This window comes from Coccinella septempunctata, chromosome 9 (assembly GCF_907165205.1).
Source record: "Coccinella septempunctata chromosome 9, icCocSept1.1, whole genome shotgun sequence".
NCBI lineage: Eukaryota > Metazoa > Arthropoda > Insecta > Coleoptera > Coccinellidae > Coccinella > Coccinella septempunctata.
Window position 1 is genome coordinate 7,396,580 of NC_058197.1, and position 122,346 is coordinate 7,518,925.

At 35.2% G+C, this 122,346-nt stretch overlaps 2 protein-coding genes and 1 long non-coding RNA gene across 4 annotated transcripts; 1 reads left to right on the forward strand and 2 right to left on the reverse strand.

The window, feature by feature from the left end:
* Nucleotides 1-10,135: 10,135 nt before the first annotated feature.
* LOC123319819 lies at nt 10,136-109,619 on the reverse strand. Its single transcript, XM_044906771.1, has 3 exons — nt 109,586-109,619; nt 21,579-23,408; nt 10,136-10,460 (listed from the first exon to the last, which is right to left on the reverse strand). Exons 2-3 carry the CDS (start codon nt 22,840-22,842, stop codon nt 10,246-10,248), a joined length of 1,479 nt encoding a protein of 492 aa, XP_044762706.1. The 5' UTR covers nt 22,843-23,408; nt 109,586-109,619; the 3' UTR covers nt 10,136-10,245.
* On the forward strand, nt 19,279-19,822 carry LOC123319820. The gene is made up of 2 exons (XR_006538653.1): nt 19,279-19,417; nt 19,735-19,822. It is a non-coding gene; the product is annotated as an uncharacterized LOC123319820 (long non-coding RNA).
* LOC123319818 lies at nt 27,965-112,841 on the reverse strand. Of its 2 annotated transcripts, XM_044906770.1 has the most exons (13): nt 112,588-112,841; nt 112,239-112,492; nt 110,045-110,176; nt 35,801-35,854; nt 35,619-35,689; nt 35,561-35,565; nt 35,143-35,509; nt 34,642-35,079; nt 33,443-34,584; nt 28,799-28,947; nt 28,592-28,651; nt 28,363-28,422; nt 27,965-28,301 (listed from the first exon to the last, which is right to left on the reverse strand). In XM_044906770.1, exons 1-13 carry the CDS (start codon nt 112,629-112,631, stop codon nt 28,126-28,128), a joined length of 2,952 nt encoding a protein of 983 aa, XP_044762705.1. In that variant the 5' UTR covers nt 112,632-112,841; the 3' UTR covers nt 27,965-28,125. The 2 variants fall into 2 exon arrangements, with proteins under 2 accessions (XP_044762705.1, XP_044762704.1); XM_044906769.1 differs by having other exon boundaries at nt 35,143-35,565.
* Nucleotides 112,842-122,346: the final 9,505 nt, after the last annotated feature.

Below are 122,346 nucleotides of genomic sequence, written 5' to 3' on the forward strand. Positions count from 1 at the left end.
TTGAGCTGTGAGTTATCAATGAAGTCAAACAGGTAGGTTGTGGTTCAAAAAATTTGTATACAAATCTGCATTTAAACGATCATTTATAACATGTATTGGCATCAAATCATTGTTGAAATCCCACCGCAAACGTTTACATTGAAATGTACATCGTCATTGTCTAATGGCATATGGATTCTACAGTGACCATAAATGTTCAGTATGGTTATTGTTGATATCATTCTTAGTGAAACAAGTGTCAAATGAATAATTGAGATAATGTCAATTTCCATATCAACCGATATTTTCTGTCGGCCTACTCAATCAACACATGAAAAAAAAAATTCAAATGCTTGTAACTCCTAAACGAAAACGAATCGGACCTATGTTCATAGGACAAGAAATGTTCAAAAGAAGCACAGCTACCTTCTGTCAAAGTTTGTCTTAGAGCTTGTAGAACACCCTGTATATATACTATATCTGGCAACTCAATTTGTGTGCTAAAAATTCTTTCATGTTGTAGAACACATTCTCAATCAGGTAATTCTTAATTATTTTCTTGAACCGTTTTGTTGGTGATCTGACCTCAGCTGGTAAGTAGTTGTACATTTTCGTACGCAGGAATTGGAAAGTCTCTTTGGTTTTTCCCAGGCGATGTATATAATTATACCTGCCTCTTGTCGCGTAGCTATGGGTATCTGAGTGTCTTGTGAGTTGCTCTTTATGTTCGTGAATGTACAAAAGACAGTGAAGCATGAAAGAGCTAGGAATGGTAAGCATCTGGCATCTTTTGAATATATCCCTGCAGCTACTTCTGTTGTTTACTTATGTTATTACTCTCATTGCTCGTGTTTGTTTCAGAAACACCTTGGTAGCATCAGACGAAGAGGAAAGAGCCCCACAGTATTTGGCCGTAAGTCGTTAAGCTATAGTGTATAGTGTATAGTATAGTGCGCATAGTAGGTGAGTATTATTACTGCACCTTCTCCCAATATTGATCGTATTCTTCTGATCATAAAGATGGACTCTGAGAGCTTCCTACAAAGATTATTTATATGTCAGGCCCATGTTGGATTGGTGGCGAATTTCAAGCCCAGAATTGTAATTTTGGTTTTCTCTTCAGTGTACTTGGAAGTTACCAGTAGCCTTTGTGTCTTTTCTTCGTTAGCTGACAACTTATTTCTGCCGAACCATTGTACCGCCTGTTGTTCGGATATACTTGCCTGCATTTCGAGAATTTTTATACTTCTTGATCTATTGATTAAAGTTGAGTCATCCACAAATAACTCAGTCAAGTCAGCATCCACTCCATCCACCAAGTCAGCATCCACTCTATCCACTAAGTGAGCCAGGTACAATATGAAAAGTATTAGGCCCAGGAGAGAGCCCTGCGGTACGCCGTATAACGCCACTTTGCAGAATGAAAGACCATATAGATCTTTAACTTTCGTTAACAAATTTTCTTACAAATTGACCAACATTTTTAAACCTTATGTGAGGATATCGTTTAAATCCATTGATAGTATGGAGAGAAAACTAATAAACAACAAGGATACACTTGCACCTATAGATCGCAGTGGAGTTTAAAAACTTTCTTATGGTTCTTGTGACGCATTTTATGTGGGGAGAACATTTAGGAACTTCAAAACTCACATAAGGGAACATCTAAGCTGCCTCGATCCAAGTTCTACTGGCTTTTCACATTTCGCCAAACACCTCATCGACACCGGCCATACGTTCGACATACATATACTCCGTTCAAGAATCATTGACATCTCGGGTGGCTATGGAAAATCGAATTTAAGTTGGTAATAGCCCATAACTTACGATTTTGTGTTTCGGAATTCAGGTTGGTATTGTGAATGACAGTGATCTTTTATAAAGTGAATCCACTGACCGAAGATAATTGGAATTTTGTACTTCTGCTTATGTCCTTATTTCATTCGTACAAATTGGAAACATTATTCTATCAATTCTGAATGCAGATTAATAGGATATGAATTTGGATATTTCTTCTTTTCAAATGTTTTTCTAGATTATATTTATTTATTCCAGTTCTGTGATTGTAACTAGGGAAATTATTGACAGTTTTTTATGACCAGACATTAAGCTGCGTCTGGAGTTTCAAGACATACTGGGATGTCAATCATTCTCGAATGGACTATACATACGGATTTCAGAATATTACACCTGGCGAATAAGGGTCTACTGTTGGATAATTTGGAAAACATGGAAAGGTTATAATGGAAAGTTATAAAAATAATGGTAATAATATTTTGAAAAAACAGGTTGGTTGTGACTTTGCACCTGTCTATCTGTCATTACTCTGAACGACCCCTTGTGTAGTACGTGTGTCTTCGTCTTTTATCGCAGTTTACTGTCATTGTTTTGTAGATTCCATCAATAACTCTATATTCTTATTTAGATGTCGCGTTGTGTGTTTCTTGATGTTGTAGTTTGATTGTAAAGTTGTACATTGATTCTAATTAGTATTTGACCCCATCTTATTCATTTGTTTCATGATAAAAAGGCCGTTCATTGTAATAGATTTATTTGTTTTTTAGAGTTTTACAGTTTTTCCATGCCGAATCACATCCTGAAGTTTGTCGCACTTATTCACTTACACCTTGTATCGGAAATATTTTTGAGAGAGGAAGTGGTCCGAATATGGACCATACATTTAATATGGGCCCCCAAACTATCTATGAAACCGGTAGCGTCATCTATTAGAAAATGTCAAAATATCCTACAGGACACCTTTTCACCACTATATTTACAAATGCCGCGGTCAGTACACGTGTTGATGCTGAATTGTGCGGTGCTTTTGTTTTTGACTTCTGACAGAATTGTATTGGGTAAGTTTATACTGCTTGATATTAGTGTTTTTTGATATTATTTAGGAACTGATATATATCAGTCTCACAGAAGAAAGGACGAAAAAGAGATTCTAGTGTAGATTATGAAAAAATATATATTTATAAACATCATAATTTAATATTTTTTATAAATGTAAACATTTTGAAATATGGGCCCCTTGTATGACTTGAATATGGGCCAGGGGCCCATATTCAGAGCGATCTATTTTTTATAGGTTAACAATGTCTGCCAATAATAGAAAATTTACTTGTCCAAATCTGCGAAAAAATGTAACTAGGATGACATGAATAAAGCTGTACATGCTGTAAAGCAGGGACACATGGGATTAAAACGAGCCTCCAAAAGTTTCCAGTTGCCAAGAACGACTGTACAGAGAATGGCAAAAAAAATACACTCCTGGCAGTAATGATGCTACTTGCTATGATTTTCAGATGATACCAGAGGAGAAACCTGGGTTCAGTGTTCATTGTGCAATCTCTGGGCACATGAAGAATGTTCGGGAACAGAAAAAGACAGTTACGTTTTTGTTTACTTAGACATTTATTTTTACTATTTTATTTTGTATTTTTTTATTGTGGCAAGAAAATTCAAATATTTTTTAGGGGGCCCATATTTCGTACCGTCTGACCATTTTCGAAAAAAGTGTCCCTCTTTATATATTTCTCTGTAAAGCCAAAAATCTTTATTAAAAAAAAAACAGGTTTTGCAGTTTTGTTACTAAGGTCTTATAGTATATATAGATGATTTTAGACATTGTTAAAAAAATAATAATAGTAAGTTACGAAAAAAAAAAACAAATGGGGGGCCCATATTCGGACCACTTTCTCTACCTAATTGATTGAACCATTCTAAATTAGTTTGTGGGAAGATTACAAGTTTATGGCGGCTCTAAAGGGTAGGACGGTTTTCTTCCAAAAGTCTTGGATGCCAAATGACGGATGAGTTTTGTGATTCCCGTTCAATTTAATTCAAAACAACGTTATGAACACGGTTATCAAGCTGTATTGCGCCAGGAAAAATTATTTTATTTTCATTAACAATATTTAAATCATTATTTGAATTTAAAAAATTCTTCCTGTTCATTACCATTCGTTATTAAGTGAATATAGTATTTGAGAAGTCAAAATATGAGTCGATGTTTTCACAATCTGTTAACTCATTTTATATTTTTATTTCACAGATCAATTCGGCTACAGATTTGTTTTTCACTGATGATAACGGTTCAAGTTTGGTTGGCAGTTACCTGAAGATATTTTAGATGAAGTAAATAACTCGTATTTACAACCCAATATTGTCCAAACATTGATTCTCCACCGATCTGATATTTTTGGTGATATGGTCAGAGCCTTCGAAGAAGATTTTTTTGATTACTGTAATTTGAAAATTGAAATGATCCTACCAAATGGGCAGACTGAGATGGCAGAAGATATTGGAAGAGTTTTCAGAGATTCTTTCTCACAATTTTGGAACATCTTTTACGTGTAGTGTAGTATACAGTAGGAGCAAACCTGAAAAATACCCTATTTGCGTCACGACTTTGGAGAGAGTCCATCGCAAAAATATTTGTGAAGGGATATAAGGCAGAAAAGTATATCCCCATCAAATTGGCTCCTGTTTTCTTAAAAAGTTGTTTCAATGAAAAAACCGATGAAAATGATTTATTGGATAATTTTTTGCAATTTCTAAGCGAACCTGAAAGAGATTCAATAAATGAAGCATTATTGGATTTCAAAAGTGTCGAAAATGAAGATTTATTGGAATTTTTCTCCAACATAGATGCGAAGTGGTTTCCTACAGAGAATAACTTCAGACGATTAGTGCACATAGGGAGTTGATTCAAAAGCCAGCTTTCGTAGTAAAATGCTTTTCCATTAAATCTGTAGAAACTCTGAAATTTACTTGAATCAAATATTAAAACACTGCCGCCAAATAACTTCGACTGTAAAAAATTGCTTAAGTAAATTGCAAATAGATGAGAATCTAGCAACGAGCAATCAGAAAAGAATATTTCAATTTATTAAGAAATTCATAAAAAAAGTGGACGAAAGGACTGGAATGCATTTCTTTAGATTTTGTACAGGATCCGATCTACCGATAAATGAGATCAATGTATCATTCACTGACGCAACTTGTATACTGCGTGTCATTGGCACATACGTGTTTAGGCCTTCTACAAATCCCTGAATCGTATAAAGATTTTGTCACATTTAGGAGTGAGATTTATACCCTTCTCAATTCAAACATCTGGACCATGGACACGGTTTAGTGTGTGTTTCAAATATTTTTATATTTTTCACACTGTTGCAATACCTATTTGGTAATATTGATTTTTATGGTATTAAAATTCGTTTTACTTCTGAATTTGATTTTTCTATTCACCGATACAGGAATAATTCTCAAAATAGATATTTATATTTATGTACCAAAGACGAAAAACTGTCTATTAGGCCAGGCCCAAATAGAAACGCAGGTTAGTAAGGTGACGCAGCGTGAGTTTTTGTAAAACATAGAAAAGAACAAGACCACGCATATAAAGCGTGACAATGACTTGTCACTTAGTACGTGCAGCGCAGGATTAAGCTGCGTCACCTCACCAAAATGCGTTTCTCTTTGCGCCTGGCCTTATAAGGCAGGCAGGCTGCAAATCCTATCAATCAGGAGAGACAATATAGATTTTTCTGCCGAGTTGCATGTTAACTTTTTCGTCGACGCCACAAAACTTTATAAAAGTGAGTAGGTACTCACTTTTTGCTGTACATCTAACCTGGCCGTAGTTGCCAATTCCCTAATCTCTGGTGTAGTGTTTCTCATCCATATCGCTATCACTATCCATTCTTGATCATATCGAATACCAATATTCAAACCACGTTCTTAATTCACTCGTAAAATGTCCCAGGCACCTATGTTTACCTCGCTCGTTCTAGTCACCTAATTTCAATATTATTTGTGTATTTTATTTAGTGAAAACTTCAAAATCAAAGACTTCGCTCAAAATATCCTATGGAAAATATTGTATGGTGAAGAACTGTGAAGAAAATGGAAACGTAAGTATTTAAACTAGTACCATGTGACTCGGATGTTGATTGATTTTTATTTTCAGTGCTCTGAAGTGGATAGAATTTTCTGGGCGTCAAGCATTGACTTGAGTAAAGGCTACACCATGTGGAGTGAACATTTTACTTCAAGTCAATTTGAAGCTTTTCATCCACGTAAGTTGCTGTGCATGAAAGGGCCATCAAAGGAACCACATGCAATGGAGGGCGAGCAGTTTGAAACTGATACATCAAATACTGATGGTAAGTCTTCCTAGATATCTGCAATGCATCATTGAATGTATTACTCATTTATCATATATTGAATGCATATCTTTTTCGTATGCAGGAAGCATTCCTGTCATGGAAGGGCCATATGAGATGGAAAGTGAGCAGATTGAAAGTGTTACGACAAATACTGATGGTAAGTCTTTCCAGATATCTGCAAGGTGTAATTGAATGCAATACTCTCCTTTTTCAGATATTATTCCGAGTGTATCTGAAAGAAGTTCTCACACCCTGCAGAGTACTTCCAAGTCTTTCCCCAGAAGTAATGAAGGATCCGAAAACTGAATACAAAACAACTGCAAAATAAATGGTAAATCCAATATTTGTTCATATAGATTACTGATAAAAATTGTACAAATTCGACTAATTTTATTGATTCAAAAAAGTATTGTATGGAAATAACAACTTCGATATTATATAATAGTTCAATATATGTACTTTTGTATCCTATATTCATAGCTGTATTATTTGTAAATACATGTTTTCAAAGGTGAGAATTTCGACAAGATTATTCTCACCTGTTGTTCCTTCTGTAAAAAAAATCCTCACCTTTAAATACACCCTCTAAAATCTTCACTTGTGTCATATTTTTTTTTATAAATTTGGAATAAAAATTCAGCAAATCTAACAAAGTATTTCATTAATATTAATACATTCAAAACAATGTTTACATGAAAAAAACATTTTGATCACAAAACAAAGCCCTGGTTTTGTTTGGTCTCATACTACTAATTTCGTAAGCACCGAGAGGGAGAGGTAAGGGGGGAAAATCAGTGTTCGCGAAAAATGCAAAACGAAAGACGAATAACGGAATAACAGGACCATAGGCGCGTACTGATCTCGGCTCGGACAACAGATAGGAAATACGAGAATATACGAGAATGTAAACGCATCCAGCTTCACCCGGGGCTGTTGCCGTTTCTTATCACTCGAGTCGATAAGGTCCATCGATAAGGCATTAACGTAACCTATGTAACTAACTTCAGTCATCAGGGGGCACAATAGACCTTAAGGTCGCAGTGAACTGTAACCCCTTCTCTCTATATATAACTTCAGTCATCAGCTGACCCAGATTTGTACTTTTATATTTCAGTTAGACCTGAAACTGCAATAATATCAACTTTGAGTCTCTCTTATTTTCACTGCCCAACAATGTTTCCCCATGCCAGTTATGTACAGTAAGTTCAAAATGGGGATCTTTTAAAATTACTACATTGAGGGGTTATATTCAGTTTCGTAAACAATTGAATTGACTTAGTTTATGAAGGGAGATAGAGAAACATCTTGAGTAAGTAAAGGGTTTCGCAGTGGCGGCTCGTGATCTAGTTCACTAGGGGGCTACTTTTAGAATAATGATAAAAATATGAAATTTCAAAACCAGTTTTCCGCAAAATTTGATCTACATCTATGAAGACAATCTATCAAGCAGTATTTGAATCAAAGATGAGATACGGTATCATTTTCTTTGGGGCTTCTTCGGGAGATCTTGAAACTCCAAAAGAGAGCTATTCGCATCATATACAGACTGGAATTCAGAGAATCATGTAGAGGAATATTCCATGAAAACAATTTACTAACAGCATTCGCCATTTACATTCAGGAATGTCTGTTATTTGTCTAGAAGAATAGAGACTACTTCGAAGGGAAAACCATTACCAAATACAACACAATAAGAACAACTGAACTGAAATACCCAAAACATAAGCTAACTTTAACTGAGAGGAATGCTGAGTACTGTTGCACAAAATTTTTCAATAAACTGCCACCCCAAATAAGAGCAGAGATGACATTGAACAGTTTCAAGAGGCAGATTATCCAGCTGCTACTGAAGATGGAGCCATATTCACTGAGAGAGTTTTTTGAATATTGAATGAGTTTCCAAATTTTGACCCTGTTTCATTTCGAGTTGCATGTAAAGTTTCTCTATTTGAAATAAAGACTTTTCTATTCTATTCTATCCTATTCTATTGCCTTGGGGCCACTATTCACTCAGTAAACGGAAAATTTATGAGCCTGATGAACCTTGAAAAAAGATGTCAATCTTAGAAGTATTATCAACCATGTAATTATTTAAGAAATAATTGAATTCCGTTTATGGTTTAATTTCATTATTTCATTATTTTTCGAATATCTCCTTGAATTTCCGTTTGCATTTCAGTACCTTCGATAAAGAAGATTGTTGAAGTTGATGGGTACTTGTAAAAGCTTTTTGTTTCCAACGAAAATTGTTCTGATCCACAATTATGTATGAAAGATCTGAGTTCGAATCCTGATGATGTATAAAAGTTGGGGCTTATATGTGATGATCGCTACGGTTACCCTTATCTTACCTTGAACGGGGACTAATTTTATGCTCCAACGAAGTTCTGTTGAACTTGATTTTAGACCAGCCTGTATATTCTGATAAGTGAGAAGCAGTCTCTTCCGTTCGCACCTTTGATAAAACAGAATAATTCAATGTTGAATGGGACTTGGGATAATTTTATGATCAAACTAATAACGTTTCAGTAAGACAAATATATGATCTGACGAAGAATGTCACCCTTACATAATAATGGGTCTTGGAATAACTTGGGAAATAAGATTGATAACCTTGAATGGGAAGTTTTGCATTTTCAACGAACTGAATATAATGTTCTACCCTCTGAATGGAACTTGAATGGGAATATGCTCCATTTCTTTGTGAAAAAGGTTAACCTTGAATGGAACTTAGAAAAATCGTGAAGATATTATTGTTGACAGAAGTACATGATACTCCTGAATAATTTGACCTTGAGTGGAACTGTGTTTCAAATCTTTTTCGAACTCATTATAAAAGTTGTAGAGCATGACATTTTCTACAAATTTTGTTCTAAGCAATTTTTTCTAAGTTCAAACGTTTCTGATATATATGGCGATTAATGCGAGGTGTTCAACGATACATGCTGAAGCGAAAATTCACTCGTTGGGAAATAGTACATTCTAAGGTTCAGTCAGAGACTAATTTCGAAATTGTCATCATAAAAATACCTTGTCTGTTTGACAATTGAATGAATGTAAATTAGACTGGGATTCTACATTGACCTTGCCCTTTCGCATATGTGGCTAAGCTCCTCGCCCTTATCGCCCTCTAACTCGAGAACGGTAAAGAGTATGTAAAATTGCTTCAGACAAAAGTTGTTTAGAATTTTATTATCTACAACTTTCATAATGAATACAAAAACGGCAGGGGAATATTCGAAAAAAAAGCATTTTAATCATCTTCAATGTGTCATATTAAGAAACCCCCCCCCGATTAGTGTCAGATTAATGGATCAACACATCAACAACACCGAGATTAACCATCTGTATGAAATTCTGACATGCTCGAGTATGTACAAGTAACGATTTTTTTTACATTTTCAAAGGACCGCTGTTACCTTGCGTCACTTCCAAATTGTCAGTCTCTTGAAAAGTAGCTTCCTTTGGGTCCAATTAACATATCCTCCAAAAATCTGACACGCTGGACTTTTTTTTTCATTTTCAACTCTTCCGTACGGCCAGTCCCACCGCACAAACTGTCAGATCAGCATGAATTCATTATCAGAGACACGTAGGGCATATGCAGTATCTCAATCTGACACGCGCGAGTATGTACACCTGACGATTTTTTTTACATCTTTGAGACCCGCAAACGCTTTCCCCACCGCTGAAAGTGCATACATCATAGAACCTTTTTTAATTTCTACCATCTAATCTTCAGATATACGAATTGTTTTGAAAATTTCAAGAGAATAGAAATAAGGAATAACATGGAAGATTCAATCTTAAAGAAAACTTCCCTTGGTTTCCTCATGCCTTTTTGACTAATTTTTTCGTTTGTTCGCCTTTCAGTTATAACATGTTGATATCGTTAATACAACTAAACTCAATGCTTACATAATAATCATGATAATTCACATAAGCTGGGATTCAGAATGCTTTGTAATCAAAACCTTCAATACGTTATAAGTTTTATATTCTTAGCAAAAATCCAAGAACAACCTGAGTAAAATATAACAAGTATGGTATAAAAAAAAAACATATTAAAAAAACAGAACAAGAATTAATATCATCCTTTGCTTTTTTTCCTGAATTGGTTATGAATCCAAGTCTTAATTTGTGCCTGGGATCTTAGACTTAGTTGAGGGCATCTCGATTTAACCTCCTGGATTTCTTTGAAGGATGGCAGTTTTCCGATTTCGAAATTTACTTTGAACTCCTTCAACGTCGTCTGAATTTCTTCAGTTGTCCATCTCCGCCTTTTGACGGTACCATATGGAGACGCTGGAAGAATGTAATATATAATAAAAATACTACAGGTTGGAAGATATACATAGTGTCCGGATTTAACGTTCATGTTTCATGTTGAATTAAAAAGTTCAAAATATGGAGAAAGCTTCATATCAACTCAGGTCATAAAATTCATCCTACTGCATGGCGCTTTTACATGAACTCCAAAATCTAACCAATTTGCGATTGCTTTGTGAAAATTTGTCGAACTCAAATGAAATTTAGTATTATAGCATAGACAAAGGAGGGAAAGACAAACAACTCTTATTGGTCGTTTAAAATGTTGTTGGTGGCGCCCCGTCCGGCAGTAGATGGAACTAATTGTTTGAAATAGCGATATATTAAAAAAAGATGAAATATGTTTTTTAGCAAAAAGCAAAACATAACCTAAATTTTTACCCACTTTTAGTTGTATTTAGAGAAATGGTAAGTCAAGTCGTTGTCATAGGTTTCTAATTTTTCTTGGGTTTTTAATGCATTATACATGGGTTTGTTCTCTGCAGTGAACACATAACTTCTGCATCAATTTTATCAACAAGTTTTATTTATTTATTATCAGATTAAAAAGGCAAACATCTTTGAGTAGAAGCTCACATTCCCTTGTATTATTTTAATTTGAATATGAATTTTGTAGTGCAATCGTGGAGTCTAGAGGTACATCATCTACTACACTCCATACTCTTATCTGTTAGGTTTACGTGAAAGGTAAATTAAGGGTAAGTATTAATTCTTAGCAGCTATTTCTTATCACCTTTTGTCATAATCGATCAGTATGGCACCATTAAAATTTCAGTTTTCGTGTTGCATCCCAAATGGTGCTAACAAAAATTTCACAGGGTCTAAAACAAACAAGCACTTTTTTCGATCTCCTCCAAGTAGAATTTCAGAATGGTATAATGCAATTGAGTCAGTTCATTCCAATTGTATTTTTAATAAAAATAGTAGAATATGTGAGCACCATTTCAGTATAAAAAAATTTTTCGAACACATTCAAATTTAGGCTTCTACCTTCAGCTCTACCGGATTTTCCAAATTTTACACTGCATTTAAATCAGGACAATTTAATAATTAAAAATGATTTTGAAGTTGGAGGTTCAAAATCATCTAGTGCTCAGAGATAAGATTTTCCAAATTTAGATAACAATAATTTGCCGAGTACTACTTCAACAGGTTTAAATTCACCAAGTACAGTGACACTTTTGCAAAAAATAGGTCAGGCATTTTAAATAAAATCAATATCAAGCGTAGGAATCAGTTGTCACATAGAGAAAAATATTTGTATGATATCAGTAAACATCAAAAAGAGCAGCTGTCTAGATTGAGAAAAACAATTGAAAAGTCCAAACATAAATTGAAATTAGCTGAGAAGATTAGTTATTCTAAATTTTTCTTACAACTTAAACAATCAATTAGTAGTAATGGGGTTCAATTTATATCTTCTCAGTTCAGAAATGCAGGTTTAAAAAAACATTGAGAGCGTTGGACACCTGAAGACAAAGTTTTTGCATTAGCTTTATACCTTTGAATACCGTTTTAAGTTCGTTTTCTTTTGATACTGGCATTAATAAACTAATTTTTAATAAATTAGCAGTCAAATTTTCCAAATTAAAAACTCTTGATATTTTTTAATGTTTAATGTTTGATGAAATGTCTTCATCTCACGACTTACATTATGACCATGCCTTGGGTAAAGTAGTAGGACATGTAGATTTAGGGTCAAATCTTGGACGATTCAAAGAAATCGCTAATCATGTGTTAGTTTTTATGATTTCCGGACTACATAAGTCTTGGAAACAGCCAATAGCCTACTATTTTACGCACTTGAAAATGAAAGCCGCACAGTTACGGCAACATTGGAGATGATGTCAACAAATCCTGATTTCCCTTCTTCGGCAGTTCCAGTTCATACAGCAGAACTCATAGGCGATATTGATCAACTCTTTGACTCTTTGAATTATGTGTGTAACTCTCGATTTGGGGGTAAGTTAAGGCGATGTGTTAGTAGAAAAAGTAGACATGTCCAATTTTGGTATGCCATTTTACAGAGTATCAAAAAATGGCAGTTTTTGCACCCTGTTACAGGATTAGAATCAAAGGCTCCCAGATGTAAGGAAGGTTGGATTACCACAATTGAAGGTATAATTATGGTGTGGGATGAATGTCGTAAGGCTGGTTTCAAATACTTGCGTACTAGAACGCTAAACCAAGATCCTGTTGAGAATCTCCTCAGTGTGATCCGACAACATGGCCGTGCAAATACGAATTCCACTCCATATCAATTTATATCAGCACTTAAGACCTGCAAGATAAAAAAAATTTTTTGGATTTTAAATGTGATGAAAATCAAATTATCCCACGAATTTGGTTGACCTTTCCAAATTTAAAAATATAAAGTCTCTCAATAATATTGCTGCTATTGATGACCAAGCGCTTGTTTATGTTAGTGGGTATTTTGTTAAAAGATTTTTTCGGTATATTGTGTCATCAATGCAAAGAATGTCTTTCGAGTAGTCAAGAGGTGTTCACATTATGTTTCTGAGCAATTGTGTATATACAGTCCCTGGCCAGTTTATTAGACGCACTGAGAATTTTTTTTATATTTACTGGTATTGCCCGAGGAAAAAGCAGAATATTTAAATTTCATTTCCACAGAATGTCAGTTTTATCTACGACTCTCATTAAATTGTTCTATTTGGCATTTATTTTTGATGTTGTAGTATTAATACTTAAGTATGAATCAGTACTATGTCTTCCAGTGGACGTCTTGCATTCTTCAGGTTCGTACGTTATTTCGATAATCCACATATGAAATCATTATCTTCGAATGCAGCAAACCGAACAATTCTGCTTTGATAGTATGAAGCTCTCATAGCTACACAGGGTGGCTCAGCAAAATATTAGAATTTCATGTTTAATCATCAATAAATCAATATTTTTTATCCAATATGATATATTATCTGGAAAATCATTTACAGATGAAGTATATGTAACATATACATTCAATTTAATAATTCAATATTGAGATTTTGCATCGAATCAGTGCGTCTAATAATATGGCCAGGGACTGTATGTTGCTCATATGCATGATGTAATTTTAGCAATTTTACAAAGTCATGGTCACTTGTTTAATATATATGAGGAAATTCTTCGCTTCGTGACATGTTTTGAACATTATGAAAATGTTCAAAACATGTTGAACAAAATAATTTTAGACCTTATTTGTAATAAATATTTTAATGATGTCAAGAAAAATTTGCGGAAAAAATATATAACTTTAAGATCAGTTCCGAAGAAATTTCTTCATATATAGATGTGAAGAAACTGTATTTCTTTAATTTGAATTTTGTTAGTAGATTAGGTTTATATATATATGCTTAGAACATGACAAGTGTAGAATAATTGATTTGACGTTTAATCAGTAGTTTTTGAAAGAATACTAATTAATTGTATAGAATAGACTTGTATTGAAAAGAATTGAAGAATAGACTTCAATTGTCGTTTCTCTATTCAAAGGTAAGCGTTTTGTAAATAGTTTCTTATAACCTTCGATAAATACAATAAACTTCATTCATAGAGCAACACTTTGGAGTTTAGTTCATTCAGCTGATTCCAAACCAAGAATTGGAGAATTAACCTTGTATAGATATATGGAGTTTTTTATTTATTGTTGAATATATATTTAGTTACAAAGAAAGTGATAGAAGCTTCGTTTATTTTCAGCAGTTGCAGTTTTACCAGAGTTTTTTTTATTTATTGTTGAATATATATTTATTTACAAACGTTCTGTGATAGAAAAGAGATTTTTAGTTAGTATAGAATATATTTGTTGAATGTATTTCTATTTATTTATTGGTCTCTAGAACATTTTCATTTTATTCAGAAAATATTTTAATTTTGTATTATACTATTATATTATTATACTATTTGAATTTTTTTTAGGTCCGCATAAGCATGCTTACAGCAAATTTTGGTGTGAAACAGAAAGAGCAATATTTTCACTTGAAATTGTTCTGTTGTTCTGACATATTATATATTTCTCTCAATGAAAATATATCCAGTATTGATTCCGATTTTTCACTTTGTTTCAGGTTATGTGAATCAGATGGCTTTTGCTGGAGTTCTGCCAATGAATCGAAGAATCCAACTCATTAAGTATAGTCTTGAAACTGGATGTTCTTTTCTTCAATAATTTTGTAATACAATAGAATATTTGATCTGACATTACAAAATTATTTCATAACATTTGTTTGAAAAAAATCAATATACATACGAAGTGCAGCAGCATGTTTCCGAGCAGATCGCGACGGACTGCGAAGAATGGCTTGTCGAACGCGTTCCACATTTTCAGGCGTTCGAACTGTTCGCACAGGTCCTCTTGGTCTTCTGTTGATCAGTTCACCACGTCTGCGAAGTGATTCAACCCAAGGAAGGATGGTGTTTCGAGAGGGAATAGCTCTATTCCGATGAATGTGGAAATGGCGACGAAACTCACGCTGCACCACAGATTACGTAATCTGTGCGCTGCACGACCGTGACTGACTCATTAGGCCTGTTTTGGTTCGCTTTTAGGATGGTTCCAGAACGGTTCAAAACAGTCGCACATTTATTTATTCAGCGTAAGCTCGCGCGTAGCATGCGTGTAGCTCTCCATAGCATTGCTGCCCCACTACTTTGAACCGATTCGGAACCGACTCAAGTGCGAACCAAAACAAAGCTAATATTTCGGACGAAACTATCATAGGCGAAAACACGATGCTCCACCGTCCAAGGCTCCATGACGACCACAGATTACGGAGAATTATTCTCCGTAATCTGTGATGACGACAACACAGAACACACCGATATAGAAGGGAAACTCCCCTACTAAGAAGTGGGGTCAAGTTTCAGCGCCCCCATGCGGTGGTTCGCGGAAATAAAAGCGCCCTCTGGTGGCCGGAATTCGAAACAAAAGAGCGGGAAAATTTGAAATGCTTACTATTTAAAATCATTTGATTTGATTTTTGAAGTTCGGGATTGAAACAACGTACTGGAATGAGTTAATATAGCATGTCAAGATGCTATATTACCATTCCAGTACGAGTTGTTTCAAATCCAATGTTCTCAGAAGCTTGATGACTTGAATAAAAAAAAACACATATGTAGGCAATGATATAACTATATTTCTTCATAAATAAATCATATATACATCACAGTGTATGGCCTTATATGTAAAGAATAAAATAAAAATAATTCTAATGTCCATATAATATACATCAAAGTGTATGGGTTTATAAGTAAAAAATAAAATAGAAATAATTCTAATGTCCGTATAATATACATCAAAGTGTATGGGTTTATGAGTACAAAATAAAATAGAAATAATTCTAATGTCCATATATACATCAAAGTGTATGGACTTGATAGGAAAAAAATAAAATAGAAACAATTCTAATGTCGATATATACATCAAAGTGTATGGGCATACATGTAAAAAATAAAATAGAAATAATTATAATGTCCTATGGGAATTATTGGTTATAGGACTGAAGGAAAATACTATTTTTTTTTAACTTAGTCGACGTTTCATCAGTACTTTGCTGATTTTTTCAATTCAATTCAATTTGGGAAAACCCTTCATCATAAAGCACTAATATCCATGTAACCAATAATTCCCATATATATGTAAAAAATAAATTCACACTTTCACTCAAAAAAGGATTTTCGTATTTGTGCAGTACTTTTAGTAGTCAACAAGGGATTACAAACTTTTTCCATCCAAAGTTTGATAATTTCCGGTTGTTTATTATCTGCTTCAGGAAACCGATGACGTCTACTAGTCTTATCACCACAGTTCGGCACACAAAATTTATTGCTTTTAATATTTATATTTTCCGACATCTTATTCAATTATCAGAAAAAACACTTAGGAATCACTATGCACTTCTCACTGCAGACAAAGACGAAAAGAACGAGGTTATGGAAATGTTTACAAACGTAAAATCAGCGATGGAAGCGACCCCATGCGGTGGTTCAACAAACTAAATAAGGGGTCCAGTTTTTGTAGCTGAGTTTCCCCTCTATCTTGACTTACTTTATGGACGACAACTGGTAAATAAATGCGAGGAACACAAGAGTCTAACGGCACCTTCCCCACTTCTCTCGTCCTCAGTGGGGGAAAGTTATGCCCATCTGAAAAACGTCCGCCCTCCGTGCCGCACCTTGTATATTATAATGTGTAATAAAAAGTATTTTTAATATTTGTTGAGTATCAGTTCTGAAAACAAGGATTATAAGAAGAAACCTCACTGAAGATTGATAATAAACTGTTATGTTAATTAGAGTTTATTATTAATTTTCAGTGAAGGTTTCAATTCAAATTGTTTCGAAGTATGATTTGAGGCGCCAAAATGGAAATTCAAAACGAGCAATGCGCCACCTGCTGTCAATTTTCGTAACAAGATAGTTACTACTGCCGATGAGGGCGCTTCAATCACGCTTAATTTAATTACCACTGAGTCGGCACTCTTTTCCTTCTTTCTCTATGTATTATAGAGGTTTTCCGATGAAGTTTTTATGACACTGAATCTAGGTACTTTTTCTCAATGTTTTTTTCAATCTCAATATTCAATTGTGTAATTCCATCTCGATATGTTTGAAGATGGCATGGGTACTCTAACGATTTGTCGAAATCAGCTGACGGTTCGTTGCTGTAGGGCACACAAAGCATTGTACTGAACCGGTGTGTGTTGAAGTTTTTGATTTTCATACTTTGGCAACAAATAATAAAATGCCTGCTTTTTGTTATGTGGAAGTAGAGGTGAAAGGGTGAATCCAGTACGGAATTTTAAGAAAAAAACTCGATAAAACGAATTGTTCATGATTGAGAGATCTAACGTCGGGAACATAATTTTTTTTTCAAAAAACCTGCACGAAACACAATTAAACACCACTTGAACTCGACTGAAACAGTATGGGAATCAATAGGGGGTAAAGCAGGGGAATGAATGGGGGGAAAAGCTTGTGTGCCCACGGCAAGGAACTGTCCGCTGATTTCGACAAATCGTTAGAGTACTTTATTCAACCCTAAGATGTCTAAAAACGTGGTGTACGCACTCATTAATTTTTGAATGCAGTGACATTAGACCAAATCGAGAATAAGAAAATCGTTTCGTATGACGGCGATACCATGTCGTTTGCTTCGTTCTATTCTTCTATCAAAGAAAGTCCAATGATGCTCTCTCGTTTCATTTTGTTTTGCGTTGATATAGAATATCGATCAATGAGTTCAAATATGAAGTTGTCCATTTTTTCAGCTATTAACGAATGTTTGTAATTTACACTTCTAAGGGGAATTCTCCTCAATTTGGGTTATCACTGCAAATGAAAGTTCAAACTGAATAATTATGACTTTCATTCATGAATTTTTCAAATTCACCACGGAAACTATTCAAAATCAATATTCAAATATGGGGTTTTGAAATTTAAATCGCTTTGTTTCAAGTTTACGATTTGGCAACAGCGACAACTAGAAAATAAAAAGAACAATGTCTGATCAGCTTGTTTATAAAATAACTGCTGTTTATTAACATCCGCGTACTTATTGGCGAGAATCAACAGCAACCGGCCATTAAAATCCCATAAAATTTTACGACCTTCCTCGTTCGTCGCAGACTTCATAGACAGCCATCTTTGTCTATGTCATCAATAATGTATTTGTTGTCCTTTATTATCAACGCACATTTCAATCGACGTTGCCAGCTTGTGCAATTGACACAAAACGCATTTTTAAGTACTTGAAATAATTTTTTTTTTGGAAACGGTTGAAATGGTTATTTCAAAATGTGACGTTTCAAAAATATATTTCATAAAAAATACATCATTTTTGTCAGGTGGAGTATTCCCTATTATCGCTGTAAAAACAAATGTGCAGATATTATTTCAACACTATAGAAGGATTCGAATGAGTAAGAAGTTACTATTCTTCTTCAAGATGAATTTTGTTTGACAAATTATATTCATTAGGAGGGTAATGCAATATGATTTCAATCAAACATAGCTTATTGGGGAAGTATCCGATATATTCAGTTGACGGAATTGGTATTTTCACTATAGTTGGGGAGCCCAAAAGGGAAATTCGGGATTTACTCGAGCGTGTCAGATTCATAGATTAAATAGATGGATCATAAGCTATTTTCCAGACTGTTCATTTTTCAAATTATTCCCACTCCCAATAACCACCAATGAAATGAATTTTCGCTTGTTTTCCCCTCCAGATCGCTTCTAAAATTTCTAAGACGGCGTGTGTATTTGTAATTGTCAAAATATTATTTCAATCATTCACGTCGTAATATTTTGGAAAATAAGCAGCGATGTGCCGTAAAAACGTGTGTTCGAAATAAAAGTGCAATTTATACACGAAAGAGGAAAGCGATTTATTTATTCTGGTAAGTTTTTGACATTTTATTCTTGTTTGAGTTCACGACTTTATGAAATCAGGGGAGGGAGTTAGGGGACGCCAGGGTCGTATTTTGTTTGAATCCCATCTAATGATGGGATTGAAATGTTGAGTTTATACAATCAAATAATTGATTTCAATTTTAGATTTCCCAGAAATGAAACCAGACGAAGGCAGTGGAGAGTTGCACTGGGTCTTGAAAACAATTTACACTTCTCTTGTAATTTATACTCCAGACTTTAGTATAATGAGAAATTTATAGTAGATTCTCTTTTTCTTATTATATCATGCTTTTTTGTATAAACATTCTTCCTGGTTTCGAGATGAACAGTAGAACGAGATTTTAGTTGCTTCAATAATGTTGTAATTATAGCCACTACTGTGCCAAACCTGTTATCAGTACTGGAGTTTTTGAGGAAAATGGAAGGAAAATGGGAACAATATCAAGAAACACGAATGCCAGTTCAGGATTTGCAGAAATGAAAGCTTCTTGAAGTCCAAGGATAAAACAAGTGAGGTACATACCTACCCAGGGAGGTATACAAAATTCCTTATAAACTGCTATGGCAAATAGAACTCGTCTTAGGAATGAAGATCCATAAAAATGAGCTGAGGTCATGTTTGGAACTTTTTGTGAAAATCAAAAAGTTTCCTTTATTTCTAAAATGTATTTCAATGTAAAAATTATGCTACTACTATAATTATGATTACAATAATGACCATTCAATTAGAGCTCAGATATTCCCATTATTTTTATGATTTATTAAATGAAAATGTCTGTTATCAGGATACCTCATATTTCGAAGTAAAACTTCAGTTGAAAAATTGTTGCAGAAGACAAGCGGAGAACAGAAATTAAAAAACAGCTAATTGACGTCAAAAAACCGATTTAAGATTACCAGTGAGTCGTCAGTACTACAAGCAGTTCCCAATTCATTGGAAAGAAAAATTCAAGATGAAAGCTTGGAAAGCCGAGGCAAATACCTAATAAAAAATTTCTTCGAAGACAGCTGCATGCATAAAATACATAAATTTGGCAATGTCCTCGAACAATTTGCTTAAAAGTTACATTATTATTGAGTTAGAGCTTACAGTTTCGTAAAATAACTCTTGATTATTATGCACTTCAACACCAAAAAGCACTTTCGAGGTGGTATAAAAATTTGAAAGGGGAAGCAGGTTGTTGAACCAGGTATTTGAGTTGCTGAAAAACACTGCTCTTTAGTTTATATGCAATATAACTTAATTCAATTTAAAACTGCCCGTAAAAAAAAATATTGATGCTTCATCTAGAATTGAGGGATTCTTTTATGAGTTACTGTATACAATAAGAAATAATTTCCTATTTCACAATCATTGGTTCATGTTTACAGTATTACATTACTGTTTCATTCCGCAAAATCTGTACGGAAGACTTGAGGATTTCTTCAATGAACAAACTTTATTAGATTCTCATTATACAAATTCCATAAACTTCAGCTGCTTCCACTTCTATTGATTTGAGAATTAACCATTCTAAAGGGAATTTTTTTCATGAAAGTAATTTTTGGTTTTCAGTTTATGCTTAGTGAATAAAATTCCAAATAATCTGTATGTAGGTTAAGGTCATATTGACTATTTGTGAATGGTAACATTGTATTCAAAATAAATTCTTTTTTACATAAGTTGTTTTGGTATTACATATTAGTTCTACATCCCTTTGATTAGTTGTCATAAGAAAAATACTCGAAATCTTTGCATTGAAACATATTTCCATTCGATATAAAATTATTGCTGACTACCTGAAATATTCACAGTGTGACTAGTTCTGAATCCGCCCCTGTCCAGTTCCCCCACCCAAGATATCCAAATTCATATTTATGGCAGTATTTTGTGAACGCGTTTTTGTCGAGATGCTCTATCTCCTGTTTTATTAATCTATGGTCAGATTAATATAAGGGGAGATACCTTGGACCCTGTAGAGTCCTTCTACCAAAAATTAGATCTGTATATAGGGGGAATTGTCTAGGTCAGAATAGTAAAAAAACGATCATTGTACATACTCGATCGTGTCAGATTAAGATATATATGGTTAATTAAATGTTAATGTCTGGAAGGTGTTACTATTTGAATCATAATCATTTATCACTGAATATTACTGAAGGTATATTTGTATTATTTTTTTATCATTGTTACGTTTTTTATTCCTTTTCTTCACGTTTCATTACATTTTGTAATCGTTTTCTAATGATATTTTATTTTATTCATTGTTATTGTTATTTCATTAGATTTAGGCTGAAAGACCTCAGATCGATGGCCAATTGCTTGTATATTAAATTTTGTAATAAAAGACCGTTACAATTACTACTACTATTACTTATTAGCTGTTTTTCAGCATCATTTGGGTGATTTCTTATCCTGAAGATGAGCTTTATTCGCTCGTAACATGTCGGGAGTTAATTAAAATCACTTTAGTTATTCATCTGAATATTATTTCATTCACCTCCACTAAATTTTGTGAAACCTATCGCAAATCTACTCAATTTTTGAAGGTGTTGCAAAAGAGGTCTGTGGAATGCATTTTGAAGCCTGAGTTGATACGAGGGCGTATCTCTATTCATATTTCGACCTCTAGATTCACGTCCTGACATAAACGTTAAATCCGGACATCCTATATAGCATATAAACCATAAACTTACTAGATCTTTGGTGTTTCCCATCCCTTCTCGGTCCTTCTTCTTCCTCCTCATTATCGGTACAGTCGTTTTCCTCAATTACATTATTTTCTTGTGCTCTTTGTGGTAACCTAGATACCCTTGAATTATACCGAGAAGCAACTGGTGTTTCATTTATATTTTTCAATTCTTTGACCTCGGTGAATTTTAAGCAGGTGGTCGCGATATGTTTTCGTGAATTCCTTCCTCTCAATCTTTCGGGATGGTTTGCACCACAAAGGATCGCATGCTTGCGCATGACATTGCATGCTCTCAAGCATTTCGAATTTGTCACTTCGGGAATGGCAAAAACATACTGGTTTTCACCGGAGATTTTAGCGAAGCCCCTGTATTTTAGGAGGAGCTCGATACATTTCACGTGTTCTTCATCTAGAATGACTGGAATTGTGCGATTAAGTTTTCCCTGGATCATAAAACGCCTGTATCGTGAAGCCTTCTGCCTAGTTTTTTTATACAGTGTTTTATTAGTGTCGGCGCTGATTCCTTCATGTCTTTTGAAGTCCTGTATCAAAATTCTTTCAAGTTCTCTAGGTCTTATTCGGTTGATAACTTGTATGCTCAATAGTGTGAATTCTGATAAATTCAGCCATGTCGTGAGACTGAACCTATTTTTCAGGCGTTTGTATGTTATTCCCAGATTTTTTTTCAAATAAATATAAAATTTTTTTATGTCATTAAGTGATGGTAATTTAATTTTGTTTTGTACTTGGGATTCCATTACAGTTCGCGTGACATTTATATCCACCTGTTGCGTGAAATGTAACAAGAAGCTTTTTGCATCTTTTTGTTTGGCATCATCATGCTTGATAATGCACTGGTTCAGGTATATTTTTCCTATGTATTTCAATAGTGAACATAAAGCTGTGGCTACTGAGGGGTGTTTGAAATGTCCACTTCCATCATCTGCACCTGCCAATGTATTTATTACTCGAATGGAGTCAGGGCAGTAAGCAGGAACAAAAACGTCTGATAAGCACTTGATATCTTTATTAATTGCCTTCAATGCTTTCAGAAATCTTCCTATTAATCTGATACGCTGTCTAATCATGTCAAAGTATCTTCCGTCTCGATATTTTTCGGACATTTTGTTGGCATAAATAATCACCAACTCATCGTATTTTATGGTTCGAGTAATATCGTCATCTCTTAGCGGTGGAAATAGTTTCTCTCTCACTATTTTATTCGCAGAACGATGCAGTCTTGCCTCGATTCTTTTCGCACTGATCATAACAGATCGCGTTATTTTACTCGATAATCCAGTGCATGCTCTGAAGTGCACACGCAAACTATTTTTCGAATAAAACCCCTTACATTTAATACAAGGAAGGAAATCTGTTGCTTTTCTCTGTTTGGATGCGTTCGGTCTTCTCGACACTATCAGGCTTCCATCATTCAAGCAAGTTTTTGTGTTATGTTGGAAATTGCCTTTTTTTCTTAGAAGACTGATAAGATCTTTCCGTTCTCGACATCCTTTCGGTAGAACGGTGAATTTTCTTACCTCGTCTTCATTTTTATGAACGTTCTCCAGGTGTCTAGCGATTTTTGATTGTTTTTTGTGACAAAATGGGCAAACATTTTTTTTCCTGCCTCCTCCATCCGCTTTTGACACAGAAACGGTCAGGATCTCCTTCTCACAAATATCAGTAGTGGTGTCAATCGTTTTTTCTAATGGATTCTGTAACGAAGAGTTCTTTTCGATCAATGTGTTTGTTTCTCTTGAAGAAACACTTTGCTTTAAGTCACTTCGACATTCTGTGTCAGGCGGAAATGTAGGGTCATCATCCTTAGATGGCTCTGAAAAATAAAAATGCTTGAATTACTATTCTATTTGTTTACACGATTGTTTTCGAACTTGAAACAGATTATACGGAGTGTTTTCAAGGGTGAAGCTTTTTTTGACAGAAGGTACAACTCATCAAAATAAGTCGTTTAACCTAAAATTTTCTATGCAAAATATCCAAGATGGCTGAGATACAAACCTAGAAGTTCGACGAAATTTCATTGAATTTCAAGTACGGGACTATGGAAGGTGACTCCGGCATCGCAAAAACGAAACAAAACATGAACATATGGCTGGAGAACGAATGTTTCAGTACCAAGTTCATCAGATTACATGCATCCGGTCACTTTTGAGAGAATCATAATCGTGCAATTTAGGGTGAAAAAAACTAGATAATCGAGGCAGTTTCTTCAAAGTGCTTATATAAGATATGCTGAAAAAGTGGTATGAGGTTGCTCCATTTCATCCCATTTTTACGACGATTGTTGGAATGTTCGAACAAGAAGATTTTGATGCCCATTGTGAAAAAATTCGTTAATAATTTAGACGAATTTTATTGATGGATTTTGAAGTATAATTCTATTTTTTCCACTTGTGTCCTAAGTTTCTTCTGTCAGTTGGTGTTAAAAATTGACGCTCCTGACCAGCTCCGGTGGCCACGTATAGTACCCCGATTCTGCGGTGCGCTAATTGAACGAAGCAGCAGCCCCACTCCCAGTGTTTTTCAGAAGCGAAAAACTACACATGACACATTTTCTTAATCATTCACCTCTTCTAGTGTAATCTTATTTTCAAGTCTTCTCACTCAATCCTGGTGCTAAATTGTTCTTCTCAAAAGGTAAAGTACACTCAGTCGTCTCAAAATTATTAATTTCACCATTTTCATGATAATTTCATTCTGATGAAATGAGTCAACGTTCAAGATATTTCAGAATCTTAAAACAGATTCATAATCCTTGCTAGCACCGCTCAACTGAAACGTCCACTCAAGACAAATTGATCAATTGCCTTCTCAGAAATATATATTTTATTATATTTCATAATTTATATAGATTTCCAGACTTCGCTAGACCTTCTCACATGAAAATGGGTATGTAACACCAGGATTGAAACTTGTCAAGTCTTTCTTAATAATAATGATTACTGATTTATTGTCTGCTCATGATATTCTCTTTTATTAGAATCAGTTTACTCATTTTTTAAGACAACTCTTATGATCACCTCTATGTACATGTAACTAATTACTGTTGTCGAGTTTCAGATTAATGAATCCTCATATTCTCCAGGGTGGACCCTGGATTTAGTAATTTGCCACAGAACACGAAATGAACACCTCAACATGTTAGTTTTCTCAGCCTTCAGCACATCTCAAAATCAACGATTAGTGATTTTTTTGTCAGTACTCTCTCGTTCTTCTCATAATTTATCAATTGTTTGTTCTGTTATTCTGATGAACGTTCTAATCGTGCTTAACTGTAAGCAGTTCGTCTCTGTAAATGTTGAATTAATTGAAAAATTTTTGCACTCTTCAAGACCAACGCAATGTATACTAATTATGATTGTTCTTTTCATTTAATTAATTATTATTGAGCTTCTCATTTAATTGGAATATTATTGCCCTTTTTATACTATTCTAATATTCTAGTGCTTCTCAGATTCATTAATTTTGGGCTTCTCATTTAACTTGTGCGATTCTTATTTGCTGATATTTACATTATCCTTATCGATCAACTCATATTTAATGTATCGATTTCTCGTTGATGATCAGACTTAGACATTGCAGTTTCACCTCTGGCCTATTTCTCTGTGCTCTCGCGTCTTCTCCTTAAAATTCAGTATTCTAACCTTTGCGTTTTCTAATGGAATAAAGAGGCTCTTGGAATCAATTCTCAATTGATTGCTCTGTCACTGTGTAACCGTTGTGTTAATAATGAATTTATTGCACTCCTCAACGTCTAAGTCTGACAAAGTGACTTCTCATTTGAACTGCTCTGCACTATCTCTTGTTTTCAGTTGAATAATGTCTCTTTGAGCCTATAGATGTTTTTGATATTAGTTTTCTTTTACTGTATTAGCTTCATGCAGTTGACATATTCATTTTATGATTGTGAACGATATACAATAAATGTTTTTATAGCATCTCCAACTCAATTATGTCATACAGTCCACTACTCTTTAATAACAAAATCATACCACCCTCGATTTCGAACAGTTGGTATCGAAATGAACCATTTCATAAAAGCGTGTAAGTTCCTTGAATAAAGAGAACAATTCGGCAATCCTAACTTTACATTTTCATTACCAGGTAAATATCGAACGAGCCTATATCCTAAACAAAACCACATGGTCGAATAAGGAGATAAGTTTTTTTCCTTTGCTTTGCGATAATTCAGCTAACAAACGATCTAGGGTCGTATAAGGATCTATTTCAGTAATCATTCTCAATTTTCGTTTCAACCTTGTCATTTTGAAAGTTTTGTGTAGGTGATTTTTGGTGGAACGCTTTATTTTAACCAGTTCAACCTTCTGTTGAAAAAAAAGCTTCACCTTCAAAGACACCCTGTATAATTTTCGAAAAAATGAGTTTTGGAACAACGACACGTGTTAAGCTATCACAATAGCATCTTTTATACTTGATTTTCATTAGATTGTGACAGGAATGATTTTTCTTCTGTGAAAACAGCTTGATTACTGTCATATGTTGTTAGATATCCAGGTAATTGAATTGATGTGAACGGAACTTTCCCACCATCCGTATTTGCCGTAGAGGAAAAGACTATGTGGAGTGTTGCCAGAACACTTGATGACCAGTAGAAGTGGCGATTCCACTTTTGTCGAAACGTTTTTTTTTTAATTTCAGCAGGTTTCGAATTGTAGCAAATGGTGAAAATTTTCAAGAAATTTTTTCATGTGGAAATTCATTGAAGAAATCATTTCACCTCGGAAAGTGAACAACATGAATGAAGATTTTTTCTTTCATGAAGAAATGTTCTAATTTTCTTCCGTCTGACGAATGAATAGATTTCTGGCTTTTCGAGATGACGAACTGATTGAATAAACTAGAACCCCATATAAATAGGTAGTAAGATATACATTTTCCTTTCTGAAGTGATCACAGAAACGGTGTAACCCCTCTTTACGATGAGAATACATAATGAAACAGATTTGAGTATAATAAAAATTCTCTATAGAATGGTCCAATCACCGATTGCATACCTCGAAAATTGACCGAGTTATCGTCAAAAAACCAAGAAAGTTTCTGAAGTTATTATTCCAAATAAACGAAAATAATCTTTTTCAGGGAAAAAATCAGTGACACAAATTTAGTTCCACCTCTCACTTCCAACAAACACACCATCAAGCCGAAAGAGTCTGTGAAATAACTAGGAATACCACTAGATTCAAGATTAAATTTTCACAAACACATTAAAAAAAAAACATTAGGGAAAGCGTACGCAGCTAAAAGGACCCAACATTATCTATTGCACAAAAACATTGATATGTGAGCGATACAGATAATCGGCAATGATGCTTTAATGGATCAATGACTGGAATTCAGAAGCTTTCAAGCTGCAGAAGAAAGGACTGCAACAACGTAATTACGTAGAACGGACAACAAAGCTCTGATTCAAAACCTAAAAATGTTTTGACAAGCATCATAACCCCACATTTTCGTACTATACAGATTGAAATGTGTCAAATTTCCATAGCCAACCGAGTGCTAAAATAAAAGTGAATGGAGTATACAGGCTTGAGCTACTGCTATATATCAAAACTCAAAACTGCTAATTTTCGCACCCCTAAATAATTCAGAGTGAACTGCTCTGATAAACGATCAAATCTTGTATAAAGTAGAACTTCTTATATTGAGAAATAAAGTCTCAATGTCCTGATCATTTATTCACAGAGATTCTCTCTAATTGTCTGATAAATATACTATAAACTCTCCTACTTCAATATTTATATTTCAGTTCAATGATTTATCGATGTAACTTTTTTTTTAGAAATCACCTCTGTTTATCCGGACAGACGGTGGCCAATAAAAAAATTCAATTATTCACGTTGAAAGTACACAAAGGAACATTACGTCGAATAGTAGAAGTATAAGGGAGAAAATAAGGTAGCGCATTCAACGATATTCAAGAAGTTGCGCAGTTCAAACGAATATCCATGTCATGTCATTGCTATATCCCGTTGCCGGGAATGAATCTACAAAAAGACGAGAAAAGGGAAAAACCAAAAAGAAAAAGGAAAAAAAGGAGGTGCGAACAGACTTATAATTTTTCAGGGCTAATTGCGACTGTGTGCTCTCCTGTGACTGTAGAGACCCAACCACGACCTACATATCCTACCACACTCCGGGCATGGATAGTCACCAACCAGATCTGGCCGCCGCTGATCCTTTTACTGATCGTTCAAATATTGCGGAAGCACCCCATAATCTGGTAGTTTTTACCCCCTTACAGCTTATGCGGATGACAAGGAAGTCCCGTTGTATGAACTCCTCAAAGATCAATGAATATTAGATTTAAAATGTTCGCACAGAGTTATCAAATAGAATTTCAGAGTAAAAACCACGAGAAGTTCAGTGATTTGTTTTTTATTGAAAAATATAAATGAATATATAAATATATTCAAGGGAATGTATATTATAACATAATATATTTAACTCTCCCTGAGAGATGGAACTAGCAGATCACAGATGAAATGAAAAATTGGTAACAAAAATATTTAAATGATGTTCTTTCTCATCAGATGCTGAAGTTTCGACTTCACAATCTTGACGTTTCTTCTCATCTTCGTTTTTTCCAACATCTGTTGGATTTTGGCTGCTGATGGATAAGTTCTCTCCTTAATGTGACTTCCGAACTCCCTCAATAGTATCTTGATTTCCTCATCAGTCCATACTGAAATATAAAAAATGATCGATAATTTTTTTCTGGATATTCTCAATGAACTATATTTCACCTTTTTTGATGATTTTATTCCTCTTGGATTTGCCTTCCGTTATCTCATTCGATTCTCCATCTGAAAAATTGCAAAAAAAAACATCAATATGAGATCCCCATTTCGAGTATTGCAGAAAAAATTCTTCGTATGGTGGATACAATCAAAGAAATATTTCAAGTTTTTGGCAATGATCTTTCTCCAAATCCATTAATTTCATTATCCTTCAGAATATGGAATATGTTCTCACCATCTTTTAAAACTGTATCCATGGAGGCTTTCCTTTTCTGTGGCGTTTTACAGTTGTTACCTGAAAGAAAAAAATTAAAAAATGGCTTAGAAGTAGAGATATGTTTATCATATTCGAGCAAAGATCATCAGAATACATTTTAATACTAAGATCTATGAAAAAAAATTTTTTTTTAATCAATGAACAGTGTACACTCATAACTCTGACCTTCTTCATCGTTTTCTTCAACTGAAGTCGAAACCAAATCTACGTTCATGTCTGAAAGGGATTTTCCTTTTAATTCGGCAGGTAATGATCGATCCATCATCATTAAAATTTTGGCTAATTTTGCCGTTTCATAAATATCCACTGGAAGCCTGTAGAGATATATAATTTCATATAACCTGTATTTAAAATCAAGTGAGAGTGGAAACACTGGTTTTGAAAGTAATTTATAAATCATGAATGGACTTTTAGTATACAAGGTGAATCTTTGACTCGTACAAATATTTCAACAGTATATTGTAACGCCTTTTCTCGGGGTACTGGAGCGCCAGCTATTCCTTTATGGGAAAATAGCAAACCTACCCTGGTAGCTACGAGCCGAAGACAAGGTTCGTCGGTATGTTATCGACAACCAGTCAAAATCAACGTATACAAATTATATTTGTCGATTCGTACAAAGAAACACAATTAGTACTATTATGAAATTCGTACAGTGAAAGACTCGAGATCACTGAATATACAGGGCAAAACGGACGGAATGAAACAGGATCCGATCTCAAACGTGATACGGGGTTTACGGACGTGATCGCCAGCTAGAACCTAAGACGCACACTTAACGGACAGGCATCAGACCTCAGCCAGGTTAGGGGATGAAACAAGACGGCACAGATTCACGACAGCTCACTCCTAGGTGCGTTCTTCACCCCCTGAGTATCCACGCCAGCGGGGTTCTTCGATAACAGCAGCGGTGAGCGTCGGAAAAACGAGGGAGGAAAGAGGGTTAGCCACTACAAAATGCGTTCTCCACCCCCTGAGTATCCACGCCAGCGGGGTGCTTCGGCAGTAGGAGTGGAACTTAAACTGGGGAGTAAGCGATGGAAAGGGAGGCTTAAGTTCCAATGATATAAAAAGAGGACGGAGTGTCGTCTTACTATGATTTCGGTTTGGCCACCTGCACTGGTAAGTTTGAAGTCACCAAATAAAAGTAAAGCCAATAAACATAAATTTCTATTCTGAATTGTGAAGAAAAATCCAAGTTAACATACACTGCGCAAAAAAATTAACGCACATTATGGAAATCTCAAATTTATTCTACAACTGAAGGTGTTCTCAATGATAATTATTTTTATCAGAATTATGCATGCATATGTTATCCACTTTCAACGGTTTTCTTCAATACAGATGTTTTTTCCCAGCAGGAATAAAAAAAGATGATATTATCAGATTTTGAATGTATTGGCTCCATTCTAAAATCAGTTGTTCTCGATCAATTCTAGTGATCAATAGTTTTTCTTTCGTTTGATTTTCTACACTCGATCGCTATGCAACGCGAAACACGCAATTTGACCCAAGAGGAATGTGCCCAAGCGGTAGTTTTGCGAGACGAAGGGTGGACATACACAAAAATTGCAGAAAGTTTTGGAGTTTCCCATACAAGTGTGTCTAGAATGTTGCAGCGATTCAGGGAGACAGGTATGAATGTCCGAAGACCAGGACAGGGTAAACCACGGGTAACAGCTGCCACTCAAGAACGTTACTTGAGAGTTTCTTCGTTGAGACAACGGTTTGCAACCGCTCGCCTCCTTCAAATTCAGCTTGAGCAAACTCATGAGGTGCAAATTAGCACTCGGGCAATAAGAAATCGCCTCAGAGAATATGATTCAAGGCCTCGTGTCGCGGCAAGAGGCCCAGCTCTTACCCCAGCCCATCGAAAGGCGCGTTTGGATTTTGCGAGAGAGCATATCCATTGGGAAGAGGCCGATTGGGAAAGAGTTCTCTTCACAGATGAGTCTAGATTCTGCCTCTACCATTGTGATCGACGTTCCCTTGTATACAGACGTCCACATGAAAGATATGCTCAGTGCCATTTCCTGAATACTACTGGTTTCGGGGGAGGATCGATTATGGTATGGGGTGGAATATCTATGACTGCTCGCACAGACCTAGGGGTCGTTGATAATGGAGCTATGAATGCTGGTAAGTATATAAGGAACATTCTTGAAGAGCATGTACTACCATTTGCCCCATACATTGGTGAAAATTTCATTTTTATGGACGATAATGCCAGACCTCATCGTGCGCGCATCGTTCAGATGCGAGTACCATCGTTCCTTGAAGAGGTTGAAGTCTCTCGAATGGAATGGCCAGCAAGAAGTCCAGATCTCAATCCGATTAAGCAGGTTTGGGACAACCTCAATAGAAGGCTGAGAAGTTCAGAAAATCATCCAGCTACTCTTAATGACTTAGGGATCCAACTCGGAGAAATCTGGGAATGATTAGATCAGAACATTTTAAGATCACTCATTTTGAGTATGAACCGTCGTTGCCGAGCTGTAATTAACGCAAGGGGTAGAAAAACCAAGTATTAAATCACTTATCAGCATTTCAGTATTTTGAAAATTGTTCATTTCTCTTCTTTCATATAAGATTCGGTGAAATCCTGAATTTTTCTTCCATTTAATGTGTCTTGTTTCGTTCAAAACCTTCCCGAGAGAACATAAAAAATAAGTTTTAAAGTCAATGTCGAGTAAACTTTCATTAAAATTGAGATTTTCAGAATGTGCGTTAATTTTTTTGGTCTTTAGAAAACAATACATTTGTTTAGACTCAACAGGCATCCCGTTTCATCGCGTTAGTCGGGTCACGTCCGCTCTCAATTAAATATTCTACATGAAGCCATGGATAAAACGTTTACACAGATACATGGAATGTAACTGTGTACGAATAGATAGGAAGTATACCTACTCCATTCACTTTTATTTTAGCACTCGGTTGGCCATGGAAATTTGACATATTCCACTTTGTATAGGGAACTCTAACGATTTGTCAAAATCAGCTAAGCGTTCGCTGTCGTGGGGCACACAAGCTTTTCCCTCCATTGATTCGCATGCTGTTTTGATCGAGTATTGTGTTTTGTGCATGTTTTTGGAAAAAATCTTCTTCCCTACGTTAGATTAGAGTGATTAGACTATAACTTTCTAAGAAATGCCTCTTTACACTGATAATAAAACGCTTTGTAAGCCCCACGGTAATGAACGGTCAGCTGATTTTGACAAATCGTTAGAGTACTCCCTAGTACGAAAATGTTTGGTTATGAATAAGATGTCTAAAACTCTGGTGTATTCACTGATTCGATTTTGTTTTTAATTTCGTGGGGATATGGGACCAGTTTCGTTTTTCCCACTGTAGGTAGCGCTGTTTAGAATTTGACAGAGCTTTGTCAATTGATATTTGAAAATAATTTGAATACTTTCCTACGACTTACGAATATGTTGTATTTATAAACGATTATTAGTGTGTGAAATTGTATTAGTTTCGAGAAAGGGTGTAAAATATTCATTTATTCAACATGTCCTTCAGTAAGTTCAGTTTCCGTATGGACAATCAAGAACTACAGCTAATAATTCGGTGTTGTTGGAATTTGGGGCATAACCAAATCAGATGAACGAATATTCAGGACGGATATACATAGCTAAGTTTTATGGCGACTTCAGCAATATTTCGAAGAAAGTGTATTGGAAATAAGAAATGTAAATTGTGAGCATGTATTGAGAATCAGAAATACATGAATCTATTCGAGTCTGCTCTTCAAATATTCTTCCTGAGTAGTTTTGAGTATGAACCGTCGTTGCCGAGCTGTAATTAACGCAAGGGATGGAAATACCAAGTAAATCACTTATCAGCATTTCAGTAGTTTGAAAATTGTTCATTTCTCTTCTTTCACATAAAATTCGGTGAAATCCTGAATTGTTCTTCCATTTAATGTGTCTTGTTCCGTTCAAAACCTTCCCGAGAGAACATAAAAAAATAAGTTATAAAGTCAATGTAGAGTTAACTTTCATTAAAATTGAGATTTTCATAATTTGCGTTAATTTTTTTGCGCAGTGTAGTTGTTCTCAGCCAAAGTACCAAATTTTTTTTCGAATATCACAGATATTTATTTATTTTTGAACATTCGAAAAAATTATTCGAAAATGGTGCATTATACGAGGAAATATGAGGAATACTTTTATTTTACGAAACGTTCAAATATTCATCAGACAGCGTCCAACTTAGTTTTAAGAGTTGGGTTCTTTGAACTTTTGGTATTTTCATGGAATGTAATGGTCATAATGATGAAACTGTAAGACGTTGCTCATATATCGTGTTCGAAAAAGATCCATTGAATAAATGAAAAACTGCATTCCGAAATTAATTTCATTCGATAAAACCGTTTGTGAGCTGAAAATAATATTTTTTATGGTTTTTCAACAGCCTAAATCTTTCAAACGGAAGCGATTCTCTACAAATGGTATAGAAAAAATTGTTTATTTTGTTCTCAAAAATCTACTGTTAAAATATTTGTACGAGTCAAAGACTCCCTCTGTATAAGGCACCAAGTCCCAGATGATACAGCAGACATATTGAAATGAAAGGAACATACTCCTGAGTTTTCATTTCGAGCGTTGCTGTTGGATTGCTGATGAAGATTCAATGAAGAATATTATAATACATGTGTATAAATGTGCCCTTAGGGCGATAGCAATGTGCTGTTTCCAGGTGATTTGAAGACTCACTTATACAAGTCCTGTATCATAACAAAATGTTACTCAGGCAAAATGATATCTGAGATTGTAAAATGAAAATTTTATAACCGAATAAACTCACTCATCAAATTCTGCATTTGACTTTTCCGTGTATCCCATGAAATTCGAAAATTGTTTCATTTCTTCTTTGGTGAGATTCAAAATTTGCATAGTGGTGGCTATATGTTTCCTCCATTTATTGCTGCCTATAGATTCTGGGTGTCTCAGGTTAATTTTTTTCGTCATCTCCCTGAAAGCCACATCTGCCTTTTCCCATTTTGTGCTACTTCCAGGTGAAGCGAAAACATATTCGTTGTCGGAGGGAATATATTTTCCCCTCTTTTCCAGAAGAAGATCTATAAACTTTTGAATAACCTTTGGAATGAGGATCACTTTGCCTCTAGAACCTTTACCGCTGTTTACCACTTTTCTATATTCCCGTGTCAACAATTTTTCAGATTCTGTCAGAACATTTTGGAAAACAGCAAAGTCAGTTTCATGGTGGCACTTATAATCTTTGATTTTCAAGATCTGTACATCGCCTATTCTACTCCTATTAAAAAGATTAAGAAGGACTAAGCTGCAATGGACCAAAGTAGTATAGGTTTTTTTTTCATCTATATTGTTTATAAAATCCTGAACACACTGTTCCGCGAGCTTTATGGACTCCTCTTTGAATTTCCTTATGTCATCTACTAAAGGAATTAGTATTTGATCATTCCATTTCCCTTCTTGTAGGTCTTTATAGGCTAATGAAGATAATTCTCTTGTCCATCTACTTTCTATCAGTTTTATGAAATCTTGGATTTCTCCTATCCACTCTCTTGAAGATTTATTAGGGCCACACTTGAAACCTTCACTCTCCTGTAATACCAAGGTTTTCAATTCGTGAGAAGCTTGTTTCAAAGTAGTACCAAGATGCATAGCAAGACTAGGAGCTTTGTACGTCCTACGTTCAGTATCATATCCCGTTATATCCCTTACTGCACTGAGTACCATACCAAATTTTTTTGGTACTATCATATCCTTGAGAGAACATTTCTCCTCTCCAGAAATTTTTCTATAAGCAATAAGTAGTCGAGACAGTTCCCTCATACGACTGCTGCAAGTATAATGCATCCGCTCCCTTCTATGTTTCCTCAAGAATGATTCCCCAAAATGAATTATGAGAAGATCCTTTTTCACTTCCATTGAAACTTCGTCTGGCTTCATGAGATCAAAAACCTGAAAAATCGAGGAACATAAGCCTTGAATTAATAAACCGCGCTTACAATTTATCACCTGATGTTTCACATTCAGTTTGGAAATTACATTGGTCGTATCCATCGCACAAGCCGTTAGTGTCTGAGAGGCAGAACAATGGTTTCTTTCGTTATTAGTATTGACAATACAACACTTAGCATGTCTACTCAGATATCGCTTTTTGAATAAACCCTTACAGTACGCACAAGGATAATATAATTCATCGTTTTCAATGTGTGTTTTATTTTTTCGGTTCGGTCTTGTGGTGCCTTTAATATAAAGGTTAAAATTCGTGTCATTCCTCAGTAGAATGAATTTATTTCTTCTTTCTTTACTATTCTTTGGTAATTTCAGTAATTCGATGACCTCCGAATTTGACGAATGTTTCCTTTCTATATGTCGTGTGAAATTTTTCGTGTTCACATCTTCATCACAAAATTTGCAACGAGTCGACTTTTGCTTTTCAGATTCGTTCTTCTGAAAAGAAATTTTTGCTCATATGATTAAAGGCTCATGTGGAACTGAAAAGCATCAACTTACTTTGATTTCCTCAGCCAATGAAGGGATAAAAGTGTTGGTTTCATCCATGTCCATTTTCCTGGTGCTTGAATCAGTTGAAATGGAATCCTTATCTCTATCGTCATCCACATCAATGCATTCACGTATATCATTGTCGGAAGAATTGTCTGGTTGGAAGAAGGTATTTTTTGTGGCAGAATATTTTACGTTTTCAAAGTGGTTCACAACTGAAGTTTTTTCAATTCCACTTTCAATACACTCTGTATTAGAATAGTTCACTGTTGAAACCGTATTCGGGGAAATATCTAAATATTTTTTCTTTTCTTCGGAATTGAACATTTTCAAGCACTCTTCATTGGAACTGCCAATAGGTTCAATTGCTTTCAAACTGTAAATAGAATCTATGGTAAAGTATTCTTCAAGATTGTAATTTTCTGACCATTTCTGAAAAAAGGAAGAGTATCATTTATTACATCTAGACATTTGAACCAACTCACTTGTACATCTTGTTTTCGCGTGATGTTTCTAGATTGGTCTTCATCAACATTATCACATTTCTTTCGCTGACCTAAAAATGAATTCCTGTATACTTTATTTGAACTTTTCTACAGTTTATCGAAGCATCAAGCAATGCCTAGCAGTGATAGTAGGTAAAAGTTAGATATACATATATTTTTACCTCTCACTGCTGCAGTTGTACTATTTGTATTTTCGATACTTCCATGGTCGACATCTAGAATAAAAGAGTTATCATTGCGCTAGAGGAAATTATCTTGAAATCTTAAAATTCATTACAAAACATATAAAATGATTACCTATACAACTGGGCTCCAGTTGAGAAAATTTTGAACAACAAATTAGAAATTTATGAGAAGTCTAATGCCACTTGCTCACTTAATAAAAAATTTCAAGCTTCTGGTGAAAACTCGAAAATAGTCATCAACTCAAAGAAATCTGACTATGAAATTTTGCGTTACCGTTGGGATAAGCATCAGGCAGCAAGGAACAGATTGTCCATCGAAGGACCTCTGCATAATTACACAGGGTTACATGAAAAGTCGTACTGAACGTTAATACTAATATTGGAAAAACTGTGAATGTATTTTAGGTTGCCAACACTGACAGTTGTCTGTCTGTCGATGTCGAATGACATAGACTTTTCTAGATTAAAAATTAATATAGGATTTGCTGGTATAAATGGCGGTGCCATAAATGTACATGTATGAAGATTATCTTGTTCATTGAAGTATTAAATACAAATCTACGTGTTATCTATACGAGACTCGAGTTCGATCCACACAATTCCTGTAAACTGCTGCCAATCTTATGAAAGTATTTTAAAGAAACTGGAAGATTTCCTCAGCTAATACATCGGATATCATTGACCAGAGATTGTTGGAGATGAAGATTTAGTTCCTCAGTCAACTGCTTCTTCAGAGAATTCGTGATGTGGAAGATAAACAATATTCTATCTTCGATCAAGAAAAAAACTCATAAACAGGCGGAACACAATGCCGCTGATATGAGACAGACTCCAGTTATCAAAATCATCATACATGATAATCCTAATGCAAAGTCAAAGATGACTACTAATATCTCATCAAGCATCCTTGAAACTGGTAATCCTTGATTGTGGAATAATATTTCATTCTCTTTCAGTTTCATCTATTCAAAAGAATAATTGCTCTATACTAATTTTAGAGAACAATCATTTGAAAATATTCAATATCTCGTTTTGTTGGATGCATTCACTGATCCTTATGGTCCGATATTCAATGATAAAAAGTGTTTGTAAAATGGAACAGGATTTGGATATTTCAACATTTCATAAATTTACTGCCTTTATTAAGAGACAGAATATTGGCTTTCGTCCGAAGAAGGCCAAAATTTTCACCGAAGATGATATGAAAAAATTTATGAGTGAGGTACTCGATGAAATTTACCTGATGGTAAAGTAAGTAACGATTTCCGGATTGGCTGGTTATTGCAGGCAAGTAGAATTAATGAAAATCACCATCGACGACATACAAGATAAAGAAAACCTGATTATTCACCTCGATCTTTCGTCATTTCCCAAGAAACAAATAATGGTTATTTTCTGAATAAATATAGAAAGTATACAAAATTACGTCCGAAGGAAAAGCCACATCGCCGATTATTCCTAAAGTACAATCAAAGAAAATGTGGGAATAAATACAATATAGAAAATACCGTCCGAAATTGCAGCTTATTTACAGCTACAAAATCCAGAACTGAGTTTAAGGCGCTCTTCGGCTACTTTCCTTTCCAATTGCGGAGAAGGTATCACAAATACCCAACGTTTATTAGGATGGAAGTCAACTTTTGTTGCTGAGGGTTACGTAGAAGAATCAACAAATCAGAAAAAAGAAGTGTCCAACAAAATTCTCAGTTTGAATGCTTCGTCCTCTTCGCGCTGTAATAGAACCACCATCCTTTTCCAATGAGCAGTTGAATTCAGCCAACATGATGGCTTCCGCAATAAACTTGCATAACGCAACCCACACGATAAATATAACAAAAAAGTGAGTATTACTTCGTGGCTCCAAACCTAACAATAATTTATTTGTGTGTGCTATTATTCACTTAAGTAGTCCCGTTCTCTTTTTGAGACTGCTGTTTCGTGCGGGAAACTATCACTTGTTAGGAAAATAACAATTAAATTTTTTCCAAGACTGGTTGCGGCATTGTGCTCAAAGAAAGAAGAAGCAAAAACAAAATGATAGAGACAATTGTAGTAATTTTTTCATATTACTCTATGGTTCTAGACAGATGACGTTGGCGTATGACAGTCTTGTCATTCCTTGGCGGGAAAGAAGTGAGGCTGACGTTGACACGACATTTTTGATGGAGTAGTTATTCGTTATTCAGAGAAGTAACGAGTTGTATGTAATATTGAGAAATAAAAACTTATTTCCTTACTCTCAGTTTTTAATCTTATGCTCCCGAGACAATCATCATTGGAACTTTGTTCTAACAACGTAAAACCTTATTATCTCCATTTTTTGCACCGTGCTCCTATTTTCTAACAATTTTTCAGGCTCAGTAGGTTATTATGGGGACCTTCAAACGCCCTGAATGCTGGGGTGAAGAATCTAGCACGATAGCAGCACTACTCACACTTTGATTTCAACATAGTTATAGGTTCTATATAAACAATTGTTTTTCTATCGTAACGCTTCTTCATTTATTGTATTTTATCATATTTATAATGTACTAGCTGACCCGGCAAACGTTGTTTTGCCATATAAATAATTTCCTAGTAATTTCTAGTGTAGACAAAAAATAGCTTACTTATTATAAGTATGTATGTATGTTAGAATGTGTATATTGTATGTATGTAAGAATGTGGTATATGCGTGAAATAAGCATGGAGCGCTGTGAACGGAGAGGAAAAATGATTAAATTACTAAAATGGCTATTAAAAAATAAGGGTTGATCGTAGAAGGGTGGAAATTGAGGATTGTATGTACTTTTGTATGTTGAATCATAAAAAAATAGAAATAAAAAATTTTGTCTAAAAAATAAAAAAAATATTTAGGGGTGGACTACCCCTAACATTAAGGGGGATGAAAAATAGATGTTGGCCGATTCTCATAGATACCGGATAAGCACAAAAAATTTCATCAAAATCGGTCAAGCCGTTTCGGAGGAGTATGGCAACGAAAACTGTGACACGAGAATTTTATATATTAGATGTCTTTGAACAAGCACAAGGCAGTCTTATATTTCTTTCAGTAGCGTTAGTAGGTATATGGTATTCGGGCTGACTCTGAACAAAAATTAATTAATGCATATTCAGTTTTGAGAAAATTTTGTCTAGAGACTTCCTTTCGTGAAAAAAATATTTTGTACATGTACTGCGATGAGTACAATAGTACTCCATGTGTCAATTTATTTCAATATAAACATTTGAAAGATGGCCGAGTCCCCTCAAATTCGACGGGGTGCTTTCTTAATACGTTGAATTTACCAAAGTACTCGTCTAGAGGCTATATGCGCATTTCGCATCAACTGACTAGAGGCACCGCATTCCTATGATCACACAGATAAAATGCGAGCTCACAGAGAATTTGATTCCTTAATATGAGCAGTAAATGAAAATATCTCGCAGACATGTAGATCTCACTTCCTCTAGAAAATGGATAAGTTGATGATGTTCTTTATTATGAAGAGGTACAGAAACAGAAAAAGAGGGGATACGTTGTCACTCAATCCCGGTGTTACATTTTCAATATCGGAAGGAATTGATGATAAACGTCTTTCTAGCCCTAAATGAGAGAGATGCTGGCTGAGTAGTTTCGTGATAGATCACTGTATATTTGTCATCAATTAAATTGAGGAGAGATATCAAATAATTTCCGTGAGAAAATATCATGGAAGCATTGATATAAGAAAAAAATCAAATTCTTCTTCCGAATGAAGAAAATTGAAACCAAAAATCTTGAAATAGTGAGCTTGATACTTGAAAAAGCGGATGGAATTATATCTGTCATATATTTTTTCAAAGATTGTGAAGGGACAGCCACTTACCATAAGGTACTATCAATTGAGATGTAAACTCAATCTGATGCTTTTGAAAAATATTAATGATGTTTTCACTGTTCTTCGATGATCAATGTAGATGAAGATGTACCGTTTCGAGTTAGAAATATGTTACCGATATTCAAATGGGAAATGTCTAATTACCATGGATGAAATAAAATTTAGAAATAAGAAGATTGGCGTACAAAATGGCTACTTCAAACGACGTAGCAACTTCAATTGAGAAGCTCAAGGATACAGAGACTTTTCAAGTATGGAAGTTCCAGATAACTGTGATAATGGAGCATGGGAAATTGTTAATGATCTGACCAAACTAGAAAAGAAAGCAGAATGGGAACGAAAGGACGCCAAGGCACAAAAAATTTTCGTTACAAGTATAGATAAGAAATGAATGAATCACGTCATGAATTGTGAATCGTCGAATTAAATGTTTGAGAAGTTATGTGGAATATTTCAACAGAAAACTGAAGAAGAAAAGTGCAGCTTTGAAACAGTTTTTGGAGTACTTATTCAAAAAAGTTAGAATGAAAAACAGAGAGAAAATCAAAGCAAAAATACAAGAAGACTAAAGTGGATAGAGATTATATTTCATCGTCAGATTCTGACATAGACTTGCCATTATATGTCAAAGTCGCCAGGTTTAAAAACCATTATTCGTCTGATTCTGAAGTCGATAATGACCAGATTAGTGAACTTTCAGAAGATGAAAAAATCCTAAAGGTTGACTACCTTTAAGTGGAGTTTGTAACAAAAAAACGAATTTTGTTGGAAAAGTAATTGAAGTATAAGGAAATGAAGAATTTCAAATAACATTTTTAAAGAAGGATTTATGTTTCCACAGTTTGAAGATATTTCCATTGTTGAGAGAAGGGACATTGTGGCAAAATTGCAGAAACCTTACTCAACACCAAGAACATCAAGAATGGCATCTTTTCTCAAATTCAATATTAGTTTTTTTGGTTACGATGTCCAGTAATGTTAAGAAAAAAAATTTGTAATATTTTGTTCTGAGTAAAAGTTTTTAAAGAATGGTATTACTAAAAAATTTAACCTTATCCGAAACTGCCCCGGCCATGTCCGAGAAGGCCCCATCATGACCTTTTGCAGGAAAAATTTTTTCTGAAAAATTATTGAACTTTTTTGTTAAGATTTGATAGAAAAAAGTCAAATAAACATACCTCAACTTACTCAAAGAGAGTCAAAGTACAGGCGTCGTAAAATGTGCCAAAACCGTACTGTGTACATATGTACAAAATGCAAAGTCTCACTTCACCCCGAATGTTTTGAACCATTTCGTAATGTGTAATATTATTTTATACATAATAAATATAATATCGTTGTTGTAGTAAGGGTTCAATTTTCTGTTCATATTACCATTTTTATAATGCTGAAAATAAGTGTTTACTCAGATTACCTGAATAAGTGTTTATTCATAACATAACACAATATACTTTTTATATCGTACAGGCGCATTGGCAACTCAAATTGCCATGCGTTTGTGGGGTACTAAAAAAAAATAACTGTTTTTTTTTTCAACATTTTTTCATGATTCAAATACATTCTATATAATAGCAAAAATTACATAGCAAAACTGGGTGATTTGAGTTTTTTAGTCCTGAGCACTAATGGGTTAAACATTAAACAAAAGAAGTCACCACCGATAGTAGTGAAAGGTACTTTCACTAATCACAAAAAAATTGTTGATGACATCAGCAGAACTATTGAGGGACCAGAAGTTTGACACTTACACACTAAGTGAAAATAGAAAAATAGTAACTCTGCTATAATTCGAACAGAGAGCAAAGTAAAAACATTTTCAACCTAGTGTTTGAATGGAAAGTATCATTTTCACAATGGAAGAATTATTGTTCGAATCAGCTGAAATTGTAGACGTCGACTGGAAAGAAATCGGTTAGTACTCGAGAGTTTCCTATTTCAATTCATTGTTTAGGCCTCTATATGGGAGTTTGTACCAAACATTCTAATTAATAATTTTCCATATTTTTCTTTTCAGCGGCCGAATTCAATGCAATACAAGATTTACCTCCGGAAGAACAAGAGAGGGATGACAATGAAAATGAAGATTAAAATCAACATCCAGAACCAGAAGAACCAAACAGAGAAGAGCTGATCAACAACATATTGTGGAAAATCAGAACTCAACATGAATTTTCGGATAAAAATTTTAGAATCAAATTACTCCTTGTGAATATCTTGTAGAAAGCTTCAGAGTGTTATCTGATATTTGTATAGATCTGGTCATTTGTGAACAGAATCATTATTTATTATGCCTTAGTGATTTGTTGTGCGAACAAACTATTTTATAGTGATTGACACATTTTGTGACACATATTTTACTGAAGAATTTAGAATTTAACATTTCCCAATAAAATTCTTTTTTCTGTACGATTTCCTTGATTTGTTTTCAAACCGACAAACTCTTGAACTTTCCACAATAATTTTCAACATAAACGAATGAAAACTATATAAACATGGAATATGCTCTTCATCGAATATTGAGAGAAGTCAACCCTCCCTTAGAGTCGTATAGTCAACTGATGAACCACCATTCGAAAATTTTAGTTGGTTTTAAAGACCGTGGCGAACTGTTTACATTAATAATATCCAAAATTTAAAATTTCAGTTTGGAAATGATTTGAATTTATTGATTTTAAATTCAACGTTATGGACGGATAAATTCGAAAAACTGTGGAAAGATTTGGAAATACCAGAAGGTATTCATTTCGTCATGATATGGATTTGTTGGGCATCACCTTCTACGAAGTTTTCATCTTGGAAAAAAATCGGCTTTGCCATTTTGGCATATTCGCTTCAACTTACAAATGTGAGCAAATATGTAATGTTATTTATTTTGAGCAAAAACAGAAGCAGGTTAACTACCGAAAATTTGTCTTAAAACGACTGATTATACACCACACTTGACTAAATTGACGTCACAAGTTCAACGTCAGGGAAGCCATTAGTATAGAAGTGAATGCTTCCAACTTTTAGTCAACTATGTTTGTTTTCATAATAATGAGAGTTTCATAAGTTTTTATAATAATATTAAAAATTTAAAAGCGTAGTGTGCAACTTCATGGTCAATTTTCGATTCTAAAGGAATTAAAGGTTTAAAGACAAGTGGTTTGCGAAAGAATGGTAAAAATTGAACTTCATGGGTTCTACGACGCTAATCTGAAGGCTTATACAAGATGAGTTTTCTTTCATAGGGAGTGTTAATACTAGCGGATACATTCAGATGTCTTTGTTGCGTGCAAAAACAAGAGTGGCTCTCAGGAATGTAGTTACTGTTCCACGGTTAGAGTTATTCTAACGATTTTAGATTATGGTGAAAATGACCTTTTTGGCTATCAGAAATGGAACGGCTTGGCAGCTAATGTCAACAATGCAGATACCTGAGGACCGAGCTGAGGACTTGCCAGAGTTTAATTCACACGTCAAAATTTGTAATGTTGTGAATGAGGTTATAGATGTGAATAGATTCTCAAATTTGAATAGGCTCTAAAACTCATTTTTGTAGAAATCATATCTTTTTCAAGTTCAATTGTGCATTTTCATCAAGTATCAGCCACATCAATCCAATAATTGAAGAATGCTGAAACCAGCTTTTTGGCCACTTGGTTTTTTAAGTTATTGGTACGACCTGAATATGCTATCGTGTTAGCGAAACACGTATCAGCCACGTCAATCCAATAATTGAAGAATTCTGAAACCTGATTTAGGCCGTTGCTTCAATTGTTTAAGGCCTAACCATAGGTTATATTCTTGCTCTTCAGTAAATTGCAAAAATTGCGGTCTGAAGCACAACACTCTGCTACATATTAATCAGCAAGAACATGAGTACAACTACACAACAAGAGGAGTCCAAAGCAGAGAAGACCAGAGACAACCAAACCAACATCTTGTCAGTTATGGTCTCACCAAAATCAAATGATGTGCTGTAGTCGATTTCAGAGGAAACTGCATTTCAGCCAGAGCATTGCTAGTCTCAGGATCCCCACCCAATCTTATCACCTAATAAGTTAAGATTGAAAACAAAAAGTTAAATGTACCAGTAATTGGCAACAACCAAGGATTCTTACACAGAAATGAAATGGCCAAAACTGAATTGAAGTCAAAGCTCAATTCAGGCGGATCTAAAATTCTTAAGTATACACAAAATAACAGATGACCTACCGTCCTCCAAAATTACCTTCGACATTTGATCCATTTGATCCAATGTGGCAGACCTAGCTTGCATTTTATGAACTCATGTGCATCGGTCAGATAAAAGATGGGAAAAATCGCCCAACTCTGCAAAAAACTAAATTGAGTTGTATTCCAGTAGGCAACAAAACCTAGAGTACACCTCATTTCAAGAGAAGATGCAAGGGACGTAAACTTCCACGTAGAAAGGTCCAGGAAAGTCGAGATGACAAAGATAATTCAAGAAAAAACATAAAAGAGATGGGTCAGGACGTTTCATTGTCCCTCTTCTATTCAGAGGAAATATATAGATGCATATGAAACATCTTTGAAGAGGCTTGAAAACACAGAGAGAAAATTCACCAAAACCTACGTGCTAAAGGTTCATCATATAAATTTCATGGAGTAACATGAAGGTCAGTGGCGTAGTGACCTGTGTTCATCGGGTTCGATAAACACGGACGACTGGCTTGGGACAACTATACTTTTCTACTTGCTGCTTTCAACTTTTACGTTTTACTTGCTTCAAAATATATACGTATTTTTTGATCACAGTATTAAACGATGGGCTTTGTTGTGTTACAATATAATAATTTTTTATTAGAAAGAAAAAGTTGTAAGTTTATGTAATTCTATGATTAGAGAAGAAAGGTTAGGTAAAAATTGTAAGAAGCAGGCAGTTATGAGTTGAGTTGAGAAAAACAAGTTAGGTGTGAATTTTTTGTGAATAAAAACCTTCATTAAACTTCACCCATTTTATTGAGTTTAAGTAAATATAAACAGTTTATAACAAATCAGAAGTGGGATATTTCGAAAAATACCGATTGTGCCTATGTAAACGAAATGAGTCAAAAACTAAATGAGAACATGGCTTCACGAAATGGCGAACTCTTCGTGGTGAGCGTAATGGATTTCTAAAACTTCTAGAGGAACATGGCCGACGAATCAACAAGTGGAAATGTGAGTACAGACCGACCTCAGTCATCTAAAGCAGATTTAATGGGCACAGTGATGGCCCTGATAAATCAGAATTCCATGCTGATGAACACGATGATGCAGCAGCAAAATATGAACAGGAGTCAAAACTACCACGTGATGCCTGACTTGAGTAAGACGATTGAATTCAATGGGGAAGATGGACCCCATCAAGCACAGATGTCAGATATGGATATCGAAGCTGGAAACGACCGCCACACTTCTTAAATGGCCGGAAGAGTTCATTTTCGAGACGGCGAGGAGTCATCTGGTAGAAGTGGCCAAATTTTGGTATGAAGGTAGGATTGCATTCATTCATAATTGGACCAAGTTCAAACATTCCTGTTCACCAAATGTACAACCGCATACAGGAAGCATTAATATTTATTTCCATAAGAAGATTTCACTGTGTAAGCAATTGGATTTAGATTTCAATGAAACCAAGGAACAAGTCATTATAGAATTATGTATTGTCAAAAGAGTTGAGTCAATTTTTGATGAGCCAACACCATAATGACGAAGTAAATCATCACCAATTATAATCGAATAGTTAGTGCTAGGATAGAGAAGGCGAGAGAGAATAGAACAATATTCGAGAATAAAGAAAAAACAGAAGTGATGTGAATGTGAAACCCAAAACTGAAGCTGATAACAAACCAAAAGTGACGACAAGCCAAGTGAAATGCTACAATTGCTCAGAAATGGGACATTTTTCATACAACTGCTCAAAACCCAAAAGAGAAATAAAATGTTTGAGATGTAACGAAGTAGGTCATACTTCTAAACATTGCATGAAACCAAGAAATTTAGAAAGATCTGTGTTTAAGATACTAGGTTCTGTAGGACCATGTGACAAACACATAAAGAATGTAAAAGTTGGTTACGAAGAGTACATGTCGATGATAGATTGTGGTAGTTCAGACTGTACCATTAGAGCCACAGTTGCTATAAGAGGAAAATTCAAAATAATACTACAGGATTGCGAATTTAAAGGATTTGGTAATGAATCTCAAAGTTTTGTAAAATCTTGTGGCATAATAATAGAACGAGTAGAAGTTGATGGAGTACAAGCAGATAATGTAAGGTTCAGAGTCGTACCAGATGATGTACAGCTTATAGATATAATAATAGGTAGAAATTCCACAGAGTTGAACCATATTATATACTATAAGGTTGATGACAATTTCGACTCCGCATATAGGGATCATCTCCAGAACATATAACCACGAGATTAAATGATTTTTAGGACTTGTCGGATGTTTTAGAAGATTCATTCCAACGTTTGCTCTGATAGTCCAACCACTGAGTAAATTATTGAAGAAGGAAGGTAGATTTTACTGGGATGAAGAACAGGAAAGAAGTTTTTCGGAGGTGAAGTCAATTCTAATGAAAAAACCTGTGTTACAGGCCCGGAAAATTCAAACTTCAATTTTTCCATATCTAGATGAGATTTTTCAGTTTTTTCTTCAGCATTCTCCAGCATTTCTCTAGCATTTACTATTTTAGAAATATCGATGAAAAATGCTGGGTTGTCCGGGCTGCACATAAGTTGGCCCGGAAAATTCAATTTCCAATTTTTCCAAATCCATATGAGATTCTTCAGCATTTGCCAGCACTTTGCTAGCATTTTCATTGAAAAAATTTTCTTTTCGAAATGCCACAACTTCCGGGCTAACTTGATAGACCTCATTTTGAGAACTATAGACAAAACGGTAAAATTACATTTAATGAACTACGAATCGTCTAAAGAAATGTATGATGCACTTCTTCGTATATACAAAAAAGACACCAATCAAGAAAAATGTTCTCTCTTACAGAAATTCAATAATTTTAAATATGACAATACCAAAGACATTCATCATAACATCAGTGGAATTCAAAATTTGGTGTTCAAACTGAAAATATTACAAGAAGAAATCTCCGAAAGTATGATAATCTCTAAAATACTAGCTATACTGCCAGAAAAACATCAATATTTCAGCTGTGCATGGGACTCAACCCTTACAAAAGACAAAACCTTGGAAAATCTAATATCTAGACTCTCAGCAGAAGAAGACAAAAATAAAATTAGACAAATAGAAACACCAGTGTCTTTTAAAACAGTACACAAAGGAAAATATGAGCCTATTTGTCATGCATGTGGTAAAAAAGGTCATATAAAGCCACAATGCCCAAGAAACAAGAAACCGGAAAACTCAACAAAACCCTGTACAATATGCAAACTAATGGGTCACATCAGAACAAATCACACTGAACGCACCTGCTACAACAAGGATAAGGCATGTAAGATATGTAAGAAGACTAACCATAAAACAGAAGATTGTTTCTTTGATGAGAAGAATAAACCTTAGAATCAGAAAAATGAAAACTCTGATAAGATTTCATTTCTAACCTGCATGAATGAATCATTCAATACCGAAACACAAGAGATAGAAATGATCGTAGATAGTGGATGCAACAAAATGATGATTAAAGAAGAAAACATCATATCAAACATGAAGAAATGCACAGATAATGTAATGATAGCCAAGAAAGGGGAAACAATACCAATTGAAGGATATGGAAAAATTTACTGTGATAATTGCACCCTAAATGAAGTTTATTATGTTCCACAACTGTCAAGAAATCTGTTATCGGTTAATGTTGTCACTCAAGCTCAAGGCGCAGCATATTTTGATAATGAAAAAGTATATATTTTATAAACTAATATTGAAATTCCAGAAAATCTCATTGCGATAGAAGGAAGGAAGACTGAAAATGGTCTATATGTAGTGAAAATGAAGAAAACAGATAACAATGCACTTATTACCGAGGACTCAACACAAACAAACATCAGAAGTGGGATATTTCGAAAAATACCGATTGTGCCTATGTGAATGAAATAAGTCAAAAACTAAATGAGAACATGGCTTCACGAAATGGCGAACACCTCGTGGTGAGCGAAATGGATTTCGAAAACTTCCAGAGGAACATGGCCGACGAATCAACTAGCGGAAATGTGAGTACAGACCGACCTCAGTCATCTGAAGCATTTGATGAGCACAGTGATGGCCCTGATAAATCAGAATTCCATGCTGATGAACACGATGATGCAGCAGCAAAATAAGAACATGAGTCAAAACTACCACGTGATGCCTGACTTGAGTAAGACGATTGACTTCAATGGGGAAGATGGACCCCATCTAGCACAGATGTCAGATATGGATATCGAAGCTGAAAATGACCGCCACACTTCTTAAATGGCCTGAGTTCATTTTCGAGACGGCGAGGAGTCATCTGGTAGAAGCGGCCAAATTTTGGTATGAAGGTAGGATTGCATCCATTCATAATTGGGCCGAATTTAACAAGAGTTTCATACATTCCTGTTCACCAAATCTAAAACTGAAAGATGGAATGAGATGCAAAAACGTGTTCAACTGCATACAGGAAGCATTAATATTTATTTCCATAAGAAGATTTCACTGTGTAAGCAATTGGATTTAGATTTCAATTAAACCAAGGAACAAGTCATTTTAGAATTATTGTCAAAAGAGTTGAGTCAATTTTTTATGAGCCAACACCATAATGACGAAGATGATTTATTAAGAGACATCACCAATTATAATCGAATAGTTAGTGCTAGGACAGAGAAGGCGAGAGAGAACAAGATTCAAGAATAAAGAAAAGAAGTGATGTGATTGTGAAACCCAAAACTGAAGCTGATAGCAAACCAAAAGTGACGACAAGCCAAGTGAAATGCTACAATTGCTCAGAAATTTGACATTTTTCATACAACTGCTCAAAACCCAAAAGAGAAATAATTATAATGTTTGAGATGTAACGAAGTGGGTCATACTCCTAAACATTGCATGAAACCCAGAAATTTAGAAAGATCTGAGTTTAAGATACTAGGTTCTGTAAGACCATGTGACAAATACATAAAGAATGTAAAAGTTGGTTACGAAGAGTACATGTCGATAATAGATTGTGGTAGTTCAGACTGTACCATTAGAGCCACAGTTGCTATAAGAGGAAAATTCAAAATAATACTACAGGATTGCGAATTCAAAGGATTTGGTGATGAATCTCAAAGTATTGTAAAATCTTGTGGCATAATAATAGAACGAGCAGAAGTTGATGAAGTACAAGCAGATAATGTAAGGTTCAGAGTCTTACCAGATGATGTACAGGGTGGGCAAATTTCGATGTTTTAGCACTACAGCTTTCAAACCAGAGGAGATAGACAAAATCTGATACCCCATTCTCGTTCTCTTTTTCTGAGAAAGTAACAATAGTAGTAGTCATTTTTGGCCACTTTCTTTTGTTTTCGAGTTATAAGCAAAAAGTGGAAAAATGGCGATATCGAAATAAATTTATATCTCCGCTAATATTGATGATAGAGCTCTGAAATTGAAACATTATACAGGCACTTTTTTACGTAGAATCCAGTGGCGTGCTCGCCTTTTTAGCAGGATTTTTAATTACGAAGCTATGACCCAAAGTTATGTTTTTTTAAATGGGAACACTAGTTTTCTGTGCAATTTTTTGAAAGCTTAATTTTTACTGATTTCAAAAATATATAATATCATATGGTTTGTATCAATATAAATAATAGAAAACGGTCAAAAACACTTTTTCTCAATATTTCTATGATTTCTACTTTTGACGATCACAGAAAAATAGAGTTTCCTATAACACAAGAAGTCTCCTTCCGGCAATGTCATTCTTTCTATGCTTTTTACCAATTTTCACAAAATTTGAATCAATATATATTTCATAAATTTTCATAATACTAAAAGGACTTATAGAAAGAGACACTGGTAATCATACGATGATATATTTTTCTATGCTCATCAAAAGTTGAAACCATAGAAATATTGAGAAAAAAGATTTTTGACCATTTTCTATTATTTATATTGATACAAACCATATGATGTTATATATTTTTGAAATCAGTAAAAATTAAGCTTTCAAAAAATTGCACAGAAAACTAGTGTTCCCATTTAAAAAAACATAACTTTGGGCCATAGCTTCGTAATTAAAAATCCTGCTAAAAAGGCGAGCACGCCACTGGATTCTACGTAAAAAAGTGCCTGTATAATGTTTCAATTTCAGAGCTCTATCATCAATATTAGCGGAGATATAAATTTATTTCGATATCGCCATTTTCCACTTTTTGCTTATAACTCGAAAACAAAAGAAAGTGGCCAAAAATTACTACTACTATTGTTAGTTTCTCAGAAAAAGAGAACGAGAATGGGGTATCAGATTTTGTCTATCTCCTCTGGTTTAAAAACTGTAGTGCTAAAACATCGAAATTTGCCCACCCTGTACAGCATATATATATATATAATAATAGGTAGAAATTTCACAGAGTTGAACCATATTATATACTATAAGGTTGATGACAATTTCAACTCCGCATATAGGGATCATCTCCAGAACATATAACCACGAGATTAAATGATTTTTAGGATTTTTTAGAAGATTCATTCCAAAGTTTGCTCTGATAGTCCAACTATTGAGTAAATTATTGAAGAAGGAAAGTAGATTTTACTGGGATGAAGAACAGGAGAGAAGTTTTTCAAAGGTGAAGTCAATTCTAATTAAAGAACCTGTGTTACAAATATTCAATTCAAGAGCCAAAAGAACCGAATTACACACAGGTGCTTGTAAAGACGGATTAGCTTCAATTTTACTCCAATCCGATGAGACAGGAAAACTTAAAATGGTATATGCAGATAGTCGAAAGACTACGGATGCAGGGAAGTCGTATCATTCATCCAAACTGGAACTCCTATAGTTATCATATGGTCCATTGAAAGACTCAGATTTCTATTATTACCAATAAAATATACAATTGTCACAGATTCAAACACTTTGCTATTTGAACAAAATAAGACCAACAATAGCCAAATAATCAGATGGTGCAACACACTGAGTGAATATGATTATGATATTAGGTACCAACCACGAGAAGTGATGCAACATGTGGATGCACTGTAACGAGCACCAACGGAAGAACCAAACGGAGATGAGGAGGACCTAATAAATGATAAATTTTAAGTCTATTCTATAATACCTCGAGAAGAAGAGATTTTGTTGACCCAAAGATCTGACAACAATTCGAACAGGAAGATAAAATTTTAAAAATGAAACCATATAAGAGAACCAAAGCAGAGAGAATAGTGAAGTAGAAAGCTATATTTTGAAGAAAAACCTATTATAAAAGACTGTGTAGTCTTGTCTTGTAGGAAGTCAACGAGGTGAATTTATTATTTATATGTGGTAACAGCGACGATGAGAAAATCAATAGTGGAAAAATGGCGATATCGAAATAAATTTATATCTCCGCTAATATTGATGATAGAGCTCTGAAATTGAAACATTATACAGGCACTTTTTTACGTAGAATCCAGTGGCGTGCTCGCCTTTTTAGCAGGATTTTTAATTACGAAGCTATGACCCAAAGTTATGTTTTTTTAAATGGGAACACTAGTTTTCTGTGCAATTTTTTGAAAGCTTAATTTTTACTGATTTCAAAAATATATAATATCATATGGTTTGTATCAATATAAATAATAGAAAACGGTCAAAAACACTTTTTCTCAATATTTCTATGATTTCTACTTTTGACGATCACAGAAAAATAGAGTTTCCTATAACACAAGAAGTCTCCTTCCGGCAATGTCATTCTTTCTATGCTTTTTACCAATTTTCACAAAATTTGAATCAATATATATTTCATAAATTTTCATAATACTGAAAGGACTTATAGAAAGAGACACTGGTAATCATACGATGATATATTTTTCTATGCTCATCAAAAGTTGAAACCATAGAAATATTGAGAAAAAAGATTTTTGACCATTTTCTATTATTTATATTGATACAAACCATATGATGTTATATATTTTTGAAATCAGTAAAAATTAAGCTTTCAAAAAATTGCACAGAAAACTAGTGTTCCCATTTAAAAAAACATAACTTTGGGCCATAGCTTCGTAATTAAAAATCCTGCTAAAAAGGCGAGCACGCCACTGGATTCTACGTAAAAAAGTGCCTGTATAATGTTTCAATTTCAAATGCCGAAAGTGATTGAAAAAAGGGACAGGGTTTCAGGAAGTGCTATTTAGAATAAATTCATGTCCACACATTCAAATAGTTATGCCCTGATATTCTAAAATCCACAATACGTCAGACGGTAGCGAACATATTCAATATAAGAGAATTTATATGATGTTTCATCTGACCCTAAAGGACTTATATTTCAGCTGAATACCACAATCAGAAATATTGTGAATGAAGAGGATGACAAAGAATTTCCTTCTATTGGCAGACCCAAAAAGTGGTGGCATTTGAGAATTTTATGTTTGGGTGAATTGATGCGAAACATTACTACAGGATTTTCGATGAATGTCATCGTAGAATGATAGAAAATTGATTTTTCTATTTTTCCTTTGACTTGTCCTAAACATTGTAAATGTCTTAAGGTACCAATTAATACCTCATTATTATTATTATATCAATGTATTAAGATGAACATCCACAAATACGCGCCAGTTGTCCTGCTAATTGTTTATTCATGTGAAATTTTTGTACGAGTACAAAAATTTCAATTTTCAATTCAATTCAAATTTCATACTTATGAAGTTCATCTTGACTTGAAACTTCCTTTAATCCCTTCTCCTTTTATTGATGCAAGATGATTTTTGTTGAAGAATTTAATATTCTTGTAATTATCTGTTGATTCCTTCGGGAGATACCCATTCCCAACCACTGCATCATTTGCATTTCATTTTCGGGTTAATATTTTTGAAATCTACAACTGATGTAACGTATGTAACTAAGATTATGTGTGTTAACCTTGCATTTGTCCCTCTTGTTGTTTTTATGTTTTGACCCCCTTTTATTATCTGGGGTAATTAGAATTTGTGCTCTGTCAGGCCCTGATGAAGTTTATGCTTATGTTTATGATGAAGTCATAATAATGGTGAACATGCCTCTCAAATTCTGCAGCTTCCTCATTATCCTCCACGTTTTGAATAGCTTGTAAAATTTCTAGTTCTTCGTCCATCATTTTCAAAATGATTCAGAAACTCACAATAATGACAAACCACCCAAATCACCAGCTGGTGGGTTTACGAAACGTACTGCTCACGTGGATTTCAAAGAAATTCTTGGGCAAATGATGCCCCAGTCAATATCTTGGCCAGTAAATCATCAACAAGCTATTAAGGTGAGCTTAATTTTGAAGAACTGAGGAAATATTTATTTGAAATTTACATTTTAGGTATTTCAAGAGAGATCCCATGGATTTCCTGTTGTTGTAGGAGCTATTGATGGATGTCACATCCCAATAATAAAACAACCAATAAACAATGCCACTGATTACTACAATAGAAAAGAATTCCATTCGATAATATCACAAGGTACCTAAACAGTTATTTTTTTTTTTCATATGATTCAATTTTACTTTGAATCTCAACGTAACGCTATTGATATCAAAATTCTGTATATATATTTTTAAGCATTGACAGTTGACAGACTCTTTTGTATTTCAAGGTGTCTGCGATCATCGAATGGTTTTCATTGATGTATTTATTGGGAGGTCAGGGAGAGTCCATGACGCAAAAGTGTTCAGGTGTAGCGACATCTATCAGAAATTGATGAATGAAAATATCCTTTTACTGCCTGGAGATGTGCATTTGCTTGGAGATTCTGCTTACCCTCTGATGACAAATTTACTGACACCATATAGGAACAATGACCATTTGAATGATATTCAAAATAATTAAAATTATAGAATGAACTAAAAAAAATGAAAACTGAAAATAAATCATGTTTTTTTTAAAGAATCACAAAGATTTTGTAGAATTTCATTTCTTCGTTCCTGAATTTCGTTGTTTTTTTCCAGTGCTTCCCGAAGAAGTTGAATTTCATTGACTCGGGCAGTCTCAATTTCAGCAAGCTTTTTCTTTAAATAAAACAGCTCACTATTGGAATCCATTTTTGTGGATTTTCTGCAATTGAAATATATTGTTAGTTCAGTTTTATATCTGTGAAATTAATATAGGAAAAAATACAGCTAAAACTCAACATACGGAGTGAGTGTTATGTCGTCCTTCTGCTTCTGAATTTGAGGGGTGGCTGAAGTACTGGGTTGAGGTTCCTCTATTATTCCAGCAGGTTCCTCTGTGGGATCTGTATTTATTCTAGCCTTTTTCTGGATAACGGATACTGGTGCTGTTGAAAGTGCTCGGGGTGAATTCACTGTTTTATCCTCTACGTATATTCCATCAAATTGATGATAATATTCCCAGTAGATTTTACCCCTTCCAGTTTTCCGGATGTTATCCTTGATGCCTGTATATGTTTTTTTCATGTTTCTCCATTTTCGATCCAAAATCTCTTCAGTGACATTATGCCCTTTGGAGACAAATGTTTGTTTAATTTCGTCCCACAGCTTTTTCTTCTTAATTTTCGGATCTCTAAATGCATCCTTAAGATGCATGTACCGTTCCACCAGTAATTGCGTGGTTTGCTTGTCCCACGAAAAAAGCTGAGCTGCAAAAAATGAATAATATGCACGACGAACCCCCAAATTTGCTCTATAAAGATATATTGTTGTTGCAATCAAAAATAATGTTGGGAACACTGATGAGTATGTCATATGTCAGCGTTCTTGATTATGCGTAGAAGAGAGTTCAGTAGTATGTTAGAAAGTTAAGAGGTAGTACATAGTAGTAGAAGTAGAGAATAGAATCTAGCAGCCATTGTGAATTCAACCTGTCTGTAACTGATTCTTGTTTGAATAAAAAAACATTAAATTGTTTCCTGGCTTTATCATTGATACTTTCAAAGGCTTCCACCACAAGATATCACAAAAAATAATATTCATTCACGGCATGCGACCTCTAGCGGCTTCTTTGAACATTTCTGCGTATCTGCGGTATACGATATCTACTGTTCGACGGAGGGTGCTGGATGGAACTCGCGGATATTTTGTGTCCAGAAAAAAGAAAAAGTTTGCAGAAGTAAGCCTATCAAGAAGAACAGTCACAAGAAGAATAGAAGCAATGGCTGAAAATGTAAAAGTCGCTCTTGGAAAAGTGGTGGAAACATCTGCTGCTTTTTCTATAGCATTGCATGAAGCACTGATATCACTGATACAGCACAGTTAGCGATATTTATTGATAGACTTGCTTGCGCTCAGGCCAATGAAAGACACTACGAGGGGTGGAAATATTTTCGAAGAAATTGTTACTGTTTTTTAAGCTTTCAAACTGAACTGGTCAAAGTTGAGTGGTGTCACTACAGATGGTGCTCCTGCGATGATAGGGAAAAGTGTGGGAGTAGTAAAATCAGAATTATCACGTAGAAACATTGACATTGATAATCTGATCACATTCCACTGTATTCTTCATCAAGAAAATCTTTGTGCAAAATCGTTAAAATTTAAGCACGTTATGGAGACAGTTGTTTCGTGCGTAGATTTTATTAAATCAAGAGATTTGAATCATCACCAGTTCCAGCAATTCCTTCAGGACTTGGAATAAGAACATGGAGATATTATTTTCCATTGTGAAGTTCGCTGGCTGAGTAAGGGCAAAATGCTGAAGAGATTCTATGAACTGAGAGAGGAAGTGAAAATTCTCATGGAAATGAAAGGAAAACTAGATATGGTCCAGCCATTGGGGGGTGGCATAACCATATGCCACTAATTTGGCATTTTTGGTTGATGTTATCAGTTACTTAAACGAATTGAATTCGAATATGCAGAAACAAGGACAATAAGCTCATGAGCTATTTACTCATGTGAAGTCTTTTCAAAGCAAACTTTGTTTGTGAGAAAATCAAAATCTCGAGGGAAATACAAATCATTTTCCTACCCTGGCTGCTCATGAAAATTTCGACAAAAATGCCCCAGCATCGGAATTGACTTCTGTTAGAAGTAAGCTCCGCCAATGGGCGACAACCAACAATATAACCTTCATTTATAGACGGTCATGAAAGATAGACGTCGTATTGTTCGATAGAAAAACTCCCGATCGATGGCTAAGATCGATTCTAAGGATGAAATCAACCAGCTGATAGAGGTTATGAAGCTCGGTCGATTCTGCTGTAGTATTCGCTAGAATTAGATGCTCTACGAATACACCTTAGAAGTTAAGAAGTGCTAGCTCAGAGCCAATAAAGAATTTCAAGAGTTTATTGTGTTATGACTTATATCCCTTGTGTGTTGGAAGAATTTTCAAAATACCACGATAACTCCAACAGATTATGGGCCCAGCACGGTTCCACTGCGTATAAAATAAACAATAGAAAACGGCGAGAGAACACGTATTTGTTTATTTTGATTTGATTTGTAGGAATATTTTAGTTGGCGATTGCCTTTATGTTGGCAACTCTATCACCCTCTATGATAGGTCTATGAATTTAAAGTCTGAGTCTAAGTTCCGCTTTTCAAGCGTAAATGACAGTCCACGTTTAGTCAGTCAGTCATGTCGTTGTCACTATTGCTGTACGATAAATAATGCTGAATAAACTCCTAGCTAAGTAAAAACTCGTGTTATATCATTAAATCCATCAGGTTATGGGCACAGTTCTATCGCCTCCCTAGTGTACGCGAGGTTATAAGTTCGTGTTCACGTGTTCGCGAAGCTAACCTAACCGGTCCGCCATGTCCTTTAAGAATTCAGTGGAACGGTTGAAAGGCCAGGAAAATTTTGACTTGGCAGTTTGGTATGAAGGCTTTTTTGGAAGATCTCGAGTTGTGGGATTGTGTACTGGGAACCGAAAAGGACGCCAAGAATGACCTGAAGTGCAAATCAGAAATAACATTGTCGATTGAACCGCTCAACTACGTCCATATTCAGTGCGCTAAAACAGCGAAGGAAGCATGAAACAACCTCAAGGCTGAGGATTCCGGATTGACGCGACGTGTAGGCCTTCCCCGAGTTTTAATTTCGACAACCCTTGAAAAAAGTGGTTCAGTGGAAAATTACGTGAACGCTATCGTCACAACTGCGCATAAATTGAACGGAATCGGTGTCGTCGTGAGTGATGAATGGATTGGAACTATTCTCCTAGCTGGTTTACCGGTCAAATATGAACTTATGATTATGGGAATAGGGAGCTCTGGCATCAAAGTTACCGCGGACTCCATCAAAACAACGTTACTGCAGGACGTTCTAAGAACGGGACCAAGAACTTTGAAAAAGTGCGTTGCTACGAGTGTAACGGCTACGGTCATATTTCGAAAAACTGTCCAAAGAAAAAGAACCGTGATCAAGGTAACACTGATGAGATGTCGAATCAGAGTGCAGACAAAAACAAACAATCGCTTTTTACCTCGTATTCCGTACTAAATAATACCGACGAATGGTTTATTGACTCGGGCGCATCGGAACATTTGACAAATTGTGAAGTGATGAACAGTATTCAGAAATCGTCACCGATTGTTATAGACGGAGAGGCAGAGCCAAAAAAAGTCTCTGAATTTATTAAGCCTGGTTTTTTCTCACGTGATTACAATCATAATATACAATAAAATGCTGCGGTCAGTCAAGTAGATGTTAGAACATGTGCCTCTGGTGCGCGGTCAAACATGTCGTGATCACCGACATAATAAAATCGATTTCTTAAGGCTGAAACTTAATAAACTTTTGTTTTTTGGTATGTAAATCAAAATTATGATAGTCAGTCAACGTCCAATCGGGACAAAGTTGGTCAGTCAGCTTTAATGCGCGTAGATAGGAGTTGGGACTAGAAATCATCAAAGGATGATTAATGTCAGAAGAATGCATCAAAAATTGTGAAATTCTGTTTGCAATGCTCTTCCTGGACTGCATGCTTTGACTGGATGTGATTTTAACCCAGCTTTTCATGAGAAAGGTAAAAAAAACCTCTGCAGATAATGAATCAAAGCGAAGATTTTCAAAAAACATTCGCTGACCTTGGACTTGTAGATGAAAGCAACCAGAATAATATATATGTTCAATAAGGTTCAAGAATTTGTTTGCCATTTATACGGGTTGAAAAAAATAAAATCAATTGACGAGGCAAGATTCGTTTTATTTTCGAAGACGTATAAATTCTTAGTCTTAGTACCACAAACGATTGTTTTAAAATTAAAATAATCAATGTAGATGGATCGAGTATGCCAGCATGTCAATCGGAATTAATGCAGCAGTTCTTAAGAGCGAGATTCATTACAAATATTTGGCGTAATGCTCACCGTCAAATTCCAACGGAGCTATCTCCTACTGACTACGGCTCGAATTTGGTGGATGAGAAATATGAGTTTGATTGGTTCAAAGGCGATCAATTACCAGAACTTGTACAGGATGTTATTATTCAACCTGTACAAGAAAATACAGGTATAGAAATATCTTTATCTGAATGAAACAATCACAAATTTATTTATTTTTTAGATTCTGCAACACCTGAGCTTGACATGTCAGATCACGATAGTGAGAATAATTGAAATCCGGCATCAAAGAGGCGTGAATAAATAGAAACGCCCCCTAGTCAGCTCAAACATGCCGAAGGATAAAATTGCAAGTCACTCAACCAAGAAACATCACAGTTCAGTGTGAGACGTTGAAGTGAGTTTTGTGAATGAGTTTTGTTTTTTTGTTTTGTATACAGTCCAGATCAAAAGATCGTTGGTTGTGCAAATCACATCAGGTGAGACTTTTTCTTGGTAATTTTTGTTCTGTTCTCTCTCATTGATATTTATCGCCTTTGTAAAAAACTAAAAACGTTTAGCCATGTCGGAGAACTCAGATAATGAGGGTTCTTACATGGAAGCTTCCGAAGAAGTCGATGACGAGAATGAGTCTGAAGGACAGACTACATTACGAGAGGATAACGAACTAATGAAAACTGAAATCGCGAAACTGAATGAAACAGAAACAAGAAACATCAAAAGTCCACAGCAACAGTAGTCTACCGCTAGTCGAAAAACTCCTGAGCCACCATGAGTATATCGGTACACTACAAAGAAATAAACGAGAAATTCCACCAAAGTTCCTACCACAGAAGAAAAGTCCTCCATTTTTAGTTTCAAGGAAGAATGTACCCTCGTTTCCTATCGTCCTAAGAACAATAAGTCTGTACTATTATTGTCGTCTATGCATCACTGTAAAACGATAGATTTGGATACTAGCGATAACAAAAACCTGTGATCATAACCGATTACAATTAAAACAAAAATTGCTGTTGATTTAGTAGATCAGCTTTGCAACAATTACAATGTTGCCAGAAATACTCGTCGATGGCCAATGGTAGTGTTTTACGATTTATTGAACATTTGTGGTATAAAAGCTTAGGCGTATTCAAAGCGAATCATCCTGGACAAACTGCAGTGAATTTCTAGAAAAAATGTGCATATGCATGTGTTCAAACACAAATCGAGTTCTGATCAACAATTCTCCAATTGCCCGTAGAAATTAGGAGACGCGCCCGACATCTACTAGGTATAAGTCGCACCCCCTGTTGCTTGTTGGACGCTGCTTTATAGGTATGCTTTAGAACCGATAACAAATCCACACGAAAATATTGCTACAATTGCAATAGGTATAAGTGTAAAAATCACATGAAGGAAATATGTGTCACTTGTATGGCACCATTTTTAGGCAGACAGATTTTCGTAACTATTGTGTGTTTTATTTTTGTATGATTATTTTTCTGAGTATATGCACCTTCGTTTTTTTTCCTATACATTTTTTAATCTTTTGAGTCGACTTATTTATGAACGAATGTGAGAGATATAGGCACATTACAAATAAATGTTGAAATCTAAGACATTTGAGTTTTCTCGATTTCCTCTCAAAGAGAAACATTATTTTATCACAAATCTAAATTTGACATACTCAAAGGAATTCCTTTGAGAAACAACACTCTACAAAGACGTATTAATGAAATGAGCTCATTTTTCTATACAATTGGAAGAGTCAACTCTACCTGATAAAGAAGCATTACTATTGTAAGAAAACGAGTTGACAGTGGCCACCACTCTATGCCCGACGAAAGCCCGCCAAGTTGAGCGTCACCGGAAGGCGAGGATATAAAGCGACCCCACCGAATTCTAAAGAGAGTCGATCACAGATTACAGAGAATAGATGGGACACTGGCCTTCTATGAGATGAAATATTGTTTGGCGCTTTTCTGTAGCGGATGCAATCCGTACTACAAGCAGCCTAAGGAAACTGTATTATCAACAATATAGGACTCTGTATTAGCGAGAAAAGGCGCGAAATTTCAAAAACGTTCGCACTACTGGGTCCGCGAAATATTTAGTTTAAGAAAGCTTGAATTATTTTAAAGAAATGAGTGCTGCTAAGGAAATAATATAAATAATTATAATAATAATGTTTATTTACATATTAATAATCATTACTTACATATTCGTGAATTTTCAATTAAACAAACATTGTTTTCCCACAAAGTGAAAATATTATGTACTTTCAACAAATTCAGAATAATATTCACAAGAAATTTATGAAATAGTTATACATTGAGCATTATCAGGTATATAAATAAACGAACATTGTTTTCCCACTAAGTGAAACCATCAATATAAATGAACAAATATGAACTTTCAAAGAGTTTAAGTGAAATTACTTGCACTAAAAATTCAGAATAATATTTATAAGAAAAATATACAATCGGTATACATTGTAGATATATAAATAAACAAACTGTTGGATATATCAAAATATGTATTCGTTTATTTGAAAACACCCGCCTAGTAATGTTCAGTTGTTATTGGCTATGCGCAAGCGCATCCTATTATGTTACTTCCTTCTAGAACTTGTGTGATGTAGTTGATTAATAGTATTGTATAAATCTTTCGAGTGAACACATATGTCGTTTGATTATTTCCTGATTTTCCCAGATTACTAAAAATAATATTTTCCAAAGTTAACTCTGCTACACAAACATTGTTTTCTCACAAAGTGAAACCATCAATATAAATGAATAATAATTATCTTTTTATGTTTACCTCGACTCTCTGATTCCTCAATTGACACAAGTTACAATTATAAGTTGGTCCAGAAATATGCTAAGAAAGCCTTTGAAATCCACGAAATGAAATAATTTTTTTTGCATAAGCTAATTGTTGCCTCAGACATTTATTTTGGTATTTCAGCTGACTCATCCTAGCATTGTACTCTTTTAACATTGAGTACATAATTTTTTCGTTCGCAGTTAGTTGTGAAATCCTAGTGTACTGCAACCTCGTCAAAATTGACTTTCTGACCCCTAAAACAAAAATGATTCTATGTAACAATTGATCATCTGAAAATTTGATGAGGAAAATTGTTTGGTTTTGTTGAATTGATTTCCTTATTTTCGAAAATCAATGAAAAAAATTGTTACTGACCTATTTGGTTATGTGCCTGACACACGTAATAACAAGACACACGTAATAATAAGAATTGTAAATCTGTTCATCGGATAATTCTTGCCAATTTTGTGGATTAATAACTTCCAACCAAGTTTTAAAAATAGTTGGATTGGCTTTGGGAAAACGATGTCTTTGTCTTACTCGGTCCATACATCCAGATACACAACAATTGTTCATTTTTATCATTTTTAAAAGGTATAAAATAGCTTAGAAATCACTTATACCTACAACGTCCACTAATAATACAACATTTCTAACAGAAAAGAACGAACTTAACCTCTCAACTTCTGAACTTTACTGTCACTGCTGCCATCCTTGAATCGCAAATTTATTATAGAGCTACCTAGCGGCCGAAAAATAAACTAACTGCGAATGTAGCGCCACCAAGCGGTTGCGACCCTCACTAAAAACATCAATTGTGGTGGGGGTTAAGAGGTGTCCCATCTATTCTCTGTAATCTGTGGAGTCGATTGAGAATTAGAATAGACGACGTATCGAGGCAAATCGTGGAATGGAGTTGGCAGTCGGTCATAGGCTGAATTTTGTACGAAATTACGAACTGTAACGAATAGAACGAATAAACTGTAAAATTCAATGTGTTTTGAGTTTAATAAGAGTGATTCCTACACAATTGGCCTATGTTCGATTTGTTATGGACGAAGAAATACATGAAGAGCTACTATTCGCATTGGAGACGGACACTAACGGTGAATCAATATTCAATATCCTGAGTGATTTCTTTAGGGAAAAATCGATTCCATTCACAAACGTTATTTCGGTGGCAACAGATGGAGCTCCTGCCATGGTCAGGCGATATCGTGGGTTTATAAGCCATCTTAAAAGAATTGTACCAGAGGTAATTGCAATTCACTGTGTCATCCACCGACAACACCTCGTAGCAAAAAATGTATGTGACAGATTGCACCAATCGCTTCAATTTGTGATTAATGCAGTTAACAAAATAAGAAGCAATGCATTGAATACTTGTTTATCTGCACAATTGTGCGATGAAAATGATGAAGATTTTCGACGATTGCTCTTACATACTGAAGTACGCTGGTTATCAAAAGGTGCATGTTCAACAAGATTTTACTCACTTTCTGAATCTGTTCTAGAGTTTTGAATAGTAAAGATCCAGATTAAAAAAAAACCTGATCAATTCGAAAGTAGACATAGCGTATTTGACAGATTTGTTCAAAAAATTTAATGACTTTAACTTACAATTACATGAAGATAGCCTCAATTTAATAAAAACAAAGGGTGTAATCTCAGCTTTTCTTGGGAAATTGAGATTTACGAAGCAAGACAATCTTCTCAGTTCTCAAACTTGTCACAGGTAGAATGCCTTGATGAGGATATTCAGACATACGTTCACCATTTAATTGCGCTGCATGATGACTTTAAAATCAGATTTGAAGATATCTTGAAGATGGAAATACCACCATGGATCATAATAAATCCATTTGATGAAACGGGGGAAGTGGGGATTGTGATATCACAGAACGGGGAGATTTGCGCTGAATGCTAACAAAACTGAAGCCAAATATTCATAATTTGCTCTCAATCCATCAAGTTCATCCCTCCCATTAAAATTATGAATATTTTGTCATTGTGGAAGTTATATTACGTTATTAATGTTTGATTTCAGTTATACTTGTTGTAAAGTACATCAAGACATTTGAATTTGGCGGTTGCTGGCAACAGCGCCCTCTGTTTTTTCAGCGCATGTCAGCGCATGTCAGCGCATGCTATGTATTGTTCTGTGCTAGAAATAAAGCAGTACTTGTCGAAACTTGAAGCTGTGCGATCTGTTATTTTCTCCTTTTGTCCACCATTTAACACTCACTGCAAAACTGCATTACAACAGGTTATGGGCCCAGATTGCTCACGTGTTTAAGTGGCGACGAAGAGAAATTTAAGATTAACGATGGCAGTTAACTTTCTATCTAGTGTTCCACGTTTGAGAGGTCGAGAAAACTATACGGAATGGTCTTTCGCAGTTAGAAACGTTCTTGTACTGGACGAACTGCAAGGATGTATAGATGGCACCGTAACGGACACAGTTAAAGATGGAAAAGCCATGTCTAAGCTGGTTTTAACAATCGATTCTTCATTATATGTTCATATCAAGGAGGCTAAGACAACAAAGGAACTATGGCTCAATCTCGAATAATAAGTTATGTAAATTAAATAAAGCAATTCATGGTTTGAAACAAGCATCTCGTGCCTGGAACCTGAAGGTTAACAAAGTTTTAACTGATATTGGCTACAAACGTTCAATTGTTGAACAATGTATTTATATGAAATCTAATCCAGATAAATTAACGGTTATCGCATTGTATGTTGATGACTTCTTTGTTTTCACGAATGATAATTCAGCAGAAATTATTTTGATTGAAAATTTAAGTAAAAATTTTTCATTAAAGAATTTAGGAGAGGCTAGGCAATGTTTGGGTATGAACATATCTAGAAATTTTGAAATGAACACCATAACTATTGATCAAAGAAGTTATATTCTGAAGATCTTGGAAAAGTTTGAAATGATTGATTGTAAACCATAAAAACTCCTTTAGAGACTAAGTTGGAATTTGATCCTAACAGGGAATGTTGTAAAGATATGCCATATCAGGAATTGATCGGTTCATTAATGTATCTGGCTGTATTGACGAGACCAGAGATAGCCTATTCTGTTAGTTTTCTGAGTCAGTTCAACAGTAATCACACTTTGGAGCATTGGAAATGTGCTAAGCGTATTCTTAGATATTTGAAGTTGACTAAAGATTTTTGTTTAATGTTCACGAAGTCAGAAGAAGGTTTACAGGGTTTCGTTGATGCAGACTGGGGTAATGATAAACAAGATCGAAAATCTTATACAGGTTTTGTATTCAAAATGTCGAATGGACCTATATCCTGGGAAAGCAGGAAGCAAAGAAGTGTAGCACTTTCTAGTACAGAGGCTGAGTATGTGGCGATGGCTGAAGCGACCAAAGAAGCAATTTATTTACAGAATTTGAATTTTGAAATTACTGGTCAGATGAAATGTGTGAATTTGTTTAACGATAATTTTGGAGCTCAGGCATTGGCAAATAATCCAGTCTACCATAAGCGCACCAAGCATATAGATATACGTCATCATTTTGTCAGAGATGCTGTATCAAATAATCAAATCAAGTTATTGTATTTATCTACTGATGAGATGACAGCTGACATATTTACTAAAAGTTTAGCTGTTGATAAACATAATAGATGTATCAAAGATTTGAATATGTCTGTATTGATGTAGTGGGGGTGTTGTAAAGTACATCAAGACATTTGAATTTGGCGGTTGCTGGCAACAGCGCCCTCTGTTTTTTCAGCGCATGTCAGCGCATGCTATGTATTGTTCTGTGCTAGAAATAAAGCAGTACTTGTCGAAACTTGAAGCTGTGCGTATCTGTTATTTTCTCCTTTTGTCCATCATTTAACACACACTGCAAAACTGCATCACAACAATACTGTTATAATATTACAGTATAATATCATTTGTATTAATATATAATATAATATTTGAATATTAAAGAAAATATACTATTTCTTTCATCCTTACCATCTCCGAATGGTGAGTTTTCTAAATAAAATAAAATAGAATTGTCCATCCATTATGGATGGAAGCTATCCAGAAAGAGCTTGATTCATTGGAGGAAAATAATGTTTGACACTAGAAGACATCCCAGAAAGTGGAAGCATTGTCGAGTGTAAGTGGGTGTTCAAAAAAAGGTGAATTGTGACAATAATGTGACGTATAGAGCAGGGTTAGTTGCAAAAGATTATACTCAAAGACATGGGATTGATTTTGAGGAAACATTCTCTCCAGTAGTTCGACATTGAGAATGTTATTTGCTTTGTCGGTTAAACTGAGACTTAAAATTACTCATTTAGATGTAAGCAGCATTCTTAAATGGTGAAGTGCAAGAAAAAGTTTTTATGCAAATTCCTCATGGTTTTGATGTTTCATCACATGAAAATAAAGTTTTAAAGTTAAATAAAGCTATTTACGGTCTGAAGCAATCCTCGTGGGTCTGGTACCACAAGGTAGAGGTGGTTTTAAATGAGTTGAAGTACTAAAGATGTCCTTATGAACCTTGTCTGTTCAGTAAAAGTGAGGGTAGTTTGATGACCATAATCGCCTTGTACGTAGACGATTTTTTTATATTTTCTAATGACGAGGAAGAAGATATTTCGCGAAAAAATCAATTGAGTCAAAAATTCAAAATTAAAGATTTAGGTCAAATTAGAAATTGTCTAGGAATGAGGATTAATATAGATAATAGGAAAAATGAGATTTTTATTGATCAGGAGCAGTATATTGATTATATTTTGAGAAAATTTCACATGTCTGATTGTAAAGAGGCATCTACCCCAATCGAATGTAACTTGAATGTCAATAGAGATAGCTCAAATTGTCGAAATTATCCTTATCCCTGTAGGAAGTTTGATGTATATTGCTGTGTTAACTAGACCAGATATTGCAATATATTGCTGATGATGTATGTAGAGGATGTGGACAACATTCTAATTTCACAAGTGAACCAGAACGGACGTGCAATCTATGCCAAAATGAAGAAATAGTCATGAACCAAAGAAAAGAAAATGTAGTGGGCCAAAAAAAAGCTGCAGGAAAAATGATGGGCGTGTGTGACCTCTTGAGATAGGTCAAACCGTAGCAATAAAAATTCCTAAAGTAGACAGAGGACCTCTGGATTCCAAAAAATCTTAGGAACCATAGTAAAAATCTCCAATGATGTTTACCAAATTGGTACCATCCATGAAGTAATTAACATTTCAGAGAATAAATTAATTTCCTTAAGAGAAGCTTTAAGATTATTTTCGAAATTCGAAGGACAGGGATTCAAGAAGTGTTCTTGCAAACCAAGCAAGTGTCAGTGTCATAGTAATAGGTAAATGTTTATGTATCAAATCTCATATGAAATATACTAGCAAATGTCATAAGAGTGGACCATGTTCTAACAAATAGTCCAAATCTATAATTGAATATTTATTTTCTTGTCCTATAAGCGATTTACTTTGGTAGTTTTACAATACGCCTAGTCATATTAAAAAAGGCTAGGCGTATTATAATAAGATATCCTCATGATGTTAGGAGTGCCCTCGGAAAAAAGAATGAAGATTGACCCAATTTTTACTTCCGAGAAGAAGAAGGCTGCTTCCAAATTTTAATTAAACGACATTTAAGTCATAATGAGGAAAAATTCAGGAATCACTGTCGATTGAATCATGAACAATTCGAATTCGTACTTAGTTTAATCAATAAAGATATAATGCCAAAAAAATGGAAGATTTCTAATAACAAGCGAGCAGAAGCTAATTATCACAGTGAGGTAAGAAAATAATTATCACAATTAACTTGTTCTAATTGAGTTTCATTATTATCTGATCGAGTACTCTGTTGGTCGGGAGGGCAAAGAGACAATACTGACTGGTGAGTCCAAGCTGAACTCAATATTACTTAAATTCTACATTTCATTCAGGCTTTTCAATTCATACTCAACGAGTATATTGAATATTTTTGTTTTTGCCTCCACTCTTGAAGCTGGTGTCAGTTTATTCAAAACTGAACCTATATATGAGCAAAATGAATTGATGACATCCGTATCAGGAACTGGCTTCTGTGCAGTTAATAATTTAATTTGCTCTTGTCTCTGTTTATCCCTTTCTTTCAAATACTCTAACAATGATGCATGTAAGCTATTCTCCTGCTTACGTTTTCTACTTTTTTTCTTCAATCCGCCTGTTCCAGCTGATTCTATTCCTGCTCTGTTCGTTCCTTCATTACATGCTCCTTCCTCATTTCTTTCTTTTGTACTCTTTTCTCCCAATCCGCTCGGGCCGGCTGTATTTGTTCTGTCTATAACTTCTTCACCACATCATGTAACTTTATCTAGAAAATTAAGCCGTTCGAACAGTGTCCATTCAGTCGATTTAGATGGAGCTGGTGACCCTGCGGATAACTTCTTCCTTTTGCACCTATTATAAGAATCTCTTATATATTTCGACCTTTTCTTGACTTCATTATCTGTAATAAACATAATTCGTTTCAGATTTATAGCCACTGGAGAATCCTATGCGTCACTAGAATATAACTATCGTATATCAGCGAGTTATATAAGCAGAATAGTGAAGGATGTACTAGCAAGCCTACGGAAACATTTAGTGCCACTATTATTACCATTGCCTACAGAAGATCATCTGAAGCAGGTAGCAGGTGACTTTTGGAATCGATGGAATTTCCCTAACTGCTTTGGGGCTATTGATGGAAAACATGCGCGTTAAAGCTCCAAGTAACACTGGTTCGCTATTTTTCAACTACAAGGAATATTATTCAATTGTGATCCTGGCGATAGTAGATACAAATTACAAATTTTGTTGACGTGGGTTCTTATGGTAAGAAAGGAGATAGTGGAATTTTTCGGAAATACCGTATAGGAAAACGAACTGCAAGCAATCAATTCAATATTCCAGGGCCCGCAAATCTTCCAGGAACGGGCATTATGATTCCACACGTTTTAGTTGGCGATGAATAACTTAATTAGGTAAAAACGAAAAGAAGAAAAGACTTGCCTTTGTCAAAAAGCAGTTCTGAAAATGAAGTTAGAGTCCTCAAATGGTTAGCCAAAAACAACGGCTATTCCACTAACATAATAGACAAATCGATTTTCAAAAAACAAAAAACAAAATTGTTAATTTTAATTCATCTACCTTTAGAGATGAAATCAAGAAATTTACGTACATCAATTACATCCCATCTCTCAGTGAAAAACTTTGTAAAAGAATCAGAAAAAATGAAATTGATGTTATATGTACCAATAAGAAGAGTTTAAGATCAATATTTTTTAACGGCAAGGATCGACTGACTAATTCGGAGTTAAGTGGTGTATATATGCTGTTATGTGATGAATGCCCTGCATTTTACATAGGTCAAACTGGCCGTTCTCTCGGGGTTAAGGAACATAAAAGACCTATATGAATAAATCAACAACTGGTTTCTCTAAGCATTGCATTACTCTCAACCACTTCATAGATTTTAATGAGGTGAAAATTCTACATAAAGGTGATAAAGGTAAACGTTCATATCTTTTAGGAATCCTAGAAATATCTTCAGCCCAAAAACAGAATCTCCCAATTGTAAACAATCAATTAGATTTCCTCCTGTCTCCGATTTTAACATGTGCTATTTGACTATTATATGAATGTGTTCTTCCTGTATTTATGTACTCTATTTTGAAAATGGGATAAAACCTGAAACACGCGTGTCAACAAATATTTTAATTAAAAATTGTGAAACTAAGTCAAGTGTTTTCTTCTGTATGTCAATTTATGACATACCCCCAATTAAGCAATCCAATCACCTGTCAAAATATTTCAATATGGCGGTTGGTTGGCAAACAACGTTTGTTTACCTTTCCTAATTTGGAACTTTTGGAAGCTTTTTCTGAATATTTGACATTGATTGGTGTTAAATATCGTTTAGTTTTTTTGAAATATATAGTGAATAGTGAGAACTAAGTTTTATTCCGAAAGATAAATGCCTGTAACAAGTATTATGGTTAATTGTGGAAGTCGCGAAGATCGGTACCATAAGGATTTTTTCGTATACCTACTGTGACAAAATTTGTGCATTACCTACATATTAACGAAGAAGGGATATGTGGTTAGCAGCTCAAGAGAGAAGATCTAACTGAATCAATTATTAGGAACCAAGGAGTATGTAGCAGACATTCCATAACGGGTAGGTACTGTAAAATTTTCTATTCATTTTTTAGTTTAACGAAGGAAGTGATCTGGGTGATACAGAGCAAGCAGGGCAAAGCAGATTGAGAGGCTGTGCTAAACAAACAGAATTGACAATGACCATGTTAAGTACACAAGTTGAGCAGCTCAACTTTGCCACCAGAAAAATAGAAGACTTAGAAAAGAAAGTTGAAAACACTCCTGGGTGACTATTGGACAATATCAATAATGTATTTTTGTGGAAGTATTATTGTGGGTTCGATCATAAATTCATCAAAGCAGCTATTTTTCCAGAAATAGAACCTCACATTTCATCAACATCAGTACTGTACAGTACAGTACTGAGTCCTATCAATCAAAGGTTACTCACATTAGTAAAATTGACGTATGTTTGAATAATAAAAATATTTGAGAGAAACTCAATTGTGTTGATCTGCATTTATTTACTATACTAAAAACATATACATACATAGATATATAAATTTTATTGTACTTCAGTAATTAATGAATACAGGGCAAACAAGTTTGCATGATTTATTTCCATTAATCAAATCGAACGATACTTGCACCAAAATGGTAACATTCAATGAAGAAATTATAGAGAAGAATATTTTGATTACTTGACAGAAGGTCCTACATCATTAAGAGGATCCAAACAAGTTTTCTAAAAAAAAAACGGCGAAGAGAATTAGGTGAAAAAACATAAATGATGTTATGCTCAGAACGTACGAAACCCATAAATATTGAATTTCAATTCATGCAAGACATGAGAGAGAAGAGACAGAGAGAAAATACAAGACGGCGGCAATAAGAAGACTACTTCGACCCGCGAAACCAGGTAGTCATACGATACGATCGCATTGGATTTGAGAGTAATAGTTGAATAATAATCAATATTTTTCATTTATTTATGCATATCCCGTAACAGTTTTAGGTGTTTTATTTCTAAGTCCACTTTCATGCGTTTGATTTTCAACACTTCCATTTGTATCTTTGCTATTTCCTTCCTCTTTTCAAACATCAGTTTCTCAGTTTTTAATTTCAGCTTCAGGTTTTCAATTTCTTTCCTTATGATGGATTCCTTGTCTTCTTGTTCGAGAGACGTTCTACTTCGTTTTCTACCTTCAGCAGATGTTTTTGGAGGTTCCGTTGCACGAAGCAAGGAAGTCGGGGACTGATTTTTCACCTCAGAAGTCTTTTGGAGTTGCTCGATTGGGTCCATTGAATGCTGAACCTCTGGAAGGGAAAAGTGATGATAATTTTCAGTCCTGGATTCCGGATCCATCTTTGCATAATTGCAAATTATCATGAATAATTTTATTATCAAGATAATTTTCCGTGAGTAACTCATTTTTGATGAGACGCCCAACTTTTTCTCTTACAAAAATTGCCGCTACGTCTACAGGAGTAGCAGGGAAAGAATACATATGTCGATTTGATAAGTCTGAAAAATTTATCACTAACAGGATTATTGTTATCCACGAATAAATACATAAATTATTCGAAAAAATACTACGAATGTGATCAAACAGTCCCCTCCTTTCAATATTTGTAGATAGCGAGGTCATGGAAAATGATATCAAATCAGATGAGTTCTTTTCAGTCGCTTGATTCTTATTTATTTAATTTAATGGCCCCTACAAATTGTGGTACGTTATTCTGGTCCATTTTGATGGATAATTCATCAAAATCCATATTCCCATGTTACGGTATCTCAGTTAGATTTGTTATCGTTATATTCAGTGAAGCGGTTAGTTTCTTCCTAAAGCCTTTTATTTTTTTGGTTATCAAGCAAAAATATGTTTCTTTAAATAGAACATGGAACACCCCGTAAGTTACTTCCTGTATTCATTAGGCCTATATACTATGTGTCAAACGTGATCACTAAGTTATTTCTACTTCAAGTGTGCTCTGGAAAAATATATAATTATATTCAATTTTTCTCAAAACAAGCCCGGAATTTAAGAATATCTTAAATTCTCATGTTACCTTTGTAAAAAAAGTTCCATAGCTTTATTCCAATTTTCATCAGATTGTATAAAACAAATCGATATCATAAAGTTGTTGTAAATGTACACCGAAAGCTCATCTATTCTATGTGTGACATGCGCAGCATGCTACTTCAGATTTATGTATCTGTGCTTCTCATTCTGTCAGCTGTCAGTTCAGTTTAACTCGTCGTTTTGTTCACAGTTTACTTTTTCTTTTTTCCTTTCGAATAAACGGTTATAAACTCTGCAAGTGTATTATTAAATATAATAAACAACAGGTTATGGGCCCAGATCGCTTACACCGCGCGTGTACCTAGTTTAAAATTATTCAGTTCGGGATAGTTAAGAAAAAGTCGTTTTATAGAGTGATACACGTGTTTTCTCAAAAAAGCAAAATGGCCGCCAATTACTTGATGAGCGTCCCCAAGCTTTTAGGACGTGAGAATTACGACGAATGGGCTTTCGCAGTCGAGAATGTGTTTGTGCTTGAAGGACTAAGTAAATGCATCGACGGTAGCGAAACGGATCTTTCCACAATTGCTAAAGCCAAAGCAAAGTTGGTATTGACAATTGATCCTTCTTTGTTCCCACACGTGAAGGACGCCAACAGTGCTCAAGAATTATGGACCAGTCTCAGAAACTTATATGATGACAGTGGTTTCATGCGAAAAATTGGGCTTTTACGGACATTGATATCGGCCAGGCTTGAAAACCACAATAGCATGGAATCTTACATTAATCAGATCATCGAGACTTCTCAAAAACTACGACGAACCGGTTTTAAAATCGATGAAGAGTGGATTGGTTCCTAGTTGCTAGCAGGTCTTCCTGAAAAGTATAGTCCGATGATAATGGCCGTGGAACATTCGGGATTAGCAATTACCACAGATTCAATCAAAACCAGATTACTAGACATGCAGATGGATGGAGGTAACAGTGGCGTTCGCAGCGAACAGGAACACCAGATCAGGTTACAGAAAACCATGGAGAGATGGCGCTAGCAAAGCAAGAGAGAATTCTGCAACCAGTGCGGCCGGTAAAACGTCAAATTCAAACCCACAGGCAAGTCAAAACAAAAAGGACCTTAATAATATTATTTGTTTCAAGTGCAAAAAAAGCGGACATTATATGTCTAAATGTCCAAACAAATCTGGATCTGAAGGAGGTTTTAGTGCTGTATTCACAACCGGTAATTTCAAAGAGACAGATTGGTACATGGATAGTGGAGCCAGTGTTCACTTAACAGCATCTAAACAATGGTTAATGAACACAAGAAATCCTGATTTATCAGAGATAGTTGTTGCGAACAAATCCACAATTAAGGTTGACTGTGCAGGTGATGTCGAGATCAGAACAGTAACTGACAAAAACCATCGCATAATTTTAGAAAATGTTCAATATGTTCCAGGATTGACAACAAATTTACTTTCTGTTTGTCAGCTAATCAAAAATGGAAATAAGGTATCATTCAGTGAAAATGGTTGTGACATTTACAATCGCCATAATATTTTAGTGGCAACTGCTAGCTTGTGCAACAATGTGTACAAATTGAACGTGCATGAAGAGAAGCCAGTGTGCTATCAAGCAGTTAGCAAGAATACTTGGCATCAACGTTTGGGCCACATCAACGATTTATATTTGAAGAAAACATCGAAGTTGGTAGATGGCCTTGTGTACCAAGAGAAAAACATTGGAAATTGCGAGGTATGCTGCAAGGGTAAACAAGCTCGTTTACCATTTCCAAAAGAAGGCAGTCGAGCAGGAAAACTTCTGGAAATAATCCACAGTGACATATGCGGTCCAATGGAAAGCACATCATTAGGTGGAGCTAAATATTTCATCACTTTCACTGACAATTGCAGCCGTATGTGTTTCGTATTCTTCTTAAAAACCAAAGATGAAGCATATGATAAATTCTTAGAATTTAAAAACCTAGCTGAGAATCAACTTGACACTAAAATCAAAGTTCTGAGGAGTGATAATGGAGGAGAGTTTTGCAATCGAGAATTCAACATGTTTTTAAAGAAAGCTGGAATTGTACACCAAACATCGAACAGCCACACACCTCAGCAAAACGGAATGGCTGAACGAATAAATCGAACACTGGTCGAGAAGGCAAGGTGCTTACTGTTTGAGGAAGGACTGAGTAAGACTTTATGGGCCGAAGCTTGCAAAACAGCGTGCTATTTGAGGAATCGTTCAGCATGGTCGAAGACAGAGAAGACACCATACGAAATGTGGACTGGTAGAAAACCCGATGTCAGTCACCTTCGTGTATATGGAAGTACAGTCATGGTGCATGTGCCAAAGGCCAACAGAAAGAAGCAACAAAGCATATTCTAGTGGGCTATGATGAAACTACAAAGGGCTATAGGTGCTTCAACCCTAGTACGAAGAGTGTTATCACAAGTCGTGATGTGACGGTTTTTGAAAAACTACCTGTAGTATCTCTTACTGAAGATCCAGAGGAAGATCTGGATTCAGTGGGAGATGAAAGTGAACCATTGTCTTCAAGTTCTGATGAATTAATCAATAATGAGTTTTCAGATAATGACTACGTTCCAGATATTCAAATTGGTCCACCAAACACGACACAGGTTCCAAGGCGGTCGCAAAGGAATGCTAAGAACAAGGCATTTGATGATTATGTTACCTACTTCAATGGTGCCCCTTCACCGAACATGCAACAAGTCCCAAAGTCAGTAGCAGAGGCACTCTCCAGTGCAGACCGGCAGGAGTGGAAGCGTGCCATGGAGGAGGAGATTGAGTCCTTCTACGAGAATGAAACATGGGAACTTGTAGATCCACCTGAGGCGGCCACCATAGTTCAGTGTAAGTGGGTTTTCAAAGTGAAGTGCAGGAGTGAAAATGAAAACAAGTATAGAGCGCGTCTTGTAGCTAAAGGTTACACTCAAAGAGAAGGTATTGACTATAGTGAAACCTTTGCTCCGGTAGTGAGACATTCCACTCTGAGACTATTGATAGGATTAGCTGTAAAATTAGATTTAAGGATTCTGCATTTAGATGTAAAAACCGCATTTCTAAATGGCATTTTAAGGGAAAATGTTTTTATGCATCAACCCGAAGGCTTTGTTTCTGATCAAAGCAAAAACAAAGTTTTCAAGTTAAAAAAGGCTGTGTACGGCTTGAAGCAGTCAAGTCGTGCATGGAATGAAAGAGTTGATGAAGTGTTATCAGATATAGGCTATAGAAAATCTAAATTTGAGCCGTGTTTGTACGTTAAAAATAATCAAGGCAAATTATCGATTGTTGCTCTTTATGTTGATGATTTTTTTGTTTTTTCGGCAGACACGAAAGAGACAAAATTTTTGGAAAGTCATTTAAGCTCTAAATTTAAAATGAAAAATCTTGGAGAAGCCAAACACTGCTTGGGCTTGAGAATCAATCGAGATAAAAGTAGCATAACTATTGATCAGGAGCAGTATATAAATGATCTGTTGATTAAGTTTAATATGATTGACTGTAAAACTGCGTGTACCCCTTGAGAAATCAATGTTAAACTCAATATTATTGAAGGGGAAGAAACTTGTAGTCTAGAAATTCCCTATCAGGAACTTATAGGAAGCCTCATGTATTCGGCATTGATGACACGACCTGATATTGCACATGCAGTGAGCTCATTAAGTCAATACAATAATTGTTACACTAGACTGCACTGGCAGTATGCAAAACGTGTCTTGAGGTATTTAAAGGGAACAAAGAATTATTCCATGAAATTTTGTAATGATAACTCTAGTATAGTTGGCTTTGCTGATGCTGATTGGGGATCAGACAGGCTAGATAGGAAATCTTTTTCGGGATATGTTTTTAAGTTTTGTGGTGGATCTATATCGTGGAAAAGTTGTAAACAGCGGACAGTTGCTTTGTCAACAACCGAGCTGAGTATATGGCTTTAAGTGATGCCACAAAGGAAGCTATTTATCTGAGAAATCTTTTATTTGAGCTCACTGGAAGATTGGATTGTATTGAGATTTATAATGATAATCAGAGTGCCCAAAAGTTGGCAAACAATCCAGTTTTCCGTGACAGATCGAAGCACATAGATATCAGGTACCATTTTTTGAGAGATGCAGTTTTGGAAAATAAAATCAGTTTAAAATATTTGTCTACTGAAGAAATGGTGGCTGATATACTAACTAAGCCATTGCAAAATGTAAAAAACACTAAGTTCCTGGGTTATTTAGGCTTAAGTACTTAAGTTAGTAGCGAAGATGTGAACTTTCGTTGAGTGGGGGTGTTGTAAATGTACACCGAAAGCTCATCTATTCTATGTGTGACATGCGCAGCATGCTACTTCAGATTTATGCTACTTCAGATGTGCTTCTCATCTTATTATTTGTGTTCTGTGCTTCTCATTCTGTCAGCTCTCAGTTCAGTTTAACTCGTCGTTGTGTTCACAGTTTACTTTTTCTTTTTTCTTTTCGAATAAACGGTTATAAACTCTGCAAGTGTATTATTAAATATAATAAACAACAAAAGTTTTATTATTTTCGTAACCCGCCATTGTTGCAAAATAAAATATTTCATATTGTGAATTAGAAATACCAAAACAGCAGAGATACTTCACTGATAATTTTATACTAACCATAGTAACCAATCAAATTACTTAATTTAGAGTCATGTGTGGGAATATATAACCAGTACATAAAATTATGTTATATGTGCGCCATGCGTAGTATATGCATGCTCTGTGCACTTCGAGTAATTCTAAACGATATTCTCTCTCTCGACCGTCGATTTTTCCCTCGTTGTAGTGTTATTCAGTACCTATATTCACAGCACAGTTATTTCTGTTGATATATTAATAAAGACTCTGTAATAAGGACAAGGTGTATTATTTCTTATTTTATAACAGGTTATGTGCCCAGAACGTTGAACCACGTGCTAAGTAACTAATATATTTGAAATAGTGTTGTGATTAGAAAAACATTGAATATCAAAGATGGCCGTTAATTATTTCGCGAGTGTTCCCAAGTTAGTCGGACGCGAAAATGATCAAGAATGGGTGTTCGCCATTGAAAACGTGCTTATGCTTAAAGGACTAAACAAATGTATCGACGGCAGTGAAGAGGACTCCACTCTATTGGCGAAAACCAAGGCAAAAATAATTCTAACCTTCGAACCTTCACTCTACATCCACGTGAGAGAAGCTGCAACTCCACAAGACGTATGGAAGAAACTCAAGAATCTGTACGACGATAGCGGTTTTTCCAGGAAGATTGGACTTTTGAGGACCCTAATATCAGCCAGATTGGAAAACCACGATTCTATGGAGAGTTACATAAATCAGGTCGTCGAAATAACGCAGAAGCTAAGAAGAACGGGTTTTGAAATCAATGAACAATGGGTCGGTTCACTCTTATTGGCAGGATTACCTGAGAAATATTCACCAATGATTATGGCTGTGGAACATTCAGGCATGTCAATCACAACAGATGCCATTAAATCCAAGTTGCTCGATATGCAAGTAGATGGCGATTGTCTGGAAGTGGAGAAGCGGTTTCTGCAAAGAACAACGCAGTAAGGAGAAAACAGTTCCATAAGAAGATAGAAAGATGACGGCAGAAGCAACGAGAATAGGTTAAGGTTAAATACAAATACCAACGAAAAGGTAAACACTAGAAATCGAAGCAATGTCATATGTTATAAATGTAAAGAAAGAGGACATTTTATGTCGCAAAGCCCAAACAAAAAGGCAACTTATGCTTTGAGTGCCGTGTTTGCTAATGATGCATTTATCAACACTGATTGGTACATTGATAGCGGTACAAGTTTTCACCTAACCTCTAATGATAACTTACTTGTTAATAGAAGGAATCCCCAAATGAAGGAAATATTATGTCTCGCCTGCTTGCTATCCACGGCTATTAATTTGCAGGCTCAACTTAGTAATCCAAGGAATTTTTACTTTTTTATTGACACAAACTTTCCTTTCTACTTCTGTTCAAACTGCATTTCATTTTATTTTCACTTTTAATCTTTTTAACAGAATAACCAAGGAACAAAAGGAATTCTATTTCGAGCATACCTGAGATTTGGATATGAGTTTACTGCAAAAAAAATTTGTTGTTGTGAGTAACAACTGTTTGGAAAAGGTGCTAAGCTGTCATAATATACAGGGTGTCCAACGGTAGATGATCCGGAGGTATGGAAATGCACTTTATTCAACATTCTGTTCCGAAATGCTTCGCATAAATGAGACATGACTCACCGATTCCAACATTTTGATACGGTATTAAATGATACGAGACAAAATTATGCTAAACCAAATGTTGCATATCGTGCGTTTCCAGCTCTGAACGTTACTTGGATAATCGGTTCTATCGATCGTTGCCCGTTTTATTGAAGATTGACATCAAGAAATCAGTTACCGATGATAAGGTATTTCATATTATTTCAGGTTCTTATATACAGGATATCCAATGCAAGCATCAAAGTGGGATTTCACAAAGAGGCAGTAAGCCGTTCTTTTGAACACACTGTATGTTTCATCGCCACATTCCAATTCGGAACACAAAAATTGTTCTGCCATTTTTGAGATATTCCGATATAGGCTACTTGGATCAATATCCTGAGAAACCATTGAAAAAGTAGGACCTGATAAGTTGAAGAAAAAGTGGGTGAGACTTAATATAGTCATTTATTTGATTATTTTTTATTATGATTCAACAGAAATATCATTCAAGAGGTCATTTCAGAATATCTAAAAAAATTTGCATTTCAGGTAAGTATTTGGGACTAGCAGTATGCCAGGAGATTCAGCTTTTCGGTCCGAGTTGCCTTGAAAATCCGTTATGAAATAAATTTCAGGAATACCGAGTTCAAAAACACTGCTTTTAGCTCCATGAGTCGAATCGGTACTATACGCAGCGCAGCGATCGGTGCAAGCCTCACATATGTCAGTTTTGTCAAACTTGACGTGGATTTGTCCACATTTGCGTTTAGTAAACGTCAAACGTCTTAATACTTTTGGGCTTTTTTGGTCTTTTTCGATCTGGCTTCAGGGTTTTGTGTTTACCTTGGCACTCTCTGATTTCTGACTCAAGTTTGGCTCCTCTCGTGGCCAGCGAAACGCAGCGGTTTGTTCAAATGGGGCGATTTCGGACTCTAAATCAGGTGTTCCTCCCCTAGCTACTCTCCCACTCGATGCTTACTAAATTAGTATATGCCGATTAGAATAGTATTTATCTGCTCCAAATTCAAATGTGACGATGAAACACATAAAATTTCAATTTGAGAAGAATTAGTTTTTGTCGTTTCCTCATATACCATTCGAATTTCATGTATATCAGATCCTATTAATTGGTAGCTTCGAAACAACATCGATTTTTTTCCCGGTAACAGATTTTCTTGAAAAAATATCTGAAGCTGCGCATAGCACTGAGGGAAATATAAATGCTCTCTTGCAATTTTTCATTGGTGACTTCCATCAAACAAATATGACTAATCATACTAATCAATAAATCATGATATGACTCATATCATAAATATGACTAATCATACTGATCAACTTGCAAATTACGGAAGATAAATATGGAAAATGCTATATAGAATCAACGTAGAAAATGAAAATGCATTAAAAAATGTTAAAACATATACAGGGTTACATTTAAAAAACTAGTTTGCGGTTGAGACGTTCCAAACCTGAGATTATTATAGACCGATAAAACAAATCCTATCCATATAACCAAATTTTCAAAAGAATCGTGAATTTTTGACTGAAGCGAAAAGGCCATCGCATTAGACACCCTGTATTATTAGGTTATCTTCTAGGAATAACTGGACTAACTCTAGGAGAGAGGAGAATTGACTGTCGCATAAAAGAGGGAATAACGGCTGAAAACGTAACAGTTTCAAAGGTATATTGTTCATTGTAAACTTTGAAGATAATTCAATGTTGGTTATGTTTAGGATTGATTCACATCGAATTTTCCTTAATAAAATGATAACGGTTGAAGATATCGATTTCAAGCAGAAGCATATTGTTCATAGAAAGGATAATTTAAAGTTGCAACGATCGCACCTGATATGTGAGATACACCGTTTCTCTGTGTCCCTCACAAACCTCTGTGTAACTCAGTTATTAGGAAATTTCAGAAAAAATTATATGCGACTGCCCCCCCCCTGCTTCACTAATTGAATCTCGCTCTAAGATCACTGACAACTTAGATCAAGGATCTCAATCTAAATCATTTTTTACGATAACGGACAAAGGCAACCTTCTTGTTATTATGTCCCAGATCTTCCTACGTAGAGAAGGTCACTTCGGGACAACAATTTTCTAACGGTCAATACCATAGACCAGAGACAATAGAAAAGAGAGACTGCCGAATAGATAGGCAACACGGGGGACACGTTTTTGGAATATATGTATTGCTTGATTTTACAAAATTGCGAAATGTTATTTATTTTTTGGATACCAAAATATGGAATATTTTTTCAGATCCCATGCCCAGAAGAAACAAGAAAGACTCAAATGCCTTTCAAGTCTGGATGGCTTTAAACAATAAATGCCACAAAAAAGTTGTAGGGACCAAGGATTCACGTTTTTGAGAAGTAGAAGTCTCAATTTAGAGGATCCTCTGGGAAATATGTTTGCTGCTATATCGTCATCATATAAAACTGCAATAATTTGATATTTGACCATTTCTAAATCTAACAATGATTAGAATGGCATTTTGTACAACTTGCGTTCCTTTTTGTTCCATGATGACAAGCCTGTGTCCATTTCATGCCTTGATAATAATGAACTAGATACAATAGTTCCACCCTCGAATGAAAATATAGAGGATACTTGTGTATCCCAGGCTGTGGCATATGTTGCAGGATTCCTTGTAAAGAATTGAAACAATACCATTCCTGCAGTAAATGTATGGAACTACTGTGTTCAGAAACAGTGGAAATAGAACATTTGTTTGTTGCATTCAAGAAAAATGATGATAAAAAGCCACTAACTTAAGTTTCCAGACATATGATTTCAACTCTAACTGAGATGCATAATTTGATTGTGTTTGTTCTTCCGCCATTTGGACATATCGCATCGATAACCTCTAAGTTGAAATTAGTTTCAGTTAAAGTTGCATATAACATTTTTCTGGTTTACATGTGAAGAACATGTGGACTCGGTTGTTCATGATTTATTGGAGCATGGTATGTATTTCTCTAATAATTGTAAGAAAGTATTACGATAATATACAATAAGATATGACCACATAGCAAATAAAGCATTAATCAAATTTCTATTATATATTTATTTCTGTTAATTTTCTTTATATTTTTTCTATACAAATGTAATTTTCTAATATTTTCATGAATATATATTTATTTCAGTTGATTTTCTGTTTTATTATACTATTTCATGATTCGCCTAAAAATCTATAATTACTAAGTTCGAAAAATACACTCCATCGACTCTCTCTACTCCTATCGTTCTTTTAATCGAACCTTTCCCACTAAACTCGATAAAAAGAACAATAGGAGTAGAGAGAGGCGACGGAGTGTATTTTTCGAACTTGGTAAATATTATTTCAAAAACGCGGCCGTTATTTGAATTTCCCGCGAAAGAGAGAGAGAGAGAGAGAGAGAGAGAGAGAGAGAGAGAGAGAGAGAGAGAGAGAGAGAGAGAGAGAGAGAGAGAGAGAGAGAGAGAGAGAGAGGTCACGAGTTGTACGTTAGAAAGAGATAGACATATGGTAGAAAATGTCAAAATCATATGTTTATTGTTTACTGTTCAGCTACTGTGTTTCCAATCGATATTTCTTTCTCCTCACAAGCAATTTAGTAGAAAAAGTTTTTAGAATCGACTGCTACATGATAATAAAGCGAAAGAGATTTATTTTTGGAAATAATAGACCAATAAAGGAGCTTCTTTGTTATATCATGTACATATAAGACATGATTTACAAGGAATATACCTAGTCTACTTCGTGTATTTCATAAGGCCCAGAGATATATATCTCTGATAAGGCCACAGCAGGAATTTGTAGAGGTGACTTGAATTTCGAGATAGTAGATATTATTGAATATTATAAAGAATGTTGTTCTAAACGAACTATTTAGTTACATATCTACCATCACATTCTATTTCAAGGCATGTCCGAAGAAAATACTAAACTCCAATCTGGATTTAATATTAGAGAAAAGAGATGTAAATCCTGTTGATGTTCAGTAAGCCCTGTGACATCGGCAAACTCAAAACTCAATATTTTCTGTTGATCAGTGTCACACTGATCTAACACTGTCAAGCCACACGATAAAGAAACAGGAGCAGTAAAACATTACTGCCAGAAGTGCCAGAGAAGAGCAACTAAACCACCTATCAAAATCATTGAAAAAAAAAAATGTGAATGATTAATCATCATATAAATATTTCCCCAGCAGAAATTTCATATTATTTGTGAAAGTATCAATAAACATACTTAAAATTATTGCCCTTTTCAATTCAAACTTACAAGGAACTGTGAACTGTGTGAGATTTTGAGAAGATACTTTTCACCCTGAGTATCTGTTTACAAAGAACGTAAGCAATTTTATCAAAACACTGGAGAAAATATTAGTCAATGGTATGCTCGAGTAAGGAAAGGATCTGTAGACTGTTAGTTTGGGCAAGATCTAGAAGGTAGAATTAAAGATCAATTCATCACTCGAATGAAAGAGGGCCAAATTTTAAATAGAGTTTTTGAAGAAGACCATAAAACGTCATTAGCAGCAGTTTTTGAATTGGCTTTGAAAAAGGAAGCCAATGGGTTAAGGAAGTGAAGAAGAATAAAGGGAATTCGAAACAAGGTAGCCAGCAGCAATGTGATGTTCAGCAAAACAATAAAATTTGTAATGCATGTGGTGAGGCTAATCGATAACTTTCGAAACTGTAAGTACAAGACATATAAGTGTAAGAAATGTAAAAAGGTTGGCCATTTTGCTAAATTTGTAGAAGTAAAGAAAATGCAAATACAAATAATGTTATTGAGGAAAATGAAGGGGATCAGTTGAGTTACTTAGAAATTCACAATAATGTTGGAAGTTCAAAATTTAAAATACCGCCTATTTAGGTTTCAGTAAAAATAAATGGTGATATTTAATTTTCCATTGAGGTAGATAGCGGTGCTGAAATTTCATTTGTTCCATTTGATGCTTATAAGAAATATTTGAGTAAATTTGAAATTCAACAGGGTAATCGATTCTCAAAATACTTTGATAACAGTACACCACTAGTCGTTGGTGAAGTAAATGTTCATATATCATAGAAAGAAAAAACTGTTTATCATAGTCTAGTCATTACAAAAGAAAATAGAAAAAGCCTCTTGGGAAGAGATTTAATGAAAATTTTTGGTATATTCTGGAATAGATAACATCACACAAAATGGGCATATTAATGAAATTATAAATGGATTTTCGGATTTGTTTGATGGTAACCTAGGTAAGTTCAAGGGAAGTAAGATTAAAAACAGTTCGGCCAAACACCAAGCCAATTTTTAGGAAGCCTCATACTATTCCGTTAGCTTTTAAAGCAAAAGTTGATCAGGAATTTCAAATACTTGAGGAACAAGGTATTTTCGAAAAGATTAATACAAGTGAAAGGGGAACAACCTTAGTGCCTGTATTGAAGTCGGATGGTGGAATTCGAGTTTGTGCTAATTATAAGATTATTGTAAATAAGTTCTTAGATGATTACAATTATCCTATACCAAGGATAGAAGAAATTTTTACTGCTCTTGAAGGGGAGAGGAGTACACAGTTTTAGATTTAGAACGAGGATATAATCAATTTGATGTTGATGATGAAACTAGAATGTTGCTAGCTTGGAGCACACATAAGCTATGCAGATGCTAATTTTGCTAGGGATTTTGATACAAAATCTACGAGTGGTTATGTCTTTAAATTTTTCGGTAACACTGTAATATGGCGATCTAAAAACCAATCTGTTGTAGCTATTGAAGCTGAGTATTATGCTCTCTATGATGCTATAATTGAAACAATGTGGATTAAGAAACTTTTGTTAGATTTAGATGTTACTTGTTATATTGTTATACGAAACCAGCTTATCTTCGTGTTGTTATTTTTTTATGAGCCTTCTTTTATGATCTTCACAGATTGCAATAACTGTTCAAATTTAAAGAACACACAAACCCATCGTTTACGGCCATACCACGCTGACAATGCCAGTTCTCGTCAGAACACTGAAGCCAGTCTCCTTCCAGACGCCGAGCTGTGAAGACGTACGACCGGACGCTCCGCAAGAGCACAGACCGAACGAATCCCACGCCTAGTGTTTAACGAAATCACGCGCTGTTCGCCCAGAGCAAGTGCTAGTGAAAAGTGAAAGTGAAGATAGTGACTTTAAAAACAATAAAAACAGTGACTCTGAACACAGTGTCAGTGCCAGTGCCGCGAAAAATGGAGTCCCAAGAGGGCTCCGTGTACAGTGACGACGAGGGCAAATCAAGCCGAAGCGTCAAAAGGTCCAGAATCGGCGATACGGAAGACCCGACCTTCACACACCCGACCACCAAGAGAATAACTAAAAAAAAAGGCACCACACCAAGTCATCATTAAAAATAGGTATGAAAACCTGAATCAGGACGAGGAGGAAAACAACGCGGGTACACAGGATCGCGTACAACCAAACAGACAAAGGAAACCACCGCCGATAGTCGTCCTGGGAGTATTCTCGAAACACGAAAGAACCGCAGAAAAACTAAAAAACAGAACCACCGTATCGTTTTTTATCAGGTATGGACATAATACATCCACGATATACTGTGACAAAATCGAGGATAGTAGAATAATAATGGATTACTTCAAAGAAATTGGGCAACAATTTCACACCTATACGCCCAAAACGGAAAAAACCCATGCATTCACCCTAAGAGGAATGGCAAATGAACCTGAAATCAACTTAATTCAAGACGAACTTCAAAAAGTCCACAGAATCCCAGTTAAGAATATTTACAGAATGAAAGGGACCCAAAAGCCAGTATTCCTGGTAATTACCGACAATACTGTATTCCTGAAAAACCTAACATCTAAGGTAAAAGTTCTCAATCTCACGGCAGTTAGATGGGACAGATACAATTCACGACGAGAGATAATCCAATGCCACAGGTGTCAGTACGAAGACAATCAAAGTACTATAAAATCTGCTAATAATCCAGAACAAAAGCATTGAAGACACATGGAAGTGAAGTATAATCTTGTTAGAGAAGAAGTTGAAAAAGGTCATATAGAAATTAAGTACATTAGTTCACAATATCAGGTTGCTGTTATTTTCACCAAACCAATTTGTAAAATTCATTTATTAAAGGTTTAGGGTACAAAGGATTAGTGTATTGATATTAATAAGTAGTTTATTCAGTATAAGTTAACTGAAAGTCTGAATTTATTTTCAAGTAATCATTGGGCGAGGGTGATAAAGAAGAATATGTCATTCAATGATTACTTCATTTATTATTCTATGATCAGAGGTTATAAATTTAGGTTAAACAATGTTCTAGATAATTCGAGACTGAAAAGTTGTATAAAGAGTAGTAATAAAGATTGTTGCTAGCGAAAGTGTCTCATTGCATTCAGTCATTTATTCTTATAAGATTATCAGCAATAATGGCAATTCCACCTAGCCATTTAGACAGCACAATCCCAGAATTTCTACAGCAAACCTCAATTCATCGCTATTGCAGCATACCACTTCCATCGCACAGTGGTCCGAAATCCCGAAAAGCTGGCCAAAAGTCCAAAAACGTCTTCGATTTGGGTGAAAGTGTGTACTCGGGGGTTTTTGGGGTCACTGATTACGAATTCGAAGTCAAAATGTGGAAAAACAAAATGGCGGATCCAATATAGCGGAAAATTTTTTCGAAAACGTATTCAATTCGAGTAAAAGTTTGTACTCGGGGGTTTTTGGGGTCACTGATTACGAATTGGAAGTCAAAATGTGGAAAAACAAAATGGCGGATCCACTATGGCGGAAAATTTTTTCGAAAACTCATTTAATTCGAGTAAAAGTTTGTACTCGGGGGTTTTTGGGGTCACTGATTACGAATTCGAAGTCAAAATGTGGAAAAATTAAATGGCGGATCTAATATGACGAAAATTTCCTCTGAAGAAATAATAATAAATGAAATAGAAAATCTGCATATAATATATTTCTGTCTATATATATATATATATATATATATATATATATATATATATATATATATATATATATATATATATATATATATATATATATATATATATATACATATATATATATATATATATATATATATATATATATATATATATATACATATATACATATGTATATATATATATATATATATATGATTTGAGCACTACAATTAATCGCTGTCCTGCGAACAGTCATCATCGTCAGATGTATCACTCGTGTTATTTAAAACAATCTGATTTGATTCTGGAACAGAAGGCGGAATCAATAGTTCAGCCGCGTATGGAGATAAAGTTCTTAGTTTTTTCGGAGGTAGTTTTCGCAAATTCGATATTAGTGGATCTGAAGATACTAAAAGTCTGCAAAAAATATCTTCCATGTTTTTGATGCGGGAACATTTTCGAGAAAAATCTTCTCGGAATCTTTTGATATACTTATTACATGATTCCTGAGCTTCTTCAGACATTTGTCCGATAGGTAGTAACGAAGATTTTACGATTTCGTGACCGTGAATAAGAATTTTGTGTACTGTTGTTGGCATAGAATACCACGAATATAGTTCAACAAATTTTCGTGCAGTATCTTCAGTGTATCTGCGAAATTTGGGTATACTGATTTCGAATCCACTAGAAATCACTTGCAATATAACATGGAATCTCTTTATCAGTTCTTCATCAATCCCCGTTATCGAAGCGGAAATCTCAGAGTTTTCGAAAAAAATCCTTGCTGTATTTCCGTCATTAGAACTTCCATAGCCTGGTTTTGGTTGATCAACAAGAAGCCCTAATCTTTCACGAAAACCTTGTTGTATATTTTTTTTTCTTTTATCAACATTTTCTTTATCCTCTTTACGGCCTTGCCACCTTTTTGTTTCTAATTTGTAAGATACATGTAAGCAACATTCAAAAAACCGTATCTAAGCATGCAGCGACGATATTCCGAATTCGGAGTAACCTTTATTGATTGGTCTTTCCAACATCTTGTGTATATCATTGAATTCTTTGGATGTAGCACCACAAAGATAACAACGCATACTTGATGATGTATTTGTTATCGAATTACAAACTTTACCATCTATCATCGTCAGCACAAGATTGAAATTGATTTTAATTTTTTTGCCGTCAATTATACTTTGAAAGGGCACCAGGTTTTTCTCTTGCGCTTCGATACAAGCAACTTCTGCTCTAGTTGTTTCGGCAGTTTCACGAAGAAATTCAACTTTTATTGGTCGACAAAATCTTGGCGATGACGGACGTGGATTTTTCCAGATAATCAGGTGTGGATCAGCTTTATCAGAGATTTTCAAGGGAACTAGTGAAATGAAGAAAATGTTAGCATCCGATTGATTTCCGTCTCTATCGCTAAATTTCTGTTTATAGTTACTTTGACCAGAAGTACCATCGCATCCCCACTTACATATCAATTCTAAATTACCAATTTTTTTTTCAGGGAGACTTCTTATAACGTCAGATTGTACCATTAATAATCTTTCAGCTGTATGATTCAGCAATGCTTGAAGTCCTACTGTGGCCCCACTTTCAGTTACAGAAATTTCTGACTTTTCAGGGTAGCATTTCTTTTTAGAATCCAATACACATTTATAAGGCGGATATAATTTACAATTTTTTTGCAAGCTTACAGAACGTATCAATTGATATTGACTTTTGGTCATTTTACCTTCTACTACAAGTGATAATGCTTCGTTACCAGACAGTACACCTTCTGAAACGCGTTCAATAGACGTACGGTACTGAGATGCTTTTGATGGGCTCCCTTCTGTGACATCCCTGATGACCTTTGAAGCTTCTGAATTTCCAGAAGCCCGGAGGCTCATTTGTGTAGCGTACGCCAATTCGTACACTGTATTTTCGTTTCGCACCTTTTCTGTCCTCCTACGTTTTGACCGATCACTTAACTCGTTCCAGCTTGTGGAAGGACGACCCATTGTGTGGTCAATCGAAGGATGCCCCAAAGTATCCATGGGAGTATTCAAACCTTCTTCAATTGTGAAAGACACAGGCACGTTGAGCCACTCATCGAAATTTTTGAAGAATCTGGATTCGTTCCTAGCCGCTAATTGCCATTTCTTTTTGAATTTCGGTACCAATTTACCCAGAGCATCTTTCAGACTTTTCGACAAAATGTATGGTTGCTCAAATTTTTTTGACACCTCCTTTTCAACAATGTCAGTAACAACGTTGATATTTTCGTTTAATACCGATTTCAAAAATACGAAAATTTCTTTTCTCGTGAAAGAAATCGCTTTGGTATTATCCAGATTTTCTGTAGAAAATAAAGAAATAAAATTAATGGAAGAATTATCTTTACCAAATTTCTTATCATGAATATTACTGATGCCAAAATTACGAAAAACTCCAGAAAAAGCATACTAGGGTGATCCTCATTGAAAGTATGCTGTTTTTTCTTTTTAAAATGCTGCAAAATCGATTTCAAAAAAATTAGTCAAAATCAAAATGTCTCAAAAATTTTTCAATCGCCAATTTTTTTTTTTGGGGAAGGGAGGGGGATGATGGCTGCTGAGGATAAATTTAAAATATCTAACTAACACTTGACATGAATTCTCGCTCATTTAGTTGAAATCAATTAAGCACCAAAGAAGAAAGAATATATCCTAAACAAGAACCAACCTAGGCACATATCATCGCTTAAAAATTATCCCCAAAACCAAAGGTGCAGTCAGGAGCAGCCAATTTTTGGATATGTTTTGAAGAAATTACAACGGAATGGTGACAGCTGTAGTCGATTGTATCATCATATTGAAAAGCTATTCCTCCCTAATTTATATTCGGTTACTTCTCGTTCGTGGACGATTACGATTAGCTCGAAGTCGTCTCATATCTATCTGAGTAGTTCGACGAACTGCCTCTCTTTGCTCCGGTGTTCGCGACTGACTTAGTCGTGCCATACTTAAACGGCGCTTCTCTCGTGCTCTTTCTTGATCCTCTACAGAGGATTGTCTCGAAGTATTCCTAAGCCTAGTAGCATTACGGCTTCGTTGTGATGTATCAGATCTTCTGGCACGTGGCTTTGTAAATAACACTGGAGAATAACACAAATCGTGACTAATCAAAATAACGATGGACTTTGATGGATAATGAATAGTTTCAATAACGAATTACCACTGATCACTGTATACAGAGTGGGCCATTGAAAACGAAACAGCGGCTCTGTAGGTCGAGAGAACCGAGTTTTATAAAAACGCTCGGACACGTCAACCACATTTTCGAGGGGGACATCGTTCGCGATGAAATTCACCCGAAATACATTCCATCCCTCGGAGCTGTGACTGCCACCCCTAAATTTTTAAATGGCAACATATGGCAAGTGATAACTCATTTGAAAGGTATTTTCCTTCTCAATATCAAACAACAAAAATAAATTAATTCTATCGATTCGTTTCCGAGATATAAGAACTTGAAGTTGGAAAATCACTTTTTTTTCACTCAATCAATAAAAATAAGATCTAACAATGCAACTGTTTAAAGATAATTATCATTGTCAAGGAATTAAATGATCTAACTGTTTACCAACAAATAACATGCAATTCCGTTTCAAATACTTCTTTCATCTTCAATTACTTGATCGAAAAATGTTAAAGTTCTTGAGAATCGATAAAAAGACGTTTTCTCGAATTCGACTCCAATGCGCGTACAACAAAAACATGTATGCGATAATTTTTTTCGCCAAATCGCAATTTTGGACGTCTGGCAATGTCAAACAGATCGTTGATTGAACGACATGAGAGTGAATTACAGCTGCTGAATATTTCCTCAATAATGGTGTATACGATCGCGGAAAGAGTTGAAATAATAACAATTTTTTTCAACAATGATGAGTGCGGTAACCGTACAGCTAATGTGTTCAATGAAACGTATCCAGATAAACTTGTTGCTAGAAAATACGTTCTAGAATTAGTGCAAAAGTTTCGTCAAACTGAATCAGTAGCCAACAAGAAACGAGACCCAGAACGTGAATTTCCTGTGAGAAATGAACCTGTTGAAGTTGCACTTTTAGGACAAGTTCATGCCGACCCAACATTGAGCACAAGGAAATTGGCAAGTGTTACCAATATTAGTAGAACCAGTATCCGTCGAATCCTGAAACATCATAAACTTCACCCCTACAAAATACATTTGGTACACCAATTAAATGAAGATGATTTTGATAGGCGACAGGAATTTTGTGAAATTATGACTATGCAAATAGATGCTGATGAGAATTTTCTTTTCAACATCTGCTTTTCTGATGAGTCTACATTCTTTTTGAATTCGACTGTGAATCGTCATAATTGTCGTTATTGGTCAGATGCCAATCCACATGTTTTCCACGAAGTCCATACTCAAACTCCCCAAAAACTCAATGTCTGGGCCGGTATTTTTGGGGACCGTTTGATTGGACCAGTATTTCTCGACGGTAACCTGACAGGAGAAACTTATTTGGAACTATTGAATGAATTTGTTTATCCACAATTAGTAGACATCATTGAAAATGACAATCGTTACCATGAAGACCACTTGAAATTTCAACAAGACGGGGCACCTCCACATTATGCACAGCCTGTTAGGGCGTTTTTGGATAGAATGTTTCCTGGAAGTTGGATTGGAAGAAGAGGCGCTATAGAGTGGCCAGCCAGATCTCCAGATTTAACCCCACTCGACTTTTTCCTGTGGGGTCACTTGAAAAACAAAATCTATGCAACCGAACCAGAATCTCTGGAAGAATTACGACGTAGAATTATTGAAGAATGCCGTCGAATAACGCCGGAAATGCTACGAAATGTGAGGTCTCATTTTGAGCAGAACTTGTACTATTGTATGGAAATGGGTGGTAGACAGTTTGAACATTTAATTCATTGACAATAATAATTATTGCGACAGTTGCTTTATCAGATATTGTTTTTATTGATTGAGTGAATAAAAAGTGATTTCCCAACTTCAAGTTCCTATCTAAACGAATCGATGGAATTGATTTATTTTTGTTGTTTTATATTAAGAAGGAAAATACCTTTCAAATGAGGTATCACTTGCCATATGTTGCCATTTAAAAATTTAGGGGTGGCAGTCACAGCTCCGAGGGATGGAATGTATTTCGGGTGAATTTCATCGCGAACGATGTCCCCCTCGAAAATGTGGTTGACGTGTCCGAGCGTTTTTATATAACTCGGTTCTATCGACCTACAGAGCCGCTGTTTCGTTTTCAATGGCCCACTCTGTATATAAACCACTTTAGTTTTGCAAATACAAAATAAATATAATAAAACGTATAAAGGACAACGCTGTAAATTCGAACTGGAGACTGTAGTTGAACATTGACATACTATCTAATATTATTTATTGTTATAATGTCTATTGTTATAAGGTCTATTGTTATAAGGTCTATTTATATCTGTTGATATAAGGTTCTTCGTAGTTGAATTACTTTCACATGTTACATAAGTTACCGAGTTGTTTTCTTTTTTTTTCTTTAGTGCCGATTAACAATGAACGTAACTGTGAAACACCTGTCAAAATTCGTACACATAATTATGTTTATAATTTTGAAGTATTGAATTTATGAGTTCAATTTCAATTTCTAATCACGGGCTACCACAGTTCGCGTTACTTTAAATTTTAAATTCAGTACTTTAAAATTAAAAACATAGCTTTAAATAAGCAAGCAGAAAATATCGAAGAATCACAGATTCCAAAAAACATTCCTTCTGCAGAACTAAACATCAGTTCAACGTCTGCGGAAGATCCTTCAGTTGAAAATGAAGTTAATAAGTCTTTCATTTTTCCTTCGAAGATATTATCCAATTGCTGGTATATTTTGCATGTTATTTTGTGTCAGCAAATCATAGGTACTATTTATGTATTAAATTAAGTTTTGTGTCAATGAGGTCTAAATAACTCTAACACAGCATTGCTATTTTTTAAGGGAATGGATTCAATGTAGTTAACCAAGCAGTAGCAAACTTGGAGATTACGAATAATATTTCTAGGAGCTCATCTGTTAGATCGAGATCAGATTCTTGATCGAACGGCAGCCCTAGCTTTGGTTTTTTCGGCTGCTGAATATTGTTGCCCCGTTTGCTCATGTGCAAAAAATTGATGCACAGCTGAATCTTTCCATGAGAACCATAACTGGAACTATTAGATCTTCACCTATTCAATGGTTACCACTTCTTTCAAACATTTTACCGCCTCATATTCGTGGACAGACTGCGGTTATGAATTCCTGGAAAAAATTCCAATCCTATCCCGACTAGTTTCCAATTCTATCCTACATTCCAGAAAATACGATTCCAAGACTGAAGTCGCGTAAACCTTTATGGTCCAACTCTTTTCTTAATTCGAATATAAGGGACAAAGACCTTTGGTAGTCTCAATGGAATAGGTGCACTATTTTAAAAAGAATTAGTTACTGATCCCTCGAATAGAGTTCCTGGTTTTGATCTTCCCAGGAAAATATGGTGTATTCTGAATCGTATAAGAAAACAGGTCACGGACGTTGCAATAGTATGCTTTTCAGGAGGAATTCAGTTGAAAGCCCTAGTTGTGAATGCGAGGAACTAGAAGAAACCATAAATCATCTGGTTAATCATTGTCCGATTTATAACTTTCAGGATGGTTTTAAAGCTATACATGCAGTTTCGAATCTTTTTTGAATTGGGTTGTCAATTTTAGGTCAATCTGACATATTGAATCTAATTTTATTATTTTACCTTTTTCTGCTTTTGTTTTCTCTCTATTTCATATACAAGTTTCTGGTATCTTGGAGAAGACTTTCTGGATATTTTTTTTGTTGGAGAAAGAATTTCTTTCTGCCATAACACTCAATGTACAACTTAATTTGAAAATCAGGAAACACATTTACGTATGAACTCAAGGACAAGAAATTAAGAATATGAATATTTCGTTTGCCAACGTGGGTTTAGAAGAGTGCTGGACCCATAAAAAATTCCAGATTCACAAAAAAAATGTAAATCACGATGGAAATTACTCCACCTAGGAGGATTTTAGTTTTTTTGAAAATCCATGAGCAAAATATAGAAAAGATACAGAGCAGATTTGTGAAGATACACTTTGAGTTTCAGCAAATATTCCTGCGCCAACTTATCAGAAATTATTTCAGAATCAATAATTAATTATTAGTGTTACGAAAGCATATGTTACAAAAATGAAAAACTTTTCGGAAAAAATTAGAATTTATTGGAAAATTGCTCAATAGTGTCAGCAAGTTTTCTCATGTTGGATACTATTTTTTTTTCTAAAGCAATCGTCTGTCTTTCTAAGAGTTTAACTGTTTCCTCTTGATACCACCTCTTTATCTTATTTCGCTCTTGTAAAATTTCTGCTAGATTTTCGGTGGCCTCCACTTTCCTTTTGAGATTTTTTCTGCCTTCTTTTTTGGTGTTAACTGCAAAATAATATAATAAGGAATAATAATTGACGAATTTTATGATATAAAGTTCGCCTATAAAACACGTGGTGAGGAATAATTAACCACTTGACATACAATGACGTCTCAGATACGTCATTTTCATCATATGAAATTATTAATTTTGACGTCTCCGAAACGCAAACGCTATAGTTGGTATGGATATGTTTCGGCCTCTCTGGGAATTCATGCGCTGATTCATGACTAGCACGCATTAATGGAAGAATTCTTTGAATTGTCGTCTCATTTCAGAAATCAATATTTTCAAAAAACTATGCCCCGCAAACGTTTATTATAAATATTGCACTTCTCACACTTCGTGAATAATGATACTCTATGTAATATAGTCCGAAATGTAATTATATACTATTTCAACAGCAAAACACTACACAATTTATTTTTTATTATTATTTAATTTTTATATTGGCTGAAATATAGTCAGCATTATATTCCTATGTCGTGTAGAATATGGAGGGAAAAATTCATGAGCTGCATTTGGATGAGGAATCATTCTGAAGAGCAGAGACTGGTAAGTAGATAATTCCTAAGTGATTTCGACTATAGATATTTATAATTTCACTCTTATAAGATCAACAAATCGAATGGAATTGGTCCGAAACACGTTGCAAGGCGAGTTGGATACAAGAGGATCAATTGATGATCATTTTCAGAGCCAGAGAACGAAGGAACAAGTAGAAAATTTTAGTTGAAATGAGATTGAATGTTCCATTTTTCAGAAATCGCATGAAACATGGCATTATAACATGGTATTCTCCTCAATAAAATCGATGGAGGCTCATTATGAGCACCTGAGTCATCCAAAAAGAAATTTTCTTAGAATCAAAGGAACAAGGATCTAGGATTTTCTAACTGATTTGCTCCTGACAAATTAGTGCAAGAATTTACGCAGGAGCAAATCGTTTATTTCATTTTTTAGTTGATTTTGTTTCAGAGATTGGGAGTTAAAACCCTAAAAAGTTTAAGGAAAAACAAAAAGTGTGGTTGAACGATTGTGTGGAATATGGAAAGGAAAGTTTCCGAGATCGGGAAGTGGTTTAAACTATGCTTTAAACTTAGGTGGCCATTGTTTGTTTCATATAATATAGGGCTACCCCAAAATAAAAATGAAATATGGATGCAAAAGATGACGGAAGCTTGAAATGACAAATGATTGGAAAGCTATGGGTGAAGGTCTCTCAGCATTCATCAATGCAAATTTGAACTTAAAATCTGTATTTTAACTCATATGTTAAGTTTCTTTTAATTCGTGAGTGTAATGAATTGAATGATTTCGAAGATAAAGTATTTCTTTGTCCATATTTTTCAATCCATAATGAACAGATAATTTAATTTTTTATGAAAACTTTGTTATAATTTGCTTGCGTCGAGTTATACGTTGAAGTTATCAACAACCCCTCCTGGGTCATTCTTTTTCATCTATCATTTTCCTTCGAGCACTCAACATTGCCAGCTTACAGTCCATTTCTATCATTTTCATTCTCATAGCATGTGCTTCATTCATTTTGAGCACTGCCAGCTTATACTCCATGTCCACCGTCCTCATTCTAATAGCATGGAGTTCCTCCTGGTTTGCTATTTCTTTCTCCAGTTTGAATAGTCGAAGCTTCCGCTCATGGATCCATTCCTCATTCCTTCGTTTTTTTCCTCTTGCACTTTGTCCTTCAACACAACTTTCTAAATTTAGTCCGATAAAAATGTATATATTAATGATAGAAAAACTCAATATCACTGTTAAATTGATGTGGCCGATACTTAAGGGGAAGTATTACCTCAAGAAACTCCATTCAAAAACGGCATTCACTGGTTCCTTATTTACGCTTTCAATTTCTTACGTGAAGCCTTAACTTTTCTTTTGAATTGAAGTTAAAGGACGTCTTGATGCCAACCAGTCACTTTTTTTTCCAATTTAGTTGTTTTCTTATGAGAAAAAAAAACTTGAACTTTAGTGTCAATAAAACTTGTTTTAACGATCATTTTTCGACGGTTTTTTGACATATTTCGATAAAAATAACGACGGGGTGACTTCGGCGATTCAATTCTTTATATATTGCAAAGATTTTCTTAGCGATATTGCACAAAATGAGTATTCAAACCACGACCCGCGTTTCGTTATCACAATTGCATCTTCAGGTGAGTGAAGGCTTACTCATTTTGAGAAAATCGTATCTGTTTCAAGTTCAATATCCCTACTTTTTCCGTTATTTTCCGTCTCTATAAATCTTGCCATGCGCAAACTAACTGCTCGAAATAAATCAGAAAATTCAAAATCCATTCCCATCATGTAATGCCCATTGCTGCTATTCGTCTTTTTTTGTTCTTCTTATCAAATAGTTCCAGCTATTCCATCATATTTGTCGGTGTTTCCAAAGCTACTTTTCAACTCAGGTAAGGAATCTTAGAAAATGGAGATGCGCAAAAAACGTGACTCGCCATGAGTTGACGTCCATTCTACCACTCACGTAATTGTGTGGGGTCGGTGTAGTGATATTATATTACCTAATATACACGGTTATACACGGTAACATTAGTAGTTTATGAAAATAACAATTTTTTGAATCATTCAAGTTTTTTATACCAAAACTGTGAAAACATTACAAAAAATACAAGAATGGTTTTTTGAAATAGCTAATCTAAACATGATGGAAAAAGGTGTAGCCTTCATTGAATCCTATATCACAGGAAACAGAAAAATGGGAGCCTGAAGATAATCTAACTATTGCCGATTGGTTGAAAAATTTATTATTATTAATTTGATTTCATTACTAGTTTTGGTATTATTTGAGACACGATCTACACCTTTTGTTGGTACATATGTATATGTAAGAAAGAATCAAATAAAGTACTATCTATCAGAAAAAGGATTCGAAACAAGTGAAGAAAATTTAAATTCGTGGTTCGAAGGGGCAGAAAAAAACAGAGCAAATTATGACAGATGAAGAAATATGTGAATCAATACTAGGAGAAAAGAGCCTTGTAGAAATGTTGGAGCCAAAAACCACTACAACTGTAAAAGTAAAACCCGAACCAGCATTTGAATGTTTCAATACCTGCATAACATGGGCTGAAGAAAACGGAGTATCTGCTAGAGATATTATGCGAGAAAAAGTCTTCAAACAAGGACTACAAGTTGCACAAAAACAGACCTGAATCAAACACTATTTTAAAAGCATGTAATTTGTTATTTGTGTTAATGTAATACCAAAAAACCCCCTACACCTTGTTTGACGCCAAGGAGTGCTGAATAGCCCTTATCGAAGTGACATTTGGAACCTCATCTTGAGAGATCGCTATGGATAGATGCTTTAGTGAAATGATTCATATCGATCTTCAAAAAATCCGTATTTTTAGTTCTCAAAAATTCAAAAATCTATATTGGTACCATGTCTCTGCGCAAGAGTCCTCCATGTTTATTACTTTTCATGTTACAGTTTATCAATCTAATTCGTTTCTTGTTGTACTTGTTATAGGTTAGTAAAATAAGTTCGTGGAACTGTCCATACAAGTTATTAATTTATGACATTTTCCCTTCACAGTTTCCTCTGAATTATTGTATGAACAACATTTAGCTCACGTTGCCCTTATATATCAAGTTTTTCCAATATTTGTGTAAACTTTATTTGTTCGCCTCGAAAAAATCCGAATGTATTATACACGAAACGTCAACATTGTTATAAAGTTGTTTTCTTAGGTTGTTCTAACCGCTGTGAAAAATTCTCAGCACCTCAGGTTGTAACAAAGCAAATTTTCAATTAGTTTTGTTTCCGAATTATTCATTTTCATATTTCCGTAACGTGAATTGATTAAGTCGACCGGTTTCAGGCCGCGCGGACCCATGTGTTCCCGGATCGCGATGTCTTCAACGTGAGGTCAAGGGGGGATATCATATGCCGAATTTGTTTAATTGTGCATTTGACAATTGTACAAAAAAGGGCCGTGCCGGGTATAAATTCGAGCGATTTCGTAAATTCAGTCAATGAAGCCAGAGTGTTCCATCAACCGTCCGAGAAGTATACCAGATAGTAAGTACATTCAAGGGTTACACATGGGCAAGGTCTCAGGTATGATTATTTTAATTACTCTTTTGGTTAATTTGCCGGTTTATTTATTTTCCCACATACCCTTCTTTCCGCCGTGGAGTTGTGTAGTAGCTTCAAATGGCCTACACTACCCCATGGACTTTCCCAGTATGCGTAGGTGTGTACGCTAGCTTCAAATGGCGCGTACATGCTTCCGTGTCATCCTTCCACCGTACCGCCCGGGTCCTGGAGGCCATGCATTAGCTTGAAACGGCCTGCATGTCTCCTGGTATCCTAAAAGTACAGGGGTGTACGATGTTAGCTTCAAACGGCCCATCCTACACTCTTGTCAGGTACGTTCCGCCGTCTCTAGCTCAGCCCACCCTTACCGTACCGCCTGAGTTCCTAGAGGTGATGCATTAGCTTCAAACGGCCTGCATCTCTCTTGGGATTCCGAGTGTGCGGGAGTGTACGATGTTAGCTTCAAACGGCCCATCCTACACACCCGCCAGGTATGTTCCTTTGTTACCCTTTTTTACCCCGCCTTTCCCTAACCGTACCGCCCGAGTTCTTGGAGATTATGCATTAGCTTCAAACGGCCTGCATCGCTCCTGGAATTCCGAGTGTACAGAGGTGTACGATGTTAGCTTCAAACGGCCCATCCTACACAACTGTCCGGTATGATCCCCTTCGAACTAGACCACCCACCGGGGTTACAGGGGTGGGTACAGCCCCCGTGATTTCGTGATTCCGAGGGCACCCTCGCGGGTGCGTTCGTCGTCCTTGTTCCGTGGTTTAGTTTCTCCCTCGGTTCACCAAAGTATACCGGCAAACCGCCGTCCGTCTTAACACCAGTCTCGCTTATAATAACCGACTTTGCCCATGTTACTACCCGCCGCTTGTACGCAACGTAGAGTTAACTTGCACTGTTTTCACTTACGCTCTTGCTTCATTCTAACTCCGACCGCTTCATCCCGCATTTTTACTTTGCTCACTCATCACGCTTCGACATTAAAAGCACGTTACATCCCGCTTCTGCTTCTGCACCGCTTATTCACCCTATACCCTGTACGACATCATTATGTATATAGAAGATATTGAATAGAAGTTTCATGGTTATTGTGTGTTTTATTTTTCTCCCGAATAGAGTTTCTAAGATATTTCAGAGATAGGGGACTGTCCGAACTTCATGAACATCTGACCCCTGGACATAACTTTCTCTGACTGTAGCTCCTGGTCACCTGTAGGATACCGCCTACAGGTTCCGAGTGTCCTCAACACTTTAAACTAGAGGTGGCGCCCGAGGTTTCTATCTTCGGAGAAGAAGACGGCAACAGATGGAGACAGGAGGACGTCACAAGGTTGAATGATTGATGTTCATTTCAATGGATGGAGTAGATAAAATATAATGATTGAATGATAATTTCGGAAATGTATGGATTCTTCCTGGAACTTCTCATGTATGTGTATTGTTTTTTGAAACTCCAGGATTAACAATGAAAAATTGCAAGAAAAAAAAAATTTTCATAAACATATCTTGTATGCGCTATTCGTCAGAGGCAGTTTTTTGAAACAATGTTGCGTAACAAATAATAAATAATAAAATAACCCGAATATTGGTTTACCGAAATGTAAATTACCAAAAATTCGAAACAAAACTATTTTTTACAGGAGTCACCTCTCCTAGAATATCAGTTTCCAAAGTAAATGTTCTGACTATTTAAACTCAAATTTAGTTGTGGCAATAAATTTATCACTATTTTTTCAATTATCGACGGTGTGTTGTATGTAGTACCTAACCCCCAAGGGCCAAAATGAATAGGACTGGGATATTTATAATGTCGCATTATACTTAGATATATAGACTCGCGAATTTTCGACACGAAGCCTTTTTGAAAAAAATTATAAAAAAAAATTTCAATAAAACCACCTACCTTGTTCAACAATAGATGAAAAATGCTTTTGTCTGAAAGCTGCCTGCAAAGAGTTAAAAACACAAACTACCGAACTAAAATAAATGTAGAATAGAAATGAAATAATAGTAGGATTGCGAGATATGACACTAAAAAGACGGCCCTCAGCTTGGAAGATGTTCTTAATTCAAAAGAAAAGGAAAATAGGCAAGAATCGCGAAGTTGTTAGAGAGGCATTAGACTTCATTACAAACAATTCCGTTGCCTTTTCTAATCAACTTTTCGGGCCCAAAACGCTAACCATAGTGCACAAGTCTTTTCATGATTGTAGCGTGAAGATGTGAGTGGCACAGTGGTCAGTGTCGATTGGCATATTGGCGATTTGCATATGGTCGTCGTTAGTATTCAATATTTTGTTATTCGACTATTTTACTTGATTTTTGCTCTCAATGTATTGATTAATTTCTAAGGTTATTCGGCAAACAATATTTTTGGCGTTCTTCACACTGTATTAGGCTAAATTCACATAATCATTCACATAATTTGTAGCTCGTTAAAGCGCGATGATGTATTCAGATGGTCAAACGATGATAGCGCACTAGCATTTGACTATCTAATGAGCATTATTGAAATATCGCTGAAAGAAAAGGTCACTGTTGTAAGCTTACAATTACATACTCTTACATACTCTTTTACCATACATCAATCAAAAACATTTTTGCTTTCGTTCCTTAAATACTGTTTTCATCGCTATTGAACAACTCAAGTTGTTAGTTAGTTAGTTTCTACACTTGGTGATGGTGTATATTGTGAGTTTGTATTAGTAGCATCTGTTTGATTGTGTAATTAGATGACAATATCATGAATCCAGCATTATCGACTCGAAACTTAAATTCCTACACCATTACTTGCTCAAATTCTTACATACAATAGAATATGAAACACTTATAAATAATCTAGAAGAAGAGACCTACTTTAGAAACTATGAATCAGATCAAAGGAGACGTTTAAAACTTAAAAGACTAAATGATAATAAAATAAATTCTCTACAAACAAGAACAGAAGAAATTTGAAGCGATGCAATTAGATCAGGACTGAATATCATACTTTCCATGACAGATTCACCAACCTCTCTAACGTAAACTTAGACGAAGATGAAATGAAGATTGTTAATTTGGGACATAAATTCTCGCCAATACCTCATTCAATAGAGAACAGCCCTTGTTAAGATTCAATAGCAGAGGATATAGCGAGGACCCTAGGATTTTTCAGAAATAGAGAGGTAGAGGTGTGCAACCGCGAACAACTTAAACTTCCTTTTACGGAGAACCATTAAGAAATTACAAGATAAGATAACTGAAAACAACCTCATAATGACCAAGGCGGATAAGAATGCAGGTTTGGTGTTACTAGAGAGCTATACATTAATAAAACACTCAAATTTTTCGATGACAATGATATAATCAAAAGCAAAAATAATCCTTTTTTGAAATATTGTAATAAGGTCAATGACACCATAAAGAAAACTCTTCCAACCCTACAGAAGTTTGGCGAGACAGTTCATTCTATAAAAGAGAAGAATCCTCTCCTTCCGAGATTATATAGTTTGATAAAATTGCATAAACCTGATAAAAGCATAAGACCAATAACTTCTACAATTTCCTCACCATGTCATAAAATATCTAAATTTATCAACCACCTTTTTATTAATAAACTCAAATATAGTTCAACTTATTCAATAAAGAACTCTTTAGAGTTGATAGAACACATTAAGGTGACTACATTAGATCCCAATAAGACTTACACTCTCGTTTCTTTTGACATTGTTAATTTATACACTAATATCCCAGTTGTTGAGTCACTTAGTTTACTCAGAGATTATCTGGTTGAGTACATTAATTCTGACAACGACATGAATCTAAATAATACAGACATAGACAACATTGGTAAACTTTGTGAACTGATTACAGAGCAAAACTTTTTTATATTTGATGGTTTCATCCATTCAATGAAAGACGATTTACCTATGGGTCTAACGTCCAGTGGACTTATCGCGTATATATATACGTAGATGACATCTTTTGTGTGTGGTCAGGTACTGATCAAGAACTCACAGACTTTTTCGACTTAATAAATTATAAATTTAAAATAAAATTTTCCTTGGAGAGGTCTTTATCGAATTCTATCAATTTTCTTGACCTGACTATAACCTTAAATATGGACAATGTTTTCTCGTTCAACATATACAGAAAACCCACTCAAACTGATTCGATCATACCTTACAATTCATACCATACACCCCCTGCAAAGAGAGCGGCCTTCACATTTTTGTTCAGGAGACTTCTTAATGTCCCCTTATCTAAAGAAGACTATAAAAAGAGTTTAAGACCATATATCAGATTGGGAGAAACAACCAGTACAAAGATGATTGTTTGGACGACATTTTTAAATCTATAAAAAGAAAACTGACAGTTAAAAAAATCTACCCACATATATTAGATGAAGGACATTATGTTTCAACACCTTTTTATGTGAGTTTAAATCACAAATTATCTACAACTCTAAGAAAATATAATTTTCACATCACTAAAAAGCGACATAAAACCCTAGAGAATATGTTGGTTAACTGCAAGACTAAATCTGACAAAGAACAATTTAGCGGAGTTTATAAGATTTCATGTGCGGATTGCGAATCCTTTTATATAGGTATGACAACCCGAAACATGAAGAAAACACATTTTACAGAGTAAAATAAAGTTTTTTAACTAGAAATAGTGTGTTTCTCATTCTCAATCACATATATAACTCATGTTTGAATAAACCAATCAAATCCTTGAATTTCTCATAGTTATGGCGTATTCACGACATGGTATAACCGTTTTGGTGTTTCACCTCCTGCCATATTGTGATGATTTCCATGGTAACGTTCTTGGACGTTCGCCGAAAAAAAAATAAAAGTCAAGCTCGGTGAAATGTCATTGGATTTTTCAAAATGCAGCGCTTTGAATATATGTATGTAGTTCTAGAGGTGAAATAGATCAAGAAATTGAAAATTTGACAACAGAAAATATCACAAGAACACATAATGCGGCGAATAGTTTCCGTGTTATGAAATTTTCAAATTGGGGGATGAATAATCACCCCCTGTATCCCTATGCGAGTCGCTGATTTTCTGTGTGGTTAATCACATCGGTATAAAGATCCCACATACCAAATATGGTTATGCTACTACGAATTTTTCCTATAGTGAAACACGTATATTCGTATATGAAAACATAAAGTCCTCGAAATAATTTCCAAGATCGATTTTTTTCATCCCCTTATATTGTTACACTCTAATTTCAACAATTCGGAGATCTCCATGCATTCTCTATCGATATCTATTGCATGCTGTAACGTGATTTTCATATAAATTTTAGCTTCTGGGTGTACGCCACTGGTCACCGCGTTCGGGTGTTTCCGTCGAACGGTCTGCTAGGTTCACACCAGTATAGCTGAGAGGATAAATCGTACCCTTGTGGAAAAAGGTTATGATTATGTGGGCAGAAGCTTGCAATACAGCCAATTATGTAAGAAACCCTTCAATGGCAGCAGGTATCGATAAGACACCATATGAAGTTTGGAACAACAAGAAACCAAACATTGAACATTTAAGATTATATGGTACCACCATGGTCCATGTGCCTAAAATAAATAGGAGCAAATGGGATCAAAAGGCCGCTAAGCATACTCTCGTTGGATATGATGAATTTACAAAAGGTTATAGATGCTACAACCTTGTGTCGAGGAAAGTAATCGTCAGTCGAGATGTGTCAATTTATTATTGAAAATGTAAGCAAGTCCTTGAATATATCCAATGATATTTTGGACGACCAAGAAGAGCTTGCAGTTTCAGTGGGGGAAGAACAGCCAAATTCAGAATCACAGAGCAGTGAGATTTCCATAGATGAATCTCTCACTGAGTGGAATGAAGATACTGATTATATTCCTGAACGAGAATCAGAAATAGAAAATGTAATCAGGAGATCAAAAAGAACCCCCAAGAAGAAAATTTTTGATGATTTCGTTACATATCTCAGCACCAACAATATTGAGACTCGGTCCCTGACATGGTTCATACGCCGGAGACACTATCCGAAGCACTCTCCGGACCAGACAGAGTGAAATGTAAGGAGGCCATGCTGGAGGAAATCAAATCCTTTGAGGAGAACGAGACATGGGAACTCGTTGATCCACCAGAAGGAGCCACCATAGTTGAGTGTAAGTGGGTGTTAAAAACAAAATGTGATAGTGAAAATGTGAAAAGCTAGAGCAAGACTAGTGGCGAAAGGCTATACACAGAAAAGGGGAATTGGCTATGATCAGCTATTTGCCTCTGTAGTGCGTCATTCAACACTTAGAATCTTAGTTGCTTTAGCTGTAAATTTAGATTTAAAAATGATTCATTTAAATGTAAAAACTGCATTTTTAACGGAATTCTGAAAGAAAGCATTTACAGGAGACAACCAGAAGTTGTTGAAGGTTTTGAAGACAAACATTATAAATTGAAAAAGGCTGTATATGGCTTAAAACAATCTAGCCGTGCCTGGAATGAAAGTTTCAATGAAGTTCTTTTAAGTTTTTGTTATCAAAAGTGTAAATTTGAGCCAAACCTTTACATCTGAAAAAAAAATAATTTATATACCTTCGTTGCTTTGTATGTTGACGATTTCTTCATTTTCTCTAACGATGAAAAACAAGTAAAACTTTTGGAGATTTGGACATTTAAGTCAGAAATTCAAAATTAAGAATTTGGGTGAAGCTAAGCATTGCCTAGCAGTCAGAAGTATTATAGATTGCAATTTGAATTGTATAACGTTATATCAAGAGGGATATATTGAAGAACTTTTGAAGAAATTCAATATGCTCAATTGTAAAACTGTTTCGACTCCCTTGGACAATAGCCTCAATTTGAATATTAACGATGAATCAACTTCTGATAAAAATTTACCATATCAGGAACTTGTCGGTAGCCTTATGTATCCGGCAGTTTTAACACGTCCTTACATAGCCCATGCAGTTAGTTGCCTGAGTCGATTTAATGACAAGTATACTAAATTACACAGTGTGCAAAGAGACTTGAAAGGCACAAAGCATTTCTCATTAAAATTTAGCAAGTCTGGTTTAAAATTAACAGGATAGGCAGATGCTAATTGGGCTGGAGACAAGGTAGACAAGAAATCTTATACAGGGGTAAACTATCCGAAGGTTCAGTGTCCTGTAGGAGCAATAAACAAACAACTGTAGCTCTTTCCAACACAGAAGCGGAATACATGGCTCTTAGCGAAAGCACAAACGAAGCCATATATTTAAAGAATCTTTTATTCGATTTAATTGATCAAAATTAATGTGTGACAACATTTAATGACAACCAGAGTGCGCAAAAGTTAGTGGCTAATCCTTTGTGCCATGACAGAACTAAGCATATAGACATAAAATATCATTTTATTCGGGATGCCTTATCGGATGAATTGATTAGTTTGAAATATTCACCAGACCAAGATATGGTGACTGATATTCTGACGAAACCTTTGTTCTTCGTAAGAATGATAAATTTGTCAAAGATTTAGGTTTAAGTTAATTTTTGTTAAGTGAGGATGTTGAAAATAACAAAAATGTATTTTAATTAAAGAAGAACTATAAAGTTCTATGTTCAAATTGATCACCAAGCACCAAAATAAATTAGAGATAGACCAACTACATTCTTTAGACAATCGTCCCACAACTTTAGATAAGAAGTATATCAGCATCCCTTTCTATGGTAACATCTCCCATAAGATAGGCAACTTGTTTAGACAGTATAGTGATTTTGAGATCACCTTTAAGTCCTCTTATACATTGGGACAATTTTAAATACATAACAAAGATCCAGTCCAGGGGTTTACAGATTGAAATGTGGGAATTGAAACACTTTTTATGTTGGTAGAAGTGGAAGAAGTATTAATTCTATAATTAATGAACATCTCACAAGCTTTAGAGTGAATAGTAACAACAAGTCTGCATTTAGCGTACACCTAAGAGTTCAGAATCATCATCATCATCATCATCATTGCTGTATCCCGTTGCCGGGAATGAATCTACAAAAAAGACGAAAAACGGGAAAAAACAAAAAGAAAAGAAAAAAAAAGGAAAAAAAAGGTGCGAACCGAGGTGCGAACCGAGGTGCGAACAGACTTATAATTTTTCAGGGCTAATTGCGACTGTGTGTTCTCCTGTGACTGTAGAGACCCAACCGTGACCTACATATCCTACCACACTCCGGGCATGGATAGTCACCAACCAGATCTGGCCGCCGCTGTATCCTTCTCGAGTCTCCATTATAACTGTGTACCAAAGACCTCCACTGTGACCTGTCTAACGCTAGTTGTTCCCAGTTATGATTGGCATTAACTGATTTTAAGGATTGATGTAGTGTATCCTTAAACCGCTTGTACTGGCCTCCTGGTTTCCGGGCTCCCTCAGTGAATTCGCCATATAGAGCTATTTTGGGGAGTCTTGTGTCTTGCATCCTCAGAATGTGGCCGCTCCATCTGAGTCGGGCCTCCGTTACTTGAGTCTCAATTGTTGTACAACTCGCGCGTTGCAAGACTTCTGCATTCGAAACTTTGTGGAACCATCTGATGTGCATTATCTGTCTTAGATGACGTTGTTGCGTTTGTTCAAGCTGTTTAATATGTCGCCTGTAGGGCGTCCAGCTTTCGCTTCCGTAAAGGAGCGTTGGGAGGACGACTGCTTTGTAAACAGCTGTCTTGGTCTTCAGATTGAGATCGTGACCTTGAAACACTCTATCCTTTAGCCTCCAGAATGCCCGTGATGCCTAACTGATACGGTTGTGTATTTCCGTGTCAAGGTTAGCCCTAATATTTATGAAGCTTCCCAAGTATTTGAACTGCTCGACCTAGAGTTTCATTCTCCAGGCTGATATCTGTTGGAAGGCTTTCTGGCGGACTTACCAGGATTTTGGTTTTGTCGATATTGAGTCTAAGGCCTAAAGCTTCGTATATATGTTTGTAGGTGTACAACATTATCTGTAGATCCTCCGAGCTGCTAGCGATAAGTGAACAGTCGTCTGCATAATGAAGTTCAGTGATAAACTTGGTACTGGTTTTTGCTCTGAGGCGCTTCAGGTTAAACAGGCCTCCATCAAATCTGAATTTTATCCCAACACCTCTTACAGGCATACTCATGTCAGCAATCATCGACACAGTTGGTATGAAAGCTTTCACACACTGCTAAGAATTTTTTGGGTACTCCACGACGTGCCATGATTTTTCCATAGCGCTGTCCGATTCACCGAATCGAACGCCTTACTTAGATCGATGTAGGCTGTATAGATCCTTGATTGTTGTTCACGGGCCTTCTCTTGCAGCTGTCGCAGTGTGAAAATTAGGTCCACCGTACCTCGATTTGGTCGAAAGCCGCACTGGGATTCAGGCAATAGCTTCTCCAAGAGTGGAACCAGACGATTAGCCATAATCTTCGAGAGAATTTTACCGGCCACACTAAGCAACGATATGCCCCTGTAGTTGTTGCAATTCGACGTATCGCCCTTGTTCTTATAGAGGTTGATAACTAAAGCGTCTCTGAAGTCTTGTGGCACATCTCCCTGTTCCCAGATCTTGCGGAATAGTGTTAGGAGACTATTGACAATGTCTTCATCCAAGGCCTTGAATATCTCCGCTGGAATGCCGTCTAGACCAGGTGACTTATCATTTTTCATATTTTTAATCGCACTTATGATTTCCGACATTGAGATTTCGTCATCAAGCGATGTCATCGGACTATACGCGGGGAGCAGGTCTAAAATGGACAAATCCGTGTCGTTATTTTGATTCAAGACCTGTGAGTAATGCTCCTTCCATCTTTCGAGAATTTTTCTATCATCAGTTAGAATAACTCCATTAGTATCTCTTATAGGAAAGTTAGCTTTTCTGCTTGGACCATAAACAGTTTTAATAGCTTCGAAAAAACGCCTGTAATCATGGATATCGGCGTAAGCTTGTATTTAGTTTGGAGATTTGAAGGCGCTCTCTTAGTAACTTTGGCCTGCGTTGGTATTTTGGGAGCATTGAGATCTTCATTCTCGAGATTACCAGCCTATGATCAGTCCAGCACTCCAGATCTGCTCTGGGTTTAGTGACCAACACCTCTTTCCCCCTGAGCGCGGGTGGCGCCAGGTCCCCCTTGAATTGGGTCTCGTAATAAAGAAGGTGTTCGTTATACAAAGATTGTGTTCTGCACAAAGAGCCAGCAGACGTTCTCCGTTCGAATTAATGCTATCTGTGCCGTGTTTCCCTATTATTCCCGGCCATAGTTCTGTGTCTTGACATCTGCCTCTCTGGCGTTGAAGTCTCCAAGGAGGATAATTCGTTCCCGTTTTGGGATTTTACTTAATGTAGCAACGAGTGTTTCGTAGAACGTGTCCTTTGAGTTGTCAGAGGAGTTCAAAGTGGGTGCGTATACTGCAATGATGTTCACAAACGTGTTGTTTGCTGCAGGAAAGCGTAGTCATTAAACGTTCTGAGATGCCAACTGGATTTTCGGTTAGTTTGGCGGCCAGGTCGTTTCTAATGGCAAAGCCTACACCATGTTGTCTGATTTGGCCTTCTGGCAAGCCCTTCCAGAAAAAAGTATAAGCATGTTCTACCAAGCTACCTTCGCCCGAGAAGCGTGTCTCGCTTAAGGCAACTATTGCAATGGATGTTCGTTGCAGTTCCTTATCGATTAGGGTAGTACGCCTCTCTGGTCGGTCGGCCTTGGGGTTGTCTAGCAAGGTTCTGACGTTCCATGCTGCAAAAGCTATGTGCTTTTCATTGGTTGTTGTACGATGATTCACTCGCTCAGGCACCCTCCCCCGGAGATCCGAATGGGAGGGTATTTTACCTCCGGATAATTTTGTCCTGTTCGACTGATCCATCTTTTTGTAGGAGCTGCGTTAGAAGGTGTTTTAAAGCTGCACTGGTAACGCTGTCAGTGCAACTTTGGTTGCGGTTGCGACTAGATTATCTTGTGGCACAGGTAACCTGAGACGACAAGGTCTGAGACGTAACTTAAGCAACGCAGAGAGCCAGAGAGTTCAGAATCATAATTTTAATAAAGAAGAAGATGTAAAGTTGCTCCACAATTGTGATTATGGGAAAAGACTGGAAGTACTTGGGGAGGTGGAAATATACAAACATCTGAATACTTCTAATGTGGAAACCCTCAATTCGACTATGATCATCAGTTTCCAGGAGTTTTTGGTTAATCGATAAGGTGAGAACCATCAGCGTTTTTTAGGTTCAATGTTTTATTCCTGATGTTGCCTGTCATCGTTTTTCGCCACTTAATTATTGTAGATCTTGTGATTGTTAAAGTTTTAATTTTTTTTTGACTGTATTAATTTGAATGGTATAGTTTGAAATTAATTTTTAACTATGATAGTTCCATTACTCTCTAAGAAGAAAGAAAAATAATTCTATGTATTTCGTTCTGTGATATAACCTCATATCGATTGAAATTTATTTTGGGAGGATTTTGCATCTCTTCACAAACCTTTTAGGGCTTTCACTCCCAATCTCTGAAACAAAATTAATTAAAAATGAAATCAACGATTTGCTCCTGCGTGAATTCTTGCGACAATTCCAGAAGATTTTCAAAAGTAGATTTTTTCGTCTGATGAAGGAGTCTGATATAGACTCCGAAACGTTACGAAGAATTATAGTTTCAACGTTATTTATTTTGAGTTCATTGTCAGGCAACAATTTTTTCTAGTTAATTTGCTCCTGACAAATTAGTGCAAGAATTCACGCAGGAGCAAATCGTTGATTTCATTTTTAATTAATTTTGTTTCAGAGATTGGGAGTGAAAGCCCTAAAAGGTTTGTGAAGAGATATAACCTCATGTTGGACGGTTTTTGGTTATTCATGTTCCGCCAGTTTCTATCACGAGTTTTAGTTTTTCGATATTTAATGTAATTTTTGGGACTGAGATTGTTTTATCCTCTTGGACATTTGATGTTTTCTCTCGACTCGAACCAGAGTTGTTGATAATTCCATTATCTGACTTGAACTCAAAGTTTCATAAAGTAAGTTACCACGTTCCTTTAGATTTTGGTTCTTCCAAATATTTTTAACAACTAGTACACCTTAATTTAGGTAACTTGATTCCTTTTCAATGTTCATAATCTTTCTCAGATGGCTTTGATAATGGCTTAACCGCCGAAACATGTCAGCCTGTATGAAATAAATTTGGGAGTTCAGAATATATAGTGTATAAGATTATTTCTTCCCTCCTAAAAATTATGTCAGCGGATGCCTAATAATTGAAAAAATGCTTTGCAATTCATAACAATTTCAAACAATTCACGAAAATTCAAGACAATTCATGACAATTCCTGGCAATTCAATTCATGGCAATTCAAAAGAATGCCTACAGTTTGTACACCACAATTCACGACCGGTTCGCGCCTCGTATTTGACTATAAGCAGTTGTCATGAATGTACTGACTAAAGAGTATACAAATAGCTGAAGAATTCGAACAAAAAGCTTGTTTTCCTGGCTGCATCGGTGCATTGAACAAAAAGCCCATTCGAATAATTCAAACATTTTTTTTTTATTGGTGCTGATGGCTTTATGTGACGCTAACTACTGCTTTATATGGGTCCACGTTGAAACCTGTAGTAAAGATGGAGACTCAGGAATTTCCAAAGAATGCACCTAATAAAAAAAACTGACTGAAAAGTCATTAAATATCCCTGAACCCAAATCGATAACAAATAACAGTTACCATATATTATGTAATAGTGGCAGATGAAGCTTTTGCCATGATTGCCATATTTAATGAGGCTATATGGTAGCAAAATGTCACACGCGAAAAAAAATATATAATTACCGTTTTTACTTTAGTAATAATATTTCAAGTAAAAATAAATAAATGTTGTTCTTACCTAAATTCCTTTTCTCTTTCACTATTGCAAAAAATCAAAACTAGTAGCTCCCAAGCCCGATTCTTGAGTATTTTATTAGAATATTCTTTTGAATTGATGTTCCAAATAGGTTGTCTTTATTCCACTTCATCGATAAACAAATCAATATTGAAATCATCGTCCGTCTTGGAGCTTTGTACGTCTAACCGGTTCTAATCGAGCTTATCAATTGAACACGTCTGAGCCTGATTGTTGAACATCAATAAGCGCGAATCAAGATACTGGCGACAGTGCAAAGATCATCTTGCGCGATCGCAAGTATACGCGCAATGACGGGCAACCATATAAACATTTGTATGACTACTCTGCGTCTTTAGTAGCGCAATTTGTTCGCGATCATCTGAACTTAGCCTTAATAACATATTGTTTAACATATACAGAATTCAGTGATATTGAGAGATGAAAAAAAAATATAAAAACCTGGTAATTGCTGCTGACGATTTCTAGTTGAGTGTGGTTCTTCAACATGGTTGTGTCCAGAAGATTCTGGAATGTCCCCCCCAATCTTCTTTGTTTCATTCTCAAATTTCCCACTAGCAGTAAAATCTTCATCTGAAATGTATAAATTACCTTTTCGTATTTGTATGTAGTTTATGTGTTTGAGCAAATGCATTTTCCTTTAAACTTTTTATGGGTCTTCCTCCTTACATATGGAGCACAAGAAAAAAGAAATCCACCTTCAAAGATTAAAGATCTTGTTTCAGATGTAAACCATAGACCACAACATATATGGTCATATGGACAGGGCCCTGAGACAGAAAGGCCGCGAGTAGTGCATGAGAAAGAGATGGACATATGGTAGAAATTGTCAGAATCATTATGTTTTTTGTCTACATTTCAGTGATTTCAAGTGTTATTCCATTCTCCAAACAAAGAATTCAACAGAAAACCAGGATTTCAGAATCCATTTATAACTGCTGGTAAAGCGAAAAAGATTTATTTTTGGAAATAACAAACCAAAAAAAGTTTTTTTGTTATTTCATGTATAAGATATGATTTGCAAAGACTTTCAAGGAATATAGTCTAAAATCTATATTCAAAAGGCCACAACAAGAATTTGTAGGGGGGACTTTCCAAGACTATTTCATGAATTTCAATCTTATATCCTTTTATCCTATATAGAGATAGTAGATATTACCGAATATCAAACTACCATAACAGATTTTTTTATTTCAAGAAATACTAAACCCCACTCTAAATATTAGAAAGAGAAAAAATTTTAATCATGTTAATGTTCAGTAAGCTACGTGTCAATTAATTATTTATTTTATTTATTCAGTTTTGGGATACGCCCAGAAAAGCATCCTCTGATACATAAAAAAGAACCAATCTTAACAATATCCTATGGTGCAGAAAAGTGGCAACAATATGGAACAACAACAAAAAATTTACTGAAGGAAAATTCCTCTCATTCTCCGTTTATATGAATTCAAATTCATATTAAATGGGTCTAAACCATTACAGTATTGATTAAATAAACTACACATTCTTGTAATGGGTGAATTCCTACCAAGGTTTGTATTGAATCTAACATGATCAAGTAATTTTTTATTTTCAAACATTCTCCTAGGAACGTGATAAAGTATCATTGAAGTCAGGTCAGGTGAATCATTAAAGTTATTCATGGTCTTGAAGAGAAAAATCAGATCAGATTTTATCCTTTGGTGCTCTAATAGTTCCATATGATAATGAGATCTTATTTGGTTATACCTGTGGTGACATTAAATACCAGTTATTTTATAATGTAAAAGTCTAATAAATCTATTTTGCAATCTTTCCAATCTTTGCTTATGCACAACATAATGAGGATTCCATATAATAGTGGCAAAATTGATTCTGCTATTTATAAATGCGAAATATATAATTCAATACTTGCATGGCTTCTGGAGAATGAAACGCATAAACATTTATTTATATTTAGATCTAACTCATTCCGTTTATAATAATCTGAAAATGCATCAAGATCTTTCTGAACTTCTACACAGTCTATTACTGATTTTATTTCTGTGAACATCTTCAAATCATCTGCGTAAAGGAGGAAGTGTTAAAATTTGAAACAGTTTCCAATATCATTCAAGAATATTAAAAATAATATGGGCCCTAAATGAGATCCCTGTGGTACCCCAGATTTTACGAGGAAAGGGGCCAACCTGATCCTTCGACACTCACAATCTGCGTCCTCTTATAAAGATAAGAAGAGAACCACCTAAGGAGATCCCCATGCACACGGACATTGGCAAACTCAAAACTCAATATGTATTTACTGTTGATCATGGTCACATAAATCTAACACTGTAAAGTGACATGATAAAGAACCAGGAAAAACATCGTGCCAGGGAAGAGCAGAGAACCAGACAAAGCTAAACCACCTGTACAAATAATTGAAAAAAAAATTGTGGATGCTTAATCATATGAAAGGTTCCCCAGCATAAAATCTCATATTTGTGAAAGTAAAAATGAGCACACTCAAAATTATAGCTGTTTTCCGTAGACTAAACAAGATTTTGTTGACGGAAATATGCATTAGTTATGAAGGTGAAATGCTCAGAAAAAAACTCTTTCAATGATTAATTTTTCTCTGAGTAGCCAGAACGCAAAGCCCTGCTGTAATTACCTGTAACTTGCTGCTGACCATTTTCAGTTTCTATCGAGTACGAATCCTCATAGTCGTCATGTTCAGGAGATGCTTTGATGTCAAGAGTCTCATTCTTGATCATGGTTGATACCCCATCAACATCACTGGCATAAGCCCCGAAATCCATGTGTTCATTATATTCAACTTCATCTTTTGGAATGACAAGATTTTCTTCAGTTTCATCCTCTAATTTCACTTTTTCAGCATGAGTTGATAATCCTATGCTGGATACACTAAAATTCAAAGAATATATCATTAATTCTTCTCCAATCGATTACTCTTAAAAACTGCATGAATATAAAATTTTGTATTCCAACATAGTACATACCTCTCAGCATCAAATTCTTGTTTAACGATAATATTATGTTCCATTTTTGTTTGCTATCAATTTTTGATCAACACTAACTTAAGGAACTAATGTTAGATACAAAAGCGTCAAGTAGAGGTTTAATTCACTACACACAGATCAACCCGATTTTTTTTTCAATCGATCGTGTCAAGTCAAATTTCAAAATTTTTCAAACACTAACAAAATCGTCGATCGCTGATGAAAAATAATTTTTTAGGTTAAGTTAAAGCACAGAGCATAAAACCAAAGAGTTACTCTTTGATAAAACATAATGGAGACCACAGAACACTAATATATGGATGCAAAGATTATAGACAAAGATTATCTCTATAATCTTTGATTATAGAGATATAATCTTTGATATGGATGGAAACCAAGAGCAGTGGTCTCGAACATCAAACTGCGAAATCGGTAGGGGTGACCAAAAAGATATTACACACCAAGATGGAGCATCCCTTTACTGAATGCATAGAATGTTGTGTCCTCCATTCATAGACATAGAGACATGGACTGTGCCTTCCCTTTATATCTATGCATGAAATACGGTCAAAAAAAGTAACAGAGAGAAAAACACGTCGGGAATGCAGTTGTCTTTTTCTAGAATTTTGATTGGTCTACACTCACCTCTATGTGAACAAAAAAGAGAAAGGTATGTCCCGACGAGCTTTTCTCTCTTTCTAATAAATAGCCAATTTCATGCTGGCATTGCTCAGTCCATGTCTCTATGTCTATGCCTCCATTGAACTATGGCTGTGGTCCGTATATACACTTTGGTTACTTCTGGTTAGTAAGTGGGCGGTCCGTATATGTCGAATTCCTGACAATTTGGTTCAATATCAGTCACCAGAGTAACCGCTCTGGTAACTTTCGGTTACCAAATGTGTATATACGGACCATACGCTATATGGGTTCCCATTAGAGGTGTGTAGTTCGTGAACGAACTAGTTCAATTGAACTATTCCGTGTAAGGAACGAAAGGAACTAGTTCACGAATAGTTCGAAGTATAGTTCACTCGTTTCCTGAATGACAGAAACGATCGATGAGTTCGCAACGTTTTCGTATCTCCCTCACCCTAAAAAGTTCATCGAATCTCACTGTATTATTTATTTTATAACTATTGATCTCAATATATTTCGTTTTATTGATTTTTTTCTTTTATTCTCGAAAAAAAAACCCAGAACCCAGCAAAAAGCATAAGGCTTGAAATAATGTACCAAAGATTAACACTCCTCTTTGAATGTACACTTCCACTTGTTTTCTCGTGAAACCCGTTAACCCGTATCAGAGTTCAGTTTCAATTCAACGTTAGTCCAGTTCCAGACATGAAAGAACGACTGCATATCACTAATTCATAGCATACCAATAACCGTCAATCGTTCCATGATTCATAATGGAAGTGAACGATTGTGAACTAGTGAACGATTCATGTGAACTATTCACCATCGTGAACGAGAACTAGTGAACTATATCCTCTGAGTGAACTAGAACTCCCACCTCTAGTTCCCATAGAGTTCAATGTCTACACCACAGAACACTCAAATTAGCTCAACCATTGAACTCTATGGGATATATCCCATAGAGTTCAATGAGCTCATAGACATAGAGACATGGACTGTGCCTTCCCTTTATATCTATGCATGAAATACGGTCAAAAAAAGTGACAGAGAGAAAAACACGTCGGGAATGCAGTTGTCTTTTTCTAGAATTTTGATTGGTCTACACTCACCTCTATGTGAACCATTGAACTAAGATGTGAACAAAAAAGAGAAAGGTAATGTCCCGACGAGCTTTTCTCTCTTTCTAATAAATAGCCAATTTCATGCTGGCATTGCTCAGTCCATGTCTCTATGTCTATGAATGAGCTCAACACTGGATGTTTACAAACAAACGCGTCAACAGTAAACAGAAACCAGTGGCGGAGTTGAAAATAATAATATGTAATATCTTTGATTATAGCGGTGTGAAGAATATTAATGATGGGTGTATATGAATTTGATAATTCCATCAATTCGTTTGAAAAATAAAATTGTTGATATAATTTCTCGATAATTGAACTGAAATGACCTGAGGCACGAATTTTTTTCGATATAACACCGAAGTTTCAAAAGAAATTTTCGCACAAATGTTTGTGATATTCCGTGAAAAAATTTCTTTTACTTCTTGCAGACCTCCCCTATTCAACCCTGGGATATTCATTCGGGTTACCAATCTGAGGCACGAAGTTTTTCCGATATATCTCCGAAGTTTTTACTGGTGTCAAAACGAAATATTCTCACAAATGATTGTCGACTATTCAAAATTTATATTACGTGAAAAAACTTAGGGATTCAGATTGGTGTTTCTTACAAAAAAAAAATTTTTGTTTAGTATGGTCCATAACATTGCCATACATCGAGGTATTTCGGGTTTCACTCTAGGCCGTTCGCTTAATGTGTAAAGGGAAATTTTCTGATAAAGGTAGATTCCAATTAAAAGAATTGCTAAACCAATGATGTGAGGAAAAATTTATTTTTTCAATAATACCAAAAATACAGATTCCATCATGTTGATAGCTAGTACTTCAATAGTGAATAATATGTAATATAGCCTCAAATTTTGTTTTCTACATTTTATTTAGAAATAAATTACAATAATTCATTAAAATTTGCTTTTGTAGTTGAACAGAAAGAGAAGAAATATTTCCATAGAAAAAATGAACAAAATGCATTGCTGAACTTGAATCGAGTATTATTTTGCGTATGGTCCCAGAGATATATATCTCTGTATGGTCCGTATATTGGCGAATCCAAAAATCTAAACGCCGCCTAGCGGCCAAATCACTAACCTAGAAAGTGAGTAATAACTTGAGTTTAACTTCTTTGGGTTAGATATTTTCATTACATATTCGGTTACCAGTGAACTATATTCACAAAAATTTTTGGATGTCTGACTAGAAAAATAGGTATTAAAATAATTTAGTGAGTATTTATATCAGTGTCATTCAGTTGAGAAACTATTTATTTATTTTTTTTATTTATTCACTATAATTTTAGGTTAGGAGATATCTTTGTTCTAGATGAATTTTCTAGTGTTGGACGATTAAGAAAGGCAATGCGAATTTTCATTTCCATGATTTCAATAGTGCCGAGAAACCTGAGCAGAAGAAAGTATATGAGATTAAATTTCTGACATAACTGAAGTTGTACATGCATTACTGGACTTGCAATCTTCAAGAGATGATATGTTGGGAACATTTCAAATGAAAAGTAGTGATTTGACTTGGAATTTTGCAAGCAGTTGAAAGTGATCAATAATTAAACCGTTCGACAAGAATTTCAAATTTCGTTAATGAAATTACAACTGTAGAATTAATTTTCAGGCAGTCTTGTTGAGTTGGTTGTAATTGCTGGAAAATAATTTCTGTGTTGGCATTTTGAACTGCATAATATGTTTTCGTCCAAATAAATTATCTCAAATATTTACATTAATTTATTTCCACAAATTACATAATTCATGTGAGTGTGATGATAGAATGAAATCTTCTGGTTATAAGTTCTTGTAAAATCTTCATCAAACGACACCAACATGTTCAGGAAAGTTCTGGAGGAACCCGAGCACAATCAATAATCCCATAATTATTCACTACCTTCACAAATATCTCTATAATCGAATAAAATCTACGATAACATTGCTTTCACAATAGAGTTTTCACGATGATTACTCATTTTCCGCCATGTTTGTTGACAAGTCGCAGCGCCCTCATCGGTAGTTGGATTCGCCTATACACATTTGGTAACCGAAAGTTACCAGAGCGGTTACTCTGGTGACTGATATTGAACCAAATCGTCAGGAATTCGACATATACGGACCGCCCACTGACTAACCAGAAGTAACCAAAGTGTATATACGGACCACAGCCTTTGTTTTCAACCATATTGCACAATTGAATATGTGGTGAGTACCACACTATTACAAGATAAAAATTATCATTAAAATCATTATCATTTTTAGTAGGTACATATATAGATCTAGAAAATAAAATATATAAACGAAATAATAGGATTCTGAAAGTTTGACAACTTGACAATGGACAGATATTATCAAATTTGAAAATAAGAGAAATACATGTAGTTTCTTTTATGAGGGGTATCAACAGACTGGTGCAATTATTGCAATTTTGAAAGAAAATAATGTAATAACAATCCATGTCTTAAAATAATCATAAATGTATACCACTATTTTTTTGTATTCAAATATGAAATAAATCACTTTTCAGCACCTTTTCATCTACAGATTGAAAACTTAATTCTGGCTCTTTGGAAACATATCACAATAATCATCTGGCTCAACATTTATTTGCAACATTAATAACAATATGGACTAATTAAAAAGTTTATTTCTTTTATTTCGTTGAACATTACTAAATTAATTGCTGAACTTGAATCGAGTATTATTTTGTTTTCAACCATATTGCACAAGTGAATATGTGGTGAGTATCACACTATTACAAGAAAAAAATGATTATATTAATTATTGAAATTCTGATAGAAAAGAATGTAATAACAATCCATAAGTCCTAAAATAATCATTATTGTGTACCACTATTTTGTTGTATTTAGATATGAAATAGAATAAATTACCTTGCAGCACTTTTGCATTCAGCATTCGATCTTATGCAAGAAAAAGGTAACATTCCTCAAAATATCTTCTCTACAGTTTGTTTTGAATGATTGATTTTACAATACATTCAAAATATTCAGTACACTCACCAGGATGATCAGGCGATGAAATCCTGGATGGAATAGCTTCAGTTTTCAAACATTTTGTTTCTAATATAAGGATGGAATCTTTTTCATAGAAATGGTCAGAGCAAACATACCCTCATACCCATTTGGAAGATTTTGTAATTTTCAGTTTTCACTGGTGTGTAATATTTCGCAAAGATATTACACACATTACACATATTACATTGGTATGTAATATCTTTGGCAAAGAGTAACTTAACTGTTACTCTTTGGTATAAGAGCCGAGTTGGCGAATTGTGATGCATGAAAATAAAAATTAGGGATATCTATATTTTATACAATAAAGAACATAATTTTAATTGGGAGGTAAATTATTCTCAATATTTCAACGATGTCCAACATAATTTCTTTATTTCGAAATATTAAAAATACAGAGGATATTATACACAATTAGAAATTAATTTCATAGAGTACAGGGTGGGCAAATTTCGATGTTTTAGCACTACAGCTTTTAAACCAGAGGAGATAGACAAAATCTGATACCCCATTCTCGTTCTCTTTTTCCGAGAAACTTACAATAGTAGTAGTGATTTTTGGCCACTTTCTTTTGTTTTCGAGTTATAAGCAAAAATTGGAAAAATGGCGATATCGAAATAAATTTATATCTCCGCTAATACTGATGATAGAGCTCTGAAATTGAAACATTATACAGGCACTTTTTTACGTAGAATCCAGTGGCGTGCACGCTTTTTCAGCAGGATTTTTAATTACGAAGCTATGACCCAAAGTTATGTTTTTTTAAATAGGAACCTTAGATTTCTGTGCAATATTTTGAATGCTTAATTTTTACTGATTTCAAAAATATATAACATCATATGGTTCGTATCAATATAAATAATAGAAAATGGTCAAATCCACTTTTTCCCAATATTTCTATGGTTTCAACTTTTGACGAGTTTCCTATAACAAAAGCAGTCTCCTTCCGGCAATGTCATTCTTTCCATGAATATTGGTAAAAAGTTACCAATATTCACAAAATTTGAATCAAGATATATTTCATAAATTTTCATAATGATGAAAGGACTTACAGAAGGAGACAGTGGTAATCATACGATGCTTTATTTTTCTATGATCATCAAAAGTTGAAACCATAGAAATATTGAGAAAAAAGGTTTTTGACCATTTTCTATTATTTATATTGATACAAACCATATGATATTATATATTTTTGAAATCAGTAAAAATTAAGCCTTCAAAAAATTGCACAGAAAAGTAGTGTACCCATTTAAAAAAACATAACTTTGGGTCATAGCTTCTTAATTAAAAATCCTGCTAAAAAGGCGAGCACGCCACTGGATTCTACGTAAAAAAGTGCCTGTATAATGTTTCAATTTCCGAGCTCTATAATCAGTATTAGCGGAGATATAAATTAATTTCTATATCGCCACTTTTCCAATTTTTGTTTATAACTCGAAAACAAAAGATAGTGGCCAAAAATAACAACTACTATTGTTAGGTTCTCAGAAAAAGAGAACGAGAATGGGGTAGCAGATTTTGTGTATCTCCTCTGGTTTAAAAACTGTAGTGCTAAAACATCGAAATTTGCCCACCCTGTACATTAGTTTTAAAAACATTTAAATACAGAACCAACACAACAAATTAATTTGGCAAGGTATCTAACACAAAAAATTTGGGAAATCCACAAAAAGTTTCTGAAACTTCTATAACTAATTATAATAGTTATTTTCCTATCAAGTGCGGAAAGTGATACTTGCCCGCACGAAACTGCCGTTGCCCCAACGATGCGAAGCAGAGTTCGGGTAAGCAGTTGAGTGCGGGCAAGACACTTTCCGCAAGAGTTAGGAACAATATTTTTTCTACAAGCGCTTGAAATATATAAATGTATCCATTTCGCGAAACAGATCATATCTCATTTGATTAATTCATAAATAATGACAAGTAATTATGCATGTCGTTACTATGGGTTTCTCATTGTTCACGTTCGGTGCATAGAGACATGGTAGAATTTAATTTACTCTATAATATTTGCGTGCGGGAAAAACCCCTGCTAATCCATTCCCGCACCTTTTGGGAAAGTGACTCTTTGCAACTTGGAATGCGTGCGGGAAAAAGGTTGAACGCGCACGCTTGTAGAAAAATAAAATTACCAAATTCTAACACAACAAGTGGCTGGTTATATCTATTCTTCGAAAGATAAATGTAATGCACAGCGGCAATAAGGCTGGAAATGTGTAAAACTGGTAAAAATTCAGGAGATTCCGCCGATTCCCAAAAATCGTGAAAAAATCTTTCTATTTCGGTATGTCGGTAGCGCAAGCTAAATCGGTAGATCTACCGAAAAATTGGTAGGTTCGAGACCACTGCTTCGAGACTCTTGGCCCAAGAGTAGAGTTAGCAACATAGACATATAAACTCTATGTCTATGGTTAGCAAAGAGGAAGATAGAGTTCCTCTTTGGAGTTAGATTAGGTAAGTTCCTTCGAAAGGAAGCAAACTTCTTTGTATTCTCAAAAATGTCAATTGCATAAATCGAACTCAAGAAAGTTCTTTCTTCATTTCAATGATTGGATATGTCTTGTAAGCAGCAAAAGCAGTGCATCGGTCAAGTTTCTACCGAACCTGAATAAATACCTATGTATGCGGGAGCCTCAATGACTACCCTAAAGAGACATGGTGGTTATAGAAGTTCGTCTGTTGGCGAAAGGCTATCCGGCTGACAGTTTGTTTCAGAAAAATAAAGTAGTGAAGATGGTAGCTGGTTACAGTGACAAAATGCCCCCACAGTGGCGACAACAGATCATAAAACTCTCAAAAATTCGCCATGTTTTGTCAAGGACGTAGACAAATAATTATAGAAATATATCGGTTAGAAATTCTATTGAAAAACCAGTCGTTTTGACGTCCGACAAAACCTGGCGGATAAACCAATAGAAAATGAGACAGCCTATGTCGCCACTGTGGGGGGTATATAGTCACTATAGTAGCTGGTGTGGAGGGAGAGCCATCTGCAGCATCTGTTACGGTTCCTGGAATGGCGATGATGGCAGCTACAGCTATAGCTGAACGGAATGTTCTTAAGGAACATGAAATGATATTTCGTATTTTCCTTGGGAAATATAGGTGTGTTATGACATATGCTATCTAAGACGATAATGCTCAATACCGTTTCAATCAGAAAAAAACACATTATTGAAACGCGATGCATGTTGAGTCTAATCAAATGTATTGTTTTTTTTCTATAGACCAGAATCATACTATACTCCATTCACATTTATTTTAGCAGTCGGTTGGCCATGAAATAGTTTTCTCGAGTTTTTGTAACTAGAACCAAGGAGATACAGAAAAAGCCGTCTGTTCCGATATTCCTGAACAGTACTGTCAGTATTTGAGAAACGATGCCTATTGGCCCAGTCGTTCGAGTTCTATTGTTATTCGATTGCGGGCCAGTAAAACCAGCAATATCGGAACAGGCCCTATATCTCCTTGACTAGAACGGAGTGAGTATGGAGGGTAGAGAGACCCTCCATAGGAGTGAGGTTGGCACTCATGAAATGTCGTTAATGTCATAACGCCGTTGCCACAACTAATATCAATTTTTATTACGAAAATGCCGAAAGTGATTGAAAAAAGGGACAGGCTTTCAGGAAGTGCTATTTAGAATGGAGGAGTTCCCTACATGTTGGCCAACCTAGAAAAAGGTCTAAAAGGTCTACCAACGGGGATTGATTGCTTTCTAACGAAACCTACTTCATTCTTTCCGCAATGATCAAATATATTTATGAAATTCTACCGAGCTTTCTAGAGTTTACTGTTAAAGAGAAAAAAAGATTTTCATAACCTCGATTGCTGATTGGTTGAAATTTATGTTGGTATTACTACTTCTTGTGACAATTGACATTTTTCATTGGCAAATATCATTTTTACTGATATATGTATAATAATAATATTAATATTGTCAATGTGCTGTATAGTTTACAAAATACAAGAAAACAAGAATGCGTTCAAGCAAAGATTGTGCATATAACCAAAACTTTGCCTATAACCTAACAGATTACTTTTTTCTTCTTGACATTTGCCAACGAAAAATGTCAATTGTCACGAGAAGTAGTAATACCAACATAAATTTCAACCAATCAGCAATGGAGGTTATGAAAATCTTTTTTTCTCTTTAACAGTAAACTCTAGAAAGCTCGGTAGAATTTCATAAATATATATGATCATTGCGGAAAGAATGAAGTAGGTTTCGTTAGGAAACAATCATTCCCCGTTGGTAGACCTTTTAGACCTTTTTCTAGGTTGGCCAACATGTAGGGAACTCCTCCATTCAGGTCCGCTCATTCAAATAGTTATACCCTGATATTCTAAAATCCACAATACGTCAGACAGTAGCGAACATATTCAATGTAAGAGAATAGATAATTTATATAATTGTTCTTAGGTTATCGTCCATTTAGTTAGATGAGGAACAATAAATAAAATTAGTCCAAGAATCCCAATATTCTTTCAATTTATTTAATGTTTCATCTGAATCAGCGGCGTAGCTACGCAGGTGCAAGAGTGTGCAGTGCACTGGGGCCCCCGAGCTCAGGGGGCCCCCAAGAGGGCTGACCTGCAAATCCCGTTTGAAATGTCTTAAAAAAATTTCATAGAGAATTTTTTGAATAAATTTTTTTCTGTCTACAATTATATGAACAAATTATAATGAGTATCTATTTCAATTGATTATTTCACTAGAAAATTATTCACATATACTTCATTCACTTTTATTTTAGCAGTCGGTTGGCCATGGAAATTTGACACATTTCACTCTGTATAGTACGAAAATGTGGGGTTATGAAGCTTGTCAAAAAATTTTTGGGTTTTAAATCAACGCTATGTTGCCCGTTCTACGTAAAGGTTTCTGTTATTACGTATTTTATCACAATGTCGAATCTCTTCGGAAAATATGTGACGAACATAATTGAAGTTTATACAAACTGATTGAAGGCATAC

Coding starts and splice junctions, on each gene's coding strand:
- LOC123319819 (XM_044906771.1), bottom strand. CDS start 22,842: ATGATCAGTGCGAAAAGAATCGAGGCAAGACTGCATCGTTCTGCGAAT. Junction 10,461..21,578: donor TGGGAAACACCAAAGATCTA/GTAAGTTTATGG, acceptor ACATTCTTCCAG/CGTCTCCATATGGTACCGTC.
- LOC123319818 (XM_044906769.1), bottom strand. CDS start 112,631: ATGGAACATAATATTATCGTTAAACAAGAATTTGATGCTGAGAG. Junction 35,566..35,618: donor CGCGAAAACAAGATGTACAA/GTGAGTTGGTTC, acceptor TCCTTTTTTCAG/AAATGGTCAGAAAATTACAA. Junction 28,948..33,442: donor TCAAATGCAGAATTTGATGA/GTGAGTTTATTC, acceptor ATATCTCTACAG/GCTTCCAGTGGATATTTATG.